General features: G+C 42.5%; 1 protein-coding gene across 1 annotated transcript; it reads left to right on the top strand.

The window, feature by feature from the left end:
* The first annotated feature begins 63,768 nt into the window (after window positions 1-63,768).
* gypc (glycophorin C (Gerbich blood group)) lies at window positions 63,769-137,793 on the top strand. Its single transcript, XM_060929197.1, has 5 exons — window positions 63,769-64,075; window positions 73,004-73,116; window positions 122,257-122,289; window positions 127,588-127,626; window positions 134,644-137,793. Exons 2-5 carry the CDS (start codon window positions 73,041-73,043, stop codon window positions 134,838-134,840), a joined length of 345 nt encoding a protein of 114 aa, XP_060785180.1. The 5' UTR covers window positions 63,769-64,075; window positions 73,004-73,040; the 3' UTR covers window positions 134,841-137,793.
* Window positions 137,794-144,179: the final 6,386 nt, after the last annotated feature.

The raw sequence follows: 144,179 nt of genomic DNA, 5'->3' as shown, positions 1-144,179 counted from the left end.
AGCACTTCAACTTCAGGTCCCGGGTTTTGGTACCAGTGTAGCACTTCAGGGAATGCTGAAACACTAAGAGATAAAGACACGCAGAGTACTAGCGATGCAACAGTGCATGGTATGTTACCAAACTGTCTGGTATGCCCCCTACACTTCAATACGCACATGTGAACCTCGGTATTACACCATGACTGTCAGTTTTCCTGTCACTATAATTTCTAAAACTTGCTTATTGCAGTCCAGACTACATGCACATTGTACATTCAGATCCATGGAACATTCCTGGAGCCTATCAGAATTTCCCTGGAGCCACTGAGAATTTCACTGGTGCCTATCAGCACTCTGTATGCAAATGTGAGCTGGAGAAGAGCTGTGAAATTAAAAATATTCTCTCAGCCCTGGCGTACAAATGGCGACCACTAGCGACGCAGAGAAGAGCAAATTTTAAGTGGCATTGCCATTTTTTAAATCTGTTGTGTAGGCACATTTTGGTTCCAGCATTAAATACAATGATGAGGGTAAGAAGATTGTAAACAGACAAAGTACAGTTTGCAAACATTGCTATGCTACTGTCGGCTACTCAAGTGGAAACACTTCAAATATGATGTCGCATTTTCATCACCATCACCCAGCTGTATCCCTTGCAGATGGAGCTGGCGTGAGGAGAATCCACTCCTTAATGAAAGCACAACAATCTATCGTTGCTGCCTTCCAGCAACAACTCGCAACAAATTCAGAAAGACATAAAGAAATAACGAAAGCAGTGGGAGTATTTATAGCCAAATTCGGTGGTTCCTGACTCAGGATTTCATCACCTGATGAACAAAATTGAACCATGTTACAATGTCACCTCCTGCACACATTTCAGCAGCAAAATAATTCCTGAACTCTATGAAACATCGCAGAGAGAAACTGAAAATCAGTTGATACGGACATCCTATCTATTTCTCTCCGGATGTCATCAGTGCAAGCCGTTCTCGTCTTGATTCAGAGAATGTGGACATGCTTATCTTTTTACAGAAGAACCTCAACATAAAGGACTACAGTAGATCTCTCATATAGGGTACCAACTTGATGTTGCACTTTATTTTTACATTTAATACTGCTTATACAAGTGTGTACCCTGTTTATTTAAAATAGAGAAGGCAAAGGGTACAGGTTGTCAAAGTTAAGAAGCACTTTTAATTTTAATATTTTTCTTCCACTGATATCCAGTAGAGTCAGAAACCAGGCTTTGTCAGTCATGCTGCCATTTTCTGAATGGAAAGTTTTATTCATCTATAGGCAAAATAAAGAGTTCATTGTTTAAAGGGTGGTGTTTACCTTTTTTTTCTTAAATGTAAAGATACTGAAACAGTATCGTGGCCCAAGAACCACGATCCATACTGTACCATGGGCCCATTGTACCATTACATCCCTACAGAGTACTTGAATTTGCTTTATTTTTCTATTCACTTTTCAGCTATTTTTATTACTTGCATGTCTCACAGAGACACACGAACACACACACACACTTCTGTGCCGGATCTCTATTCTCTCCTCCTCTCAGCTCTTTCTCTCCTCCTTTAAGCCCTTGATCATCACTGAAACATAACACACACACACACACACACACACACACACACACACACACACACACACACACACACTCATCACCATTAATCAATCAATCTCAGGTGTGATCACTTTTCCACTCACCTCCCATGGCCTTGCTCTCCATTCACAAACTGATGTTGACGAGAGCAATAAGCACACCGCAGTCCACAGTGAGCAGAACACACATCACTCATGGTGGACCAAGGCCTGGGGAAACCGACACCCAAGACTGAGTCTGGAGCTACACCAGAACCGGCAGACAAAGAGACAAAATCATTCATCCATCATCCATAACCGCTTATCCTGTGCAGGGTCACAGGTAAGCTGGAGCCCATCCCAGCTGACTATGGGCAAGAGGCAGGGTACACCCTGGACAAGTCCCCAGGTCATCACAGGGCTGACACATATGGACAAACAACCATTCACACTCACATTCACATCTAATCTAGAGCCACCAATTAGCCTAACCTTCATGTCTTTGGACTGTGGGGGAAACCGAAGCACCTGGAGGAAACCCACACAGACACAGGGAGAACATGCAAACTCCACACAGAAAGGCCCCCATCGGCCACTAGGCTTGAACCCAGAACCTTCTTGCTGTGAGGCGACAGTGTTAACCACTACACCACCGTGCCACCCAACACACAAACACTGAAAGTAAAAGAAAAAAAGTGTTGTTATAAGTGGAGCTGAAGGTTTGTAAGCCTGTTCATATATCAACCTACTTAATAATGAGATCTTTAGTCATATAATAATGTTTTTCTGATTGCACTGAAGATATCACTTGAGCAGCTGAACACCAGAACCACAATAAAGCAGAAAGGGATGGAGTTTGGATTGAGTTTCCAACACACTGTATGATGTGTGATATCTGACAATATTGCAAAGACAACTAAATTCCCCACACCAGTTAATCATTAATCATCAACTGAACTGATATTTGTGTTGGAATAGGTGACAAGCCCATTCCTGGACATGCTAATTGTAAACCTCACTGAAAGATTCCCAAACTTGGGCAGTCTGAACCATGTCTTATGCCCTGACACCCAGATCCTTTCTGGCCAGCACTGATCCCATATGGTGTTTAGGATATAAAGACTATAACCACAGAGGTTCCTGGGTTGTCAGAGGATTATCAACTTGCCATCTACAATGTTGTACTTGTATAGCTTTAGTGAGGGTCCAGCGAGAGCCCATATTTGAGGATATGTGTAATTAATGCTCAGGTCAGATGGCAGGCTGCAACTGGTTTTCAACTACTTGCATCTACCGGTGATAAAACCGCGGATAGATGCAAGACTGGTCTTGCATCGATGCACAACGACGCAGATAATGGCAGAGTGTAGCAGAGGGTCTTTAGTAGAGGCAGGTTGATGCAAGTGGATCATGATCTGTTCACATTTCAGCTGCGATTTGCTTCCAATTGGTGCAAATAGCAGGTTGACACATGTAAAGGTAGGTGGTCATGCAATGCTTGAGCGACCAATTACAGGTTGAAGCAGGTAGTGGCAGCTAGACGCAGGCTGATGCAAGGGAAGACAAGCCTTTAGAGATGGCTGCGATGCATCACAGGTAGATTCAGACTGCACCTGCAAATAGTTTACAACAACCTGCGAGCAATCTTATGGCCTTATATTTTTTTAAAGGTTTTCTGTGCACTGCCCTCAACCTGTGTCTAGCCGTGTCTGCTTCCGACTGGTTGATTCAGCTTAAAACTCTGCGTCTCGCAATACATCTGACCACAATAAAGGATTTGATGCAAAACGCCTGCGTCCCCCTGCGATCAGTCACCACCTGACCGATCGCAGGTTGCCGCATGTGTCTTTCTGCCGTCTGACCTGGGCATAATCTACTTAACTAAAAATGTAAACCATGATACAGAATTACAGTACAGTTCTGATGACAGATGAAAAGAAAAGATTCTTCTCTGGCTTGTCTCAGAAGATGCTAGAAACCTCTATCCATCAACTTGGAATCCACTATATCCCTTACACCTAGTCTAGACAGTGGATATAGGATGATTTTCTTTTCCCTCAGCCCTGAAACTGGTACATTATTATAACAGTAGATTTTATTATATTTTATGATAGACCTGTCAAGGCTTTGTGTTGATATTAAATTTTAAATACCTTTTATAATTAATGTGGGTGAGGTACAGCCTGAAGGGCGTACATTTAGATATATGCTGCAGGGTGGAAGTTGATGGTCCTCCTCAGGATGACATTGATTATAAAAGTTTGGTGAGGCACTTTTACAGGGCTGGGGAAGGAAGATTACTCAACCCTGGTAATGTAGATAAATCAGTATTGAACTTTATTCCCATTGTGACTTCCAAGATTTACTTGTATTGTTTTCTGCTGATACCAGGCATTTAGCTATGAATGCCATTGGTTTTGTCTTTTTAAACAATAATGATTAGGACAGTAGTGGAAAGAGCACACTGAAGCCATGGCCTAATGGTTAGAGAAGCACCTTTGGGACCAAAAAGTCACTGGTTTGATTCCCTAGACCAGCAGAAATGGCTGAAGTGCCCTTGAGCAAGGCACCTAACCCCCAACTGCTACTCTGGCTATGTTGTATGTTGCTCTGGATAAGACTATCTGCTAAATGCCATTAATGTAATGTAATGCAATTACTTGAGTAAAAGTGCTGCAACTGTAGTAATAATTCACTTGAGCATGGGTGCCAGGGAGGGCTGAAGAAGTCCCCTAGGACAGCCATTATACTCCCGTAGCACCCTCAAGCAATTTCTGTGGTTTATTTAAAATTTTTAATATGTGAAAATGATTGTGATTTGAAAAATAAACAAGTACGTTAATAAAACAAACTGATTCTTCTTAGACTAAAAACAGTCTACACAGGTGTGGAGACTCAATCAACAGATGCATTGTTTTGTTATGAAGCTACCGAATGGTAAGTGCCTGGTTTATTTTTCCTCTGTTGTCGATTATAAATGTAATGTTTTTGGCAGTTGAGGCACAAATTCTGACTGCTTATAGTTCTCAATGCAATGCTCATTCATACAACATTAGGTCTATGGAGCAGAATACTGTTGATTCGCTGGTCGATGTGTTGACAGCATGAGTCAGAGATCTCAGAGGCTGAAATGTTCATAAACCTCTGTGTCTGTTGCTTGCTGCTCGTGTTCAAGCCTGACCATGGCATAATTGTGTGAAATTTTATATTCAGATGCATGTCTACATAGGCTGGCTTGTAAACCTCATACTTATATCCCATGAGCTGAATATCTTGCCTTGTGTTTAACACAGAATGGCATTGTAACTGCATATGTGCACGTACTCTACATGTGTTAGCAGTGTTGTAGTAGAAATCAGAAGGAACCTTGGAGAGCGCAAACCTCCACCAAGGCCAAATGCCTCAATATTAGTGAAAGTGAAACTAAATTCATGAAGAAGTTGCCCTGTGAGTTAGATCCACTCCAAAATTTAAGTGGTTCTTCCTTGGCCCATGTTACACCTTTCCACCAAGTTTCATGAAAATCAGTCTGATAGTTTTTGCATAATCCTGTTTAAAGGCAAACAAACAAACAAACAAACCAAAAGCATCACCTTCTTGGTGAAAGTAATTAAACTGTGGTGACTGGCATATTAATGGAAAACCCTACATTTCCGAGCACCCTTACTGAATACTCAAGCAGCCCCACAGCACAAGCAAAAGAAAATCTCTTGTGCAGCCTCTGCACTTGAGGAAAAGTAATGATCAAGTAAACTGTGGGTGGTAAAAGAGAGCAACTGGACTTGCTTGAAGATTCTTGAAGACGTACTATGACCTGGATAACTGAGAATCTTCACAGACATAATGATCAAGTACTCAAGTAAGAGTAAATGTCATCTGAAGAAAAATGCAAAGACTGTGCAAATCCACAATTAATGTGAAAATGCTCTCAATCTAATAAATCACTGGTGATACCGATGGGGTCTAAGACCAATGCAAACCAGGTTCTAGTGCAGCTTCAGAACTGGTTCAACTTGTGAACCTTCTAAGAACTGGTTTGCTTTTCCACAGTCTAAAGAGCCATCACTGATCCATGTCATCATGTCACTGTATACATTTCTGCTTTCACAGCCACTAGCCCTCATGCAAGCACTGCTAGCATCAAGCACAACAAAGAGACCACATTGTCTCGTCTTCATTTGATTAGTCAGACTAGACATGGCAATTTTTTTTTTAAACAGGGTGGTCACAAAGTTTTAGCTAGTCTTGGTCACAATAATCCCGCCCCCAGCCACTGACATTAGTGGTTTTTGATTCTAGACCAGCAAAGACTGGTGGAACCAGTTTTCCTGGCCAAGAGCCAGTTCTTCAGCGATCAAAACATGAAGAACTTATTCGAAATTAAGTACTAGCTCTGAGCCAACCCTGGAACTGCCTTGATGGAAAAAGGGTTATATGTAATGCATTTCTGACAATCATCTTAACTGGATAAAACCGGTTATGCTGTTGGGGTTTCATAGCTTGCTACGTTTATTACTTAACAAGTTATCTCATATTAATTCATAGTTAATTATTTGCTATCTAGCAAAGTTACCCCTTTCATATTACCCTGAGTGTTACCTATAAGCTGAAGCAGCACATTAGGTACAACAGGCAATTACTACAGACAGCTTTTATACTAAAGCTCTGGTTAGCTAGTCTAGCTCACTCCGCTTACATGTGCATGTTTTTTAAGCTGTGAAATGCCAATATCTCTATGGTTTTTGGATGATTGTCATGTTGTTTCCTTTGAAGCATGTGAGGTTGTAGTTGGGCCAGGAATACTCATCCATCCCTGGTGTCTCAGACACTGCAAACTTTTGGCAGGAAACCACTTTATTTAGATTGGGCCTCATAGCAAAGTGAAGTAGCAAAATTTTAATATTTTATTTATTTAAAAAAAACTCCAGTAAAAGTACCACATATTCAAGTTACTCAAGTACTGTAGAAGATTCATGTAAACATTACCATGATTTACTCTGGGACAGGGTCTTGCAAAAGTATTCATCCCCCTTGGTGTTTGTCCTGTTTTGTCACATTACAAGCTGGAATTAAAATGGATTTTGGGGGGTTAGCACCATTTGATTGACACAACATGCCTACCACTTTAAAGGTGCAAGTTTTTTTTTTTAATTGTGACACAAAAAATACTTAAGACGAAAAAAAACAGAAATCTGGAATGTGCATAGGTATTCACACTCCCCCTCCCAAGTCAATACTTTGTAGAGCCACCTTTTGCTGCAATTACAGCTGCTAGTCTCTTGGGGTTTGTCTCTATTAGCTTAGCACATCTAGCCACTGGGATGTTTGCCCATTCCTCAAGGCAAAACTGCTCCAACTCCTTCAAGTTAGATGGGTTGCGTTGGTGTCCAGCAGTCTTCAAGTTATGCCACAGATTCTCAGTTGGATGGAGGTCTGGGCTTTGATGAGGCTATTCCAAGACATTTAAATGTTTCCCTTCAAACCACTCCAGTGTAGCTTTAGCAGTATGTTTAGGGTCATTGTCCAGCTGGAACGTGAGCCTTCATCCCAGTCTCAAATCTCTGGCTGATTCAAAAAGGTTTTCCTCCAGAATTGCCCTGTATTTAGTGCCATCCATATTTCCTTCAATCCTGACCAGCTTTCCTGTCCCTGCAGATGAAAAACATCTCCACAGCATGATGCTGTCACCACCATGCTTCACTGTAGGAATGGTGTTCTCAGGGTGTTGCGTTTGTGCCACACATGACATTTCCCATGATGGCCAAAAAGTTCAATTTTAGTCTCATTTGACCAGAGGATGTTCTTTTATGTGTTTGGGAAGTCTGCCACATGCTGTTGGGCAAGCTACAAATGTATTTTCTGAAGCAATGACTTTTCTGGCCACTCTTCCAAAAAGCCCCACTCTGTGGAGTGTATGGCTTAAAGTGGTCCCATGGACAGCTATTCCCATCTCCATTGTGGATCTTTGCAGCTCCTCCAGTGTTATATTTGGTGTCTTTGTTGCATCTCTGATTAATGCCCTTCTTGCCCGCCTTCTCTTGTCAGGTTTGTAGTGGTGCCATATTCTTTCCATTTTGCTATAATGGATTTAATGGTGCTCCCTGGGATATTTAAAGTTTGGGATATTTTTTATAACCCAACCCTGATTTATACTTCTTCACAACTTTGTCTCTGACCTGTTTGGTGTACTCCTTGGTTCTCATGTTGCTTGCTTAGTAGTGTTGTAGAGTCAGGGTCCTCTGAACAGGTTGATTTATACAGCAATCATGTGACAGATCATGTGACGCTTTGATTGCACACAGGTGGATCTTAATCATCTCATTAGGTGACTTGTGAAGTGAATTGGTTGGACCAGCTCTTATTTAGAGGTTTCATACAAAAGGGGGTGAATACCTATGCACACTCCAGATTCCTGTTCTTTCATCTTATTGTTTGTGTCACAATAAAATAACAATTTTCACCTTTAAAGTGGTAGGCATGTTGTGTAATTCAAATGATGCTAATCCCCCCAAAATGCATTTTAATTCCAGCTTGTAATGTGACAAAACAAGACAAATACCAAGGGGGATTAATACTTTTGCAAGACACTGTATTCATAGTATTTGATAAATCTTTATCACACACACTCGTTAATTATTAATGTGTTGTGCTTTCTAGCTCAAGGGTTCAATAGTGCCAGTATGACCACCTACCAATCAGCAGCACAGAACATTACCCACTGAATTAGCACAGTCTCTGAAGTATTTCTTGAAAAGGTACACACACTTTCTGCCAAATCTCTGAAAGGCTTCACCAGGTGATACTTCAGTTAGGTTCAATTAAAAAAAAAATGACATGAGTGAAATGTCTCATCTCATCTCATTATCTCTAGCCGCTTTATCCTGTTCTACAGGGTCGCAGGCAAGCTGGAGCCTATCCCAGCTGACTACGGGCGAAAGGCGGGGCACACCCTGGACAAGTCACCAGGTCATCACAGGGCTGACACATAGACACAGGCAACCACTCACACCTACGGTCAATTTAGAGTCACCAGTTAACCTAACCTGCATGTCTTTGGACTGTGGGGGAAACCGGAGCACCCGGAGGAAACCCACGCAGACACGGGGAGAACATGCAAACTCCGCACAGAAAGGCCCTCGCCGGCCACGGGGCTCGAACCCGGACCTTCTTGCTGTGAGGCGACAGCGCTAACCACTACACCACCGTGCCGCCCTTGAGTGAAATGTTTGCATGAAAATTCCACTGTACTAAATGAAATTGATTAAAGCGAGGAGGATTTTTGCTGGATATATAGTAAGCTGTGAGGAAAACCAGTGAATGCTAATCCCAGCACACCTTAAAGCTAAGCCTTCATAACATCATTTCTTAGTTTGTGGGAAATATTCTGCATTGTTAAATCCTTTGTTTTAGAGACAGAGAGAGAGCGAGAGAGAGAGAGAGAGAGAGAGAGAGATGCATGCTGGAGAATCTCTATGGTAGCATAGTTCTATGTTTATCCCAAAGCCACTGTTGATGTTTCTTTCCCCGTCTTCTTTCCTTAACCATTTTTGATCAGGTAAGGCATTTGTGATGGGGAAACCATCAAAAGGTCACCAGTCCAATTCCCTGGACTAGCAGGAATGGTTGAAGTGCCCTTAGGCAAGGCACCTAACCCCCAATTGCTCCCCAGGTTTTTCTGGGGACGTTGTATGTCACTCTGGATAAGAGCATCTGTTAAATGCCATTAATGTAATTCATGTAATGTAATGATTGACCACTGAGTCATACCAAAGACCATCATAAAAATGGTACCTACTGCCATCTGGCATGGCATGCTACAATACAGATGCGAGTGGGGAGTCAAACTCTCATGGTTACCAGAGGACTGACCCCTCACTCTAACCCTAAGGCCATGGCAGTGTGTGTTTATGTAGGAAGTGACAGATGAATTAAACAATCAGATTTTGATTTATAGTGGGAGGGACCAAACATGGGTGGTGTAGTGGTTAGCACTGTTGCCTCACAGCAAGAAGGTTCTGGGTTCGAGCCCCGTTGCCAACGGGGGCCTTTCTGTGTGGAGTTTGCATGTTTTCCCTGTGTCTGCATGGGTTTCCTCCGGGTGCTCCGGTTTCCCCCACAGTCCAAAGACATGCAGATTAGGTTAACTGGTGGCTCTAAATTGACTGTAGGTGTGAATGTGAATGGTTGTTTGTCTCTATGTGTCAGCCCTGTGATGACCTGGGGACTTGTCCAGAGTGTACCCCACCTCTCGCCCATAGTCAGTTGGGATAAGCTCCAGATTGCCCGTGACCCTGCACAGGAAAAGTGGTTATGGATAATGGATGGATGGGACCAAACATTTATTGCCCTATGCCTACTCGAAGGCCAATGCAAGCTTAACCGCGAGTGTAGCATTCATCAGTAGTGTTAGCGAGTGCTAATAAAGCGGTCAAGCCAGTGCTATTGAGAGCAAGTAGCACAGGCTAATGACCAAGAAACTAAGATTTCTGTCTCCAGACTCTTCCACGCACGCTCGCCATAGTATTTTTCACTCAGACTTAAGTATTCATTTCTCTGTGTAATTTACTTAGTTACTTTTAAATTCAACATTGATAGTTATACACAATGGAGCTACATGGCACCCTGCCACTTATCCCTTGCAAAATCCTTTGCCCTGGTGCTTTTTTGGTATGTCTGGCTAAGTTTTGGCTGAACTGAAGTCCCAGCTCTAATAGTAACGGTTCACCACTGATCAGCACTAGATGACAAAGGGGGCGGGGGGGGGAGAGTTGATAGATAAAACATAACAAAGAAATGCTATCTATTCAAAAGCATCTATTCAAAAGCAGATACTAAAAATTGAATGATTTCAATGAATGAACTATATAATGAGGAATATATGATTCAAACAATATTGTTTTATTTTCATTTATAAGTTGCTTCTTGGGGCGGCACGGTGGTGTAGTGGTTAGCGCTGTCGCCTCACAGCAAGAAGGTCCTGGGTTCGAGCCCCGGGGCCGGCGAGGGCCTTTCTGTGTGGAGTTTGCATGTTCTCCCCGTGTCCGCGTGGGTTTCCTCCGGGTGCTCCGGTTTCCCCCACAGTCCAAAGACATGCAGGTTAGGTTAACTGGTGACTCTAAATTGACCGTAGGTGTGAATGTGAGTGTGAATGGTTGTCTGTGTCTATGTGTCAGCCCTGTGATGACCTGGCGACTTGTCCAGGGTGAACCCTGCCTTTCGCCCGTAGTCAGCTGGGATAGGCTCCAGCTTGCCTGCGACCCTGTAGAAGGATAAAGCGGCTAGAGATAATGAGATGAGAAGTTGCTTCTTTTGATTGATAAATATCAAGAAGGCGAGATTTAAACATAGATAATGAACCGAGGGATTTACTGTAAGACGGCAAAGTGTTCCACAGACCTAATAAAATGATTTCCTATAACAATCCTGTTTGTTCAGAAATAAGGTTGAAGTTATTAGGACCAAAGTTCCATGTATGATATTGAAGTTCAAAAGTATGCAGGTATTTTCTGATATCAATAGATATAAGACCATTTCTAGATTAAAAAAAAAGCAAATCTGAGATCTCCCTGTGGTTTTCTAAAAGAAGTAAGTTTAAATTAGTCTCTCTGTATTATGTATCTCTCTGTATTATGACCCATTATGAATTAACGTCAGTCGGTTTCTAAATAAAACCAAGAAAGTTCTATTTAGTTCTAAAGTTCGAGGAGATATTTTATCCCAGACTGTACAACTCCTCCCATATTTGCAACAAGAGCGTCTCAAACCTCTAAAAGCTGCTTGGTGTACGGCACACGTTGTTTGCACGTACTTACATTTTATAGCATTTTTATAGTGCATTTACAGCCCAAAACATATATTTATGTGTCAAAATATCAGACAGCGGTGCTGCACTTATGCCTAAGTACAGTCCAAGGTCAGAACCATTGATGGAGAGAGTTGTGTTTTAGGCAACCTCCAACATGCATGCACAAATCCTGTGCGTCTCTCTGAATAGTCCATTTATAGTTGTGTCTGAGGTCTGAATACAGATTTATGCAATTTGACCATTATCTCCTCACTACACTCATATAACTTGTCTCTGAATATCGCCTTTCATAATCCATTTACAGTTAAAATATACATAATGATAAATCATTATCAAATCAAATCAAGTTTATTTGTATAGTGCTTTTAACAATAAACATTGTCGCAAAGCAGCTTTACAGAATTTGAACGACTTAAAACATGAGCTAATTTTATCCCTAATCTATCCCCAATGAGCAAGCCTGTGGCGACGGTGGCAAGGAAAAACTCCCTCAGATGACATGAGGAAGAAACCTCGAGAGGAACCAGACTCAAAAGGGAACCCATCCTCATTTGGGCAACAACAGACAGCCTGACTATAATATTAACAGTTTTAACAGGTATAACCCTCAACTGTCCTCATGGGGCTGTCCTTCACAGGAGCGGTGCGATAAAACTCCGACCAGACACAGGGCACCAGGATGGATCAAGCAGGTCCAAGGGGCAGAAGAGGCCAGCATCTCAATCCCAGGATCAACATGTAACTCAGAGGGACAGATTGGGGGGGAGAGAGAGAGAGAGAGAGAAAGAAAACACGTTGTTAGGTATGCCCTAAAAATGACAAGTATTAAATCTGTGTGGTAGGCTCGCAGAGACGAGAGTCTTTACATCAGGCATAACACACAACAATGGCATGTTAATATGGTAAAATATATCATGACCTGCTCTGGCTGGATGCTTGATTGGGTGATGGGAGCACACTCCTCAGCAATGATGAGATGCAGATGGGACCCTTAGGGCTGGCCAAGACAGTTCAGTTACATTTCACCGGGTCTGGGACATGCGACAGAATGTCTGATGGCCGATTCCCTGCAGGCTACGATAGCCAGTCGAGGTCTCCACCCTCGAATGTGTGCTCGAGTTCATCACTCACTGCTACTATCTACGCTATAATAATATAGCAGGTACATACAGTTGTGGTTAGAAGTTTACATACAGTGACATGAATGTCATCTTGGATATGAATGTCATGGCAATATTTGGGCTTTCAGTAATTTCTTTGAACTGTTCTTTTTCTGTGGCAGAATGATTGTACAGCATACAGCTTTCATTAAAAAAACCACTAGAATTTGGTGCACAAGTTTTAATTTTCTTTGGGTTTTCTGAAGTCAACACAGGGTAAAAATTATACATAGGGGGTCAAAAATATACATACACTTACTTAGATTATGAATTCACAGGTGCTGAAACTTCCAAAATGTCTCGTATCTTGCCAAGGCTGAGGTCTCTTAACTTTCTGTTAGTGATCATGATTGACTACAGCTGGTAGCTTCTCTGTGCCTTCATGAAAAGGGTTTGTGTTAGGCTTTGGGACTATCTTGGCCTCTAGAGGCCGCTATTATATCTTTGTCATGTCATGTTTGTTTTGACAGCTAGGGGGTTTGTATTTTTGTTTTGACAGCCATGTGCTTCTTTTGGCCCTTTTCCACTACCCTTTTTCAGCTCACTTCAGCTCACTTCAGCCCGACACGGCTCGCGTTTCGACTACCAAAAACCAGCACGACTCAGCTCGTTTCAGCCCTGCTTAGCCCCTAAAACTCGCACCGTTTTGGAGTGGGGCTGAAGCGAGCCAAACCGTGCCGACTGAGGTTGGGGGCGTGAGCAGACACTCCCCTGTGCACTGATTGGTGAGGAGGAGTGTCCTCACATGCCCACACACGCCCCGCGAGCGCGCTGGGATCTGTAAACACTGCAAACCCGGAAGGAGAATAATTATGAATTACGAGAATTTCTGAAGCCTTATGCGCCTCGCCTCATCTATACGCTCTTGCCAGTATCTGTCCACGTTGTCGGTGACAACAAGCCACAGCACCAAGACCAGCAACACTAACGACTCCATGTTCATTGTTTACTATTCGGGTCGTGAGACTACCGCTTAAAAGCTCACTGAATCAGTGACAGAGCATCGTGGATGAGTTCGTGGAGCGCAAGGCTCGTCGTATGCCCTTCAAATAATGCGCGCAGTAGGCTATTGATGTTTTATTATGAGCCATGTACAGTATGTCGCCTAATGTTTTTTTGTTTCTGAGTTACATGTTCGTTTGAAGGACTTAATGTACAAACTAACATAGTTGCACCCCGTAGTGTTGAAATTGGTAAACACAGTGCATTCAGTGAGGTTTGCACCGCCCTCCTTTTATTTCTGACTCTTCCTGTCACCGTTGCAACCTCTGAGCGCTCATTCGTATGCCCTTCAAATAATGTGTGCAGTATAGGCTATTGATGTTTTATTATGAGCCATGTACAGTATCCTAATGTTTTTTGTTTCTGAGTTACATGTTCGTTTGAAGGACTTGATGTACTAAATAACATAGTTGCACCCGGTAGTGTTGAAATTGGTAAACACCGCAGTTGCGGACATTTTGTAGCCTAAAATGATGTTATGATAAGCTTTAATAAAGGGCCCGGTCATTTGCCCCGCCCCCGGCCCGGCTCTGACTTGTTCCGCCACTGTCACTGATGTCACTGTTTGCGCTGCTTAACGACATCACATGACGTCCACCCACTTTCGCTAACTCCACCCAATGTGTCCACCCACTTCCAGCCAGCACGGTTCAGCGCGGTTGTAGTCGAAATGCAACTCCAACAGCCCCGCTCAGCTCAACTCGGCACGGCACGGCTCAGCCGCGTTTGTAGTGGAAAAGCGGCATTTGTTTTTCATGTGCCTTGTGCCCCACCTAGCCTTAACTGCCAATTATGACCTGGTCATGTGTTCTATTACTTTGGGTATTTATACTACCCCATTTTGTCTTTCTAGTCACTGAGTCTTTGTGTTGTTTTATGGTGAGTCACTTTGGTACTGCGTGCCTTAGCCCTTTGTCTTTGTTTTTGGTAGTTTGCTCTTTTGGGATATTTTGACTATTTTTTGTTACTTGGAACTTTGCCTTTTTGTATCTTCTGAGCGTTTGGATTTTTGCTTTCTCTTCCTTGGTTTTGGATTTTTGAACTCTTGGATCTTTGGGATTATATATATATATATTATTTTTTTTTTGTATCTCCTGTTTGGATTTACCTTGGTGGATTTTGTTTTTTCACAAGCTGTGGATTTTGCTGGACTTCTGAGCTTGGGCAATAAACTTTATTGAACTGTAGCTTTGATCTCACTCCTCTGCATTTGAGTCATTCCTCCTCTTAGCCTAGTGGGTGCTTGCTGGGTTTCTACACCAGCAACCCGGGTTCAATTCCCCGCTCAACCTAACAGAAAGACTGACTCAGAAGAGGCTTCTTCAGCTGTCTTTCAGAGGATAATGGCCGCTTTAACGCTTGGGGCTACCATGGACACTCATGGACAAGCACTTGTAAGCCAACAAGAGACCTTGCTCGCCACAATGCACTGCTTCAGCAAATTGGGGAAGGCCCTTGCACGGCTGACTCCTCTGCCCCCATCTCCTGCTCCTCCTGATCCTCCCTCTGCTCCTGCTCCACCATCTGCTCCAGTGCCCCCTGCCACGCTCCCTCCCTCACCTCATGAACCCCGCCTTCCTGCACCACAGAGGTATGACGGTGAGTGCCGGGAGTTCCTTACCCAGTGTCAACTCACCTTCGAGCTCCAGCCTACCACCTACACTACTGACCGCAGCAAGATTGCATATGTAATAACATTGTTAGCTGATAAGGCACGAGCTTGGGCAACAGCCATCTGGCAGAGACAGGGACCCAAGTGTTCCGATTTCAAGATGTTTACGGAGGAGATGCTTCGTGTTTTCAATCAGTCAGACATCAGCAAGGATGCAGCCAGGAAGCTCATGTCCACCTGGCAGGGAGGAAGACTATGCCATCTCGTTCCGGACGCTCGCAGCAGTCAGTGGATGGAATGAGACTGCCCTAGCTTCAGCTTTTCACCATGGTCTGTCGGACTCCGTCAAAGATGGTCTGGCCTCAATAGGTTGCCCAAGTGACCTTGAAACTCTGATCTCACATGCCATTCGCCTTGATAACAGGATTAGAGAGCATAGCCAAGACCTGAGCTTCCCTTACCTCACTGCTTCAACCTGGAGTCCGTCCACGTCATCCAGTGTTTGTCCAGAGCCCATGCAAGTTGGCCGTACTCGTCTCTCCACATCTGAGAGGGAGCGCAGGAGGAGGGACAAGTGCTGCATCTACTGTGGCAAGCCTGGCCATTTCCGAGCGTCATGTCCCAAGCTCTTGGGGAAAAGGACCGTCCTGTCCAGCCGAGGGAGGGTTGTGATGGGGACTACCCTCTCTCCTGAACTTCCTGGCCAAGGAGTCTACATCCCTGTCTCCATCTCCTGGGGTGAATCCGTCCACTCTTGCCAAGCATTGTTAGACTCCGGGGCTGCTGGAAATTTTATGGATGTTCACTTTGCCTGAAGAATCAATGTCCCTACTGTACCCCTTGAAGCTCCGTTGTCTGTGTCTGCTCTGGATGGCCAAGCTTTAGGTGATGGGAGAGTCACCCAAGTAACTTCTCCAGTTTTTCTCCAGTCTCACGGTCACAGAGAAGAAATATCCCTGCACCTGATTCATTCACCAGAGTTCCCAGTGATTCTAGGCTTTCCTTGGCTCACCCGCCACAACCCTCGCATAGACTGGGCAACAAGCCAGGTTGTGGAATGGGGCCGTACATGCCATGCCTCTTGTCTGCTCTCTAGTTCTCCTGTGTTTCCTGCCAAGCCCCCTGACCTCACTGAGTTATCTCAAGTTCCCACAGAGTACTGGGATTTGAGGGAAGTTTTTAGCAAGAGTAGGGCTGCCATTCTTCCTCCTCACCGTGCCTATGACTGTGCCATAGACTTGCTCCCCGGTGCTACCCCTCCTCGGGGCAGGCTGTTTTCCCTTTCTCAGCCAGAACGCAAGGCCATGGATGAATACATCAAGGACGCCCTGGCCTCGGGATTCATCCGCCCCTCCACCTCACCTGCTGGTGCAGTCTTCTTCTTTGTCAGCAAGAAGGATGGGGGACTGCGACCATGTATTGACTTACAGGAGCCTGAATAAGATCACAGTGCGCAACCGCTATCCCCTTCCACTGATGTCCACCACATTCGACCTGCTCCAAGGTGCTACAGTCTTCACTAAGTTGGATTTATGAAACTCATACCACCTCATTCATATCCGACAGGGACACGAATGGAAGACTGCCTTTAACACCCCATTGGGACATTATGAGTACCAAGTGATGCCCTTTGGACTTACCAATGCACCAGCAGTCTTTCAGGCCCTTATCAATGATGTCCTGAGGGAGATGATCAACAAATATGCTTTTGTTTACCTCGATGACATTTTAATATTCTCCAAGACCTTGCATGAGTACCGCCACCATGTCCGTCAGGTTCTTCAGAGGCTGCTAAAGAACAACCTGTTTGTGAAAGCCCAGAAATGTGAATTTCATGTCCCAGAGGTCTCCTTTCTGGGTTTTATTGTATGGATGGGACAACTTCAGATGGATCCAGCCAAGACCCTGGCCGTCCGGGACTGGCCCACTCCCAAGTCCATGAAAGAAGTTCAGCGGTTTTTAGGATTTGCTAACTTCTACCGCAAGTTTGTCAGAAACTTCAGTTCGGTAGCAGCACCCATATCTGACCTCACCAAAAGGACAGGTGGGTCTTTTGTCTGGTCTCCTCAGGCAGAGAGGGCTTTCAAGGACCTCAAGCACCGTTTCTGTACTGCACCCATTCTGGTCCTCCCTGACACATCGCAACCCTTCATTGTCGAGGTGGACGCTTCGGACAGTGGTGTCGGCGCTGTCCTCTCTCAATGCTCGGATGAAAGGTTGCACCCCTGTGCATACTTCTCCCACTGTCTGAGTCCTGCGGAGTCCCGTTATGTTGTGGGTGATTGAGAAATGCTTGCTGTCAAACTGGCCCTTGAGGAGTGGAGGCACTGGCTGGAGGGAGCTCAACATCCATTCCTGGTTTGTATGGACCACAAAAACCTGGAGTACCTCCAGCAAGCCAAGAGACTTAATCCTCGACAGGCTAGGTGGGCCTTGTTCTTCAGTCGGTTCGATTTCACCCTGTCATACCGCCCCGGCTCGAAGAACACCAAACCTGACACTCTTTCCAGACAGTTCTCTTCCACTAACAGGGAGAATGAAGTTGGGCCTATTATCCCTGTGTCCCGAATTGTGGCCCCTGTCCGCTGGGGTTTTGAGGAGGCTGTCTGACAAGCTCAACGCCAGGACCCCGGTCCTGGGACGGGGCCACCTGGTCTCTTGTACATTCCGCGTCAAGCCCGGGCCAAGGTTTTCCAGTGGAGTCATTCGTACCCTCTCACTGCTCACCCGGGAGCTCGGAGGACCCTGGACTTCTTGAAGAGATGCTTCTGGTGGCCAGGCATGGAGAAAGAAGTGAGGTCATTCGTCCTGTCCTGTGAAGTGTGCACCAGAAGCAAGAACCCACGGCAGCATCCCCAGGGCCTCCTGCATCCTCTGCCCATTCCTCGGCGTCCCTGGTCTCATGTGGTGGTTGACTTCATCACGGGCCTTCCAGATTCACAAGGTAATGCTGTCATTCTAGTTATAGTCAACAGGTTCTCAAAGGCCTGTCATTTCATACCTCTATGCAAGCTCCCTTCTGCCCTTGAGACTGCCAAACTAATGTTCACCCATGTCTTCCGAGTCTTCGGACTCCCACAGGACATCGTCTCCGACCGAGGGCCCTAGTTCTCCTCCCGGGTGTGGCGGGCATTCTGCAAGCTGATCGGGGCCACTGCCAGCCTCTCCTCTGGGTTCCATCCCTAGTCTAATGGCCAGACTGAGAGGCTCAACCAGGACCTGGAAACCACCCTGCAAGGCCTGGCGATGGACAAACCAACGTCTTGGAGCACCTGGTTGCCATGGGCGGAGTACGCCCATAACACCCTTCAGTCATCGGCCACCAGGTTGTCTCCATTCCAATGCCAATTCGGGTTCCAGCCACCTTTGTTTCCTGAACAGGAGGAGGACGCTGGGGTGCCCTCGGTCAATCATTTCCTGAGACGGTGTTGTAAGACCTGGAACAAGGTCCGGAGGACTCTCATCTGTACTTCCAGGGCCAACCAGACTCAGGCCAACCGCCATAGACGGCCTGCCCACAGTTTTCACCCTGGACAGCGGGTTTGGTTGTCCGCCAAAGACCTTCCTCTACAGGTGGAGAACTGCAAACTTTCCTCTCGTTATGTTGGTCCCTTCAAGGTAGTGCGCAGAGTGAACCCTGTTGCCTACCGGCTCCAGTTACCCCGGTCGCTGAGAATCAATCCCACATTCCATGTGTCCCTGTTGCGGCCCATACTGTCGTCCCCTTATGCCCCTGCCCCTAGGAGTCCCCCACCTCCCCGCATCCTCCGTGGACAGACTGTGTTCACCATGCACCGCCTGCTGGATTCCCGCCGGGTCCGTGGCGGTCTCCAGTACCTAGTTGACTGGGAGGGCTATGGGCCTGAGGAGCACTATTGGGTCCCCACTCAGGACATTTTAGACAAAGAACTTTGTCAGGACTTCCATTTGGCCCATCCTGATCGCCCTGGGAACGTCAGGAGATGCTCCTTGGGGGGGGGGGGGGGGGGTCCTGTTAGGCTTTGGGACTATCTTGGCCTCTACAGGCCGCTATTTGACAGCTAGGGGGTTTGTGTTTTTTGTTTTGACAGCCATGTGCTTCTTTGTTTTTCATGTGCCTTGTGCCCCACCTAGTCTTAATTGCCAATTATGACCAGGTCATGTGTTCTATTACTTTGGGTATTTATACTACCCCATTTTGTCTTTCTAGTCACTGAGTCTTTGTGTTGTTTTATGGCGAGTCACTTTGGTACTGCGTGCCTTAGCCCTTTGTCTTTGGTAGTTTGCTCTTTTGGGACATTTTGACTATTTTTTGTTACTTGGAACTTTGCCTTTTTGTATCTTCTGAGCATTTGGATTTTTGCTTTCTCTTCCTTGGTTTTGGATTTTTGAACTCTTGGATCTTTGGGATTTTTTTTTTCTTGTATCTCCTGTTTGTTTGCATTTACCTTGGTGGATTTTATTTTTTCACAAGCTGTGGATTTTGCTGGACTTCTGAGCTTGGGCAATAAACTTTATTGATCTCTTTGATCTCACTCCTCTGCACTTGAGTCATTCCTCCTCTTAGCCTAGTGGGTGCTTGCTGGGTTTCTACACCAGCGACCTGGGTTCAATTCCCCGCTCAACCTAACAGTTTGTTTACAGCACTCACCGGATTGACCAACACACAGTAAAATGGGAAAGTCCAAGGAGCTTAGTGCAGATCTGAGAAAGAGGATTGCAGATATACACAACTCTGGAATGTCTCTTGGAACCATTTCTAAACAACTGCAAATTCCAAGATCAATTCAAACAATTGTTTCCAAGTTATTGTGAGGTGTAGTCATTTTGCCAAGCCACTTTGCTTCAAGAAAACCCAAACTGTCACCCTAAGCTGAAAGGAAATTGGTTTGGATGATCAGGAACAACCTGGGAACCACCAATGGCACAGCCCTGCCATGAACTGGAAGCTGATGGATCACTGTCTACAGTTCAGATCACCATGGACTAAGAGGCTGCTATCCAATAAATAACCCCCTGCTCCACAATTGACACATTCAAGCTTAACTAAAGTTTGAAGCTAACCACACGGACAAAGAAAAAGCCTTCTGGAGGAAAGCTGTATGGTCAGATGAGACAAAAGATTGAGTTGTTTGGCCACAATGACCACCATGTACAGAGGGACACTACAAGCTGGTGATGGTGGTAGGATCATCATGCTCTAGGACTGTTTTGCTGCCAGTGGAACTGGTTCATTGCACAAAGTGGATGGAATAATGAAGAAGGAGGACTACCTCAGAATTCTTCAGCATAAACCATCAGAAACTTGAACACGACTTGGGAGTTACAACAGGACAATGAACCCAAACACACATCAGAGCTGGTTGTGGAAGATAAAGCAGGCTAACATTAAGCTTAAAACAAATCCTGACTTCAACCCTATTGAAAATATACCATATGGACCGTGCTTAAAAGTCGAGTCCATGCCAAGAAAAAATTAATAATAATAATAATAATAATAATAATAATAATAATAATAATCTCATCTCATTATCTCTAGCCGCTTTATCCTGTTCTACAGGGTCGCAGGCAAGCTGGAGCCTATCCCAACTGACTACGGGCGAGAGGCGGGGTACACCCTGGACAAGTCACCAGGTCATCACAGGGCTGACACATAGACACAGACAACCATTCACACTCACATTCACACCTACGGTCAATTTAGAGTCACCAGTTAACCTAACCTGCATGTCTTTGGACTGTGGGGGAAACAGGAGCACCCGGAGGAAACCCACGCGGACACAGGGAGAACATGCAAACTCCACACAGAAAGGCCCTCACCGGCCATGGGGCTCGAACCCGGACCTTCTTGCTGTGAGGTGACAGCACTAACCACTACACCACCGTGCCGCCTATAATAATAATAATAATTATTATTATTATTATTATTATTATTATTATTATTATTATTATTAATAATAATTCAACTCTACTAATTCTACCATGAAGAGTCATGAAATATCCAACTAGAATTCTGCCAGAAACTTGTTCATGGCCAACAAAAATGTTTGGTCAAGGTAAATCTTGCGAAGAGACATTTTACCCAAATATTCGGTGTGCTGTATGTATATCTTTGACCCTGTATGTATAATTTTGACCCTATGTTGATTTCAGAAAACCCAAAGGAAATTAAAACTTGTGCACCAAATTCTAGTGCTTTTTTTTATTAAAAGTAGTATGCTGTACATTCTGCCACAGAAAAAAAAAAAAAACAGTTCAAAGAAATTACTGAAAGCCCAAATATTGCCATGACATTCATATCCAAGGTGACATTCATGTCACTGTATGTAAACTTCTGACCACACCTGTAGCAAGGGAACACAGGTCAGGTTGGTTTTACAAACACATTGCGGACACTTGCAGCTGAAATATCAGATGCTACACAGAGATCCTAAACAAAGAATGCAAAAGTGGAGTTCATCTTCACTGCTCCACAGCTTAAATTTAGCCCATGTGTGTATTGAGTGCCATTTGTACAGTGTGGGATATTTCAGTTGGACTCCAAACTATCATACCAAACACAGTAGCAATAATAATAATAATAATAATAATAATAATAATAATAATAATAATAAATGTAGAGATTATATACACAGATAAATCAAACTGCAACATTGTTTTGGATAACTGTTTAAAATAAGGCCATCCGTGTTCATTTCCCGCCCCACAAATCCAGCGAATTGTCCTCCTCTACACTCCAAGTCTGTTGTGCCTCACATCTAATGTTGATTCAATCTCTTCCGGTACGCTGCTTTTGCCCTGGAGAGAAATGAGTTAGTCAGCGACAGAAAGCCGAGGTCAGGATGTCAGCTGAAAGTTAAACTGCTCCGGGAACCCTGTGCAGCACTAATGAAAGGTTTCACACTTGCCTTCCTCAGCCACATGCACTCAATATTATTTGTCCCCTCGAATGAGTGCGGAGGGAATATTAACAGCAATTGGGCACAGTCTATTGTGTAAAACAGTTCATTTATAAAAGTTGCCAGTTGAAAAAAATAAACAATAATTTTATTTTATTTTTTGCTGAATAACTTAAGACATGGATATATATCATGCATACAATTGCTGAATGTGTTGTGTCAATGGAGAACATTTCCTATTTCTATTCGGAATATCACGAGGGAGTTCTCCATACAAAGTGTTACCAAAAAAAAATAAATAAAAGTGTGCTGAGCCCCTTTACCCTCTCATCTGATACCAAAGTACTTGCATTTCAAAGATTCTGCCACATGTTGGTCTCTGTGTCTGAGTTTGTCCCAGTTTTGGGTTTTTTTTTTCCTCTCTCACAGTTGGGACTTGCTAGCCACACGGGAGGAAATTTTCCATTTACACTGATTACTGCTCCCCATTGCTGAACTATAAAGTGTGCCTGTGCAAGGTTAAAGCCATTAGACCATGGCGTATAGGAAAAAATGTGCCCTTTAATTGGTTCATCTGCCTCCCATGCTGCTCATACAGCACCTGCATCATACCGCAACAGTTACCATAACAGTAAATAAGAATAGATAGATGTAGACATTATAAACAAATATATAATAGGAATGACTTTTGATAAGTATGAAATGATTGCATATATATTTTAGTAGTGTTGTAGTACTTGAGACCGGTCTCAAGACCACTTTTTGAAGGTCTCGGTTTCGTCTTGGAATCAATCACATTTTTTCCTCTGTCTTGTGTCATTCTTGGGACTCAGGATTTTATTTCAAGACTGGTCAAGACCGCAACTGCAGGGATTTCACTGAATTGCCTATGCATTGTTTGATGTATTTGTTAACATCGTTACTGTGATTGGATGTAAAATTTCCTGCTTCAAATGCAACCAATAATGTGACTCATTGCTAATTTGAAATTTTTCTTTCTGTTAATGGTCGTCACCCCTACCTGCCCCCTTCACACACCTTGGTCTTGTTGTGGTCTTGACTGTCTCGCCCTGCCTTAGTCTTGGTCTTGACTCGGTCTTGCCCTGCCTTGGTCTTGGGCTTGACTGTCTCGCCCTGCCTTGGTCTTAACTTGGTTTTGCCCTGCCTTGGTCTTGGCTGTGACTTGGTCTCACCCTGCCTTGGTCTTGGTCTTGACTTGGATTCGCCCTGCCTTGGTCTTGGCTGTGACTCAGTCTCACCCTGCCCTGGTCTCGGTCTTGACTCTGTCTCACCCTGCCTTGGTTTTGACTCTGTCTCGACCTGCCTTGGTCTTGGCTTGGTCTCGCCCTGCCTTGGTCTTGGTCTTTTCTCAGTCTCAATACACTTTGGTCTTGGTCATGACTTGGTCTCAGTTTAGGTGGTCTTGATTACAATATTACATTTTAGTAACTATGTTCATAGATGGGGAAAAGGCAACTTTAGGAAGGTTTCTATAGAAAATAATGGTGACCTGCAAAATAAAAGTCAATGTGAGCGCTAATTTGTAATTAAAAGCAACAGTCTATGAGTAGTGTATGAATTTGTTTGTAGCTTTTAGAGGTGCATCAAGTCTTGTTGCACTGCAAATGCCAAACGATGTCTTTCATGCCAAAAACAGACAATGATCTCAAACCTCTCAACTCAGCTTACATTCACATTACCAGGTAGAAGTGACTCAAATCTGATTTTTTTTTCCCCTTGATGCTTTCAGGGCTTTGTGGACACAAAAATCTGATCTTTTCTAACCAGATTTGAGTAACTTTCATACGTGGTCCTAGACCTGATACGTTTCCATGCGACAAGAATGAGAAGATTCAGATTAGAATTCATGTAGTTTTTTGCACATACACATGCTCTGAGCACTGTCTTCATCATACAATACGGGCAGCTGATGATTTTTGCTGTCCTCCAGGGAAAAATGTGATGCATGTATTAGCTATTAGCATATCCATTTGGTCAGTGTCAATACCATGAGTCATCTCGCAAATAAGCCTTTTTTTTGTTCTTGTTGGTGACGCAGATGACTCATTGAAAAACATATCTGTGCGTGCATATGTGCCATTTCAGAGGATAAACATGTTCAGTTTACAGTTAGGTATAAGTCACTTGTAATTATGACTGAACCATCAAGATGGGCAAATCCGATCTGATTTGAGAAAAAAAAAAATCAGAATTGGCAAGGCATATTATGTGAACATAGCCTAAATGATCATATCCATCCCAATTGACTTTCTTTGTAATTGTATCTCATCTCATCTCATTATCTCTAGCTGCTTTATCCTGTTCTACAGGGTCGCAGGCAAGCTGGAGCCTATCCCAGCTGACTACGGGCGAAAGGCGGGGTACACCCTGGACAAGTCGCCAGGTCATCACAGGGCTGACACATAGACACAGACAACCATTCACACTCACACCTACGGTCAATTTAGAGTCACCAGTTAACCTAACCTGCATGTCTTTGGACTGTGGGGGAAACCGGAGCACCCGGAGGAAACCCACGCGGACACGGGGAGAACATGCAAACTCCACACAGAAAGGCCCTTGCCGGCCCCGGGGCTCGAACCCAGGACCTTCTTGCTGTGAGGCGACAGCGCTAACCACTACACCACCGTGCCACCCTTGTAATTGTATATTAATGTAAAAAAAAATTTGCACATAATTATCAATTGCTAGAACTATAATCCAATATTAATTAATGAACTAACTGATACATGAACTTTAATTCAACTCAGGAAGTTTGTGCTTTTGATGAACATGTCACCATGGTTACAGATGAGAAAAACATTATGTTTTGACATTTGGTCAAAAATAAACTACTTAACTACCTGATGATAAAAACCATCTAGTTTGTGCTGACTGAATTTCCTAATTGCCTTACTGCTGTTATTTTCTTTAAAGCAGCCTGCCTATGATGTTGCACTAATAACAGTAATTTACCAGATCAGTCTTTGTTTTGAAAAACAAAAAAATTACCAAAATTGTAGACCAGGCTGGATTTTTTGTCATAAGTCTTTTATAAGAAAAAAAGCAGAATGACAGTGACCATGAAACATTAACATTTCTCTTCTCAATTGGTAAATTGCTCAGAAAACTCTGTATGACTAAAAGTCACATTATAGCATCACATGAATTGCTCCCTGAGCCTCCATGGGTGTCATGTTGAGAACCCATAATGCTGAGAACATTTTGACATCCTAATTGGTAGATGCAGTGAAAAAAAGAAAGAAAGAAAAAAAAAACATTATACAATCATCCAGATACCTTCCAGCATCTGTCATCAGACCCCTGCAGCTCGCCTGGTCTACAACCTCCCTTGTTCTTCCCATGTCACCTACCTATTGTAGCTCATATCAAATTGAAGACATTGGTGCTAGCTTACCAGGCTGTTAAGGGGTTAGAGCAAGCATACCTCCAGAGTCTGATCCGCCCCTACATGCCAGTCAGATCCCTATCCTCCTCTCCACTCCTGCCCAGCCCAATCAAGACTGCTATCTGTCCTGGTTCCCTGTTAGTGGAATGACCTTCCCATTGAGGTCAGAACTGTCAACTCCCTGACCACCTTCAAACACAGACTGAAGGCTCACCTCTTCAGGCTGCACCTCTCCCCTGCTTCCCTGCCCACTGTGTAACTGCGTTTTCGTCTTGACCAGTGTTGGTTTTGGCAGCCATTTTTTATTTAGTTTTAGTCTTAGTCTTTTGGATGAAATGCTTATTAGTTTTAGTCACATTTTAGTCAATTCCATCCTTGATAGTTTTGGTCTAATTTTAGTCGATGAAAACTAAAAGGGCTTTAGTCCAGTTTTAGTCAGTCATTCATTTTAGTCGAAAAAATAATTACTTTAAAACATTAAATTAGGCCAATACAGAGATAGGAAATTGTAATCGAGGTTGACAGGTTGTGCATAACATGCTCTCTACATAAACACTGTCTAGTGTGCATACACTCTACATAAACACTGTCTAGTGTGCATGCTCTCTACGTAAACGCTGTCTAGTGTGCATGCTCTCTACGTAAACGCTGTCTAGTGTGCGTGCTCTCTACATAAATGCTGTCTAGTGTGTATACTCCATTGTTCACAGACTTGTGTTTCTGCCTCCGTTTAACATGTCGCAATGCGCTGATAGAGCACAAACATGTCATGATGAACACACAACTGGAAGATGACCACGCTGTCCATTAATGTAAATATGATGGCTAAACATGCTGCTAACGTTAGCAGCACAAGGTGTGCTGCTGCTCATTTAGACATATTAAGGTACAGCAACAGGTCTGAAAAGCTACATTTCCCCCCGTATGTTTCACAGTAACTCAAATATGGGTCAATATATGACAAAGCATTCAGTTGCTGTTCCACCAAAAATCCCTGCAGGACAAGTTTCACTCATGACATGTTAATTGAATTTAAGTTAGCTTAACCAAGCCAACTTTAGCATGAAGCTAGCGGTCCCATTCATTTTCGCCAGGTCACGGTGTTTTGGAAAACTTCATAGGAAATTCATCGCAGACCAATTGTTGAGTGACATTAACCAAAGCTAGCAAATGTATACATGATCTGTTAAGGACTTCTTGTAACGTTAACTTACTGTCGCAGAAATAGCAGCATGGTGAGCCTTTAGATGCCTCTTGAGGTTGGTCGTATTCTTGCCACGTAGTTTATAGCCACAGCGTGTACCTCTGTCTCCCACTACAAGGCATTCTGTTTTATTTTCTGCTGGATTATGTGTAAAGTATGTCCATAAATCATCACGTCTTTTCCGCCCACCAAGCCCTTGTGCTGGCGTTGCCGCCGCCATGGTCCATGAACTGTGTGCGGCTGCCCCGGTGTGCACTGTGCCTGGACATGCCTGGTGGTGGGCGTGACCAAACAAGGACAGGATGCAGGTGCACTGCTGATTATTTTCAGCATTTGGCAGACAGATTGCACGCACCGTTGGAGGAAACGCCATGCATTTTGATAGTCCTATAGCCAACCCACTAACATTTTCGTGTCGTCTTGTCAACAAAAACAACAGATACGTCTCATTATATTTTCGTGATCAAAGAGTTATGTTTAGCTCGTCACTGTCTCATTTTAGTCATGAAAAAAGGTGCATTAATGAAATCATTTTGTCATCGTCATCGTTAACGAAAACAACACTGGTCTTGACCAACCCAGGCTGTGTACTGTCTAGCCTGGGGTTAGCCATTGGAGTTTGATTTTATTCCTTGTCCATTCATTTATATGGTTGGTTTGCTTCCTTGGCTGTTTGTTGAGTGTTGGTACTTCAACAGAATATTACACTCTGTGATTCTGTCACTTTTTCGGCTGGCACTAGAACTTTCCTGTCTAGAAGGTCAGCACTTCATGTACCTGACTTTTGCACTTGTTGTATGTCAGCCTGGATAACAGCATCTCCTAAATGCCATGTAATGTAATGCAATGTAACATCATACACTCCTTAGCGGATTCTCAAACATTTATAAAGGTGCAATATGCATTGTTTTATTCCTTATTCACTCATATGACCTGGAAAACATATAGAAAAGGATAAAAAAAATAATGCTAGGGTGGCACGATGGTGCAGTGGTTAGCACTGTCGCCTCACAGCAAGAAGGTTCTGGGTTTAAGCCCAGTGGCCGACGGGGGCCTTTCTGTGTGGAGTTTGCATGTTCTCCCTGTGTCTGCGTGAGTTTCCTCCGGGTGCTCCAGTTTTCCCCCACAGTCCAAAGACATGCAGGTTAGGCTAATTGGTGGCTCTAAATTGACCATAGGTGTGAATGGTTGTTTGTCTCTGTCAGCCCTGCGATGATCTGGCGACTTGTCCAGGGTGTACCCCACCTCTCACCCATAGTCAGCTGGGATAGGCTCCAGCTTGCCTGCAACCCTGCACAGGATAAGCGGCTACAGATAATGGATGGATGGAAAAATAATGCTTTAAGCCATGGCCTCAGCACTAGTGTAGTTTGTGGCTGAGAAAATCTATGTGGAAAACTGCATTACAGCCCAGAAGGCTTGCTTGTGTTTACTTGGGCCTCTTGTCAGTCATTTTATAGACATTCTGTAACACTCTGCCCTATCTTAGTCTGATAGCAGTAGGTGTCCAGCATTGCCAGATAATTCTCCTGTGAGCAAAAACATACTGTTCTTTGAAAAAAATAATAACAAGAAAGACAGTAAAGCAGAATAAACACTGGAAGTGCTTTTCCAGGATGGAGTAATTTATTGCTAGTGAAAGGGAAGAAGCTGGACACAGAATTAGCAATGCTTGTCTTAGTCAGTGGTATAAACACAATGACTGACTTTACGTAATGAATCAAGTGGACACTTTTGTTTATTGGAACCAATCTCATAAATGATTATGAGAAAAGTTTTGTCACATTTATCATGTTATAACTTGGCTTTCAAGTAGCTGAATGGCCATTCTTTTAGCTAAAGATGCTAATACTGTAAGTGCAGCTTATTGCAAACCAAAAAAAAAAAGGCATTTGCATCCGGGTATGTCCTCATGAATCAGTATACCCTGAATTTTGTATGTTTATAGATGTACAGTAGTGTTATAACGTGGCTTTCAATATTGAGTCCGAGTGCACTTTAAAAGGACAACATGATGAACCTTGCTCATGCTAACTCTAGTTGAATGATCATAAGTTCTGCAGGTGAAGCTTTATAGGAAGGAATGTGGATAGGTTCAAGGAGGGGGGAGAGAGAGAGAGAACATTTAAATCTCATTCAAGTAGGGGTCGACCGATAATCGGCCTGGCCGATATATCGGGCCGATATTCTGCATTTTTAGGGTTATCGGTATCAGCCATAATTTCTACCAATATGCCGATAACATGCCTTTTTGCAGCCATTTCGTTCCTAACGCAACTGTCACTGCACGTCCTTTCCTGCATTCGCCTCTCTGAGTTCAAGAACATGGTCCCGCCCACCACAACATCTGATTTGTTTGGCACAAGAGATATAGCCAATCGACACGTGTAGCTAAACGGTGTGAACTGTTTCAAGGTGGCTGTATGGGCACTCGGGCAGAAGCAGATCCCACTTCAAGGTAAGGACACGCTGCTTTTGCCGCAATAAGTCACAAACACACAAGTTGCAAAAGCACAACATCATTATATGTTTACATTCTTCATCTACTACTCGTTAAAATTGTCCATTTGCATCTGTGTAGCCAGGCAAACTTAGCTTACGGAAGGAAGCACTTGAATTAGCCTACAACCAACTAGTCTCGCTGAAACTACATGTAATACTTCCTTCACTACAATATAATCCTCCTAAATTGGGAATATTAGGCTTGGGCATTAAAATCATTAGAATGTAGATGGTTACTTGTTAAGTTGTTACATAATAGGGAGTGATAGCCTACTTTATGTTTGATTTTACTTTTTAAAAAATGCTGCAGGCAGCTCCCTACACTTGATTTGTTATTTAAAAACTACTTGAAGTTGGTAAGTCTTACTTAGTTCTTAGTGTAAAAGAATCCAGAGTGTATTTTCATTTATTTTCCACTGAAAATGGTGAGCTGTAATATAGTAGGGAGTGATTTATTTTTTTATTGGTGAATATTTATTTTATTATTATTTTATTTCTCATTTTATTCTAACTAATGTTTGACTTTATTGTACAAATGCTGCTGGCATCTCCCTGCACAAAATTTCATGTTCAATTTTACAATTAAACATACATTTCATGGATATGAAGGTCTGTGTCAGTGTGTGCTATGTTTAATTTCATGTGAATTATAATGTTTACATTTATCGGTTGCACATATCAGTTATCGGCATCCCAATTCCATAATAATTGGTATCGGGATCGGCCCTGAAAAAAACATATCGGTCGATCCCTACATTCAAATCTAACTATTTAAAATGTTAGAAATCTAATCTTGCCAGATTTTGACAAATCCCGCGTAATGAAGTGATTAACTGCCTAAATTTCTTTTACTTAGAATTAGCCATGTAACAATATATCAGGGCGGCACGGTGGTGTAGTGGTTAGCACTGTCGCCTCACAGCAAGAAGGTCCTGGGTTCGAGCCCCGGGGCCGGCGAGGGCCTTTCTGTGTGGAGTTTGCATGTTCTCCCCGTGTCCGCGTGGGTTTCCTCCGGGTGCTCCGGTTTCCCCCACAGTCCAAAGACGTGCAGGTTAGGTTAACTGGTGACTCTAAATTGACCGTAGGTGTGAGTGTGAATGGTTGTCTGTGTCTATGTGTCAGCCCTGTGATGACCTGGCGACTTGTCCAGGGTGTACCCTGCCTTTCGCCCATAGTCAGCTGGGATAGGCTGGGATAGGCTCCAGCTTGTCTGCGACCCTGTAGAAGGATAAAGCGGCTAGAGATAATGAGATGAGATGAGACAATATATCATAGGACAATAAATCACAATACAAACTTATGATTTGAATCAATGAAATAAAAAATGATTATTATCAGGATGCGTAATCGCTTAGTTTTTCCTTGCTGTACGTGTGTTGTTTAGACAGCAGAGGGCACAATAACATACAATAGCAGAAATGTATGTGGCTTCACCATAGATGGAAGTAACACAGCTCTAATCAGTGTTGTAGTTGAGTCACTAAACCTTGAGCCTGTGTCAAGTCCAAGTCATGAAAGAAAATTTCAAGTCAAGTCCACTATTGATCTGAGTTGAGTCCGAGAACAAGACTCCAATCGCACCATGGTGGCTGTTGCTGCCTTTATATGAAACCATCTCTGCTACTGTGTTGGACTAACGTTACTGCTTGACTGCCCCATTTTAGTTCATAGGCTACAGATAAAAAGCTTGTTCATCACTCAGCAAGCCCCGCCCACTATCAACAGGGCAAATAACATGAGAGAGGGTTAACACTAGCTAGTTCATTGGTCTACAAGCAAGCCCCGCTATCAACAGGGCAATGAACATAGCATGTCACATCCTTCTCTGGGTGGAGTCTTGCCAAATGACGATTGAAGTTCGAGGTTGTCCCCGTCGTCTCCTCGATAGTTCTTCTACATATGGAACACATAGCAGTGCATTTTCTCCCACTGTACGAGAAGTCTGTATAAGCAAAGCGGACAATTCTAGGGGCGTTCTCTCCAGGCATTTTAGCACCGTTAATGTTAATTTGTTCCTGAACATAATGTATGTACAGGTGAATGTGCATTCTCTTGCACAAAATTAGTACGAAAATTAACATAGATATAAATAGCTTATGCCAAATTATTATGGCATGTTACAAAAAATAAAGAAAAAATCTTTATATTAAAAAAAAATACTTTATAGTTTATTTATGCTGTCATAGTTAGTTTTGCCAGAGTCCCTGCTTGCACTCAGCGCAAAATGTATACTGTTCCTATTCATCAGGTGACATTTGGCATACCTAACAACCTGTGTCCCCACCACCACTCTGTCTGTCCCTCTGAGTTACATGTCGATCCTGAGATTGAGATGCTGACCTTTTCTGCTCCTCGGACCTGCCTGATCCATCCTGATGCCCTACTTCTGGCTGGAGTCTCATCACATCGCTCCTGTGGAGGACGGCCCCATATGGAAGTTGAAAGTCGCACTTGGAAGACCCTCTGGACACTTACAGTAATGCTTTTATGGCTGAGGACTACAGTTGACTTGCTAACTTTAGTACTGCAGTTGTCATGAACAGTTTTGCACTCAAGTTTCCATCAATGAAGAGTTATAACTAGGGTGACCAGACGTCCCGGTTCTACCAGGACAGTCCCGATTTGGGGCTGTGTGTCCCGAGTCCCGACAAAAGTCTGTCGGGACACGGATATGTCCCGGTTTTCGCCACTCGCGACGTTTGCGACTGAGCAGCGTGGGAATCATTAGCGGAGAAATGTCTGTATTTACTATTTTGATGAATTGACAGGAATCGCAAACTTTCCTGGTTACTGCCCCCTGGCCCTGTGGCATGGGTGTTTATTTAGCCACATTATTCCAGACAACAGAACGTGTTGCCATGCAACAATAAAATAAACATTAACTGGCACGAATGTTCTTTATCTAGCAGCTAGCAGCAGTAATGCCGCAGCAATTATGCCGAAAAGAAAATGTACCTTTTCCAAAGATTTACAGGGCACCTACCCCTTCCTCCGAGAGGTGCAGAACAATGCGCACGAAGCCTACTGCACACACTGTAAGTGTTCCTTCTCTGTAGCCCACGGTGGTAACGCCGATATACAGGATCACATTAAAACTGGAAAAGATTCACTCTTCTTGTAAATATACGTAGGCTAATGCATTTTGTTTAGGGTGGGTGGATTGACAGTCGCCTTAGCTTTGTTCCTGTGCTTTGTTCTTGTACTGAGTTGGGTAGCCTATGTTGCAAATGATGTGCGCTCCTGTGGGGGCTTTCCTCGGGCTGCCGCCCCTCTCCTCCTTTATTGCTGTTTTGTTTGAGTGTATATTCTCAAATCACTTGTCTCTTTTTTGTTTCTGTTTAACATACCATTCTGACAGTTTGGCCATATTGCTGTGTTGTTAAGGTTGATTCTGACCTAGGCTATGTTGAGGTCACATATCTACTTTTTAAGTTCATGCTATAGTGCATACAATTTTAGAGATATAGCCTACATGTGCATATGCATTCGTCTTGGTGTTCTCACAAACAGGTGAAATAAATCAGTTTAAATTTGGCCTATGGACATAGCCTGGCCTATTCTCAGCCATTACAAAATCTGTTGTCTGACCATAATTTAACTGATCTGTATACCACTATGCTACTAGATAACAAAATGCCTGTTTGTTTTATTTCATGGGAGATGTTGATAAATGTGAGCTTCAACAAAATGATAAGAGCACCTCTCAGTGTCACGTTTACGTAAAAAAAAGGCGTGCGTGCACGAGCATGGTCGCCTGCAAAAGTGTCCCGGTTTCAGACTAGGGAAATCTGGTCACCCTAGTTATAACATCAACAAAACAGACTTCATGTTAAAATTGCTATCACCCAAATGAGGATGGGTTCCCTTTTGAGTCTGGCTCCTCTCAAGGTTTCTTCCTCATGTCATCTGAGGGAGTTTTTCCTTGCCACTGTCACCACAGGCTTGCTTATCGGGGATAAATTAGGGATAAAATTACCTCATGTTTAAAGGCATTAAAATTCTATAAAGCTGCTTTGCACCAATGTCTATTGTTAAAAGCACTATAAAAATAAAATTGACTTTCTGAATGATATTTGAATATATGGTATGAAGTATACAAAATTTTTGGATGTTTTGGTATTTAAAACAAATCACAATACTGCCAAAATGATTTAGACTAAAATAAAACTGACTCAGTCATAGTATAGTGCACCATCCAATCTATATTCTACGGTGTCTCACATGTCATTCAGCTACTTGTTTAATAGTTCACACAGTCACTCATCAAATGCATATCAACTCAGCTTAGAGCGCTGACAGTGTTCCTCACTGAAAATGTCACAGGTTGATATATTCTGCAACGAATTATGAACATAGTCTAAATGACACTCAAGATTTATTAGTTATATGCTAAATTATTTTCTTTTCTCACAGTGTGTCCCGGTGGCATGGTGGTGTAGTGGTTAGCGCTGTCGCCTCACAGCAAGAAGGTCCAGGTTCGAGCCCCGTGGCCGGCGAGGGCCTTTCTGTGTGGAGTTTGCATGTTGTCCGCGTGGGTTTCTTTCGGGTGCTCCGGTTTCCCCCACAGTCCAAAGACATGCAGGTTAGGTTAACTGGTGACTCTAAATTGACCGTAGGTGTGAATGGTTGTCTGTGTCTATGTGTCAGCCCTGTGATGACCTGGCGACTTGTCCAGGGTGTACCCCGCCTTTCGCCCATAGTCAGCTGGGATGGGCTCCAGCTTGCCTGCGACCCTGTAGAACAGGATAAAGTGGCTACAGATAATGAGATGAGACTGTGTGTCCCAGTCTCAATCCTGAGGAACCCAAATTATGTCCTTTTATAATTCATTCATTCATTCATTCATTCATTCATTCATCTTCAGTAACTGCTCAGGGTTGCTGTGGATCTGTATACAATCCCATTAACACTGGGGGAAAAAGTGGGAGAATTCACTACAGGTGGGACACGAGACCCATTTATGATTCTCCTCATATGTAAAACACACCTCATTCAACTCATCCGGAGTGGATTTTGGCGCGTTATAACAGACAAACCGCAGACATGTCGAGAACATGAATACTACATGCATGCACTTTATCATCTTGGTTTTGTTCTGGCTATGAAAGAAACCCCATAGACATAATCCTACAAACTCCAGCTGTTTCCAAGGCAGCTGTTTTGTGTAAGTGAGTGAGAGAGAGAGAGAGAGAGAGAGAGAGAGAGAGAGAGAGAGAAACTGACTAAACACACACACACACACACACACACACACACACACACACACACACACACACACACCTGTTCCAGTCACAATTCATTTTCATCACACCATGTATTGGTTGTGTTGGGCCACCCTCTATGCCAAAGCGAGTGGCATAGATTTTCAGTCGACCGCTATTACACACATTTACTCACCCACCCAGACACACACGCATGTGCGCACACACACACACCCTCTCGCTCTCACTGCTCCCCAGGCCACAGGGTTGAGCAAGCGTGAAGAGAGAAGGCAAATAAGGGTGAAGGAGAGCAGAGAGTACAGCAAGGCAGGGGAGTGAATGAGAGCGAGAGAGAGAGAGAGATTGGATCGTGAAGGAGATGGTGATTGAGGGGGAGGTTCTGGGATAAAGAGATTAAGAGATGATGGCACTGCACCCCCCCCCCCCCAAAAAAAAAAAAGCCTGGGAAATCCTACTGTTACATTTGAACTCAAAATATAAAGTTCTGATGTTATATATATATTTATTCTATCCACATTCACTGGATATGAGCAATCGTGTGCTCTGATTGGCTACTTTACTACTAGGCTATCAGCTCATATACCATGAGGAGAGAAAAACAAAGTGGAGCGTGTTGCTGAACCAACCAAGGACAAAATAAAAGCTTTACTCGAAAACAAAACCCAAAAAATACAAAAAAAAGCAACAAAATAAAATTAAAAAAAAAAAGTATTTGATGGTAAGAATGCATCTTTTTTATTTTTCAAGGATTATTGTTATCGCATTTTTCACAAATTGCTCCTGTCATTTTGCTTTTTTGTTTACATTCTAAGCGGAAATTTTGTTGGACGTTTTGTATAAAGTTTTTATTTATAGAATTTGGAAAAAATGAAAATAAAAATGCTCTGTTTCTCAAAATCCAGTGAATGTGGATAGAATAAAACAGTTATTCCACTGAATCTCATCGTACATGGCTTATAGACGATTCAGTGCTACATGCCTTGTCAGCTGTCAGCTCATGTACGACTCGATTTCGTGGAATAACCGTTTATATATATATATATATATACACATATACACACACACACACACAATTTATACACTCACTGACCACTTTAATAGGAACTTGTTCTTTATTCTAAGATCCCTGTTCTTGGCTGCAGGACTGGAACCCAATATGTTCTTCTGCTGCTGTATGCTAAGATGCTTTTCTGCTCACCATGATTGTAAAGAGTGATTATATCTCATCTCATTATCTCTAGCCGCTTTATCCTGTTCTACAGGGTCGCAGGCAAGCTGGAGCCTATCCCAGCTGACTACGGGCGAAAGGCGGGGTACACCCTGGACAAGTCGCCAGGTCATCACAGGGCTGACACATAGACACAGACAACCATTCACACTCACATTCACACCTACGGTCAATTTAGAGTCACCAGTTAACCTAACCTGCATGTCTTTGGACTGTGGGGGAAACTGGAGCACCTGGAGGAAACCCACGCAGACACGGGGAGAACATGCAAACTCCACAGAGAAAGGCCCTCGCCGGCCACGGGGCTCGAACCCGGACCTTCTTGCTGTGAGGCGACAGCGCTAACCACTACACCACCGTGCCGCCCTTGATTATACGAGTTACTAGATCTTTCCTGGCAAAAAAGCTCGACCTGCTCAATCTGGCCATTTTTCTCTAACCTCTCTTATCAACAAGGCGTTTGTTTCCACCCACAGAACTGTCGCTCACTCAACTCAATGTTTTTTTGTTTTTCGCACCATTCTGTGTAAACTCTAGAGACTGTTGTGTGTGGAAACCCCAGGAGATCAGCAGTTTCTGAAATACTCAAACCAGTCCATCTGGCTCAAACCAACACACATGCCCCAGTGAAAGAAAGTCACACTTTGAGATCACAATCTTTCACATTCTAATGCTTGAAGTGAACATTAACTGAAGCCCTTGATTTGTATCTGCATGATTTGATGCATTGTGCTGCTGTCAAGGGATTGGCTGATGAGAGAACTGTATCAAAGAGCAGGTGGGTGTTCCTAATAAAGTGGCCAGTAAGTGTATATATAGTCAGGTCCATAAATATTTGGGGATCGACAAAGTTATTGTTTTTGCTGTCTGCCACATTATACATATTATGGTTGAAATGAAATCATGAATATGGTAACAGAAAAAGAAAGAAAGAAAGAAAGAAAGAAAGAAAGGTGTAAGAATTACAGTGGTCCCCTTTTTAAGGGACCAAAAGTAATTGGACAGTTGACTGTGCAGTTCTTCCATCGCAAAGTCTTTGTTATTCCCTCATAATTTTACTCGCAGGTAAACAGATTTGTATGCCATTTCTAGAGTTGATTTCAAGTGTGCCATTTCCATTTGGAATCTGTTGCTTTTAAAAACAGCCATCACTGCCATTAAGAAGCCATTAATAGGCTGAAAATTCTAAATAAACCCATCAGAGAGAGAGAAAAAAATATTTTCTACCCAAATTATCTATTTGGAGGGGCGGCACGGTGGTGTAGTGGTTAGCGCTGTCGCCTCACAGCAAGAAGGTCCTGGGTTCGAGCCCCGGGGCCGGCGAGGGCCTTTCTGTGCGGAGTTTGCATGTTCTCCCCGTGTCCGCGTGGGTTTCCTCCGGGTGCTCCGGTTTCCCCCACAGTCCAAAGACATGCAGGTTAGGTTAACTGGTGACTCTAAATTGACCGTAGGTGTGAATGCGAGTGTGAATGGTTGTCTATGTGTCAGCTCTGTGATGACCTGGCGACTTGTCCAGGGTGTACCCCGCCTTTCGCCCATAGTCAGCTGGGATAGGCTCCAGCTTGCCTGCGACCCTGTAGAACAGGATAAAGCGGCTAGAGATAATGAGATGAGATGAGATGATCTATTTGGTATATTCTTAAAAAGTGTCATGCGCTGGTGAGCTCAGGAACACCAAAAGACCTAAGAGACAACAAAAAGATGGCAGATGACTGAACTCTTTCCCTGGTTGGTCAAATAAATAAATAAATAAATCTTCACAACAACAGTTGGCCAAATCAAGAAAACCCTCCAAGAGATAGATGCATCTGTGTCATAGTCAACAATCAAAAGAAGACTTCTTCAAGAAGCATAAATACAGAAGGTTTATCAGAAGATATAAACCTCAAACAATTTTTAAAAAGCCTGTGCCATTCTGGAAAAGCATCCTATGGACAGAAGATCAGATCAGACAAAGATAAACTTGTAGTAGAATGACGGGAAGAGAAGAGTATGGAGAAGAGAAGGAGCGGCTCGTGATCTGAAGCATTCTACCTCATCTTATGGAGTTGCCGTGTATGGCTGCCAATTGCTGGGTTTCACGTGATGTCACATCCGCCTCATTAGTTATTCAAAACTTTAGCTGGTGGTCTACCAAAGCTCTGCTGACAAAGCGTTTGTACGGAGAAGGTGCATTGCTCGCATGAAAATTTGCATTGTTTTAGGTTGTTCGAATCGATCAAACTGTGAAACTGAGAAGTTTCTTCAGGGTTCCCCATGAACGAACACAAGATTTAACAAAACGACGTCGAGAAAGGTGGCTTTTGAACCTCTCACTGAAATCGAAGGGAGCAGAGTTGAAGCATGCTTGAGTTTGCAGTGATCACTGAGTGAAAGGTTTGTATTTCCCTCTGAGCTAGGTCCTTAGTGTTTTCCAAGTACTTTTCTTGCTATATGTTGTTATTTTACGGTACTTTTTCTTAGGCATGAAGCGCTAAAGTTCACAGATGTTTCTTTGTGTACTCCTCACAAAGTCCATATGCATGAAGGTCGTGACAAAATTCTTTCCCAGCCATACAGTTACAATGCGCCGTGATCACTTCTCCGTCTTGTTTAACTAAGATCCAGGTCTTTAAAGGGGTTTCTGATGATCTTTGTGAATGATTTACCTGAGAGATAAGAGCCAACACAAGTGAGAATCAAGCAAACTGTTGTTTGTTTACACTTCAACTTACAGCGCTTCGTTGTAAAGACACAAACAAAAAGCTTAAATAAATAAATAACACACCATACTTCCACGGGCAAAAACAACACAGGATTCATTCGGCAGCGACTTGATCCCAAGGTTCTTTACCCAGCCACATACAAAAAAAGTCGTAAGCCTCTATACTCTTCCACGCTTTCATCTGTTTTGCGGTGTAGAAGGACGTCTGCAACACCAGATAGTTCGAGATGTTGAGGAACTCGACTGAAGGGTAGTTTTCGAGATCATATGACAAATCCTTCTTTCCCAGACTGTAGGGGTCGATTCCATTGCACATAGCAATCTTCTGAATATATCTAAAGCGAGCAGTGGCTTCTAGATTACGAGCGTACTCTGATAAGTTATCACTAGTTGTTTGCACTATGACAGCCGTTTAGACCACCAGCTATTTCTCTTCCTGTAAAAACCACTAAGAAAAGTCATGTGACTGAAACCCAGCAATGATACTGTATTTCTTGATGATGTGACTGCTGACAAAACCCATTGGCTTCCTGCTTCAGATGGACCCAAAGCATACTTCAAAAGCAACCCAAGATGTTTTTAAGGTAAATAAGAAGTAGAACATTCTGCCATGGCCAAGTCAATCACCTGAACTGAAACCTAATGAGCTGTATTACAATTGCTGAAGACAGAGTGCTCCAAGAACAAGCAAGAACTGAACACAGCTGCAGTAAAGGCCTTGCTGAGCATCACTAGGGAGGAAACCCAACATCTGGTGATTATAAGTTCCAAATTTCAGGCAGTTGGTAAGTATTTATTAAAAATGATGATTTAATTTAAGATTGTTAGTTTGTATTCTTCGTTTGCATGTGACGTCATAGCTAATTATGCATGAGGCTTTGAACCGGAAGTGGGCCATGTTGGAGGGTATACACAAACTCACATGGCGCACATTTATTATAGAAGATGCACTCGAGAGGTTGTTACACTCAAGAATTCCTTTTGTTTCTTCGCCATGCCGACTCTTTGTGCTGTAATTGGATGCGGACACAACTCTATTTGAGACAAGGGGACTTATTAGTTCTTTAGAATTCCAGCAATAATACAGTGGTGCTTGGAAGTTTGTGAACCCTTTAGAATTTTCTATATTTCTGCATAAATATGACCTAAAACACCATCAGATTTTCACACAAGTCCTAAAAGTAGATAAAGAGAACCCAGTTAAACAAATGAGACAAAAATATTATACTTGGTCATTTATTTATTGAGGAAAAATGATCCAGTATTACATATGTGAGTGGCAAAAGTATGTGAACCTCTAGGATTAGCAGTTAATTTGAAGGTGAAATTAGAGTCAGGTGTTTTCAATCAATGGGATGACAATCAGGTGTGAGTGGGCACCCTGTTTTATTTAAAGAACAGGGATCTATCAAAGTCTGATCTTCACAACACATGTTTGTGGAAGTGTATCATGGCATGAACAAAGGAGATTTCTGAGGACCTCAGAAAAAGTGTTGTTGATGCTCATCAGGCTGTAAAAGGTTACAAAACCATCTCTAAAGAGTTTGGACTCCACCAATCCACAGTCAGACAGATTGTGTACAAATGGAGGAAATTCAAGACCATTGTTACCCTCCCCAGAAGTGGTTGACCAACAAAGATCACTCCAAGAGCAAGGCGTGTAATAGTCGGTGAGGTCACAAAGGAACCCAGGGTAACTTCAAAGCAACTGAAGGCCTCTCTCACATTGGCTAATGTTAATGTTTGTGAGTCCACCATCAGGAGATTTATCCTGTTCTACAGGGTCACAGGCAAGCTGGAGCCTATCCCGGGCAAAAGGCGGAGTACACCCTGGACAAGTCGCCAGGTCATCACAAGGCTGACACATAGACACAGACAACCATTCACACTCACATTCACACCTACGGTCAATTTAGAGTCACCAGTTAACCTAACCTGCATGTCTTTGGACTGTGGGGGAAACTGGAGCACCCGGAGGAAACCCATGCGGACAACATGCAAACTCTGCACAGAAAGGCCCTAGTCGGCCACGGGGCTCGAACCCGGACCTTCTTGCTGTGAGACAACAGCGCTAACCATTACACCACTGTGCCACCCCAAAATTGAACTTTTTGGTTTAAATGAAAAGCATTATGTTTGCAGAAAGGAAAACACTGCATTCTAGCACAAGAACCTTATCCCATCTGTGAAACATGGTGGTGGTAGTATCATGGTTTGGGCCTGTTTTTGCTGCATCTGGGCCAGGACAGCTTGCCATCATTGATGGAACAATGAATTCTGAATTATACCAGTGAATTCTAAAGGAAAATATCGGGACATCTGTCCATGAACTGAATCTCAAGAGAAGGTGGGTCATGCAGCAAGACAACGACCCTAAGCACACAAGTCGTTCTACCAAAGAATGATTAAAGAAGAATAAAAGTTAATGTTTTGGAATGGCCAAGTCAAAGTCCTGACCTTAGTCCAATCGAAATGTTGTGGAAGGACCTGAAGCGAGCAGTTCATGTGAGGAAACCCACCAACATCCCAGAGTTGAAGCTGTTCTGTACGGAGGAATGGGCTAAAATTCCTCCAAGCCAGTGTGCAGGACTGATCAACAGTTACCAGAAACGTTTAGTTGCAGTTATTGCTGCACAAAGGGGTCACACCAGATACTGAAAGCAAAGGTTCACATACTTTTGCCACTCACAAGATATGCAATATTGGATCATCTCATCTCATTATCTCTAGCCGCTTTATCCTTCTACAGGGTCGCAGGCAAGCTGGAGCCTATCCCAGCTGACTACGGGCGAAAGGCGGGGTACACCCTGGACAAGTCGCCAGGTCATCACAGGGCTGACACATAGACACAGACAACCATTCACACTCACATTCACACCTACGGTCAATTTAGAGTCACCAGTTAACCTAACCTGCATGTCTTTGGACTGTGGGGGAAACCGGAGCACCCGGAGGAAACCCACGCGGACACGGGGAGAACATGCAAACTCCACACAGAAAGGCCCTCGCCGGACCCGGGGTTCGAACCCAGGACCTTCTTGCTGTGAGGCGACAGCGCTAACCACTACACCACCGTGCCGCCATATTGGATCATTTTCCTCAATAAATAAATGACCAAAAGAGCTGTATATAATTTTTTATGATGCTGCTTTTATTTTGCTTTTGCTTTCCATTAGGGAAACCAGCTATAACCCCCTGCTCCAAAATTGACACCTTCAAGCTTAACTAAAGTTTGAAGCTGATTACACAGACAAAGAAAAAGCCTTCTGGAGGAAAGCTGTATGGTCAGATGCGAAAGATTAAGTTGTTTGGCCACAATGACCACCATATACAGAGGGACACTGTACCAGCTGGTGGTGGTGGTAGGATCATCATGCTCTGGGGCTGTTTTGCTGCCAGTGGAACTGGTTCATTGCACAAAGTGGATGGAATAATGAAGGAGGACTACCTCAGAATTCTTCAGCATAAACTTGAACACAACTTGGGACTTACAACAGGACAATGAACCCAAACACGCATCAGAGCTGGTTGTGGAGGATAAAGCAGGCTAACATTAAACTTAAAACAAGTCCTGACTTCAACCTTATTGAAAGCTCACATCAGAAATTCACATCAGATTCCAGTCCTATCAATCAAGAACATGAATCTGAGGGTCCAGTGGGTACAGGCTCCTTGAATCTAGACAGTTAAAGATTGGGGGTGAAGTTGTAGCCCATCTATTTTATAATCACGCTACTTGATTCTATCACAATAGCCTAGTAAGGCCTTGTCATAAAGCATAGCGCTTCTGTTTTATGGCACTGTGTAAATGTAGTTGAAGGAGATATGATTTCACATGTTTATGCTTTTTACAATTTGGAACTATTTATTTTCGTGTCAATAATATTAACAATGTGCTCTTATAGGTCACCTCATATCAGAATCGCCTTTATTGCCAGGTATGTGAACACACACGAGGAATTTGACTCTGGTTTCACTTAGCTCTCTTCGTACAAACAGATAAGAAAAGCGTAGACAAAAAAACAAAACAAAAAGCTATGTACATATAGAATCTAATATTTCACTGTAGAAACAATTGCTAACTTTTATAACTCAGTGCCCAGTAAGATCATCTCTGATTACAGTTTTGCTGTGTTCACAGTGTCATAAATGGTGATAAGACATAAACGAAGCTACTATGATACCCTGGAATAGCACATCACTGGAAGGACTCCAGTGCTTGCTAGGTGTGGTCACCCCAAGTGAACCCCAGCTGCATGCTGAAGCACTACAGTACATGTTAACACTATTACATCATGCAACTTACATTACAGGCATTTAGCAGACGCTCTTATCCAGAGCTACGTACACCAGGATCCTGACACACCCACAGCAGTGGGCAGCCCAGGGAACAGTAGGGGGTTAGGTACCTTGCTCAAGCCATTCCTAAGAGAGGTGGGGTACACCCTGGACAAGTTGCCAGGTCATTGCAGGGCTGACACAGACAAACAACAACCATTCATACTCACATCTATGGTCAATTTAGAGCCAGCAATTAGCCTAACCTGCATGTCTTTGGACTGTGGGGGAAACTGGAGCACCCAGAGGAAACCCATGCAGATACAGGGAGAACATGCAAACTCCACACAGAAAGGCCCTCGTCGGCCACTGGGCTCAAACCCAGAACCTTCTTGCTGTGAGACAACAGTGCTAACCACTACACCACTGTGCCTGTTAGGACTGGGGACGGTTTTGGCCTCTAGAGGCTGCTGTTATTGCTTTATCTTGTCATGTTTGTTTTGGCCTCTAGAGGCCGCCACTGTTTTCTGTGTTTTGTGTTTGTTTTGACAGCCTTTGTTTTCATGTGCTTTTGCCTCACCTGGGGCCTCATGTACAAAGACCTGCGTGGATTTCCCACTAAATATGTGCGCATGTCAAAATCGGGAAATTTGCGTACGACCAAAAAAATCCGGATGTATCAATCAGTGTGTACGAAGGTTTCCATGCACTCTCCTGTTGTACATCCCAATCAACGTGGAATTCACATGCACGAGCCCCGTTCCCCGCCCTGTCTCCTCCCTCAATTTTTCCACACTGAATATGTTAATTAGTATAAATAGACCTGCAGTAAGGCCCGCGTTAGGTAAAAGACATGGCGAAATCTCGAAAAAGAAATTTCACAGATTGCAAGGTGGAGGCGCTGATTTCGGAGGTAGAGGCAAGACACAAGATCTTGTTCAGAAGCCTCTCCTCTGGAATCAGCACCAAAACCAAACGTCTGAATTGGGAGCAAATAACTTATGTCATCAATCAAGTCGGGGCCGACAATCGATCCACAGCCGACACTAAAAAAAAATGGTCGGACATCAAAGTAGATGTGAAAAGGAGGATGGCTGCGCAGCACAGGAGCGCAATGAAGACGGGTGGCGGGCCGGGGGTCAAGGCCCTCTCCCCTTTCGACCAGAGGGTGACCGCGGTCCTCGGTGACCATGCATTAGTCGGCATGGTTCCGCCCGAAGAGGGGGACTCCGACTTGGCCCAGCAGGATCTCACAGGTGCTGTAATCATTTTCATACAGGGCATCCCGAAAAATGTAGCCTATACTCTAAATCGCCATAAAGTATGTGTGAACTGAAATCCCTGCCTTTAGCACAGTGTAATAGAATTCACATACATCACTTAATTGTTCTGTCACCTCCAATTAAAGTGATGTTCAAAGTGTATGCTATGAGACATGCAACGGTCACTGATTGTATGCCACTGAATGTGAATGTAGCCTATACCAAGATAACGGTATGATTCGCATCGTCCGCAGTGCCTGCGCCACAATGAGTGTCTATTTGAGTTACATGGGTTTTGAAAACAAAAAAAAACACCTTTAGTGCTCTAATGTGTACATTTTTTCGGGGACACCCTGTATTTGAGGAAATGTCTTCCTCTCTTAGTAGGCCCAATATTCCTAGCCACATGTAATCAGAAATAAAACATGTGCACATATTTTCCACAATAGGATTTTAATGACAAATGTATTCTAGCAGGGTGCCAGGGAACAACAGGAGGCCCCCAGTCCATCCCACCCGAGCAGGAAGAGGACCCCCAGCCGAGCGGATCCAGCGTCACTGTCACCTGCCCCCCTTCTCCACCGCCTGCCCCTGTCGCCAGGTCCACAGGCCGGGTGCTGACGCGCGCGGTCCTTGAGTCCCAGGGGGAAATTTTAAAGGGGATAGAGGCGATTAACGACAACCTCAAGGGAATCCGCGAGGAATTGAAGGAACTGAATAACACATTAAAAGAATATCTTAAAAAATGAATGGTGTCCCGTGTCCCGTCTGTCCTTACCTTTTCACATTGTGGCTATTAAGCGCTGCCAGGTTTGTATGCCATGTCGCTGTGGCACCTCGTTGTGAGGCCCAGGGTCTGGGTCCTCCGGCAGGTCTCGCTCCATTATTGGCACGCCTTGCTGCTGCGCCACATTGTGTAACACGCCACACGCCAGTGCAATACGGCACGCCTTGTCGGGCTGATAGAGCAGCACCCCCCCACTCTGGTCAAGGCAGCGCCACCGGCTTTTCAGGTGGCCAATGGTGCGCTCCACCACTGACCACGTCCGTGCGTGGAAGTTGTTGTAGCGCTGCTCCTGATCAGTCCGTGGGTTGGCTAGGGGGGTCAGTAACCATTTTCGGAGTGGGTAGCCGCTGTCTCCTATGAGCAATTGGGATAGGTCCAGCATAAGCTATCCAACATGTGTATATTTCAAGTGAATTCACTTCAAGTGTTTTAGATTGCTTACCAAGTAACCACCCATCACGCACTCTGCCGGCATCCAGCCTGTTTCCCACCAAGCTGTTTGCCAGGACAAATGCATCGTGGGTCGCCCCAGGCCACCTTGCCACGATATTTGTCAGGCGCATTTGGGCATCACATATAATCTGTACGTTTATAGAGTGGAAATGTTTCCTATTCACGTACGCATATTCACCCTCAGATGGCGCCTTTATAGCAATATGCGTGCAGTCGATCACTCTGATTACATTTGGAAAGCCGGCTATCGCTGCAAATTGCGCTTTTATCTGTGCTTGGTCTGCCACATCATAGGGAAACCGTATGTACCTGGCCGACAGTCGGATGATCCCATTTAACACAGACGGAATAGCGCGGCTGAGAGCTGTCTGGCTCATTCCCGACCGGTCGGCCAGTTCCCTCTGGAATGAGCCTGTTGCTAGGAACCCAAGCGTGGTCAGGACTTGGATAGGAACGGGTAAGGCGTGACTCCTCGCCGTCTCCCTCTCCAACCCCGGGCCCAACTCAGCACAGAGCTCCAAAAGAATGGCTCTTGGAAGTCTGAATCGGCTGATAAGCCAGTCATCATCGTGAGCCAGGAAATCGGTGTAATCACGGAACACCCGTTCCCTCCTAATCCGACCATTTGCAGCGTCTTCCAATAAGGCCAACCACGCCATTGTCATCCTATCGGTTATCGCCACATGTTGCGCATGCTTTTATATCCTCATTTAATTTGATGCATGCTAGTGATTGGTCCCCACACACCGCGGTTGTGTCTGATTTGTACGCACTTGGAAATCGTTTCATATATTGATCTTGGTAATTATGTGATAAGGCTACCCCACGCAACATCAACTAATAATAATATTTCAGTCTGACACCTCGCGGCAAATGCGCGAGGAAGATCTATTAAGCTAGCTGCAATGCATGGTCCTGCATGTGCATTCTTTAATTTAATTAATTAACCAATAGTCAATGGGAATAATATCGAAATGATATTGCTGGGGTTTCTCATTTCCCATAATTACAATATGGAAGGGATGGTTGATGGATCTGTTGGCATTTACCCAACAGTCTCGCATTATGTGTCTCAACAATGTCGTATGACTGACATACATTTCAATTCACGCATCCTGATGTTCCGATGCATTTTTGGATGCCTCTTATCGCCATGTCATGACTCTTGACCGAGTAGGCCTAAATGTAGTTGTGTTGCTCTGCCTCTAAGTGTCGCCAAGTACCAAGATGCACCAGAAATGTGCGTACGCCAGCCATGAGGTTTGCGTAGAGTACCGCACTTTTCCACGCCAAGTCAATCTTTGTATATACGAATGTTTGCGCAGAAAGTGACGTACGTAGCTTTTTTGTGCGTACACAAGCTTTGTACATGAGGCCCCTGTTCCTTATTTCCTGCCCCGCCTAGTTCTAATTGCCCTGTGTATACATACTTCCTCAGTTTGGTCCCTAGTCACGGAGTCTTTGTGCTGTTATCACCTGAGATCTCTGTTCCAAGTTCCTTGCCTTTGTGGTCTTTTGTACTTTGTTTTCTTGTGGACATTTTGGACTTTGTGTTTACCATTTTGGGATCTTCTGAGCGTTTGGATTTTTGCCTTTTCTTTTCTTTGGCTTTTTGTTTTGACTTTGAACTTTTGGATTTTTTATTTTTTTCGTATATCTTCTGAGTGGGGCGGCATGGTGGTGTAGTGGTTAGCGCTGTCGCCTCACAGCAAGAAGGTCCGGGTTCGAGCCCCGTGGCCGGCGAGGAAAAGAACTCCTTTCTTTGCGGAGTTTGCATGTTCTCCCCGTGTCCGCGTGGGTTTCCTCTGGGTGTTCCGCTTTCCCCCACAGTCCAAAGACATGCAGGTTAGGTTAACTGGTGACTCTAAATTGACCGTAGGTGTGAATGGTTGTCTGTGTCTATGTGTCAGCCCTGTGATGACCTGGCGACTTGTCCAGGGTGTACCCCGCCTTTCGCCCGTAGTCAGCTGGGATAGGCTCCAGCTTGCCTGCGACCCTGTAGAACAGGATAAAGCGGCTAGAGATAATGAGATGAGATGAGATCTTCTGAGTGTTTGGATTATACTTTTGTTTTTGCCTGGGATTTTGTATATTGTAAATAAACTGTTTTTTCTACTCTACTTTCGCCTCACTCCTCTGCACTTGAGTCATTCCCCTGGTGGCCTAGTGGGGGTTTGCTGGATCACTACACCAGTGACCTGGGTTCGATTCCCAGCAAAACCCTAACAGTGCTGCCTTGATGTTTATTTGCTGCTTATAGGTTTGACCTTCAAGATGTTCTGAGTGAAGTAAATAAAACAGACATGAAGCCTGGATGAATGATGGAGTCCTTTCATGAAGCAAAGCACCCACCCATGCCCACCAAATTTTTTTTTTCTCAAGCCCATGTCCTCTTTTTCATTCATTTCCTTACTGCCATGGGCGACATTCCATGATGGCAGCGTCGCTTTTATTGCTATTTTTATCATCATCACTTGAACATAACAAATGACTCCTGGAAGCCCTTGGAGCACTCACAGAGAGTTTCTTATTTGGAGCAACAAAAGGGAAAAAATGAAGGTGGGTTTGGGGTCACATAGACATCTGACTGGACAAAGTAAAGAGTTTCTAAATCTGGTCAAAATGATCTCTGAATGCTTTTCCTTTCTTACTCTGTGCCTTCACCCAAACATTTGCTAAACTCATCTTCAGGTCAAAAGTGCATTTTTCCCTGCAGTAGTGAGAGACGATTAATAAATATCAGAAGCAGCTTTTGCATCAAAGAATAATTTCTGGTCTGTGGTCACATTTCATGGTCGTACTGACACCTGACTGACATCCCTATACAAGATGGATCCTATTTGGCTACCTGTTATTTTATTAATGATGTAACTGCTGTAATTTGTCATGTTTTCATCATGGTCCGCTTGACAGGTCCTGTGTTGTGAACCATCTGCATTTCTGTCATGGTGAAATAGTGATGGTTAAATATTAAAGGTAGCAGGAAGTGTCACAAAAATACCCTACAAATGAATACATACATAGTAATGAGAAAGTGGTGCCACATTCTCGCTTCTGATTGATCAGAAGGTCTTGATTTGTTTTCTACCAACTAAGTCAAATCACGGATTTATACAGTATTAATGCACTTCTAATATACAGTACTATTGTTTCTATAGGAACAAAATACTTAGGGATTTTTGTTGCAGATGTGCCATATAAACTATATGTAGTTGTTGCTAAGGAGATATTTATTTCACATTTATGGAAGGAGTCAGAGATCCAGTGTCTAAAGTGACAAGCTGCTTTTTTTTATATAATTACTCAAGCATCAAAACACTCTTGTTTTGGCTAGTGAGGAAATGACTGTTTCTTCTGCCTCCTCTTCTTCTTCCAGCTGCTCCCATTAAGGGCCATCACAGTGGATCTCTTCTGCATATTTGATTTAGCATAGGTTTTGTTACCTCGCCTGGGACGGAGCCCACCAGGGGGCGAAGTATTGTTTTTGGTCTGGTTTCTTTGTTTTTTTTTTTTTTTGTTAACGATATTACAGGAAAACGGCTAGATCAATCTTCATGAAATTTTCAGGATAGATGGACATTGGTCTCAAATAGAACCTCCAACATTTTGAGGGTCATCTGGTCAAGGCCACCAGAAAGGTCAAAATCGTTTTTGTTGTGCCTACTGCCTCATATAGAGGCGCTAGCCACTATGTCATCATGCTGTCAGAATGTAAGAGTGTAACAATCACATACTGTGCATGTACATACACGTGTTCCAATTAAAATGGCCAGTGAGTGTGTGTGTCAGCCTCAGTTCGGAGATTTCAGTTTCGAAAACTGTAAGAGGTAAGCGTAGAATAATATAAAGTACAGACACTTGGTATATTTTACTTCTGCGATTTTTAAATTGTTCATTTTTGAGGCTACTGCCTCATAGAATAAATATTATATATATATACACACACACACACACACACACACATCATCTCATCTCATTATCTCTAGCCGCTTTATCCTGTTCTACAGGGTCGCAGGCAAGCTGGAGCCTATCCCAGCTGACTACGGGCGAGAGGCGGGGTACACCCTGGACAAGTTGCCAGGTCATCACAGGGCTGACACATAGACACAGACAACCATTCACACTCACATTCACACCTACGGTCAATTTAGAGTCACCAGTTAGCCTAACCTGCATGTCTTTGGACTGTGGGGGAAACCGGAGCACCCGGAGGAAACCCACGCGGACATGGGGAGAACATGCAAACTCCGCACAGAAAGGCCCTCGCCGGCCCCGGGGCTCAAACCCGGACCTTCTTACTGTGAGACGACAGCACACACACACTCTCTCTCTCTGTATGGACATGGTATCAGAAAGCAATTTTATTTATAAGCAGTAGCCACATGCACCCATAGGGTATCTATTTTTTTTTTCACGATATCTTCCTTCATATTCATCATAAGTGCTACCAGGCAAGGTTTGTTTTGCCTGGCAACACTTGTTTTTTTACACCGGATGCCCTTCTTGACACAACCCTCCCCAGTCTATCTGGGCTTGGGACTGGCACTAATTATGCACTAGCTTGTGCAACCCCAGTGGCTGGGTATTTTGAGGGAATGCCTATTTGGAGCTGCTAGACATTTGTGATAACAGGAATTATTCTATCCACATTCACTGAATATGAGCAATTGTGCACTCTGATTGGCTACCCTACTACTAGGATATCAGCTAATATACCATGAGTAGAGAAAAACAAAATGGCGGAGCATGTTGCTGAACCAACCGAGGATGAAATAAAAACTCTACTTGAAAACAAAACCCCAAAAAATACAAAGCGCAACAAAATATGGAATGAAAGTATTTCATGGTAAGAATGCATCTTTATTTTTCAATAATAATTATTATTATTATTAGGGCGGCACGGTGGTGTAGTGGTTAGCGCTGTCGCCTCACAGCAAGAAGGTCCGGGTTTGAGCCCCGTGGCCGACGAGGGCCTTTCTGTGTGGAGTTTGCATGTTCTCCCCGTGTCCGCGTGGGTTTCCTCCGGGTGCTCCGGTTTCCCCCACAGTCCAAACACATGCAGGTTAGGTTAACTGGTGACTCTAAATTGACCGTAGGTGTGAATGTGAGTGTGAATGGTTGTCTGTGTCTATGTGTCAGCCCTGTGATGACCTGGCGACTTGTCCAGGGTGTACCCCGCCTTTCGCCCGTAGTCAGCTGGGATAGGCTCCAGCTTGCCTGCAACCCTGTAGAACAGGATAAAGCGGCTAGAGATAACGAGATGAGATGATATTATTATTATTATTATTATTATTATTATTATAGCATTTTTCACAAATTGCGACTGTCATTTCGCTGGTTTGTTTACATTCTAAGTGGAAATTATTTTGTTGGACGGTTTGTTTAAAGTTATCAAATTTGCAAAAAATAAAAATGGTCTGTTTCTCAAAATCCAGTGAATGTGGATAGAATAAAACAGTTATTCCACTCCATCTCATCGTACATGGCTTATAGACAATTCGGTGCTCCGTACTTCATCAGCTATCAGCTCATATACGACTTAATTTCATGGAATAACTGTTAATTAGCAGTTGTTCTCCAATATTAAATGTAACTGTAAATGGATTTTAAAAAAAAGTATGATGTGTCAAAATTTAAAAAAAATATCAGCACTGGCAGATTGCTGTAGGAAAATAATCAACTTCGGTCAGATTACAGAACCCTGTTGTTGAGTATTTTCCTAATCCCGCATACCACCCAAGTGTGTTAGTCCTGACTTATAAAGGCATTTTATCTTCATTATCATAGTTTTTGAACTCATATCAAAAACAGCACAACTTCTGGCCTAAACCCACACACTGAATGAAATTTCACAGTAGACGCAAACAATTAAATGAATAAATAATAATGATCATTTTAAAAATTGTTTATTTTATAATTTCTCAAAAACAGATCCACATTTATATTCAGCTGAGAGAAATTTATCAAGAGTACATTATTTCCAGCTCCTCCGAACCCCTTTCAGTATCTGTCTGACCCAAAGCTCATGTATCTGAATACCTTCTTAAGTCACGAACTGTAGAAGCTTGTTTGAGAAATCGAACTTGACAAAAGTGGATTAGTTTGTAATAACAGTTTTGGTAGTGGACCCACATTTCAGCACTCTGCAGTTTATGAAATGCTTATCGGAAAAGACAAGTCATTTGTCAAGTGCAAGAAATGGAGTCGCTGGGTTTCCAAAACGACAAGAGCTTTTTTTGTTAGCAAAGTGTACTCCATGATGACTTGTGTATACATGCATGTCGACAGTGTTCGTGATGAAATACTGGATGATCTTGATCCTGGTCAGTCAGTCATTGAGTGCTTTATATTCAGTGTGTGTGAGGTCCATGCACCGGAGCTCACATGGAGAGAAAAAAAAAGTGACGTCAATTCCTGGCAGCATTCAATTTTCTTTCTTTCATAACCATTTCAAGTGCTACTTATGAGTTATTTGTGTACCATGGACAGTCCAGGGCTCACTGACATTGTGAGTGTCTCTCTCTGGAAGCCTAGATTTATTCTGGCACTGAAGAACAGCAGTACCCAGAAAAGGCTGGCTTAATTTAAAGCCAAACTGGATTAGTGAGAAAATGCATGCTTCAGCCAAGTCACACATCCAGTATATTTCAAGAATATGCATTTGTCCACTTACTGGGCTTTCAAAGCAGCTAATAGTGGAGGCTTCATGAAAGATTGGCGTCTGCGTGGAAAACCTATTAAAGGAGCTACAAGTACAATTCAGTTATTTTTTAAATTGTATCTGAGGGGGTCTTTATAAATTACCCATGAAGTGGCAGAAATAATTAAATTAGCTACAGTCGTAAAAGTGTGAGTATGCAAAGTTTCTCAGTTCCCTTGCTTCATTTCTTTTTCATTGATCAGCTTCACACATTAATAAGAACTCCTCAAAATAAGTCATGCTGTCATAATTATTGCTATTATTAAAGATCTCATTTTGGGAGGAAAACAGGACCTGGAAAGGCACACAATGCAACTAAAGGCCATATTCGCATACAGTCAACACCAAACATGTGCGAGTCATCACCTATGGGTGCACACACACACACCAAAAAAGTCGGGATGCTGTATAAACTGTAAATAAAACAGAATGTGATAATTTGGAAATCATGGAACCCCTATATTTCATTGAAAATAGTACAAAGAACATATCAAATGTTGAAACTGAGAAATTGTATTGTTTTTTGAAAAATATATGCTCATTTTGAATTTGATGTCAGCACCATGTTTCAAAAAAGTTGGGACAGGGGCATGTTTACCACTGTGTTGCATCACCTCTACTTTTAACAACATTCTGTAAATGTTTGGGAACTGAAGAGACCAATAGAGTGCTCCGAGATGATGCTAAAAATAGTAACACTGCGGTCTGCACGGCCATCTTGGAAGTCACTTGCTCCAGAGCGCTCATAGAGTACACATCATAGAGTACACATTCACTGATTCGTTTCCGCGTTAGAGGGCTTAGAAGCTTGGATTTTTTAAGAATTTAGACATCTGAAGTGATGGAGCACTACTGTGAAAGTTTGGATAAGCAGGCACGGGAGCGTTATGCTGAGAAGATACGTTTCATTTGGAATGTAGATCCATACACTGTTAGTGAGAAGTAATGGAAAGCTGACCCCAGCTTGTTGCCGCATGTGACATACATCGATCTTGTGAACTATCTAGTGTTTCACCCAAGTCCATTTTGTGAACTAAAGGATTTCCAGAACTACAAGAGGTATGGAAGCATACGATAGATTTGTGTCCGGTTGGGTCCGCGATGTGTCGGTGTTATAACTATTATAATTATTATCAATTATTTTAGTCAGTGAATAAAATGTAGGCCTAGTATGTAACTTGTACTAACAGCATGTGTACATAAACATTACTAGGCCTAGATCTTAAATGCCATTTGATGCAACAATGCACTGCAGTAGACATAAGCTACCTAATGTGACAAATATATCCATTAATCATTGCTGAAAGTACATAGAAAAGATAATAGTTTGTATCACATTTATTTTAGTAACTATGAAATTCAAGACAATTTAACCTACCTGTCACAAAGTGATCAGAACAAATCCGGATACAGTTAAGTTGTCCTAAATTTGATCGGTTGATGGCAGCCAGCCACTGTCGTCTCCTCCGCTCGCTTTTCTCCTGTGCTGCAATTCCCTGGTTAGTCACGACTTTAGGGAGTCTGTGGAAGCTTTTGCCACCCTTTTCCCCCCGGCTACTACAGCCAACAATGACGCACGTATTCGGCATTGTCACCCCTTTTTGCTTCGCTGGACAACAACAATGCACTGACATAGCGACCTTTGACTTCCAATATGGCCGCCGCTGGGTTCGCGCTGACCTCGAAGCACTCTATTGCTGTAGTTTTGAAAGAGAAAGAAGAAGCCTTTATTTGGCACACGTACACTCAAGCACAGACTTAAGCACATAGTGAAATTTAACCTCTGCATTTAACCCATTGGAAGCAGTGAACACACACAAGTGAGCAATGAGCACATACGCATACCCAGAGCAGTGGGCGGCTATGCTACAGTATCTGGGGAGCAGTTGTGGGTTGGGGTCCTAGCTCAATGGCACTTCAGCCCAACTTCAGGCCATGGCTGCCCCATGTTAACCTAACCGCATGTCTTTGGACTGTAGGGGAAACTGGAGCACCCGGAGGAAACCCACACGGGCACAGGGAGAACATGCAAACTCCACAAAGGCTTGAACCCAGAGCATTCTTGCCGCCCAAAACATCGTCCCGTTCTTGCCGGAGATATAATTTCAGTTGTTCAACAGTTCAGGGTTTCCTTTGTCGCATCTTCATGCATCAAATGTTTTAAATGGGAGACAGGTCTGGACTGCAGGCAGGCCAGTTTAGCACCTGGACTCTTACTACGGAGCCATGCAGTTTTAATCTGTGCAGAAAGCGGTTTGACATTGTCTTGCTGAAAGAAGGAAGGCCTTCTGTGAAAAAGAGTTTGTCTGGATGGCAGCATATTGCTCTGAAATGTGTTTATATCATGCAGCATTAATGATGCCTTCCCAGATGGACAAGCTACCCATGTCATGTGTACTAATGCACTCTCATACTATCACAGATGCTGGCTTTTGAACTGTGCACTGGTAACAAGCCGGATGGTCCCTTTCCTCTTTAGCCTGGAGGACGTGATGTCCATGATTTCTAAAAAGAATTTCTACTTTTGATTAGTCAGACCTTGGGACAATTTTCCACTTCGCTTCAATACATCATAAAAGAGCTCGGGCCCAGAGAAGGTGGTAGCGTTTCTGGATATTGTTTATATCTGGATTTAACTTGCATTTGTGGATGCAGTAATGAACTGTTTTCACATATGATGTTTTCTAAAGTGTTCCTGAGACCATACAGTGATTTCCACTACAGGCACGTTTGTTTTTAATGCAGTGTCGCCTAACAGCCTGAAGATCACAGGCATCCGATGTCAGTTTTCAGCCTTGTCTCTTGCATACAGAGATTTCTTCAGATTCTCTGACTCTTTTAATGATATTATGTACCATAGATGATCTCATCTCATTATCTCTAGCCGCTTTATCCTTCTACAGGGTCGCAGGCAAGCTGGAGCCTATCCCAGCTGACTACGGGCGAAAGGCGGGGTACACCCTGGACAAGTCGCCAGGTCATCACAGGGCTGACACATAGACACAGACAACCATTCACACTCACATTCACACCTACGGTCAATTTAGAGTCACCAGTTAGCCTAACCTGCATGTCTTTGGACTGTGGGGGAAACCGGAGCACCCGGAGGAAACCCATGCGGACACGGGGAGAACATGCAAACTCCACATAGAAAGGCCCTCGCCGGCCCCGGGGCTCGAACCCAGGACCTTCTTGCTGTGAGGCGACAGCGCTAACCACTACACCACCGTGCCGCCCACCATAGATGATGTGATTCCCAATTTTTTTTTTACAGTTTTATATTGAGGAACATTATTCTTTAATTGTTGCACTGTTTGCCCATGCAGTCTTTCACAGAACGGTGAACCCCTCTCCATCTTTACTTCTGAGAGACTCCGCCTCTCTGGGATGCTCTTTTTATACCCAATCATGTTACTGACCTGTTGCCAATTAACCAAATTAGGTTTTTTTTCCACATTACACAGCTTTCAGTCTTTTGTTGCCCCATCCCAACTTTTCTGAAATGTGTTCCTGACATCAATTTCAAAACGAGCATACATATTTCAAAAAAACAATAAAATTCCTCAGTTTCAACATTTGATATCTTTTCTTTGCACTATTTTCAGTGAAATCCAGGGTTTCCATGATTTGCAAATCATCACATTCTGTTTTTATTTATGTTTTACACCGTGTCCCAAATATTTTGGAATTGGGGTTGTACTACGGTTTAGATTAGAGCTTGCACCACTGTAAATAATTACCATCTTGTAGCCCAGAGAGGTGTTAATGGGATTTGTTGGCACAATTTCCCTTGCCATCGATTTCCATGTGAGTGTGCGACGTACTCGGAGGAAGCCGGCTGGGCCGGACCTACTTGCCTTGGCGAGTACAGGCTTGTGTTTTCTGTAATTATAGTAAACAACTGTCTTCCTAATGGATGAGAATGAGCAGTTCAGGAAGCCAAGAGACACCCCGGATGTGTCATGAGTGTTCCAGTGAAAAGAAAAAAAAAGGAAAAATGATGTGTTTTGGATGGTGTGAAAGAAAAAGAAAAAAAAAAAACAAGCCAAACTACATGTGATGGGAATTCTGCAAAATTATATGCATCGATTTGGAGGATTACTGAGTCTCTGATCAGGTTTATACCTACAATTTTGAGTAAAATGTGAGCTGAATGATCCTGGAGGGGAAAAAAAAGGGAAGCTGATTGCAATATTATCATTCACTTCAAATGTCTGAGTAAATCATTTTTTGTTTGAATTACAATGCTGATAAATGGGTTCATTAAGGAAGCAACAGAACAGACATTTCCTTCCCCAAGAGTAAGGGCGTTTTTTTGGTGTTGTTGTTTTTGTTGTTGGTTTTAGAGTAATTGATGGAAGACGTTGGGATGACATCTGGCCTGTGCCAAGCAGCTTAAGGAGAAAGAAACAGTTTGTGAAGCATCTGCAGTCTCCAGCAGCCACAAGTCATGCCGCCTTTTCTAAAGAGGAAAATGGCAGCAATTAAAAAGCCATTCGCATTCCACGTAGGCGAGCTTTACTTACATCACAGTCAATCAACGTGGCATCTGTATCCTGGAGCACTGTTGACTGGAGGATAATGTGAATTTCAAAGTGAGATCACTCTCTCTCTCCCTCTGTGAGGCATTTCATCTATTTGCATATCAACTCTAATTTCACAGCTTGGAACATTAACTTTTTCATTTGTGCTTAGACATTGATTTTACCAAACAGATATAACTTTTGTTTGCACATTATACATGTTCTAGCACTCGAACCGTTATCCAGAATTCAATCTGAGAGCCATTACACAATGAGTTATCAAGCTTTTTTATTGTTTTTACTATGTACTGTATTTAATTAGCCCACAGTAATTCTGCCTTACCCAAACATGGACGAATAATTATTGGGTTCAGAATGCATTTACATTCAAATTTCCATTCTTCTGGAAACAAACAGTAAAATAATTGATTAACAATCCTACCTGAGCCAATTATGTCTCAGTTAATTTAATTATAATGTTGACTTGCATCATGCTTCATGTTTTTAAAATTGGCTTCGAGTTCTTTTGTCTCCCATTTGTTTCCTTCTAGAAGTGTTTGTACGTTTGTGTGTGTTGGGGTGGTGTGGGTGAGAGGATCATTTGTAAGTTTTTGTTTGTAGATCTGCAAGACATGAAGTGGTGGGCAGTTAAGCTCACTGTTCACAAAGCGTTACTCTCGCTGGGGTGCCTTGCTAGTCATTAAAATGCCCTGCGCTTGTGTTGTTTTGGGCTGCTCGGATCGAATAAACCATGAAACTGATAAAAGTTTCTTCTGGTTTCCCAGTGAAGTGATAAAAAAGGGTGAAAAAGCAAAGGATTTTACCAAAAAGACAACGAGAAAGGTGGCTCTTGAACCTTTCTCTGCGATGGAAGGGAGCCAAATTGAAGAATGCTCGAGTTTGCAGTGATCACTTCGTGAAAGGTTTGTAAATTCCTCTGATTTATTTAGTTTGGATTCGCAAATGACTTCTCACCGTTTTCCATTATTTTATGATGTTTTGAAATTCAGGAAACGCTTAAGTCCTTAGATGTGTTTTTGTTTACGGTCACCATATTGTAAACTAACACATATATATGTAATGCCCAGGTCTTTAAAGGGGTTTCTGTGGACCTTAGTGAATGATTTAGCTGGAAGAGAAGAGCAGGGAGGATTGAGAATCAAGTGGCTGTGGTTTGTTTTACACCCGATAATAAACTTGTAGCCTCATAGCAAACATCACAAAGATGTGTACAAAAAGCCCAGAAATGCCTCCTTACCCAGGTATAAATGATACAGGATTTATCTTGTAGGGTCCTGATCCACGGGTGGTACGGTGGTGTAGTGGTTAGCACTGTTGCCTCACAGCAAGAAAGTCCAGGTTCAAGCCCCGTGGCCGGCGAGGGCCTTTCTGTACGGAGTTTGCATGTTCTCCCCATGCCCGCGTGGGTTTCCTCCGGGTGCTCTGTTTTCCCCCACAGTCCAAAGGCATGCAGGTTAGGTTAACTGGTGACTCTAAATTGACCGTAGGTGTGAATGTGAGTGTGAATGGTTGTCTATGTGTCAGCCCTGTGATGACCTGGCGACTTGTCCAGGGTGTACCCCGCCTTTCGCCCATAGTCAGCTGTGATAGGCTCCAGCTTGCCTGCGACCCTGTAGAACAGGATAAAGTGGCTAGAGATAATGAGATGAGATGAGGTCCTGATCCACAGATCTTTAACCCAGCCACATACAGTATAAAAGGTTGTACGCCTCCATGCTCTTCCAGGTTTTCGTCTGTGTTTCCATGTAGAACAATGTCTGCAGCACCAGGTAGTTTGGGATACTGGGGAGCTCAACGGATGGATAATTTTCCAACTCGTAGGAAAAATCCTTCTTTACGAGTGTGTAAGGATTTATCCCATCGCAAAGAGTGACTTTCTGAAGGTATGTTGACTGTGCACGGACCTCTAAATTGCAAAAATATTCGGAGATGGTTTCATTATTGATTTGCCTGACCATCACTTCACTCACTGGAAGTAAACTTGCAAGCAAAAGTCACGTGACTGAATACAACCTATACTCCATATTAACAGTGTCACTTAAAGGGTACACATGCTCTTAACACACTGTAGCATTACTAACATGTCCAGAATTCAACAAATCAAATGGTCAACTTTTACTAAACTTTTCAAACATATACTGTATTTACTTTTGTTACTTTTAAGCATTTTATTAAAGTTTTATTAGGTAAAGGAGTAGCTCTGGAAGGTCTTCAAGCATAGTGTGTTTTGGTAAACTGGGAAGTATGGATGCTGTCAGTCCCCCACTCACTCGGGTTTGTTGACGGTGTAGTGGCTGGCTGCTTTATGTCCCAGGGTGCCCTCATGCCTGTGTTACCTTCTGGCTCTCCCATTTTAGTTATGCTGTCATAGTTAGCTTTGCCGGAGTCCCTGCTTGCACTCAGCGCAAAACGCATACTGTTCTTACTCATTAGGTGACATTGGGCATACCTAACAACTTGTGTTTTCTTCCCCCCCACACACACACACTCTGTCCCTCTCTGAGTTACATGTCGATCCTGAGACCGAGGTGCTGACCTCTTCTGCTCCTCAGACCTGCCTGATCCATCCTGATGCCCTACTTCTGGCTGGAGTCTCATCACATCGCTCCTGTAGAGGACAGCCGCATATGGACAGTCGAAAGTCACACTTGGAAGATGGATCTGGACGCTTACAGTAATGCTTTTATGTCTGAGGAGTACAGCTGACTTGCTAATTCTAGGACTGCAGTTGACACTCAAGTTTCCATCAATGGACAGTTTATAACTTCAACAAAACAGACTTCATGTTAAAACTATAATTAATTTCTTGGTTGCACAGTTATACTTTGTATCTCTATAGGACACAGTTATAGAAGTGAGTTATTTATAATCACGCTATCGGTTATCACCCAAATGAGGATGGGTTCCCTTTTGAGTCTGGTTCCTCTCGCGGTTTCTTCCTCATGTCATCTGAGGGTGTTTTTCCTTGCCACCGTTACCGCAGGCTTGCTCATTGGGAATAAATTTAGCTCATGTTTAAAGTCTTTAATTATCTGTAAAGCTGCTTTGCGGCAATGTCCATTGTTAAAAGCGCTATAAAAATAAACTTGACTTGTTTGAAAGTTACAGATGCATGTTTTTAAATGCTCTTCAAACAGAAGGGTAAAGCAGTTATTTCTTTTTAATTTTTAGAAATCTATACATTGAGTTGCGGTATACTGTAGTTCCATAAGGCAATTTTATAGGGGACAGATTATGAAAAAGTCACTTTCAGTGCACTCGGGTATCTTGAGTGCTGAACAACACACAAACTCTGAAATAAGACACTCAGTCAGTTTCTTTTCTTCCACTTAACCTGCATGTCTTTGGACTGTGGGGGAAACCCACGCAGACACAGGGAAAACATGCAAACTCCACTCAAAGGCCCCCCGTCGGCCACTGGGCTCAAACCCAGAACCTTCTTACTGTGAGGCGACAGCTCTAACCACTACACCACTGTGCTGCCTTAACATAAAATAGAAATCTATAACAAAGTCAATATTTGGTGTGAGACGACCCTTTGCTTTAAAAAAAAGTCTCAGGTACAATGAGTGCAGTTTTATAAGGACATGAGCTGTAGGTTTTACTGAGCATCTTACAGAACCAGCCACAGTTCTTCTGGACACTTTGACTGGCACACTTGCTTCTTGATTTTGCACCAAAACCCAGCAGCCTTCATTATGCTTTCTTTTTTAATCTGAAACATGGTCTCTGATGTAATATGCTGCTCAGATACAAACTTTTCTGTAACATTTAATTTTGTGCTGCAAAATGAATGTTTGGAACTCTAAAATGTTTTGTACTGACTCGATAATGTACAGTTGTGGTCAGAAGTTTACATACAGTGACATGAATGTCATCTTGGATATGAATGTCATGGTGATATTTGGGCTTTTAGTCATTTCTTTGAACTGTTCTTTTTCTGTGGCAGAATGATTGTACAGCATACATCTTTCGTTAAAAAAACACTAGAATTTGGTGCACAAGTTTTAATTTCCTTTGGGTTTTCTGAAAATCAACACAGGGTCAAAATTATACATACAGGGTAAAAAATATACATACAGCACACCTAATATTTGGGTAAAAAGTCTCTTCACAAAATTCACCTTGACCAAACATTTTTGTTTACCATGAACAAGCTTCTGGCAGAATTCTGGTTGGATATTTCACAACTCTTCATGGTAGAATTGGTAGAGTTCTATTATTTTTTTTCTTGGCATGGACTCGACTTATAAGCACGGTCCATATATTTTCAATAGGGTTGATGTCAGGACTTGTTTTAAGCTTAATATTAGCCTGCTTTATCCTCCACAACCAGCTCTGATGCGTGTTTGGGTTCATTGTCCTGTTGTAACTCCCAAGTCATGTTCAAGTTTGATGGTTTATGCTGAAGAATTTTGAGGTAGCCTTCCTTCTTCATTATTCCATTCACTTTGTGCAATGAACCAGTTCCACTGGCAGCAAAACAGCCCCAGAGCATGATGATCCTACCACCACCACCAGCTGCTACAGTGTCCCTCTGTACATGGTGGCCATTGTGGCCAAACAACTCAATCTTTCTCTCATCTGACCATACAGCCTTCTGGAGGAAAGCTTTTTCTTTCTCCGTGTGGTCAGCTTCAAACTTTAGCTAAAGCTTGAAGGTGTCAATTTTGGAGCAGGGGGTTATTTCTTGGATAGCAGCCTCTTAGTCCATGGTGATCTGAACTGTAGACAGTGATCCATCAGCTTCCAGTTCATGGCAGGGCTGTGCCATGGTGGTTCCCAGGTTGTTCCTGACCATCCAAGCCAATTTCCTTTCAGCTGAGGGTGACAGTTTGGGTTTTCTTGAAGCAAAGTGGCTTGGGAAAGTGACTACACTTCACAATAACTTGGATACAGTTGTTTGAACTGATCTTGAAATTTGCAGTTGTTTAGAAATGGCTCCAAGAGACATTCTGGAGTTGTGTATATCTGCGATCCTCTTTCTCAGATCTGCACTGAGCTCCTTGGACTTCCCATTTTACTGCGTGTTGGTCAATCCAATAAATGCTGTAAACAAGCCCTTTTTAGGCCCCAGTCACACCGCCCGAACTTTGCTGGAGCGTTCCTTGAACGGTAGGGAGGGGGGGCCGAATTTCGACAACGCTCATCACCGCGCACAAAATGGGAAAAAAAATCGAAAACATGGGCATTGGCTTAGCGGTGCACCGCTGAAGCCGGCGTTGCTTTAGCGGTAGCGAGCGGTAGCAAGCGTTGGTTTAGCGGTGACGCGAGCGTTGGTATAGCGGCATTCTGCGCATGCGGGCTTTGGCTCGGTGGGGGTATAAAGTTGGTTTAGCGGCATACCACTTGTGACTACGGAGCTGAACGGATCATTTTGATACAAGTTCTGATAGATTTTTGATAGAAGCTCCACCATCAGCTTGTCATACAGTCCATGTTCAGGCCTTCTCAGTATCCACTGTCTGACCCACACAACTCTGTCTCTCCTTCTTCTCTCTCTTCTCCTTCTGTCAACAGCTTGTTGCAATCTGAGGAGGTTCTGATTCTGCTGCTGGACTAGTGCACCAATCATAGCAAGTCTCTCAGCATCCATGGTGATACAGTTTTACTGTAACTTTGAGCAAATTCGATATAGATGAGGTCTGAACTCAACGGCAGCTCGATTCCAAATGAGCTCCTGGTCCATTTCTCCCCGTATTTATAGCCAAATTCTGGTCCCGCTCCGACACCTCTATATCAACGCCAAACCAAAGTTCATCGCCGCCATGGATAGCTGCTTCAACGCCCGACACCGTTCCAGCAACCCCGTGTCCACTCGTAAAACGCTTACAACCGCTCCACCGAAGTTTGTGCAACGTTTAATCGCCGCCCGGGCAACGCTGGTGAAGCAGCGGTGGTCCAGCGTTCAAGATTTCTGCGTTGACCTAGCGGACCCAAGCGTCCACGAACTTGCATCTAGCGGTGCCAAACTTTGACTGGGCGTTGGTGGAGCGGGGGTGAACTTTGCCAGAGCGGAAAATTGCCCCCTCCTCACCGCTCGCAATATTTTGTGCAGCTCAAAACTTTCGGAGCGTTAGGAGGGCCCCTCGAGAAACATCAGCGGTGGCCAAGTGTATACAGCGTTGCTTTAACAGGGGCCAACTTTTGTTAAACGGTGGTGAACGGTTACGAGCGGTGATGAATTTTTTTCACCGCTCCAGGAACGCTCCAGCAAAGTTCAGGCGGTGTGACCGGGGCCTTATGAAGGCACAGAGAAGTTACCAGCTGTAGTCACTCATGATCACTAATAGGAAGTTAAGAGACCTCAGCCTTGGCAAGATAAGAGACATTTTGGAAGTTTCAGCACCTCTGAATTAATAATCCAAGTGAGCGTATGTAAAATTTTCACCCTGTATGTATAATTTTGACCCTGTGTTGATTTCATAAAACCCAAAAATTTAAAACTTGTGCACTAAATTCTAGTGGTTTTTTTTATATGAAAGCTGTATGCTGTACAATCATTCTGCCACAGAAAAAGAGCAGTTCAAAGAAATGACTGAAAGCCCAAATATTGCCATGACATTCATATCCAAGATGACATTCACGTCACTGTATTTAAACTTCTGACCACAACTGTAGACGTCATAAAATAGAAATCTAACAAAGTTTGTATTAAAATTAAGGGGCCAAAGACTTATACACAGTACTGTATGTCACTCATTAGAATTACACCACCTCTTCATCTCAGGATCTCCACTCACAGCTTGAGAGCTGCTTTTGTGAATGAATATTCATGAGGAGCGTGCTATCTGATTGGCTGGCAGAAGGGGGGTGTGTGGTTATCAGTGTCTTATTATCATTTAAAGGAACAGGCCTCAAATGAGCAGTTTTGAAAAGGGCTGTTTAGACAGGGTGAGAAGGAGCTGTGGTGTTTTATCCTTGTAGTATTTTGACCCAAACAAGTCACAAAGGTTTAATAAAAGGTCTCAGGGATCTGTGTCAACTTGTGGAAAAGGGGTTTAATATGTCAGCATTAACATTAGTCTAACTGCACAAGCTTGATTTGCAACATCCTGACTGGGATGATTGTAAGGAATAATAATTTAAAATAGATGAAGTAACACACAGGCAGTATAAACCATCTGTTGTTAGAAGGATGTGACATTTTAACTTGAATGTAATCTTGTTAAAGATTTCAAAGAGCATGCAAGTTAAAATGAGCAAGTTTATGGTATCAGACATTTCAGCACAAACTTCTAATCAGTATCTGTAAATAGCAGAATGCTCCCAAAGCACGTGTCATGATACTAACTCGACTTTCATGCAATTATTCCAGGCCAATATTTCAGAAAAAAAAATTATCTAACAACTAGAGTCTGTTTCTGTCCATATCTCTCTTCCTGTTCCTCTCCACCCTGTACTACTTTCCCAGACCCTGTACTGACAACAGCTGTGGGTTATTTACACGGCCAGGGGGAGGGTCGAAAGCAGCACAGATGGTTCATAAGGGAATAATTCAGGGTGGAGGAGGAAACTGAAGAAAAAGAAAACCACAAAAAGAAGTTCACATACAGCTCATCAGACCGAACCACACACTAGAAGAAGGTGGTGATCATAGAGTATCACAACTTGAACAGGCAGCTGTGCCTTTCCTTGCTTAGACAGGAACAGTCACTTCCTAATGTCCTGAGCTGTCTAAGGAAGCATTTCCTGTTCAGGAGGAGGAGGAGATTGTGGATGCAGTCACACAACTTGTTGCAAGACAGTTCAGAGAAAGTTGGTAAGTTGGACACTTATTTGCTATTTTTAAGTTTAAAAAAAACACATTCTAGTCTTTCTAATCAGAACTTCAGTCACTGATGTCAAAAAGCAATTTTGTTTTTTACTTTTTCTCTAAACTGCTCCACTGCTGACATCCGTGTTGACGTGTTTTTGTTTTTTCCCCCTCCTCCAAGTGTGATGATAAAATGCAAATTTGAAAAGGAACTGAAAGTTCAGAAAGAGTTTTGTGGTTGAATTTTGGTTTGCCAAAAGTGTGCCATGGGAGAACTGGATGCACAACTGCTTGCACTTGTCATGCTTTATAGTGTGGCTGGACATCTACACACTGTAGTGTTGGTGTTGACATGTCTACAGATGTTTAGGCAGAGCATGACCTTAAAGCTGTTTGAGAAGAAACACGATTAATAGAAATAGTTTTAAATAATGTATGCTTTCAACCTAAATGTATAGAAATCCTATTGGGGTGGGGGGTGATCTGGAACAGTTTTTCGTACCATTTTTATACTGAAACAATAAAATGAATGAAGGTTGTCCAGGGCTTGAAAGAAATTGTTCTAGACTATCCAGCCAGGCTGACTGACAATTGTCATAATGCATGTCTATCGTATTATCACTGTAGAACTATTTCCTGGTTCATTGCTGATATTCTTAGGTAGTCCTAGCCCCCCCCCCATGTGTTGAACCAGCCTAACAACCCAACAGACCGGACCGCCTTGTTTTTCAGTAGATTAGAAGCACTGAGAGCAACTTTGTGACTTAAAACAACATAGCTTACATTTTTATGTATTTGTATCAAATATTTGTAATGTGTTTTCAGGATTGGCAAACAAAATGTCTCAAGGTATTCCTGCATGGAATATCTCCCACTTGTTGCAGTCGTCTCTCAAGTAATGGATATTTTTAAAAGGAACTAGAAGGACACTTGGGAGAGTAGAGTACATGCCTCTGCCAAGCCACATATCCAAATCTCAAGCACTAGAACCTAGGCTAATACTAAAGATGTCCACCAAATTTCATTCAAATCTGTTCACTGTGTTTTGAGTTACGTTGGGAACAGACAAAACAATCCTGGATCTACGTACATATGGTATCTGGATTTGCCTCAAAATCTTATCAATTGTTCCTTGACCCATGGCCCACCTTTCCACCAAATTTCATCCAAATCCATTCACTACTTTTGACTTGTGTTAGGAACAAACAAATTGAGGCAAAAACAAAATGTCCAACAAAGCTGGCAGTGGTAATAAGCAATAGCAGCGAAATATTAACAGAAGACTACAGTGGTGCATGGCAATGATGTTGTAATTGATGCCTTCTTGACTCCATGATATTAATCAGCAATCTATAAAGGTGTATGAATTCCTAAAATGCACTTGGAGGACTCAAAGGAAGAGGAGATGGGAGGCTTCTAGAGCACAGCTGTTTCCTACAGGGAAGATTTTATTGTAACATGGGGTGCATAAATGCTTCACCTCTCGCAATATCCCATCCATCCATTATCTGTAACCACTTATCCTGTGCAGGGTCACAGGCAAGCTGGAACCTATCCTAGCTGACTATGGGCAAGAGGCAGGGTACACCCTGGACAAGTGGCCAGGTCATCGCAGGGTTGACACAGAGACAAGCAATCATTCACATTCATACCTACGGTCAATTTAAAGCCACCAGTTAGCCTAACCTGCATGTCTTTGGGGGAAATCGGAGCACCCAGAGGAAACCCACGCAGACACGGGGAGAACATGCAAACTCCGCACAGAAAGGCCCCTGTCTGCCACTAAGCTCGAACCCAAAACCACTTTGCTGTGAAGCGACAGTGCTAACCACTACACCACCATGCCACCCCTCCAACAATAAAATACCACAAATAAAACATTAATAATGCTTGTTACATAAACAATGAGTACAAATAAAATTCTTGAATGGAAGTCAATTAAAATATGCTGTGCTTTTATAATCCTTTTAAGTCGTGTGATGAGTAGAATCATGTTTAGTCAAAAACCTCAAGATTTAACCATGTCACTTTTAAACACATGCAATAATGTTTATAGGCCTAATTACTCCTCTCTATTGTCATATCTGATATACAATACTAGTCAATAGTTTGGACACACCCAAGTCAATGATTATTTTTAAGTCCCTTCATATCTTTAAATTAATGATGGATGTCGTTTCTCTTTACTTAGTTGAGTAGTTGACCTAATATGAGTTACTACAGTTGTGGAATAGGGCTATTTTATTATCTACTGTTTTGATCTTAGATGCATTAAGAAGGTGAGAAATTAATCCACTAACTCTTGACGAGGCATACCTGTTAATTGAAAAGCGTTCCAGGTGACTACCTCATGAAGCTGGTTAAGGTAATGCCAATCGTGTGCAAAGTATCAAGGTAAATGCTGGATACTTTGAAGAATCTAAAACATGAAACATTTTGGGTCTTTTTTGTTTACCACAATTCCATACATGTTCCATTTATTTCATAGTTTTGATGTCTTCAGTATTGTTCTACAATGTAGAAAAATACAGAAAAACTTTTGACTGGTACTGTATACCAATGTGAATTCACTAGAGTAGTTCTAAGGTGACACTTCAGTGAGCAAGGATGTCCCATTACTTCTGCCAAGTTTGCTGGAGGCGGTTATGTTTTCGCTTCCATTTGTGTTTGTTCCCAAAATAACTCAAAAGTAGTGAACGGATTTGGATGGCATTTGTTGCATGGCTTTAGTATTATCCAAGGGTCAAGTGATTTGATATTGATAATGCTGTATGTGGCTTGGTGGAGGCTTGGTGATGCACTCTACCGAGTGCCCTTCTAGTTTGGTAAATATTTTTGTTCTTGATTACTCCAACCTTCTCCTGACTTTCCTTTCCTTGCATTCTTTCCTCGCTTCCTTAGAGGGAGGAGCTTAAACTCAAGGACAGAAAGTGAGGAAAGGAAATGCAGAGGCACAATACAAAACAGAAATCTGAAGTCCACTATTTCTCCAAGAGAAAAATACATCAGTATGACCACAAGAGGAGACAGACTCTACAGGTCTATTGAGATCAGTGAAATGAAGATTCTCATCCTGTGACATGGGACTTTACAGTGCAGTTGCCAATGAACCGACTCACTTGTCTTCACTGATGATTAGTATGGTGTGGCAGCAGACAGATTGACATGTTTAATCTCCTCAGAGCCAACCAATATGCTTGAAAACCTTGTGGATGGCATGTCACACTGAGTCATCTTACTCCAGAACTTAACATCTGTATGTCTGTGAAGGTTCTCAGTTATTCGGGTCATAGTAAACCATAGGTGCTAAAGAAGGCAACACCACCACTGAAACACAAATTGGGGGGTTATTAGAACCTTACATCCCAGGGCTCAGAACATTCCTACAACAGTGGGGGTGGGGGGAGAGAAGGAGCAAAAACGCATCGAGGAACCATTTGAGGAGTGCAGGTATCCCAACAGACAGGGAAGAAAATGGCAACAAACACAAGAACACGGTCATTCTGTACAATCCTGGACCATCTGAAAAACTCAGGAGGATCTTCTACAAACGCAACATCCCTGTACACTTCAGACCCAGTAACACTGAGGCAGAAATTGGTCCACCCTAAGGACAGAATACCCAGACACAAACAGGACAATGTAGTGTACACAATTCAATGCAGTGAGGAATGCACAGACCTGTACATTGGGGGAAATGAAACAACCATTTCACAGGTGCATGGCTCAATACAGGAGAGCCAGTTCCTCAGGCCAGGACTCTGCAGTCTATCTTCATCTCAATAACAAAAGGACACTCATTTCAGGACTGCAATGTACACATTTAGCCAGATAAGACTGGTGGTTTGAAAGAGGAGTAAAAGAAGCCATCTTTTGTCAACCTGAAACGACCATCGCTGAACAGAGGAGGTGGTCTGAGACACCACTTATCAGCCACCTACAATGCAGTTCTTGGCAAACTTCCCAGAAAACCGAATACACATCCACACCAAGACTCGGCTGATTTCAGTGACTTGCATGATGGCAGAGAGAGCCAACAACCCACAGATCACCCTAACGACCCTTTAGGCTGCTAAAACCATTCACACCCAGCCCCTAGGGACCCTAACACCTACAAGATGACAGAGGGTCAACAACCCATGTGACCTCTGACTCTCTTTAGGGCTTCTTTTGGTCCATTAGAGCAGGGGTTCCCAAACCTTTCCATGCCAAGGCCCCCCAAACAGCATTAGCTTCTGGCCGGGGACCCCCTTTGCAAACCCACAGACAATGCTACAAAATATGTAAAGAAACATCAACTTTTTAGAATGTTTTCTCTTACTTTTATTCAATAGTCGATAACTGTTACATTTGTTTAGCATAAGAATACTAACTAACGTTTTCAACACAAATATTTTCGCACTGAACAATAAACTGTATAACCTCCTGTAGTACCTGATTCAACTCATTATCCATCCTTTTTGCGACCAGTGCCTCGCGATGGAGCATGCAGTGTGTGGCCATTACATGCGGGGCCTTCTGCTTAATGAGAGCGGTCACTCCACTGATCTTCCTGGTCATTGCCGCGGCTCCGTCCGAACACACCCCCACACAACGGGTCCAGTCCAATCCGTTAGACTCGATGTAATCGTCCAAAACTTGAAAAATGTCTTTCCCAGTAGTTCTTCTTTCAAGTGGTTTACAAAATAGTATTTCCTCCACAAATCTTTCCTGTGAAATAAATCTGATGTACACAAGCAGTTGGGCCTCATTGGATAAATCTGTGCTCTCATCCAGCTGAAGTGTGAAGTATTTGCTGGCTCTCACCTGCTCCAACAGCTGAGCAGATACGTCTTGAGCCATGTCACCAATCCGTCGGCTCACGGTGTTATCAGAGAGTGGGACAGCATCGTGGTTTTTTTTGTTTGTTTGTTTGTTTTTTTGGCAGCATCCTCACCAAGCAATTCTCGGACAATGTCTTTGGTGGCTGGTAAAATCAAATCTTCTCCAATTGAGTGAGGTTTTTTAGCACAAGCAATGTGGTACGAGGCTAAAAATGATGCCTTCAGGGCCCACTCGGGGACAGTAGCTTGCTAGATGAATGCAGCAGATTGCCTGACCAAATGCTCTTCTTTGCGTCTGAAGAAATCTACTGTTTTTTCGGCATCTGTCAGATGTTTTTGTACCAAGTGACGCTGAAGTTTCGAAGGTTTTAAGCACTCGTTTGACAGGGTCTCCAGACAGAGGACACATTTTGGGCAATCATGGCCATTTTTCTGTATGGCTGTAAAGCCATCCTTAATGTATGCTGCCTCGTATTTTAGTTGGCCAGGACTTCTTAGGTTTTTTTTCGCAGCAGTGCCCTCCACAGCAGGGCTGTTGGTTTGTTCCTTCGGTCTCTTCTTCAAAAACCTGTCCATTTTGCGCTAGCAATACGCTAGCTTGAGGAGCAAAGCAGCTTGATAAATGGTGCAAACCGCAATGTCACAGGCAATCGGAGAGATGAGCATGGCAAACAACGTTTCGATATGATGTCTCTCATCTCATTATCTCCAGCCGCTCCATCCTTCTACAGGGTCGCAGGCAAGCTGGAGCCCATCCCAGCTGACTATGGGCGAAAGGCGGGGTACACCCTGGACAAGTCACCAGGTCATCACAGGGCTGACACATAGACACAGACAACCATTCACATTCACACCTACGGTCAATTTAGAGTCACCAGTTAACCTAACCTGCATGTCTTTGGACTGTGGGGGAAACCGGAGCACCCGGAGGAAACCCACGCGGACACGGGGAGAACATGCAAACTCCACACAGAAAGGCCCTCGCTGGCCACGGGGCTCGAACCCGGACCTTCTTGCTGTGAGGCGACAGCGCTAACCACTACACCACCGTGCCGCCCTCGATATGATGCATTATTATTAATAATTATATTTTATAATGATTAAAAAACTAATTACAATATTTAATAATTATTTTTAAAAAGTATTTTTTTTTCCGCAATTTTTTTTTTTTTATCGTCCCTCCAACTTTCTGAGGTCCCCCTGGTGGCCCCCCAGGGGGCCACGGCCCCCACTTTGAAAACCACTGCACTAGAGGATTAATACCTGGAACTCCCTACTAGTCAGACAGAACTGAAGCCTTTTGGATGAGAGGTGACATGTCTTCAAGGATTTCAAGCAAGTCTAGTTGCCTTCTGTAGCACCTATGGTTTACTATCTGTATCTGAGGAAACTCCATCGCCACAGAATGATTCAGTTCCTGCTTCTCAGTGGACAGTGCCATTGTAGGGCAGCATCTTAAACTTTCATGATACAAAAGAGGATTGGTTTTTCATCATTGTACATCTGACATTGAAATCAGTCTCATCTTAGCTGGTCTGTTGGGACAGGCATGACTTCACATGCTGGCTTCAAAACCTTTCAATTGGGGAAATATATGTAGACATTTAGCTACTAGTCAAACAGTCACCAAAAGACACTTTACCATCTATACGCAACATTTTTTTTTTCTGGCATGCAGGAGCAAGTGTTTTAAATTGGTTCTATCACTGATTCACAGATTCAATTTCACCTCTGTCACAGCAAACAGGAAAACTTATGGAGGGGATACAGCTTACATCCTGTGGCATAGCAGGAAAGGACTGATTGTGTGTGGGAATGTCTTGTATATTGGTGTGGACCAACTAACTTCTCACCTAATTAAATATAGGACATGATATAGTTTTGGTCATGTCCAAATGTTTGGCTGAGTCTCATCAGAAAAGTACAGCCAAAAAAAAAGCCAAAGAACTAGCAGTAGCATAATCTTTCTGTTCACATCCACTGGATATGAGCAATTGCATGCTCTGACTGGCTACTCTACTACTAGGCTCTCCGCTCATATACCGTGAGTAGAGAAAAACAAAATGGCGGAACGTGTTGCTGAACCAACAAAGGATGAAGTAAAAACTTGACTCAAACAAAACCCCAAAAATTAAGAAAAAAACAAAATGGAATAAAAGTATTTGATGGTAAGAACTTTTTTTCAAGAATTATTATAGAATTTCACAAATTGCTACGGTCATTTCATCGGTTTGTTTACATTCCAAGCGGAAATTTTGTTGGACGTTTTGTATAAAGTTTTAATTTATCAAATTTTCAAAAAATAAAAATGCTCAGTTTCTCAGTTCCATGAATGTGGATAGAATAAAACTGTTATTCCATGCAGTCTCGTCATACATGGCTTAATGGCACCTTGTCGGCTATTAAGCCATGTATGACAAGATTGAATGGAATAACTGTTAAACGCAGCCAATTAATGTCAATGGTCCTTATAAAGATAGTAAAGCACCCTCAGTTTTGTCTTCTTTATTAGCCAAATGTTAAAACCCAAGTCCTTATCGATGAAGCACTGATTTATCTACATATCTTTTTAATACAAATGTGAATGCAGTAAATATTCTTTATCATTTAAAAAAATTAAGTCTCTTTCTTGACCAGTTTTCAGTCCCAAGTACAGTACTTGAGAGCTGAGCAAATAATGTCTTTCTACCTGAGAGATGGAACGTATTGGAACTTTAATACAAAAAAAAAAAAACAAAAGAAGAGGCCAGAACTATCTCGAGGCATCCTTTGCTGCAATTACTCACCAGTCAATTTCACAGTTCACTTGTAAATGTCTAGGTACTGACGTGTTTTGTGGTGGAGCAAATGCTCTGATGGTGTACAAGTCAAATGGGTAACAGGTTGGACAACCTTGAAGCCTTTTGACTGACAGCAAATAGCAGCAGTGGAGTGAGTGTGATAACGTGTTACGTCAGTCTCTCGATTCCATTTCCTCCTATTCTAGTATTTATTAACCATCAGAACAATCTCCAAGGTCGACCAAAACAAAGTCCTGAGAGAGCAGGTTAATTTCGTTTTTACTCTGTGCTCATGGAGTGACTAGTACTGCATTAAGAGCTCCATGTGGAAATTTACACTACACCACAAAAAAAAGGGAGAGCACGAGGGGGGGGGGGGAATCTCATCTCATTATCTCTAGCCTCTTTATCCTTCTACAGGGTCGCAGGCAAGCTGGAGCCTATCCCAGCTGACTACGGGCGAAAGGCGGGGTACACCCTGGACAAGTCGCCAGGTCATCACAGGGCTGACACATAGACACAGACAACCATTCACACCTACGGTCAATTTGGAGTCACCAGTTAACCTAACCTGCATGTCTTTGGACTGTGGGGGAAACCGGAGCACCCGGAGGAAACCCACGCGGACACGGGGAGAACATGCAAACTCCACACAGAAAGGCCCTCGCCGGCCACGGGGCTCGAACCCAGGACCTTCTTGCTGTGAGGCGACGGCGCTAACCACTACACCACCGTGCCGCCCGGGGGGGAAATCCCAACATAAAAACAGAATAACAAACTAATTCTTGCATTTGTGGCATCCCCTGGGCGGAAGCTATTTTGTAAACGGTACCTTACAAAAAGAGTGTTTTTTTTAATTTCCCAGGTTTGACTGGAAATTGAGTTATAAGTTAAAATTAGGAATTAAGAACCTTGTTAATTGGAAGTGGCTTCAAATTCAGAATCTTTTCATAGTGAAGCAGATGGTGGGTAAAAGCAGCTTTAGGGAAGAATTGATTAAGCTAAATATAACCGTTCAGCCATCTATGGCTGGCCAAGTTCGATATGGTTCATAGTTAGATTGTAGAGAGAGGAAGAAAATGAGTATACATACAATGGGTAACACTTTTTATGGCTGTGCAAAATAACAGATGCACGGTTCAGATGCCGTGACTTAATCGCTTGTTAATCTTGGAACAGAAAAAGTCTAACACAAGCCTTCAGCCATTTCCTCCCTCTGTCTCCATTGTGACTTGAGATCCAAGTGAAGCAATCCCTCCCTCCTCCCTCCACATTCTCTCTCAACAGTCACCATATCATCTCTAATCACCCACTCCCTCTCTCTTTCTCAGCTGTTCCCTTCAGTCTCTCTCGTGGACATTTCCTCACATGTGTCTGAGGCCCGACTCAATGAGAATGGCATCTAACGCAACTGAATCCATAAAGGCAGAGCTCGAAAATGTGGGTGAGTATGGAGTTTTGTGGATTTAATACATTCAGGACCTGCGCAGACTGAACACTGTGCATGTGAGTGCTCTCTCTCTCTCTCTCTCTCTCTCTCTCTCTCTCTCATGAATATGTGACATTTGAAAGACCTGACTGCATTTCAGGTTCTGCTATTAATAGTATACATTTCTGAAATGCCTAGCCTCAATTATTTTTAAGAAGTAGAAAGGAACTGCACAGCATTCAACCCCATTATTGATATAGAAGTTCGACTCCTCCATCCAGCATTCCCCTTTCTCAGGCCTGCCATGAAAGGAAACAATATTTCATCAATACTGTGTGTCAATCACAATTCCACAATATTTCCAATGCATGCAGAAAAACTGTCCATGTACACTGACACCACAACACAGTCAGACCTTTAATAAAGAGATGTGAGTGAGATGTGAAGAACCAGTAGGAGTGTGGTGAGCTTGAGGCTCTATTACCTGCTGAGAATACCTGTAGTAGTTATACCTGTGGTATATCCAAACACCCCAACCTGTTTAAAAGCATTTACAACCCCGATTCCAAAAAAGTTGGGACAAAGTACAACCCCGATTCTTTAAACAGTTTAAACATTTGATATGTCATCTATGTTCTATTCTGAATAAAATATGGAATTTTGAAACTTCCACATCATTGCATTCCGTTTTTATTTACAATTTGTACTTTGTCCCAACTTTTTTGGAATCGGGGTTGTAGTTGTATTGTCATTATTTTGTATAATATACAAATATTAAAAAAAAAAGTAGCCAGCATTTCCCTTGACACTTTTTGCACACTTAGCATTATCTTAACCAGTTTCATGAGGTAATCACTTGAAATGCTTTTCAATTAACAGGTGCCTCATCAAAACTTAGTGGATTAATTTCTCGCCTTCTTAATGCATCGGAGATCAAATGGTAAATAATAAAAATCTAAATAATAAAATGGCCCTATTCCACAACTGTAGTAATCCATATTCTGTCAAGAACCGCTCAACTAAGTAAAGAGAAACGACCTCTATCATTACTTTAAGACATGAAGTGTATTTTAATTAATAAAAATAAAGCAAAAACATTGAATTAGAAGGTGTGTCTATGGGGGAAGCCATGGCATAAAAGTCGCCGCTTTGATTCCCTGGACCACCAGGAATGGCTGAAGTGCCCTTGAGCAAGGCACCTAACCCCTAACTGCTCCCCAGGCTGCTCTGGGTATTGTTGTACATCGCTCTGAATAAGAGCGTCTGCTAAATGCCTGTAATGTAATGTCAAGTTTTTGTCAACTGACCTACTGGTATCCAGTCTCGCATTCAGACCTGCACCTTGACAGCCTTTTGCATTTCACAGGCAGCCGTGCATTGGAAGAAATGAAGCTGACTTGCAATCTCAGTGTCTATTTCTTGCCCCATACCACAAATTGAGCTTTTCTGCTATTTTTTGAGGAACTACTGGTAGTTTGATTTTATTCATTATTATGCCACTCTGTACTGTTAAGACTTAGGACAAATCACATGCCTTATTGACTTGATAAAGGAGACAACATTTTTATTTTAAAAAAATACATTTATAAAAATAAAAATCAGGATATAATGTGTAAGAAAAGAAAAATACAGAATAGTACAAAGGGAGAGGTGGCTGTTATGATCATATCTGCATTTAAAAGGTTTAATTGAACTGTATTTCTCCTGTAGGCTTATTTCAGTCAAAGAACAGTGTATAAATTTATGATCCCAATACAACCTTCATTGAGTTCTATAGCAGACTGTATGATAATGTTCTCTCTCTCAGATAACCTGTGATTAAATTGCAGTGTTCTGCATTACATAATCAGTTAGCATGATGCAGAAAACAAGTCTGCTGTGTTCACAGTGTCACACATGCTGATAAAACATAAGCGAAGCTACAGTATTACAATACCCTGGAACAGAGGTAGAGAGTAACGAAGTACATTTACTTGAGTACTGTACCGACGTACACTTTTTTTTTTTTTGGACTATCTGTACTTTTTTTTTTTTTTTTGGAAACTTATGACTAACATCACTACGTTTCTGAAAAATATCGTACTTTTCACTCCACTACATTTCTATCAAGGTCCTTGTTACTATGAAGCAGCTTTGAAAGTAGAGGTTTTCTTTTCGTTTCTAAAACTTTTTTTTTTTTTTGCAGGTGACACTGAGACAGCCTATCAGTAATCACTAGGGTCATGTCCATAGACTGTATAAAATCAAGTTCAGTGATTTTCTCTGCAGCACTATTTAACACTGTTGATAACAGAAGGAGGTGGTTCTTCTGGGGAATGCACACACACCCATGTTTCAGTTTTCTGAAAGGATTAAAGATTCATTTCATTTCAAATGTTTGCTTTGTTTGCCAAAGACGAATCTCATCACGGCCTACAAAAACTCGCTGTCCAACCTGCAGAAGCATATTGAGGGCTGTAAACCTTTTATTCCAAGAGAAAGCTTGTAATGAAGTTGTCTGTGCTTTTAGAGCTAGCGATTACATTGCAATAGTTATGCAGTCTGGTTAGTCAAATGACTTTCTATGGATTTTCCTGACAGTTGCCGTAGCCTTGTCCACGGCTAACGTTTACACATGGTTAACTTGGACACTGTTAGTTGGCAGGTAAAAACGGAGTTGCGTTAACTTGTCTGAAGTCCTTTCAGAAATGCATTTTAGCATAATCTTGCCAAATAAACAAAATTGTAGAAATTTCTCTTTTCTAGTAGCGTTAGCTACCCAATATGATTTTCAAGTTTGAAGAGTTTGCTAGCATGTCAGGTGGAGCTTCACTGACTAGCCAGCTTAACGTTAAACCACCATGATGGCACAGCATGTGTTCATTTTGTGAATTCACATTTTCTGTCTTTGGTAACAGCGTTAGGTTTTGTAAGCGCTGTGGCAATAATACAATGATGCATTGACATGTACTTTTAATACTTAAGTATTTTTAAAAGCAAGTACTGCGGTACTTTTTAATTTAAGTTAAAATTTGACTGTACAACTTTCACTTGTATCGGATGTAACATTGACCAGTGGGATCTGTACTTTGACTTAAGTAATGAAGTTGGGTACTTTGTCAACCTCTGGCCTGGAATAGCACATCACTGGAAGGACTCCAGTGCTTGCTGGGTGTGGTCACCCCCAGTGAACCCCAGCTGCATGCTGAAGCACTACAGTACACGTTTATATCATTACATCACAACTTACATTACAGGCATTTAGCAGACTCTCTTATCCAGAGCGACGTACACCAGGATCCTGACCCACCACAGCAGTGGGCAGCCCAGGGAACAGTAGGGGGTTGGGTACCTTGCTCAAGCCATTCCTACTGGTCCAGGTAATCAAACCAGTGACCCTTTGGTCCCAAAACTGCTTCTCCAACCATTAGGCCATGGCTTCCCCAAGCTTGATGTGATGTCCATCTGTTATCTGTAACTACTTATCCTGTGCAGGGTTACGGGCAAGCTGGAGCCTATCCTAGCTGACTATGGGTGAGAGGCGGGGTACACCCTGGGCAAGTCACCAGATCATCACAGGGCTGACACATGGAGACAAACAACCATGCACACCTACAGTCAATTTAGAGCCACCAATTAGCCTAACCTGCACGTCTTTGGACTGTGGGAGAAATCGTAAGCACGATGCAGAAAACAAGTTTGCATAAATGGAAAAGTTTGAGATTGTAAGGATCTTTCTTTGTCTATTTGCTATACTGTATATTCATCCTCCAACTGATGGCTTTTAGAGGAGTGTTGGAGCAGCGCTCACATGCTGAGATTTTAATTAAAGATAACTCTGGCAGTGTCAGAAATTTTGTTGTTGCGTGTTACGGTAAAATCATACACTGTGAAGCTGGGTTTGAATGCTTGTAATGTTTTCAACATTCAGAATGATCTGCTGATGCTTTGGGCTGAGGTTCGAGCAAAGAAGTCAAGAAACTCGCAGCACTGAAGCTTCATTTATGGTATATGGCATAGACTTTTTTTTTATCCTCCTTCAAACGTCATGCTATTCCCTCAAGCTATGGGTGACTCCAAACAGGAAATGAACACATGGATACACAGCGACAAGTCTCTTTGCTTCAGAGCAGTGGGGGAGCCTAGAGACGTGAAAGTGAGCGACACTTGAAAGCTGCATGCTAGAAAAGCCGTGGAGATGCGTTTTATTTATAAGTCTGTCTAATCCAGTGGGCATGTCTGCTTTTTCAAACTTCTACATTTTTTAAGTCCCATTTATTTTTGCTACAGGAAGTAGATAAAACCAACTTCTCCAGCCTCTAGAAATGCAAAATTTGTTTTGCTTGAGCATATAGGAAACACGGGCTTGGCACTTCTCAGACTTGTATGCCCTTTCTGGTCATCAAAGCTGTGATATTCCTCCCAGAGGGGTTTTTTTTTTAAAAACAGTGTGTGGTCTTACTCGTCTCACACTGTGCTACCAACCTGAAAAGGCATCAAGGTGGTTTCAGGGTTGCGGACACAGTCCTGTGTTGAGAAACTAGTAGCAGACACCAATTTCCAGAGGAGCTTGAGGTGGTCACCTGCTGCTTGTTTGGATAGTGATGTTTAAATGTGCATAAAAAGTTACACCACCCCTGGCTGCCTTGGTCCCTGAAGAGGATGGGAAAGAGTTGATCTCTGTGCTAATTGATGACTTCCTGCTGTGACATTTCAAGTGTTGATTGGATAGAAGTGAGAAAAACACACGCGCAGCATGGCCTCTGACTGGCACACTGCTGTAGGACAGTGGGTTTTTTTTGAAGGCAAACTGGGTGCGGACCATGAAAGCAATTGCTTTACCAATCACGTAGGGCACTGTTATTTCAAGCCTGGTTGACTGCATCACTTAAAAACTGTGTCTATATTCCTAATTTTTGATGCAGTTTATTTTTTTCTCCAATGGCGCCACAGTCTAGTAGTTTCAAATGTATCACCAAAAATGAGCAAAACAATGAAAATCTGTAACTTACATTACTCTTATTGCTAATATAATTTATGAGAATACAGCCCATAAAAGGGTCTTGTAAATAAATAACTTGTACTGCCTGCTTCTTTTTGGCCAAACATGCCTAACCCAATTTCTTACCACAGATCAAAATGATGAATGTGAAAATAGGATCCGATCATTAATCTTGGTGCAGTGTGACAGACTCCAGGAGGTTTTAAAAGACAAATAATTAGTCACATACATTACATTACCATTACTATAATCAGTTGCCACATGAAAGTTTCCTGACTAATTTGTTTTCTGCGAGACTACTTCCGATAAAAGAAGCTGAATGTGTGAGAGGTATAATATATACAGCATGTCATTATTTGAGCTGTGATTTAACATCAGTGCAGGCATCAAAATCTAGCAGGGACAAGACATCGTGCAATTAAAATACAAACTTAAGACTGTATCTAGGTCAAAGTATGATCAAAAGGTGAAAAAAAAAAAATCAAATGGGAAAAGGCTTATTAAGGCAACAAGTGGCAAAGACTTGCCCCAAACAGTGCAATAAATATAGAAGTCCTAATGAGGGCAAAACCTACGGGTGGAGTAGGAATGCAAAATATGTTGCCTCTTGAGACTAGAGGCCTGTGTGACATGCAGAGAAAAAGATCCTTAACATGCATTTTAAAAATACCCCCCCCCCCCCCCTTCATCAACCCTTATAAATAGGTACTGTATTAGTCTGTCAACTTTTGACTTAAAGGTAGACTACCTTTCATATTTGAAGTACAGGTCATAAAAATAATTTTCCTGACACCCAATTATTTTTGTTTAGTGGACCAAAAGCTACTGAATTCAAATCACAGACCTTTTTTTTAAATAAATGGAGCAATTAATGAATTTTGGGCCATGTGGCCCTAAATATCTCATCTCCTTATCTCTAGCTGCTTTATCCTTCTGCAGGCAAGCTGGAGCCTATCCCAGCTGACTATGGGTGAAAGGCAGGGTACACCCTGGACAAGTTGCCAGGTCATCACAGGGCTGATACATAGACAACCATTCACACTCACATTCACACCTACAGTCAATTTAGAGTCACCAGTTAACCTAACCTGCATGTCTTTGGACTGTGGGGGAAACCGGAGCACCCAGAGGAAACCCATGGGGAGAACATGCAAACTCCGCACAGAAAGGCCCTCGCTGGCCACGGGGCTTGAACCCAGGACCTTCTTGCTGTGAGGCGACAGCGCTAACCACTACACCACCGTGCTGCCCCGGCCCTATATATACATACACCCTTATGTATATAAGAAAAAAAAAATACACACGTGTGTGTGTGTGTGTGTGTGTGTTTTTTTTTTTTTTTTCCCTCCCTGCTTCACCATGACTCAATTCAAGATGCATCACGTGGTGGACTTCCCCATTCACGCAAGGCATTGTGGGATACAAATTTGAAACAGGAGAGAAAAATTGAGGATGTGAGTGTGCGAATGAAATGTGAAAGACCGACTACAGTAATGGAAAGCAAGAAGAAAAAACGTTATGTTGCAAGGGAAAGGAAATGCAGGGCCAAACTAATAAATATCGGCGGTCAGCGAGCACTTCGGTGTGATCAGCTGTTCGTTTAGTGACAGAATGATGGAACTGTCGGTGCACAGTTAAAGGTAAACCTGTAGATGGCAGTAATGCAACACTGGATGCCAGCTGCCATAAAACCTAAAAGAAGGTAAACCTGTACATTCGTACACGGACTTCCTCTGTCTGCTTGACTGCGCAACGCGAGCAATTTCATGCACGTTATTTGCTCAGGAATCCCCTCAAATTAAATAACTTCCCAGCTACAGAATGGCCTGGGGTTTTTTGTTTGTTTTAAGATATTCCAGAAATAAACATCACAATGATCAAATTTCAGAGGGAGCTACATTTCACCGATTTTATTAAATCAAAAGGCCGTCTAACTTTAATTATTCATCACTGATGTCTGGATCTGATCTGGATCTTCATATAGAATTTGTCGAAGCAAGTATGAGCACTAATTGTATGCATGCAATTCTTTTAATCAAGTCACCCCATTTAGGATCAAAGCCTCCAAAGAAAGCAATATCATTTACTTTAGAACTAGACTGGAGGATATTTAAATGGTATTTACTGCAAGAAAGGCAAGGATTTCTTTCCAATAGAAATCAAAGGGCATGCAACCAAAGAGCAAAATTAAAAAAAAAAAAAATTGACCGCTACAAACTACAACTAGAATAACCCACATTTGTAAGACATGGCAAACAAGTGAGGGTCAAAAAGTAGGAAATTTTACACAAGGACTTGGCAACTAAGGTGTTAAGAAATTAAGGTTTAAGCTGAATGACATGATGATGCTTCACAAAACTATTATTAAAAACACAGCAGGAAGTAAGTTAGAAGGGCACTAGGTAGAGTGCATACCTCTACCAAGCCACATAACATCAAAATCTCATCACTTGAACTGAGGATAATATTAAAGCTGTGCACCAAATTTCATCCAAATCTGTTCACTACTCTTTGAGTTACATTGGGAACAGAGAAAACAATCCTGGATCCACACACATCTGGATTTGCGTCAAAATCTAAATCAATTGTTCCTTGGCCCACGGTTCACATTTCCTCCAAATCTGTTCACTACTTTTGAGTTACATTGGGAACAGGCAATCAGACAAATGGAAGCAAGCACATAACCTCCTCCAACAAGGTTTGCAGAGGTAATCAACTATAAGGGCACTCAGTAGAGCACATACCCCACCAAGTCACATTTACATCAAAATCTAATCAATTGTTCCTTGGCCCATGGCCCACCTTTCCACCAAATTTCATCCAAATCTGTTCACTACTTTTTGAGTTACATTAGGAACAGGCAAAAATATCCTGGATCCAGATACATATTCAAATTTGCATTAAAATCTAATCAATTGTTTCTTGGCCCATAGCTCAACTTTCCATCAAAAACCAACCATTCACTACTTTGAGTTATATTGGGAACAGACAAAAAAAAAAAATAATAAATCCTGGATCTGAATACACATCTGGATCGTGGGTCTATATATACAGATCTTGATTTGCATCAAAATCTAATCAATTGTTCCTTGACTTATGGCTCACCTTTTCCTCCAAATTTCATCCAAATCCCTTCACTACTTTTTGAGTTACATTGGGAACAGACAAGCAAACAAACAAATGGAAGCAAAAACATAACCCTCCTCCAACAAAGTTTGCAGAGGTAATAAACAAGAAGGGCACTCAGTAGAGTGCATACCCCACCAAGCCACATATCTGGATTTGCATCAGAATCTAATCAATTGTTCCTTGGCCCATGGCTTACCTTTTCCTCCAAATTTCATCAAAATCCCTTCACTACTGTACTTTTTGAGATGTGCTGAGAAGAAACAAAGGTGAAAACATAACCACCTCCAATAAAGTGGGCGAAGGTAATAAACAAACTAATCAATACAAACCACAGAACAGGTGAAAACAGTCAGGTCACACACCAATGTCAGGACAGGGGTGGAGACAGAGCACAGAGACAAAAGTACATGGAAATATAAACAAAAGCATATGGCGTGAACCCAGATCAAAACAGAGCATGTTGCACAGGGAGGGAGGGAATCCGTGTCACATCTGCACTTCTGTTGGCATTCGTACATGTATGTAAACACTCGAGGGTAGTGTTTATACTCCAAAATCTCAGAAATGCTATGCTGTTAATATTACATGACCTTTTATCACTTGTGATCTGAAGCAGTATGCGCACTGCACAAGCAATCCCAAAGATGCTCACACACTGCACAGTCTTTTTCACTTAGAGTGAGCCTGGGTGAAGCATGGGATCTGATCCCCAAATCCTGCTTTCTCACAAAAAATAAATGCCAGAGCTGTCTGTCATGTCATTCTGCACAATTTTTTTTTTTGTAACGGAAACTAGGAAAGAGAAGTAAGGAGAAAAAATGTGGAGGAAGCATTGATTGGGAGAATGGAAACAATGAGAACTGTCTGTTCTGCCAAGAGAACTGGAGGTGGGGGGGGGGGGAGATCATTATTTTAATATTGTTCGCCACCAGGAATTTAATTTATTTTTTTTATATGACCGGTTGGGTTCAACAAGTCAAATAATTTGGATGTAGTTGGAAAGACATCAACAGATGACTGACGATAAGCTGGATTCAGGGATCTGCTGCACGTGACTGCAAATGAATTTGATTTCCTCTCAGACACTCGTTGGCTGTTTTCCATTGCTGTTCTTGCTACTTGTAAAAGAGCTACTTGTACTACAAGATTTATTACCCAGAATATCATACATGCTTGAAAAGATCACTTCATGTCGTGCCAAACAACACCCTTAACCATGATCAAATCGGTGTGAAGCACAACCTCTCATGGCTTATTACTTTTATTATTTCTTCTTCTGTATGACTTGGTATTTAATTAATTTAGCTTTAAGATAAGAATACCTTTTATTATCCCACAATGAGCATTTCCTGTTTGCAGCAGCACAATGGATAGCAGCAGAAGATGACATATAAAGCCACAAGTGTGTGTACGTGTGTGTGAGTGAGTGTGTGTGTATATGTGTGTGTGTGTGTGTGTGTGTGTATATATATATATATATATATGGGGCGGCATGGTGGTGTAGTGGTTAGCGCTGTCGCCTCACAGCAAGAAGGTCCGGGTTCGAGCCCCGTGGCCGGCGAGGGCCTTTCTGTGTGGAGTTTGCATGTTCTCCCCGTGTCCGCGTGGGTTTCCTCCGGGTGCTCTGGTTTCCCCCACAGTCCAAAGACATGCAGGTTAGGTTAACTGGTGACTCTAAATTGACCGTAGGTGTGAATGGTTGTCTGTGTCAGCCCTGTGATGACCTGGCGACTTGTCCAGGGTGTACCCCGCCTCTCGCCTGTAGTCAGCTGGGATAGGCTCCAGCTTGCCTGTGACCCTGTAGAACAGGATAAAGCGGCTAGAGATGATATATAATTATTTTATATATTTTTTTTTTTAATTTATTTTATATATATATATATATATATATATATATATATATATATATATATATATATAATTTTTTTTTTATATACACAAAATACATTTTTTTAATGATGATTCTGTTCATTAAATGATGTAACTACAACTGAGAGATTGGGACTTGTTATTTCCTACGGATAAAACCATCCAGTCAGTTGTATTCAGTTAGAATCTGGGTAATAAGTGGACATCTAATGGATTGTAAGAAGTGAGACAGGACCATTTAGCCTTTGCTTAAAGACAGGGAATTATGCTTAATGGACACAGAAATCAGAAGTGGCACAATTTTCATAGAAAAAGGCATTAAATTATCTGTACCTTCATAATTCTTTGCAGTGCTAAAAACTGAGGCGATGAAGGCATTTAAAATGAAGGGCACATGACAATATGTGGACTGAAATGATTTTGTCTCACTGCAGTAAATTGGAATTAATAGGACCAGCACTGCTTATGACTGGATCTAAACTGTACTGTTAAGTGAAAAATAAAATAAAGTGATTACTGTACCATATGTACACATATTAATACTCTATGGATCATTTTATTGTCATTCATAAATCATGGTTTGTTTGGAGTTTTCTTTCTTTTTTTTTTTTCCCCCAGGCTGCTGAGCTACTATGTTATTTTCACCTGAATAAAGAGCAACAGAGGTAGTGGAAGGTGAGGTGAGAGGAAAAGGAAGTGCAAAAGTGAGAGAGAAGATGGCAAGGACAGGAAAATCGATGTAAATAAATGGAGGAGTCAGGGAGCTTGAGTGGGGGGGAAAAACAATGTGAGGAGCAGAACTGCATTTTTTTTTTCCCTCTGTCTACTTCCTGGAGGAGGATGAAAGTGTGTGGTGTGTGTGTGTGTGTTTCTTTCACACTGCATGCCTTGTAAGACTAGCCCAGCAGGGCAAATTATGTTGATTTATCTTGGGTTGTTAATATGCTCATTTCCAAGTCCTCTAATAGAGACAGAACATGAAAAAGCTCTTATGTAAGTATGTACCTGCTGTTCGTGAATGCAGGTGCCGTGTGACGGTGTAATTTGCTTGTCTTTGCACAAATCCACAAATGTGAAAACTATATTAAATGTTCACATACATAAGCATGTGTGAAGAGGATGTGCCAGAGAAAAGATGTACAGTGTCTTGCAAAAGTATTCATCCCCCTTGGTGTTTGTCCTGTTTTGATGCATTACAAGTTGGAATTAAAATGGATTTTTGGGGGGTTAGCACCATTTTGATTTACACAACATGCCTACAACTTTAAAGGTGCAAATTGTTGTTTTATTGTGACACAAACAATTAAGACTGGGGGGATCCCAGAAATCTGGAGTGTGCATAGGTATCCCCCCCCCCCCAAAAAAAAAAAGTCAATACTTTGTAGAGCCACCTTTTGCTGCAATTACAGCTGCAAGTCTCTTGGGGTATGTCTCTATTAGCTTAGCACATCTAGCCACCAGGATTTTTGCCCATTCCTCAAGGCAAAACTGCTCCAACTCCAAGTTAGATGGGTTGCGTTGGTGTACAGCAATCTTCAAGTTATGCCACAGATTCTCAATTGGATTGAGGTCTGGGCTTTGACTAGGCCATTCCAAGACATTTAAATGTTTCCCTTTAAACCACTCCAGTGTAGCTTTAGCAGTATGTTTAGGGTCATTGTCCTGCTGGAATGTGAACCTTCATCCCAGTTTCAAACCTCTGGCTGACTCAAACAGGTTTTCCTTCAAAATTGGCCTGTATTTAGTGCCATCCATCTTTCCTTCAATCCTGACCAGCTTTCCTGTCCCTGCAGATGAAAAACATCCCCACAGCATGCTGCTGCCACCACCATGCTTCACTGTAGGAATGGTGTTCTCAGGGTGTTGGTTTTGTGGCCACACATTCTGTTGGGCAAACTCCAAATGTGTTTTCTTCAGCAATGACTTTTTTTTTCTGTCCACTCTTCCATAAAGCCCTGCTCTGTGGAGTATATGGCTTAAAGTCGTCATATGGACAGATACTCCCATCTCCACTGTGGGTCTTTTCAGCTCCTTCAGTGTTATCTTTGGTGTCTTTGTGGCATATCTGATTAATGCCCTCCTTGCCCGGTCTGTGAGTTTTGGTGGGCGGCCTTCTCTTGACAGGTTTGTAGTGGTGCCATATATTCTTTCCATAAAATATAATTTTTTTTTTTTTTTTTAACCCAACCCTGATCTATACTTCACAACTTTGTCTCAGACCTGTTTGGAGTGCTCCTTGGTTTTCATGTTGGTTGCAGAGTCAGGGTCCTTCCAGAACAGGTCACTTTATAGACTTCATGTGACACTTTGATCGCACACAGTGGATCTTAATCAACTAGTTATGTGACTCTTATGAAGTGAAATTAGTTGGACCAGCTTTTATTTAGGGGTTTCATATGAAAGGGGCTGAATACCTATGCACACTCCAGATTTCTGTTTTTTCATCTTTATTGTTTGTGTCACAGTAAAACAACAATTTTCACCTTTTAAAGTGGTAGGCATGATGTGTAAATCAAATTGTGCTAACCCCCCAAAAAATCAATTTTAACTCCAGCTTGTAATGCGACAAAACTGGACAAACACCAAGGGGGATGAATACTTTTGCAAGATACTGTATATCAACCTGTGTGTGAGTGGGAGGAGGGGGTGAGGGGGTCAATTAGACAGAAAAGCATACGAGTTTACAGCTTTTTGGGTTTGTTTGTTTTTTAAATTTCATATTTGATGTTGATTGATTATAAATAATCTCTTTTCATCTCATGATAATGCTAGCATGGCTAATAAGGCATATTGTTTGCCTGTTGCTGCATTCCTCATAGACCAAACAGTCTGAGAATGATTTATTTTAACATTGTCAGCAAGATGGCGTAGATAATGAAGCGGTTGTACTTTGCACCGGTTGGCTAATTGCATTTCTAAACCAAATCAATCATGTTTCATCTCTCAGCCCACCCACGATGCTAATTGGTTCATTCTCACCGGCTGAGAGGATGCTGCGTTTGTTTTCATGAGCAGGCAAACCCTGCTTTATACTGTGTGTGTGTGTGTGTGTGTGTGTGTGTGTGTGTGTGTGTATAAACCAATTAGAAAGACGTCCTGTGGGTTTTTTGTGACCGAATTCCTCTCAAACTCTGCAGGTAAAAGACTGATAACAATAAGCTACTTCAGCACTAATGTTGTAAGAAATGTGTAAACTGATGTCATTTATTTCATTATTTTTATATAAAACTACAAGAGAAGGCAAAAAAACATTCACAGTAGGCTATAATTAAAGTACGGTAAATCCATGTGAACAAATCTGATCACTAGAAATGTACTTGGTGGCGTGCATACCTCTGGCAAGCCACATATCAAAATTAAATCACTTGAACCTCGGATAATATGAAAGCTGTCCACCAAATTTCATCCAAATCTGTTCACTACTTTTTGAGTTGTGTTGGGAACATTTAAAAAAAAAAATCCTGGATCCACATACATATCCAGATTTGCATCAAAATCTAATCAATTGCTCCTTGGTCCATGGCCCACCTTTCCACCAAATTTCATCCAAATCCATTCAGTACTTTGAGTTACATTGAGACCAAACAAATGGAGGTGAAAACATAACATCCTCCAAAAAAGTTTGCAGAAGTAAATATAAATACTATATGCAGTAGTGTCAGTGTAAAGCTATACAGAGTACTGATTGAACAGAATTGGAAAATCTGAGCAATTATTAATTTCATGGAAGTATCAAAGTCAGGCGCTGTTCTAGGAAAATAATCAATGACTTTCTCTTACGACCCCAAAATGAAGACATTTTTATCCATTTGTATTTACAATTTAACTTGATTGTAAAATTGCAAAGTGGTGTTCCTCAAAGCAGAGAAACTTCAAAGCCTGAAGACATGTAGAAACATGCTGGCACTGGAGACTCCCTTCCAAAAATATCAAAAAGAAGCTTAAAGATGATGGCACGGTGGTGTAGTGGTTAGTGCTGTCGCCTCACAGCAAGAAGGTCCGGGTTCGAGCCCCGTGGCCGGCAAGGGCCTTTCTGTGAGGAGTTTGCATGTTCTCCCCGTGTCTGTGTGGGTTTCCTCTGGGTGCTCTGGTTTCCCCCACAGTCCAAAGACATGCAGGTTAGGTTAACTGGTGACCTCTAAATTGACCGTAGGTGTGAATGTGAGTGTGAATGGTTGTCTGTGTCAGCCCTGTGATGACCTGGCGACTTGTCCAGGGTGTACCCCGCCTTTCGCCCGTAGTCAGCTGGGATAGGCTCCAGCTTGCCTGCGACCCTGTAGAACAGGATAAAGCGGCTAGAGATAATGAGATGAGAAGCTTAAAGATAATGCGCTTCACAGATTAAAAAAAAAAAAACTCATTTACTGTCTGGCAAGCATCTGCCATACAAGTTCTTGTGTTCGAAACAATACCCTGTGATTTACCTTGCAGCTGGAATTACTGTCAGAGCTGCTGTTCAAGAAAACGAAGAAACATCTTCTGACCAACCAAAGAACTGTGAATACAACAGTTCCATGCCATTGAGCCCTTGTTTGAAGAGGAGTTAGAGGTGATTTTGAATGATGGTACACTTTGAGCTCAAATACACTGAGGGGCAGCACAGTGGTGTAGTGGTTAGCACTGTCACCTCACAGCAGGAAGGTGCTGGGTTCGAGCCCAGCGGCCGACAGGGGCCTTTCTGTGTGGAGTTTGCATGTTCTCCGTGTGTCTGCGTGGGTTTCCTCTGGGTGCTCTGATTTCCCCCAAAGACATTCAGGTTAGGCTAATTGGTGGCTCTAAATTGACCTTGGGTATGAATGTGAGTGTGAATCATTTGTTTGTCTATGTGTGTCAGCCCTGCAATGAGCTGGCAACTTATCCATGTTGTACTCTGCCTCGCCCATAATCAGCTGGGATAGGCTCCAGCTTGCCCATGACTCTGAACAGAATAAGTGGCTACAGATAATAAATGGATGGATATACTGAGGGCGCAAGTAATAACTATACTGTATTTAACAGAATTTTAAATAAGATCTAAGCAAACCACTCATAGGTGAGATCATCAGTGTTGCCAGACCCATTTTACTGGGGCGTATATCTGCTGTGCCCAAGTAAAATTTCCTGATCACATTTCAGAAACAGTAATGTCTTTGGCACTGCGTAATAACCATGTACAACCGATGCATCCAAATCGCACCCATTTGTCTTTATTAAATTGCTGGCGGAACACCCATCACACATTTAACAAACATATCACATGAAACCATGCGACCTGAGCTTCCCAACGGTGCTACCCACTAGTTGCAGTGATAAACGGTTTGCAATAAAATGAACATCAATTAATTCACATCAAATTTAATCGTATTCTGCATACAGCTCTGCATCCATCTGCTGCTGCTGGGCTGTCACTCATGCAGAGTATGACGTAACCGACATCATTGATGGGAGAATAGTCCGATACGGTGTAGGCATGTTCAGCCATAGTGCTGGCATCGATGTTGATTGCCAATGTTGGGAGGAGCGTCACTTGCGCTAGCTCAGCTGGTTCTTCTCAGGCTGCGCTGCTGAGTTTCGGCTTGGAGGCAATCTTCAGCAACTTTCACAAAATTCTTGGTGAGGTGGTGCCAGGTCTTGCGATCACGTGCCATTTTTTTCCCATGAGTTGATGTTAATGCTGCAGGTAGCAAGATGTCTCTTGAGACAGTCCTTGTAATGCAGTTTGGGTTGTCCAACAGTTCTCTTTCCCTCTGACAGTTCCCCATAGAACACTGCTTTAGGAAGCCTGGTGTCCTCCAGCCTCACCACGTGGCCCATCCATCGCAGCTGGCTTTGTGTCAACAAGGCTTCAACGCTTGGGATTCCTGCTATAATCCTGACTTCTGTGTTGCTGACCCTGTCACTCCACTTGATCTTGAGAAGCTGCCTGAGGTGGGACATCTGTGTCTTCTGGAGTCTGTGTATATGACAGCGGTACAATGTGTAAGATTCAGAGGAGTAGAGAAGGCACGAGAGGACAACTGCTCTGTAGACTTTGCACTTGGTGCCAAGTCTGATACCAGGATGTTTCCACAATCTAGTTTGCAGTTTCCCCAAAGGCAGCAGAGGCAGCACTGATTCTCTTCTCTACCTCCTTTGTAAGGCTGGTGTCACGTGAGACTGTGCTCCCTAGGTAAGTGAAATGTTCAACACAGTTCAGAAGTTTGCTATTGAGCAGGATGTCTGGTAGCTGATCATCTGAAGCAGGTGGTAACTGGAACACCACTTCTGTCTTCACATTGATGGTCAGTCTGAGGCTTGAAGCAGCAGTGCAGAAAGAGTTCAACATGATCTGGAGATTCTGTGCTGAGTGGGACACCATGGCTGAGTCATCAGCATAAAGCATCTCCCTCACGCGCACACTTTGGGTCTTGGCCTTGAGTCATCGGGCATTGAAGAGCTTGGCATCTGAGCGAGTGCATAAGGAGACACCATCATTGTTGTTGGCGGGATAGAGCTCGAGGACTGCAGACAGGTAGGGTGAGAACAGGGTCGGTGCAAGCACACAGCCCTGTTAACTCCTTGATTCACTTCAGACTGCTCTGCGGTCATTTCGTCCATTGACACTTGCACTTTCATACCAGTGTGAAGCTGAGTGATGAGGCTAGTGATGCCTGGAGGGCAGCCGTATCGCTGTAAGAGCAGCCAGAGACAGTCCCGGTTTACAGTGTCTAAGGCTTTAGTAAAGTCTATGAACACTATATATAGAGGTCTATGCTGTTCTCTTGCCTTCTCCTGAAGCTGTCTCAAGGTGAAAATCATGTCAATGATTTTCACAAAGAACCTTGCACTTCTGAAGCCGCTTTGAGACTCTGTGAAGATTGCGTCCAAGATGGGCTTGATGCGGGAGAGAATAATCTTGCCAAGGACCTTTCCTGTGATAGTGAGGAGCTAAATGCCTCTTTAGTTTCCACATTCCTGCTTGCTGCCCTTCTTAAAGATAGGAATGATTGAGGCATCTTTGAAGTCCTGAGGGACTTTCTTCTCACGCCAGATTGTTGATAGGACATCAAATAGTGCTTCAACAATGCAGTCTCCTCCTTTCTTGTACAGCTGGGGTGCTATCCATACCAGGAGCTTTACGCAGAGAAAGGGTCTTTACAGCTCTCCTCACTTCCTCCAGGATAAGGTCGTCATCTGCACTTATCAGGACTGGGCGTTGCTGGATATTGTTTATAACCGCTGGGTTCACGTTGGAGCTTTGGTTGAGTAACTGATTGAAGTGCTCTCTCCATCTCTCTAGGATCTCTGAGCACTCGGTCAGGATTGTGGAGCCATCGGCAGCGAGTAGGGGACAGGACTGAGCACCTTGTGGGCTGTACACTGTTTTAAGTGCTTGGAAGTACCCTCGTGTGTCCCCAGCATCAGCCATCCCTTCTATCTTGTCTGCCAAATCGTTCCACCACTTGTCTTCCATCTGACGAAGTTCTTGCTGCAGTGTGACTTTTGGCTCTGGTGAACTCCTGCTGGGCTCTTGAGCAGTTGGGGTTTGCAAGCTTCGCTTGTAAGGCTCTTCTCTTCTCCTGTATAAGGTCTGATATGGTTCCAACTCCATCCTTGAACCAATCTCGACTTTTGCGTTTGGAGTGGCTGAGTGCCTCTACAGCCTGTGTCATTAGGCAGGTCTTGAACTTCTCCCACTTTTCTTCAGCAGAGGCGTCTGGTGCCTGGGTGAAGTGGGCTTGGAAAGCTTGGGTGAGTTGTTGTCTGTCAGCATCATCCATTTTCTGCACATCCAGCTTCTTCAGCAGTTTTGCTGGCTGACCTCCTAAAAGTGCGATGTACTGATGGCTTCATCCTACTTCTAATCATAATGTGGTCCGTATCGCACTCAGCTCCTCTCATGGCACGTGTGATACAAACACTTCAAATGTTTCTGGCTGATTTAAGATGTAATTGAGCAGGTGCCAGTGGGCTGATCTGGGATGCTTCCACGAGAAGAAATGATGGTCTGAGGTCCTGAAGAAGGTGTTAGAGATAGCGAGTTCAAATTCTGAGCAAAGTTGTGGAAGCAGTTCTCCGTTGCTGTTGTAGGACCCTCTTCCAAACTTTCTGAGAACATTGGCCAGGTGTTGTAATCACTGCCAACTCGTGCGTTGAAGTCCCCCAGGACGACTACGATGTCATTGCATGGTACACAACTGAGGGTTGCTTTTCAACTGGGTGTAAAAGGCTTCAGTGTCAGTCTGTTCACTGCAGAGGGTTGGAGCATACACACTCAAAGCTGTTGCATGTGTAGTTGGGCTGACTGCAAAGTGGAGAGTCATGATCCTGTCAGAGACTGGCTTTGGCATTTCTGAGAGCTTTGGGAGCAGTCGGTTGGATGTGGCAAATCCAACACCTGATGTGCCTTGTTGAGGTAATCCGTATGGGGTGCCTGACCAGAAGAATGTATGGTATGTGTCTGCTCCCTTCTCTCACCACTGTCTGATAGCACTCTCAGAGATGAGGCTGCAAGGTCAGTGCTGTATGTCTCAAGTTCTTTGCAAAGTAGAGCTGATTTTCTGTTGAGCGTGTTTTGGGTTGTTTTCAAGCAAGGTTCGCATATTCCAACAGGCAAAATGTAGAGTAGGTTTGTGGTTGTGCCCACTTGGTTGGAGACCTGCTGGCTGTGGGAGACCTGCTGGCTGTGGGAAACCAGCCAGGTAAGAGGGTGGGTGAGCCTTGTTTACCTCACGTTTTCTTGAGGCGTCCTCTGATTGAGGTAGGCAGGGAATCCCTGAAAAGGGCCGCCTGGTCACCCAGGAAGGACCTTGGACCACAGTCACCCTCAGTGCATCCATGACCATCACTCCTGGTCCGCACAAATACAAGTCCTTACTACCAGCTGCTGGCTCTCACACCTGCTGGTACCATAAGGGGGCTCATCGCGTTGTCTTGAAGGGTTGCCAGTTAAGCCTGCACAAGGGTTTTAAGGTGGGAGGTGCATTGTATGGGTACACTACCCACCCTCTGGGCTGTCAGCTGATGAATCAAAAGGCAGGAGGAAATCCCAACAGTTGGCAGCTGCCCTGCAGTATCCGCTCAAGCTGATGAGATTCCTGGTGTCCACTTCTGCGAAGGATGTTCCAGGTACCCAATCAGGATATCAACCACCTGCTGGCATGGTTGACTGCAGTGCCAGTCAAGAGATTGACACCCCTCAGCAGCCATGACTGGAAAAGATGTTCCAGATGCCTGATGAGAGGATCCCCCACCTGCAGCCATGGCTTCACTATTTGACCCATAGCTGGGGGATGCAGTCTAACATCATACCCAGGACATTAAACTGCGTCCATCTCCACACCTGTTTTTGTTGGCACAATACCTCACTAACTCGAGTTTACACAACAAACCATACATCAAAATAAAAAACAGTCCCTACTGTTTTGAATGTTATATTCATCTGTGCCTTTTGCCTTTCTCAAGAAATCAGATTTTGAAATTACAGCAACAGCAAATTACAGCAACAATTTGTCTTCAACTTCGGACTGATATTCTAATGTAGCTTACATTATGTAGTTACAGTGGTGCTTGAAAGTTTGTGAACCCTTTAGAATTTTCTATATTTTTGCGTAAATATGACCTAAAACATCATCAAATTTTCACACAAGTCCTAAAAGTAGATAAAGAGAACCTAGTTAAACAAATGAGACAAAAATATTATATTTGCTCATTTTATTTATTGAGGAAAATGATCCAATATTACATATTTGTGAGTGGCAAAAGTATGTGAACCTCTAGGATTAGCAGTTAATTTGAAGGTGAAATTAGTCAGGTGTTTTCAATCAATGGGACAATGATCAGGTGTGAGTGGGCACCCTGTTTTATTTAAAGAACAAGGATCTATCAAAATCTGATCTTCACAACACATGTCTGTGGAAGTGCATCATGGCACGAACAAAGGAGATTTCTGAGGACCTCAGAAAAAGCATTGTTGATGCTCCTCAGGCTGGAAAAGGTTACAAAACCATCTCTGAAGAGTTTGGACTCCACCAATCCAGTCAGACAGATTGTGTACAAATGGAGGAAATTCAAGACCATTGTTACCCTCCCCAGGAGTGGTCGACCAACAAAAATCACTCCAAAAGCAAGGCGTGTAATAGTCGGCGAGGTCACAAAGGACCCCAGGGTAACTTCTAAGCAACTGAAGGCCTCTCTCACATTGACTAATGTTCATGTTCATGAGTCCACCATCAGGAGAACACTGAACAACAATGGTGTGCATGGCAGGGTTGCAAGGAGAAAGCCACTGTTCTCCAAAAAGAACATTGCTGCTTGTCTGCAGTTTGCTAAAGATCACGTGGACAAGCCAGAAGGCTATTGGAAAAATGTTTTGTGGACAGATGAGACCAAAATAGAACTTTTTGGTTTAAATAAGAAGCGTTATGTTTGGAAAAAGGAAAACGCTGCATTCCAGCATAAGAACCTTATCCCATCTGTGAAACATGGTGGTGGTAGTATCATGGTTTGGGCCTGTTTTGCTGCATCTGGGCCAGGACAGCTTGCCTTCATTGATGGAACAATGAATTCTGAATTATACCAGCAAATTCTAAAGGAAAATGTCAGGACATCGATCCATGAACTGAATCTCAAGAGAAGGTGGGTCATGCAGCAAGACAACGACCCTACATACACAAGTCGTTCTACCAAAGAATGGTTAAAGAAGAATAAAGTTAATGTTTTGGAATGGCCAAGTCAAAGTACTGACCTTAATCCAATCGAAATGTTGTGGAAGGACCTGAAGTGAGCAGTTCATGTGAGGAAACCCACCAACATCCCAGAGTTGAAGCTGTTCTGTATGGAGGAATGGGCTAAAATTCCTCCAGGCTGGTGTGCTGGACTGATCAACAGTTACCGGAAACGTTTAGTTGCAATTATTGCTTTACAAGGGGGTCACACCAGATACTGAAAGCAAAGGTTCACATACTTTTGCCCCTCAGATATGTAATATTGGATCATTTTCCTCAATAAATAAAATGAGCAAGTATAATTTTTTGTCTCATTTGTTTAACTGGGTTCTCTTTATCTACTTTTAGGACTTGTGTGAAAATCTGATGATGTTTTAGGTCATGTTTATGCAGAAATATAGAAAATTCTAAAGGGTTCACAAACTTTCAAGCACCACTGTATATTGCCAGATTCCATACAATCCACACAAGTATGAAAAGAGATTTCGGTTGCCATGCTTCCTATAGGCGGCACGGTGGTGTAGTGATTAGCACTGTCGCCTCACAGCAAGAAGGTTCTGGGTTCAAGCCCAGTGGCTGACGGGGGTCTTTTTGTGTGGAGTTTGCATGTTCTCCCCGTGTCTGTGTGGGTTTCCTCCAGGTGCTCCAGTTTCACCCCAACAGTCCAAAGGCATGCAGGTTAGGCTAATTTGTCACTCTAAATTGACCGTAGGTGTGAATGTGAGTGTGAATGGTTGTTTGTCTCTGTGTCAGACCTACAATGACTTGGTGACTTGTCCAGGGTGTCCTCCACCTCTCGCCCATAGTCAGCTGGGATAGGCACCAGTTTGCCAGTGACCCTGCACAGGATAAGTGGTTACAGATAATGGATGGGTGCTTCCTTTAGTGGCATACATTCAAGAACATGGAAAATTCATAAATGCTAAATGTTTTTCTTTGATAAAGCCTGATGCAAATATCATAATCTAGACTCTCCTGAAAAAGAAAGAACAGATTGTCATTATAGCATGTAGATGGGTGGCCCTTCTGACCATGAGCTTGAAAGTAAAGATAGTATACCCTGAAAATAACCTATGGTTAATTTAGATTGATTGATTGATAATATCAGGAATAGAGTGGATGTTTTTCTACTTCAAGGTGCATCAATGTAGGTGACTTTCTGTCCCTAAATATATGGTGCACATTCTGTTCATGTCTATGTGAATGTAGGGAAAACACATGCAGCCAAGTGCATGAAATTGGAGAAGGAAGGTACGGTACAGTGACGCCATGCAAATTCATGCAGCAAAACTATATATCTTTAAGTGAAGCTGTATGTCCTATAATATTACTGAATTACCTCTGCAGATGGACATTAGGAAATTCTTTGTCCTAAATGGAGGCAGGGAGGGAATCCGTAAGGCGAGATGAGGATAAGGTGGAGGGAGGTAAGATAATCTAGCTGTACATTAACATCATCGTTTAGCTATGGTTTGTCAGCTGGCAAAAGTGATGCTAGTTGGAAATTCTGTATGCATTTGATTTATGGCTGTCAACCTTCAGCAAGTTCACTGCATTGGAAAAAGTAGTTAGTTATAATCTACAGAATCCAATCGCACTCTAAAGTCAGTGCATACTAGCATTTATATAAGCTACAAAAACTATGCAGTCTTGGCAGGTTGAAAATCAGTAACTACCATAAACCTTTGATATGGTTAAACAGGAGGCTGTGCCCCAGTAGCGCTTTGTCTAGCAAAGCCCCTGGGTGTGATAGTCAGATGTACCCTGGAGAAGCCCTGTGTAGTCTTAATCAAATTACTTAAATGATCAAATGTCTCAGTGCAATATCATACTGTTTGTTCATTAAACTCAACTCTTTATAGAGAACAGAAAAGCCTGCGAGACAAATCTCCTTTGAAGCCTCGGATACAGCGTGAGCAGATGCTCATTGAAGTCAGTGCTTGTTGTTTTAATAGGAAGAAAGATGACTGGACAACAGATGTGTCATTTAGTACCTGTTACCTTTGGATGTACTCCACCACCATCTTACCGGTCCTCTGCCCCAGATATTCACAGATGACACATACATTTTCATAGCATCCGTGGGTATCAATTTATTTCTGCAATGGTAGAAATGTTTTTAAAATATTCCTGATACTTACATTTGTACACCACCAGAGACACCACTTTGATGCTGCAACAACCGGCTTCACTTTGGTCTGCCTTTCTATCTTCGTTCCATTTTTCCCAGTGGAATTCTTGTTCTTCAGTTATTTGGAGGCTCCAGTCGAATTATGAGAGATAGGACAGTGTAGTGTCATGTAATGTGGTACATACTATAGATGTAGTAGCTCATCCGGGTACCGTTTAACTACAGAGTATTCCGACACCCTACATACTGCTTTTTGCATACTAATAGTATGGAACAATGGGGGGGGGGTGGCACGGTGGTGTAGTGGTTAGCACTGTTGTCTCACGGCAAGGAGGTTCTGGGTTGGAGCCCAGTGGCCGATGGGGGCCTTTCTGTGTAGAGTTTGCATGTTTTTTCCCTGTATATGCGTGGGTTTCCTTCGGGTGCCCCAGTTTCCCCCACAGTCCAAAGACATGCAGGTTAGGCTAATTGGTGGCTCTAAATTGACCATAGGTGAGTGTGAATGTGAGTGTGAATGGTTGTTTCTCTCTGTGTGTCAGCCCTGTGATGATCTGGCGACTTGTCCAGGGTGTACCCTGCCTCTCGCCCATAGTCAGCTGGGATAGGCTCCAGCTTGCCCATGACCCTGCACAGGATAAGCAGTTACGGATAATGGATGGATGGACGATGGGATGCAGCCTAGGAGCAAATAGAGTTTGGACAGGTGTGTTTGGCACAATATATTTATATTTTAATGTTTATTGGACAATTCACTCTGTTTGTCCAGCCTGGATATACCTTATAATAACTGGCACACTTCTGAAAGAGATGAAACCTTATAACTAATTGCCAATCAATAAATCGAGAACGAACATGATTGACGTCAAAATTAAACCCATCAGTGCCAGTTGGAATCACTTGGAGCCTGTGGTGGTTGATTTATTTCCATTCATTTCTGAAATGTCTTGTATAGCTAGCTGTCACTTCCTTCTTCAGCTAGCAGCTTATGGTAATGTCACACATAGCCAGTCGATCCGTGAGAACCATGGCTGAGGCTTACCATGGCCATTCCGGCAGATTTTGGAAGTGATCTGTTGCATAAATTTGGCCGGAGTAAATATGCAAATGAAGCCACGGTCACAGCAATGGTAGACACCGGTAAAACCAATGGTGGTAGCAATGTATGGCCTTACAGCAAAGACAGTGTGTACGGTTTTCACAGCTGCAGTATGGCATAGCCACAGCAAGACAAAATAAGCCACGCCCCCTCAGCAAACTTTTCACTTTCTGCAGAATGTTGTTCCATGAACATTGAGATCGATGGTTGTGACAGAATGCTACGGTAGCCCATGTATGCCTCAAGGATGCTTAAGAATACCTTCATGGTTGTGACTGAATTCATCTGACGCTTGACCCATGCCAATTTTCAACATGACAAAACTTTCTGGGGATGGAAGCCACACCCTCCCAGTTGTCAAAGTCCCTCACATATTCAGATAGAAGGGCCCGGAATACATGCCAGTTGACCCCCGGAAGGCCCAACATCCTCTACCGGCATCTACTGTGAAGTGATTCTGGCTATGCAAGACCTTAGCTTTAGCCACTTTTTGGCACACAATGCTCATGTTGACCTGATTTTAGAAAAGACTCTTGATGCTCATCATGATGACTGAAAATTAAACAAGAATAACAATAGAAATGTTAACTTCAAAATTTAAGCAGCAAAAAACAAGCTTTTTCATTTCCCTGGTGCAGTCAAGTAAAGAGAGAGAGAGAGTGAGAGTGTGTGTGGGGGTGGCACGGTGGTGTAATAGTTAATGCGGTCACCTCACAGCAAGAAGGTCCGGGTTCGAGCCCCGTGGCGGGCAAGGGCCTTTCTGTGTGGAGTTTGCATGTTCTCCTCGTGTCCGCGTGGGTTTCCGCCGGTTGCTCCGGTTTCCCCCACAGTCCGAAGACATGCAGGTTAGGTTAACTGGTGACTCTAAATTGACTGTAGGTGTGCATGTGAGTGTGAATGGTTGTCCGTGTCTATGTGTCAGCCCTGTGATGACCTGGCGACTTGTCCAGGGTGTACCCCCACCTTTTGCCCGTAGTCAGCTGGGATAGGCTCCAGCTTGCCTGTGACCCTGTAGAACAGGATAAAGCGGCTAGAGGAGATGAGATGAGATATATAGTGTGCGCGCGCTTACCCTACTTTAATAATTGCTAGCTGCCACTGCTGGAGACACTTCTAGAGTCTTGGTGATTTTTAGATATCTGAGAATACTGCAGGTTATTAGTTTGTTGTATGGACATTTATTTTGATCTGAACTTTAAAAAAAAAGCTTGAAGGATATCAAGGGACTATCATTGGGCAACATCAGCCAGTGTATTTTTATCAAAGACACAAAGATTAATGGAGAGGATGGCAGAGTCGATAAACTCTATTTCATTGGTTGGTGATCTTCTCACCGATGAACTATGACTTACCCAAAAGCCCCAGATGTCATATCTGGGATATCAGGCTGGAATGAAGCCAAGGAGAAATTCCTATTAAACAATATAATGTAGTATGCTCTAAGGCTGCATGTTAACATGGTGAAAAGTGAGCAGAAACGCGCACACACACAATTCCATAAAGATCATCAGGTTCACACTCCATCCTGCACCATTAATAACATTCAGCAGTAGACAGCACATGACACACTCATCTCAAGTCACCTGACCTCATCAGGAGATCTTCTGTCTGCTCAAGCATTCTTCTGAGAGAAACCAGTTTTAGCAGCCCGCTTCATGCAGTTCCTCGAGATCCTTCAGTCTGGGACTGAGGGGGGAAACAAAACAGAGGAGCGAGAACTCTGTTGAGGCTAGACATTGAACATATGGCTGGGTGAGATAGCAGCAGAGTTTTCAGTACAGCTTCAATTTTCAAACCACATTACCAGAGAGAGAGAGAATTGTCTGAAGAAATCAACTGCAAAAGGCACAGAGAGAGGAGAGGGGCGAAGGGGAAAGATGTGTTTGCAACAGCTTTTCCAACTGAGTGCTAATCTCATGAGATTGTACGAGACTGTGATGAAAGATGTGTGTATGCCCATGTTTCCTGCAGAGAGTAAATGAAACACCCTGAAAACCTTCTGAAACAGCCTCTTGATCCCTCACGCACTTGAACTAAACATGGCCATGATGAGATCCCGAACGGTCTCACAAGAAATGTCAGCACACGGTTTCATTTGATAGCATTGTCTCTTTCCTATTTGCAGATTTCCTTGCTAGCAAAACCCAACAGATGTGTGAGAAGCTAAAGAGAGGTGATGGCAATTCAATTTACAATCATCTCTAGTAGAAAAATGTATCATCCTAACACTTAACTTTAGTGACTCTTAATTTTATGAAGTGTCTGAAGTCCAAACTTGTATAAAAGTGCAAATTGGCCACTCGGATGAAAAATACCAGCTAACCTAAGATGGCCTATAAATACGCAAAGAACTCTAACCTCTTTCTTGAAAGGGGGTCATACTTGCCTCTAGTCATTCTCACATTTCCCCTTTCGGTATGAGATGATTAATGATAGCCCTCCTTTTGTTGTCAGAGTGAGGGATGATTATTTAATTAGGCAAGCCGTGATTTCACATAATACTTCGGGAGCAAAATGATTGAGGTAGAGGTAATTAAAGGTAGAGAGGCTTTCTGCAAGTGCTTAATCAAAGGAAAGCTTTTCGGGTGTCAGGATGGAGGGATGGAAAAGGCAAAGAGGTGACGGCAATCTCAATTCACCTTGAAAGTTCGAGACGTTATTTTAATTCAAGGCATAGGACCAGGGACCGGTGGCTAATGATTATTTAAGAAAATGGTGCAAAACCATTTGCTTCGAACATCAGACCTTGCAAAGGTGAATATTCAGAATAAATTCGAGAGCTTCTTTTTTTCTGCACTTGGCCTTAAAATCCCTTAGGTATATTTGAGGTAAGAATCTTTATCATCACAGGTATATAGGATTCCCTTGCGCTCTATTCCTCAATTTGATTTTTTTTTCCTCTTTCCCTGCATGTTAATCTGATTTCTAGGTCACTGGATAACTGGTATGTATGACCAAGCGACCTGAGGGTCATTTGCAATTTCACTTTTCCTAGCGATTTCCTAATCCGTTCCTTACACTTCTGTCGCTCAGAAGATTAAACATCCAGGTCTGCATGATTACAGGACGACCTTGACAAGGCTGCAAGTTGCGTCTATAGGAAATGAGGCTCATAATCAATTATGGTGCTCTGATTATGAATTTCGGTGCACATCGCAGTGACAAATGAAGCCATCTTGTCTGCACAGGGAATGTTGCTATTGCTAAAAGCAATGCTTCTCATTAACACACATAATTACACCAGGGTAAACCGCAGCAGTTCATCGGCGGGTCAGTGGCATCAAGTGGAGCACCGAGGTTAAGAGTGGAATATTAAAGGGCATTACGGCTAATTTGTTGTGACACCTTTTTTTTATGTCTCTGAATGAAGTCAAATAGTTTAAGTATCGTCCATTAAAACTCGGACACCCTTGGAGAAATTGCAGAATGATTACACAGACTACAGAGTTGGAGCTTTATATCTCCTAGAACACACATCCATTTATTTATTTATTTAATAAAGAAAAGAGCTAGGACATTGATTTATAGAAACAAGTAATGAGAGAGGGCATTTATTGAACATTTTAAAGAATAAAACAATGCAGCTGTCTTGAGCTCCGAGCACCCCAGAAGAGCAAACTTTCTCCCAATAAGGGCAGAGAGAGGGGGAAAAACCCGACAAAGTGGGAGTGAGATCAGCGAACGAGTGCTGTGTTGCCAAATAGCTGAGACAATTCGTAATGAATGAGTGCAGTTGAAGGAGTGGCTGCACATGTTGATGAAGGATAGAGCCAGAATAACATGAGTGCTTTACAAGGCATAGCCTCTTTCTGGCTCCAAACTGGTGATATCTCTCCCTTTCTCCTTTTTTTTTTTTTTTTTGGTCCTTATCTAAACACAACTCTCTCACCTCCCCAGAACCTAGCAAAGGCTCTCTATTAGTTACTGCTTTCATCCTCTCATGCCTCTGCCTCTTCTCTCAACCACCAATTCATTTCTTTCTTCAAGAGAAAGAAGGCAAGGTTGTGAGAGTTGTTGCATTTCTTTCCCCTCCCCCCTCTCTTCTTCTGTTCCACCTCTCAGCTAGCTCTCCATTTTGACTACTTCCTCCCCCGCAGCTGAGAATTTAGAGTACTGTAATAGTCACTGCTGAAATCTTTAGCTACATCTGTGTCGTTGTGCCACCTTGAGAGCTCCCCAATACAATATCTGCCCTAGTTGAGACTCCATCAGGCTGGGAGGCACCATCAGGCTGTGGTGTCTTCACATGTGATTGCTACCATATGTTGTATGATGTAAACCAATGCAATAGCACCATTTTCATAAATTTGGTGCTCTCATGAAAAAAAGAAAGTCATCTTTCATTTTGATGTTTGCTCTACATTTAGTTGAAGCTCTGAAAACTGGGTTATCCCAGCGAGACCTGAATGACCAAAGATCTCCATGAGTATCCATTACTGGGCCTGACGTAAATTAGTCATCCATTTTTATTTGTTTCTAGTCCACCTGGATCTAATCTTTTGGTCAATGTTTTGTGCAACAGTCCTCTATTCTACATCTTTAAAAGAGGCATTAAAAGCTAGCACTATCTGGGAATTTTGATTCTTGGAAAATTGGGTTATTCCACCGATGCCCCTTTTCAACCAACAAGGAATGGGTTCTTGAACTGGTTCCATTCAGGATTCTTTGAACCTTGATGTCAGCTAGCGAACCAGTCCATGTTTCCACCAGTTTTGAGCAGAACTGTTGTAATCAAGGATGCGTCATGAATGAAGGGCATTGCACAATTCACAATGGAAGTCAACAGTAGTATCAAGATGGTGGTGCGCAATGATTACCTGTGAATTTTGTTCTGTTATTTGTTTTCTGTCCACTTTTTTTCTGCTCTGTAGATGTATCCTTTTATATTGCATTCTCCATTGCTGTGCTCCACTTCCTCTCCAAACTAATGACACGCCTACTGATGTCATCATGGTTCGAGCTGGAAAAAAACAGTTACATTTTGGTTCCAGCTGACCAACTTGTCAAGTTCTGAACCAATTTACTTTTGGTCGAAATGCTCCAAGTGGTTAAAAATTTGGTGCACAAACAAGAACAGAACCTGTTCCCTGTTGGTTGAAAAGGGGTATGAGAGTTGACTAAGACATCCACAGGTATTCAGTGTTGGATTTGACTTAAATTGGTCCATCAAGAGTTCACCAGTCCAATACCCTGTCCACACTAGGGATTTTGTACCGATGCGATACTACTTTCATACCGCAACACCTGTCCACACTAGCAACTATACTGGTACTGTAGCGGTATAACTGTATCGGTACGAAACCCACAAATGTATGGGTTTCGTACCGGTACAGTATCGGTACTGTAGCGCTTCGCTGTAGTGTGGACAGATGAAGCGGTTCTGTATCGATACAAATATAATGCACATGCGCAAAGTCACACACCTCAATCGATGTCTTCGCTGAATAAAATAGTGAAGAATGGAGATTCGTTTTCTTTGTTTCTTTCTCAACTGCCTCGTGCGTTTTATACGATTCGACTGAATAAATGACCACCAGAAATACAGACTGTACATTGACAACAAAAAGCACACACACGTTGTTTCATCCGCCATATTCTCGGAAGGAAGTTACTCTGTAACCACGGAAACATTTCGCGCACACGCATTTCAACTACCGTGAAAGAAAACCGCAAACATTTCTCGCTAGTGTGGACAGATGCGCTAAACTGTACCGGTATACTTTGTATCGATACTGTTATACCACTATTGTACCGGTATATATGTGAACATAGCTCAAGTTTATTTGGTCCAGGTCCACTTTAATTTGGCTCTTTTAGTTCATATTAGGTTACGTTCACATTTAATACAGTTTTGTTTTTGTTTTAAAACTATCTTCATCTAGGTGGAACAGTGTTGTAGTGGTCAGCACTGTCGCCTTACAGCAAGAAGGTCCTGAGTTCGAGCCCAGTGGCTGACGGGGGCCTTTCTGTATGGAGTTTGCATGTTCTCCCCTTGTCTGCGTGGGTTTCCTCCGGGTGCTCCGGTTTCCCCCACAGTCCAAAGACATGCAGGTTAGGCTAATTGGTGGCTCTAAATTGACTGTTGGTGTGAATGGTTGTTTATCTCTGTGTCAGCCCTGCTATGATCTGGCGACTTGTCCAGGGTGTACCCCGCCTCTTGCCCATAATCAGCTGGGATAGGCTCCAGCTTGCCCGCAACCCTGCTCAGGATAAGCGGTTATGGATAATGGATGGCTCTTCATCCAGATGAGCATTTTAACTCTGTGTCAGAAATACTCCATTCATAAAAGCATGCCTGAAAATGCATATCACATGACCGTTCATGTACAGTACATTGGGCATGCGCAGGCCAGTATAAACAGCTGATGCTGCTTGTTTTCTTCCAGAAAAGTGTCATGTGATAGGAGCATGATGAATCAGGGAAGGATATGACATGAATGATGAGACCCAATCAGAAAGTGAATCTGGGTGTTTGCATCATCTCTAAACATCTCTGTTTTTGCCCGTTCACTAAAGCACTACCCTGGAGTTTTCAAACTGAAATGGGAAAGCCAGCATTTCCAAAAGTCTCCATTTTTGGGCTCGAAAAATCTGGAGTAGTGTGGACGCCAGGCATAAACATTGCAAAAGTGATGCGTTTTAAAGCTAAAATGTATTAGTGTAGACATAACCTAAGGTTTGATCTTCAAGAGACAAAGTATCACTGTCTGGGAATGTCCTTTAAATGTCGTTGTGTTCACCAAGCGTCTCAGAAATGAAAGTTCTTGGAGATCTTGGGTCTTAAAGCCTAGTGATTGATTCCAGTGGAAATAAATAAATTTCTTACCATTTGGTGTGTTGCAAAACTCTCACCAATCTGGAACTGTTGTCCAGATTATGTGTATATATGTGTGTGCTTGCTCCACGGTCCCTGGTTTGATCCTGAGCTTGAGTTATTGCATATCCTCCCCATATCCATGTGAGTTTCCTCAGGATTCTCCAGTTTCCTCTCATTGCGTGCGCGTGTGCGTATACACGGCATCCCTTCCAGGATCCATTCCCACCCCATGCCCGGCATTCCTAGGATAAGCTCCAGATCGATGGAGACACTGACCAGAATAAATCGTTTGCTGGAGATGAATGATCGTGTCAAACTATTTTATTGAACTTCCCACACCATTTACCTTCAACTCTGTCGACCTCCGTAGGACAGGACAGCTGCGACTGATGTAACACAATAAAACAATTTGTAAAATAGTCTTAGTGGTACACATTCAGTGTAAAACATTGCCATGCCCTGCCTGCCCACCCCTGCCTGACAAACATGCCATGGCCTTGACACAAGCTCCCTCAAGCACCAATTTTCTGATAGAATCACTTCTGCAAGCTGTGAAAAAATAGTGGCTTCTTCTTCCCAGGTTGATAGAAAATAGTGATAGTAAAAACATCTGAGGAGAGGGTGAATAAAGGCTCATAAAACTTTGATTGTATATAGGCATCTTGCAAGTTTCCCTCTAAGACAGTCTCTCGCCAGTAACTGACAGATTTACACAGGACCATTATATAATTTCACTACTGGGTCTTCTCATAGCAAAGGTAGTAAATAAATGGTTCGTCACCATTTTCTCTCGAGCGCTGGCTAAAGGCTTTTTTTCTTCCCCAAAAGAAATCCATGGATCTGCCTTTTCAACAAATTCTCTCCTCTCCAAACTGTGTGCAGAGTGTGACGTGCCAATGAAAAATGCACCTAATTAAACTGTGTTGATTAACTGAGCCTGAATATTTGTGTGGATGGTTAGAGCTTTATTAGACTATGAGGCTGCTCTTTCTCCTCCCAAAGCTTATCATCCATTTCCATTATGCTCATTAGCTATGGCTTCATCTACTTGGACTGCCAGCCACCTTCTCTTGCCATGCCACATGGTTCTGCTCTGCTTGCACTGAATATGGCTTGGCTTACTGGTGTTGTGTGAATGCTGTGTTGTGTGTACATGTCAGATGGCACAATGGCATTATTCCTAAACCGGTTCTAGATCTCATCTCATCTCATTATCTCTAGCCACTCCATCCTTCTACAGGGTCGCAGGCAAGCTGGAGCCTATCCCAGCTGACTACGGGCGAAAGGCGGGGTACACCCTGGACAAGTCGCCAGGTCATCACAGGGCTGACACATAGACACAGACAACCATTCACACTCACATTCACACCTACGGTCAATTTAGAGTCACCAGTTAACCTAACCTGCATGTCTTTGGACTGTGGGGGAAACCGGAGCACCCGGAGGAAACCCACACGGACACTGGGAGAACATGCAAACTCCACACAGAAAGGCCCTCGCTGGCCACGGGGCTCGAACCCAGGACCTTCTTGCTGTGAGGCGACAGCGCTAACCACTACACCACCGTGCCGCCCCGGTTCTAGATACTGTACATATTTTAAACATATTGGTCAGTTAATTAGGTTAAATGTGAGGTACAAAATGGATAACAGAAGCTCACTCACATTCACTCTCTTTCACACCAAGGATGGTTAGCACTGTCGCCTCACAGCAAGAAGGTTCTGGGTTTGAGCCCAGTGGCCAACAGGGGCCTTTCTGTGTAGAATTTGCATGTTCTTCCCGTGTCTGCATGGGTTTCCTCCGGGTGCTCAGGTTTCCCCCACAGTCCAAAGACATGCAGGTTAGGCTAATTGGTGGCTCCAAATTGACCGTAGGTGTGAATGTGAGTGTGAATGGTTATTTGTGTCAGCCCTGCTATGATCTGGCGACTTGTCCAGGGTGTACCCTGGCTCTCGCCCATAGTCAGCTGGGATAGGTTCCAGCTTGCCTGTGACCCTGCACAGGATAAGCAGTTACAGATAATGGATGGATGGGTTAATTCACACCAAGGAAATGTTGCTTTTGGACCATGTTCACCAGGTATATCTTGAATTGTAAGGACATCTTAATGCAGCAAGGTGCTACAATGGGTAACGTTCCCACCTTACATCTCCTGAGCTCTTGCTACTTTTGATTCTGAGCTTGTCTGTACAGACTTCCCCATGACTACATGGGCTCCATATGGATTCTCCAGACTCCCAACCTCCTATAAGTGAATTAGCTATGGTAAATTGCCTCCAAGTATGAATGTTTGTTCACGGTGCCCTATGATGGGCTGGCATCCCTCCCAACTAGGGGTGTAACGATTCGTTTTAACAACGATTTGATTCGAATCATGATTCGTGGTTGCCGATACGATTCAAGGATGATTTTGGTTCATTTAGAACGATACGATCCGAAACGATTCAGTGACCTTGAAATCAATTCAATAACTTTTTAGCCAAAAATTAAACCAGTGTGACTGAAATAAATACCTGCATACTGGACAGTGCATGTGAAGGTTTTTTTTTTTTTCACCAGTATGTGAATTTTTACCAGTATGAGCTTCATTTAAAACTCTGGTTTGCAGAACAAATGTCTTCATTTTCCACTCTGGATCAATGTGATAAGAGGTAACTGTCACATACCCTTGATTTTGAGCATGACGCCCAGCCATCCATCGTTATCACTACTCGTTCAGCTTGAGAAAGCGACAGCTTCACATCATTTTTTGTACTTTCGTACAATGCAGGAATAACCTTTTCTGAAAAGTGTGGTCGGCTCGGTGTTTTGTATCTTGGCTCCAATGTTTGAATCATTTCACAGAACCCCAGATTTTCAACAACACTGTAGGGTCACATGTCTTTGCAGATAAACTTGGCAATTGTTGCTGTGATGTTTTTCGCCCGAGCTAAGTTTTGGCCTAGTTTCTGACTAAACATACTGGCGAGGCCTGAGGCTTCTGCAGAGCTTGCACCTTGCGCTGCTGCTGCAGCAGGAACGCTGCGAGAGGTGCCTGGACTGTCGGTGTTAGTCGGCGAAATCCCATGGCGCCTCAGTAGGTGGATAGAAAGATTCGTGGTGTTGCCGTGGTACTTAACTTGAGCTTTACATAGTCTACATACAGCGAGCGACTTATTTAGGACATCTCCGTCCTTGCAAAATCCGAAGTGTTTCCACACACTGGGCCGTAATGCTGGTTCGAAAATTTCCTGCTCAGCGGCTTCTCCTCTGCTATCCACCATCATGCTATGTTTTGATTTGTGCTGCTGCTGGCGCGTGACGATGATGTCACAGACTGAATCGGGTAACGTTTAACGCCTTTATCATTAAAAGTGCTAAAAAAAACACATCAATATAAAGTCTGACATGCTTAAATCCAATGTGTTATTTCCTAGTATCGATACAATCGATTGATTTACCTTTTAAAACGATATTAGATCGATGTATGTCATCCGGAAGGCCAACTTGCCGAGCACAGATCGTTGTAGTTGGATCGTAGGAAAATAAATCGATTCATCGATGTAGTGGATGAATCGTTACACCCCTACTCCCAACTCATGCCCAGCATTCCTAGGGTTGGCTCTAGATTCGCTACAATCCTGACAAGGATAAAGAACTAACTGAAGATGAATTAATAAATGGTTTAATTAATCTTAGGAACTCAACCCGGTCTAATGCCCTATAAAAATTACTTCAAGCATTGGTCCTTTTTAATCCTTATATTTGTGCATCTCAGAATGTATAAGATGTGCGTTTTGGACAACGATAAGAAACTGAAGAACCCGAACATGGGGAAAACAAGAGAAACTCCACACAAACAGTAGCCAAAGCTCAGGATTGAACGGAGAACCCTGGATGTTGAAGGTCTCAACATTACCCAATACACCCATCATTCGGCCTCAACAACTGATAAAGTTAATGCTGACACCTTTCTGTTTTAACCAGCATTAACTTTTTCAGCACTTTGCAGGATTCTAACTAGACCAAAATATCAGCGTAGTAGCAGCAGGCATAACGGCCGGGTGTTTGGGGGCTACCTTGGGCCCCCAAAAGCTCACGGGTTCTACATGCTCAGAGATGCATTCTAATGCATTTCCTGCAAGTGCCAGATCTCCCTGATGGTCACACTTTTTTTTTTTTGGTTATATTAATGAGGGTTTTTTTGTTTTGTTTTTTGCCAAAAGTTGCTGTGATTTGTTTTTGATAGAAGACTTATTATAATTAATATTTGACTATATTAGTGACACATTTATGGAATAAGAATCAACCAACCAGTTGAGGGTGGCATGGTGGTGTAGTGGTTAGCATGGTCACCTCACAGCAAGAAGGTTCTGGGTTTGAGCCCAGTGGCTGATGGGGGCCTTTCTGTGTGGAGTTTGCATGTTCTCCCCATGTCTGTGTGGGTTTCTTCCAGGTGCTCTAGTTTCCCCCACAGTCCAAAGACTTGCAGGTTAGGCTAACTGGTGGATCTAAATTGACCGTAGATGTGAGTGTGAATGGTTGTTGTTTGTCTCTGTGTCAGCCCTGCAATGACCTGGCAACTTGTCCAGGGTGTACCCCCCGCCCATAGTCAGCTGGGATAGGCTCCAGCTTGCCCACGACCCTGCAAAGGATAAGCGGCTACAGATAATGGATGGATGGATGGACAGACAACCAGTTGATGTTCACCAAGTGTCAGCTTTATTTTTCAGCTTCAGCCATTCAATTACAATACAATACATGACTATCCAGAGCTAACTCGGGGATCGGCACATTAGCACAAAGTGTCCTTGAAAGTCATGAAAGACGGTTATAAATAAAATGTAGTATTATTATTACATGCATGGCGTGTTAGCACCTCAACATGGATTGCACTTTACCGCGAACACCACAAAAGGAAGGAGGTAAACTGAACTAGCATGATCAGTGACCATCTCCACACAGGACTACTCAAACAACTATACACTGGGTGTTTACGTAGACGGGGAGTGGAGTAGGTCCAAATGTAGAACATTTGCATAGCAGCGTTCTGTCGCCGCCACGTGGGGATAATGAGAGAAAATTAAACAAAATACCACATTTTCAAGATTGACAAGTCTTTACTTTGTGTGCAACCACATGACAAAAATGGTGTGATGTGTGCACCTGCTGTCATGTTGGATGATCTACAAATCCAGAATGCAAGGACAAGTATTATATTTTATTAACCTATTGATATTCTACTTTATTCTTGTTTTTATATTATTAACCCAACAAATCTTTTACATTTCAAGCAATAAAGATCTTTGACAAAATTAGAGTACAAACAGTCTAAAAGCATGCAATAAAAACATCACTAAGCAAGTAGTACCATTTTATGCTAATTCTGTTTCCTTTTCATCGACAATCACTCAAATCAAAAGGAACAATTGATGGAGCTAAATTACACAAGGCACAGCATACTTTGGCAATCTTATCAAGTTAAACCAGCTTCTGCGATTTTATTTTCTTAAGTTCCACCAATTCACAAATCCTCTCTCCTATTACATTATTACTATTTGAGATATTTTGTAACCCAATGATTTCCCTCTGGCACCACTTTCAGTGTGTGTCTCTGCTGTGAGGGTTTCTGGCACAATTTCATTTGACTCTGGTACATCTGTAAACAAAAAGTGCAAAAGTAAACCAAAGTTACTGGGTTACTGGAACAGCATCTCTCCTGGCAAAGTTGACCCACATTGTTCTCCTTGTGTATCCAAACTTGCTAAGGTTTGCGCTGCTTCTAATCTGGCTTTCTTGGCAGATCTTTCATTTATCCTGCTGCTTCTTCACACTGCGAGACGAGTTTTCATCTTGATCTTATCGTGTCCTAATTTGAGTGTTGGTGCCCAATCTGGATTTGTTTTATCGCGTGGGTTTGCCAGTGCTCCTGCAAGGTGAGAAGCAGAGTGTTCACACTAAAGCTCAAAAGTTCAATTTAATCAGCAGGAAATGTCTTTAATTTGCAATGAACTCTTATCAGATATAACGTGGTCACCACACATGCGGTGTAATTAGCTTTTTCCTCAGTTAAGTCCTTACAATGTATGTTTTTGAACCACAGTGCACGGTGTTCTCTGGACATTTCTTCATCCGTTTTGCCGGGGTTTTTAATTATTTTGGGAATTCTGAAGAACCGTTTCTCTGTCATGAGTAGCATTATTACCGCAATTATATCCCACACACAAAGTAGGCATTATCTTTCTTCAAAGGCAAAGAAATCAAAAGAAAATCATGAACCATTGCAGTAGCTCATACATGAAGCACTGGTTCCTGGTTGTTATTTATCATCCAACGTGGCAGACCTCCAGGTTGGGACGTCAAGCGTGATGTTACTTGCGCGCAAAATTAGTGTAGCGGCAACCTTTAGATGTGTTGGCAATATTGTGGGTGTAGCGGTAAGGAAACATTGTGTATCGGCTCAATACGCTGAAAAGGCCTAGTTAGAACCCTGCGTGATGCTACAGTAGCTTTTCTGTGGGATTGGACCATGTGGGCTAGCATTTGTGCCCCATGTGAATCAGCGAGCCTTCGACACCCTGTGGCTGGTTCACTGGTTGTCCTTCCTTGGACCACTTTTGGTAGGTACTGCATACCAGGAACACCCCAAAAAATGTGCCATTTTGGAGATGCTCAGACCCAGTCATCTAGCCATCACAATCTGGCCCTAGTCAAAGTCGCTCAGATCCTTACGCTTGCCCATTTTTCCTGCTTCCAACACGTCAACTTCAAGAACTGACTATTCTCTTGCTGCCTAATATATCCCACTCCTTGAGAGGTGCCATTGTAATGAGAGAATCAATGTTATTCACTTCTTCACCTCTCAGTGGTTTTAATGTTATGGTTGATTGGTGTAGTTCAATAAAAGATACAGTAGTAAAAGCACCTTCATGGTTGGCTATATTTCAATAACCCAGTCTTTTTTTGTGTGCACTCTTGGGCTATTCTTCCATTTTCTCTCAATGTTATTTTTGTGACTCTGTGCATATTATTTATAATAAACACCAGGTCCTCACGAATGAAAGAAAGTGCAGCTGGGGTGAGAGGGGTTTAGTGAAGCATTTAGTAGCGGTTTTCACCCTCCGTTTAATGCAAGCAATTGGACCACAGCTGAGTGCCCGTCTGACAGACATCGGAAGCACAGTTAATTCATCCTTACGTGAGAGATAATGGGCCATCCTGGCATTTCCTCCCCTCAGACATCATCCAAGGACCTCAGGCTAGCGTGTTTTGACACTCCAGCACCTATCAGATAATCACCTCCGAGATAACCTTATGTGAGGAAACCTTATCTTATGAAATACTATACGGCCCCGGTGGCAGATCATATGCTGGTAAAAGTTGCTGTAATTTCTGCAGCAATATACCATGTTCTTAACAGTGTGATGCTGCAGGAGCACGATAAGTGTAAAATCGATAGCAGATTAATGGTCACAATGTTGCAATTACACAGAGAGTAAATGCATTATGAGCAAGTGTAACGTACTGGAAATTCTTGCTAATACCTTTTCACAGTTCAAAGCTGAGTCACCTTGAGAGTACAGTGCTGTAGATCATGCGCTTGTATAAAACCCTGATAGCCTTTAACCTGTTAGAATAATTGGGGCGTTTTTATTCTCAGCAGATCAGATTTTGAGTGACACATTTTTCTTCAGGAAAGCATTTTGTTTATATACAACCCCGATTCCAAAAAAGTTGGGACAAAGTACAAATTGTAAATAAAAACGGAATGCAATAATTTACAAATCTCAAAAACTGATATTGTATTCACAATAGAACATAGACAACATATCAAATGTCGAAAGTGAGACATTTTGAAATTTCATGCCAAATATTGGCTCATTTGAAATTTCATGACAGCAACACATCTCAAAAAAGTTGGGACAGGGGCAATAGAGTGCTTCAAGGTCAGCGCGCACCCGGCGGCGGCCATATTGGAAGTCAAAGGTCGCTGTGTCAGTGCATTGTTGTTGTCCAGCGAAGCAAAAAGGGGTGACAATGCCGAATACGTGCGTCATTGTTGGCTGTAGTAGCCGGGGGGAAAAGGGTGGCAAAAGCTTCCACAGACTCCCTAAAGTCGTGACTAACCAGGGAATTGCAGCACAGGAGAAAAGTGAGCGGAGGAGACGACAGTGGCTGGCTGCCATTAACCGATCAAATTTAGGAAAACTTGACTGTATCCGGATTTGTTCTGATCACTTTGTGACAGGTAGGTTAATATTGTCTTGAATTTCATAGTTACTAAAATAGTTATTTTAATTTCATAGTTACCGGTAGCATCCAGTATGCCGGCTGTTGTGTGACCGTCGTTCTTTCCCTCAGTCTCGTGGCCGCTTCAACATAAAACAACAGGGAAGCAACATGGGAGCAACATTCCCCAAGTCCAGCAATGCAGTTGCAATGTGCACACAAAATAGCATGTCTCTTGTCAACTATTATCCAGGGGTGTAGACTAGGCTGGGATAGTCTCTGCGAGCGTAACACTTTCCCTCTGATCACTTTTGTCTCTCCGTCTTCAGCAGTAAACACCGACACATCGCGGACCCAACCGGACACAAATCTATCGTATGCTTCCATGCTCTTGTAGTTCTGGAAATCCTTTAGTTCACAAAATGGACTTGGGTGAAACACTAGATAGTTCACAAGATCGATGTATGTCACATGTGGCAACAAGCAGGGGTCAGCTTTCCATTCCTTCTCACTAACAGTGTATGGATCTACATTCCCAATGAAACGTAACTTCTCAGCATAACGCTCCCATGCCTGCTTATCCAAACTTTCACAGTAGTGCTCCATCACTTCAGATGTCTAAATTCTTTAAAAAAATCCAAGCTTTTAAGCCCTCTAACGCGGAAACGAATCGCTAAATGTATACTCTTTGATGTGTACTCTATGAGCGCTCTGGAGCGAGTGACTTCCAAGATGGCCGCGCACGCGCAGTGTTACTATTTTTAGCATCATCTCGGAGCCCTCTATAAGAGGCTGGAAAAGTTAAAGGTACAAAAAAGGAACAGCTGGAGGACCAAATTGCAACTCATTAGGTCAATTGGCAATAGGTCATTAACATGACTGGGTATAAAAAGAGCATCTTGGAGTGGCAGCGGCTCTCAGAAGTAAAGATGGGAAGAGGATCACCAATCCCCCTAATTCTGCGCCGACAAATAGTGGAGTAATATCAGAAAGGAGTTCGACAGTGTAAAATTGCAAAGAGTTTGAATATATCATCATCTACAGTGCATAATATCATCAAAAGATTCAGAGAATCTGGAAGAATCTCTGTGCGTAAGGGTCCAGGCCGGAAAACCATACTGGGTGCCCGTGATCTTCGGGCCCTTAGACGGCACTGCATCACATACAGGCATGCTTCTGTATTGGAAATCATAAAATGGGCTCAGGAATATTTCCAGAGAACATTATCTGTGAACATAATTCACCGTGCCATCCGCCGTTGCCAGCTAAAACTCTATAGTTCAAAGAAGAAGCAAGAATGGGTTAACATTCCTATCCCTAAACTTGAGCAACTTGTCTCCTCAGTCCCCAGACGTTTACAGACTGTTGTAAAGAGAAAAGGGGATGTCTCACAGTGGTAAACATGGCCTTGTCCCAACTTTTTTGAGGTGTTGTCATGAAATTTAAAATCACCTAATTTTTCTCTTTAAATGATACATTTTCTCAGTTTAAACATTTGATATGTCATCTATGTTCTATTCTGAATAAAATATGGAATTTTGAAACTTCCACATCATTGCATTCCGTTTTTATTTACAATTTGTACTTTGTCCCAACTTTTTTGGAATCGGGGTTGTATGGTAACAGCCACCATCATATCACTGAAGTCATATTAGGTACAATCAGGGGTGTATCAAGCTTTCCAAAAGCGGGGGTGTTCTGGAATGGGGAAGTCATATCATTAGAAATCGGTTTATGGCTATATACACGCCCGGCGTGTACACTGATGTACTGTCAATGACCGATATGGAACTTTTTCATGTCCATGGATGCAAATGAAAGGGAGGACAGCAGAAAGCCTATAAATCCAGTTGACTCCAGCCAAGTTCTGCATTTCATGCAGAGATCTATCATGTTGGGTTTTGGTGTTGTTACTGCCAGGGCTATGTAATTATTCAGTAAGTGAAGGCAAAAAGTATTGAGTGATAATTCTAGGTAACAGGATACTGTTCTATAACAGAGATGTCAGTATTGCTGCCTACACTGGTATACACTGATATAAACAAAACCAAAAACTTCACATAGCCCAAGAAGTCATACACAGTGTATAGATCATACACCATCATGCATAACAGTTTGGACTGGGATCGCTTTGTGTGAGCAGGAGGCATGGCTAATCAGTTCATGTTGGAGAAGCGCAGCATCCTGGAAGGACCTCTTTAGTATAGCATTCAAATAAGACGGGGCAGTTCCTGCTTTTAATGTCTTTAATTATTCAAACTCATGTACAAAGCTTGTTTGCATCATGCATTACATCAGGTTTAATGCATAAAATTTGAAAATGATGCAATAGACTACACATACAACAAACACTTAATGGCCAAATAACATTACTGTACAACAATTATTGAACATTCATTCGATTTGAAATGCCTTTAAATCTCAATTGAAAAACTCTTCTAAAAAGTGATGAGCAGTTATAATGCATGAAAAGTAGACTTGGTACAAACACACACACACACTCGTAATAAACTTGCCTCAACTGACTTTACAACTAGTAACTACTACTATTTAACATCACTGTCAACAAATCCTGACAACCTTACTTTACCCTGACACACTATTTGTGTTTGAAACAACCAAATGTGTTTTTTCTTTGCTCCTTATAAGAAACAAATTGTTGAGCAATCATTTGTCTGTCCAACAGGTCAAGTTTGTTCTTCTGAACATGACACACAGCTACACTATTAAGACGTGTTTGTGTCATGCTACTTCGCAGCCACGTTTTCAGCCTTCGGAGGCTACTGAAACCCCTTTCAGCTTCTGCTTTCAGAGCCGCAGAGCCAGGCACAGTAAGCACCGCATGCGACGTCAAACCTGGAACGGTGAATCAGGAGCGGTAAAACTGGTGTTGGCTCTGCAGCTCTGCAGACAGATACTGTATTAATGAGTGCTTTCGGCACGCTATGCAAACTGGCTATTATATTCACGCAACTGCTGATTGGTCGGGTGAGGAAAAACTGTTTTGAGTCCGTTGCGTGGCTGTTTTTTGTCTAACATTATGGCCATAGTTTACTTCCTTGTTACACATTTTATAGTAGCTGTATAATTTTCATAATGTCATTTTAATCTGACAAAAGTGCGGGGGATGAAATTGTGTTTCAACAAAAGTGGGGGGGATGAAACGTACGCATCCCCCGCGGGTGATACGCCCCTGGGTACAATAGGTATCAAACAATGACTTTCTATTGACCTATTGACATCTATAGATGTTAGTCTTTGACAAGGTTGCATGGTTGCCAACTCGTTTTCAAACACATGCAATAATTAAAAATAAGGCACATTTTGTGGAGGTCCTGGGCTCCATACTGAATATTTGTGGTTTGGTAGACGCCATGCTAAACAATATTGTCAGGAATTCCCCCTCTGAGGGTGCATTTTGTTTTGGTTTCACATTGTGTCTGCCCCGTCTTGTTACTGGTGTGCTTCTTGTGTCCAGGTGTTTTGTGTTTAGTCCTTGATTAGTTTCTTTATGTAGCCTGTTGTGTTATAATCCTGTTGTGTTATAATACTTTTGTGAAGCCTTGTTCATGAAGAATTTGCACATTTCTGAGCCTTTGATTCCCCATGTTAGCTTTGCTTTCTGCTTTCTAGTTCCTTCCATGTTTTGATGCATGCCTTTTTTTTTTTTTTTAAATCTCCACCAACTTTGGTGTAGGAGGTTATGTTTTCACCTCTGTTTGCTTGTTGGTTTGTTTGACTGTTCCCAACATAATGCAAAGTAGTGAACAGATTTGGATGAAGTTTGGTGGAAAGGTGGGCCATGGACCAAGGAACATCTCATTCATCTCATTATCTCTAGCCGCTTTATCCTTCTACAGGGTCGCAGGCAAGCTGGAGCCTATCCCAGCTGACTACGGGCGAAAGGCGGGGTACACCCTGGACAAGTCGCCAGGTCATCACAGGGCTGACACATAGACACAGACAACCATTCACACTCACATTCACACCTACGGTCAATTTAGAGTCACCAGTTAACCTAACCTGCATGTCTTTGGACTGTGGGGGAAACCGGAGCACCCGGAGGAAACCCACGCGGACACGGGGAGAACATGCAAACTCCGCACAGAAAGGCCCTCGCCGGCCCCGGGGCTCGAACCCAGGACCTTCTTGCTGTGAGGCGACAGCGCTAACCACTACACCACCGTGCTGCCCCGGACCAAGGAACAATCGATTAGATTTTGATGCTAATCCAGTTATGTATGTGGAAAATGCAGATCCAGGATTTTTTTTTTTTGGTCTGTTCCCAAAATAACTCAAAAAGTAATGAACAGATTTGGATGAAATTTGGAGGAAAGGTGGACGATGGGCCAAGGAACAGTTGATTAGATTTTGATATAAATCCGGATATGTGGCTTGGCAGAGGTACGGACTCTGAGTGCCCTTCTAGTCTTGTTTCTGTTCCCATTTATAGATATTCCTATGATGACCCTATGCTGAATTTACATACTTGCACCCTGCCTAAAAATATGTAGAAATTAATATTTATGGCTCCAAAGTTGACTTTAGTGTTGCAGTCATGATCATCTCAGCTGTGACCATGACAAAAGTCAGACTTTTACAGGTCAAGACCAAGACTAAAGCATTTGAAACAAAGTCCCATCCATTATCCATAACTGCTTATCATGTGCAGGGTTGTGGGCAAGATGGGGCCTATCCCAGCTGACTATGGCTGAGATGCAGGGTATGCCCTGGACAAGTCGCCAGATCATCGAAGGGCTGATAGAGACAATCATCCATTCACACTCTCATTCACACCTATGGTCAATTTAGAGTCACCAATTAGCCTAACCACATGTCTTTGGACTGTGGGGGAAACTGGAGCACCCAGAGGAAACCCATGCAGACACAGGAAGAACATCCAAACTCCACACAGAAAGGCCCCCATCAGCCACTAAGCTCGAACCCAGAACCTTCTTGCTGTGAGGCAACAGTACGAACCACTACACCACCGTGCCGCCCCATTTGAGACAAAGTTTACAAAAAAATTCCAGTTGTATTATTGACAAGTATGCTGAGTGTATGAGAACACAATCTTATAAACATGCTCTCCATGGGATAATGAAGAGCTGCATCTCTAACAGTAGGTCTGGAAAAAGAATTGTAACATACAGTAATATATAAATTGTATTATTGACAAGGATGCTGACATTGCACCCAAAGCAGACCGAAGTGACCAAGCACCAGAAGCAGAGCTAGAGGATCAGGAAAGCTGATAATAAAACAATGTTTTTACTCAAGGTATTATTTCCTTTGTCTTGACCATATTTGAGAACTGTAATGCTGTGTTCACACTTGTACCGGTACGAAAGTGGTATAACTGTATCGATACAAAGTATACCGGTACAGTTTAGTGCATCTGTCCACACTAGTGAGAAATGTTTGCGGTTTTCTTTCACGGTAGTTGAAATGCACGTGCGCAAAATGTTTCCGTGGTTACTGAGTAACTTCCTTCTGAGAATATGGCGGATGAAACAATGTGTGTGTGCTTTTTGTTGTCAATGTACAGTCTGTATTTATTCAGTCGAATCGTATAAAGCGCGCGAGGCAGTTGAGAAAGAAACAAAGAAAATGAATCTTCCTTTCTCCCCCTCCCTTTCTCCCTCTTTCCTTCTCTTCCCCTCCCTTTCTCTCCCTTTTCCCCTCCTCCCCCCTCCCTTTCTCCCCCCTTTCTTTGCTCCATGTAGCTCCACGGTCGTTTCGTTTTCGCATGCGCATTATATTTGTATCGATACAGAACCGCTTCATCTGTCCACACTACAGCGAAGCACTACAGTACCGATACTGTACCGGTACGAAACCCATACATTTGTGGGTTTCGTACCGATACAGTTATACCGCTACAGTACCGGTATAGTTGCTAGTTTGGACAGGTGTTGCGGTACGAAAGTAGTTTTGCATTGGTACAAAATCCCTAGTGTGGACAGGGTATTAGTTTCACCAGATGAAACTAACAGTGGTCTTGAGAACTGTAACCCTGACATCCCAGGATTCAAATGTCCTTCCACAGGATGAAGATTTGTCCTCAACCTTTATTTACTCCACATTGCAAATAGTCGTGGTGTCTAAACACCCAGTGGAATGTATTAAAACCCCTTAACTAAGATGTAAAAACCCACACAGCAAGGCAACAAAAGAAAATTAACATGATTTTGGCCTAGCAAATGTTTACCCCACCCAAGTACTGAAAGGGACTAGTGTACAGTTTTTGGCTTCGAGATCCAATGTCCTTCCCATGTGGAGACAATTACCAGAGCGCTTCAGAAAGCTGGCTTTGGATGGGATAAGCTCCGGATCTGGGAAGGCGATGAAAGCAAACGACTTCCCACTAGCTCAGCTTTACCCCCGGGTGTGCAGCCGCTAAAATGTGTGAAAGCATGAGAAGGACGGAGAGCTGATGACACTAAAACTCCCTGGCATCTAAATGCCTTTGGCTCTCACTGGACTCTTTTGGGTTCCACAGCAGCCTGAAGAGGAGGGGGGGGAAAAAAAAAAAAAAATATATATATATATATATATATATATATATATATATATATATATATATATATATATATATATATCTTCTTCAGATCTGGCTGTGCTGCACAGATGTCCTCCATGTTTAAGCTGCTAGCAGGTCTCACTAACGAGGGATGTCTCTGAGTGAGGCAGGCTCCCTGGTGTTTGCTCGGCAAATTTAATAGGGATTTGGACCCTTTTAAAGAGGTGTTAAATGTCTTAAAAGACGGGGACAATTTTATTTCAGGTCCACAGGTGAGGAAGAAGGAAACATGCAGTATATCATGGTTATGGAGTTAAAGGAAAGCAGTCAACCTGGAACACACATACAGTTGTAGTCAGAAGTTTACATACATGGATATGAATGTCATGGCAGTATTGGGTTTTCAACTTTTACAGACGTGTTGGCAATATTGTGGGTGTAGCAGTAAGGAAACATTGTGTATCAGCTCAATACACTGAAAAGGCCTAGTTAGAACCCTGCGTGATGCTACAGTAGCTTTTCTGTGGGATTGGACCATATGGGCTAGCATTCGTGCCCCATGCGAATCAGCGAGCCTTCGACACCCATGACCCTGTGGCTGGTTCACTGGTTGTCCTTCCTTGGACCACTTTTGGTAGGTACTGCATACCAGGAACACCCCAAAAGGTGTGCCATTTTGGAGATGCTCAGACCCAGTCATCTAGCCATCACAATTTGGCCCTAGTCAAAGTTGTTCAGATCCTTACGCTTGCCCATTTTTCCTGCTTCCAACACATCAACTTCAAGAACTGACTATTCTCTTGCTGCCTAATATATCCCACCACTTGACAGGTGCCACTGTAATGAGATAATCAATGTTCACTACACCTCTCAGTGGTTTTAATGTTATGGCTAATCGGTGTATTGCAAATTATATTGAATTGCAAAAAAAACATATACAATAGACAACAATTTGAAATACATTTGAGTGATTTTTATGTTTTTAGAATTACATTGTCTGTCCGGGCGGCACGGTGGTGTAGTGGTTAGTGCTGTCGCCTCACAGCAAGAAGGTCCGGGTTCGAGCCCCGTGGCCGGCAAGGGCCTTTCTGTGTGGAGTTTGCATGTTCTCCCCGTGTCCGCATGGGTTTCCTCCGGGTGCTCCGGTTTCCCCCACAGTCCAAAGACATGCAGGTTAGGTTAACTGGTGACTCTAAATTGACCGTAGGTGTGAATGTGAGTGTGAATGGTTGTCTGTGTCTATGTGTCAGCCCTGTGATGACCTGGCGACTTGTCCAGGGTGTACCCCGCCTTTCACCCGTAGTCAGCTGGGATAGGCTCCGGCTTGCCTGCGACCCTGTAGAACAGGATAAAGTGGCTAGAGAGAGATGAGACATTGTCTGTCTGATTTTGTATTATCTTAATATATTGTGATTTACTTCACATTATGTACTCAATCATTTTTAAAGGTAAAAAGAAGTTTTGGGGTTTCACGCCTTCTGTGATGTGAATAAAAGAAAACAAACGAACAGCAAACTGGCCTATTCATATGGCTGTCTGTGGCTCCGTTGATTAAAATTTCAATCACGTAATTAGCAATGTGAAATGAAATTCATCTACAACACAGCCTTGTTTTTTTGGGTTACATTAACATAAAAGCATTTCAGATTGCATTTCAGTAAAATCCCAGACACACATGATCAAATGTGGCTCTGTGTGTGTGTAATATAAAAAACTACACTTTTTAAAATTAACTGTTCTTGGAAAGAATTCCTTTGTATCCTGTACTGATGCATGTAGTTTTTACTACTGTTGTTGTGAAGACTACCTAACCGAGACCAAGGCAAGAGAGTCAAGACCAGGAACAGACCAGTGTATATGCAGGGGGGTGGGGGAGGGGTGACGACCATTAACAGTTAGACATTTTTAAAATCAGCAATGAGTCATGTTACTGGTCACATTTGAGGCAGGAAGCTTTGCATCCAATCACAGTAACGATGTTTACAAATAAATCCGACAATGCACAGGCAATTTAGTGAAATCCACACAGCTGTGGTCTTGACTGGTCTTGAAATAAATTCCCGAGTCTCTATATCCGAGACCGAGACAAGACTGAATAAAAATGTGGTTGATTCCAAGACAAGTCCGAGACCTTCACAAAGTGGTCTCAAGACTGGTCACAAGTACTACAATAAGTTTTTGCCATATATACACAGTGGCTTGCATAAATATTCACCCCAAGGACCTTGACAACACCATTCCTACAGTGAAGCACGGGGGTGGTAGCATCATGTTGAGCATTACTCTTGGTTTCTTCTCTGACTACTCACTGACCTTTGGTGGATGATATCCTCTAGGCAAAGTGTATCCATCCATCATGTATAGCTGCTTATCCTGTACAGGGTTGCAGGCAAGCTGGAGCCTATCCCAGCTGACGGTGGACAAGAGGCGGGGTACACCCTGGATAAGTCACTAGGTCATCACAGGGCAGGCAAAGTGTACTTATATTGAAATCATGTGACAACTGCACACCAGGTAAACTCCATTCAAGTAATTAGATCATTTTGATTACCTAATTGGCAGCACCAGAACTAATTTTACATTACATGGCGTTTAGCAGATGTTCTTATCCAGAGCGATGTACAACGAGTGCAAAAGTTAGGTACACAAAGTGCTGAACTTCTAGCCAAGAAAGTTATTGTGCCAACTGAACAAGTGACAGCAATACCTAGTATTTCAATATGGTATCTGGTATTTCAATATGCTGTTGAAGTACCAATACTCAAACAGCCAGGGAAACAAACCAACCATATAAAGTATAACCAAATAAAGAACTCAATGGCTAACCCCAGGTTAGACTGTACACAGCTTAGGTTGGTCTAGACTGAAACGCAGTTACACAGTGGGCAGGGAAGAAGGGGAGAGGTGCAATCTGAAGAGGTTAGTCTTCAGTCTGCACTTGAAGGTGGTCAGGGAGTCGGCAGTTCTGACCTCAGTGGGAAGGGAATTCCACCAATGGGGAATCAGGAGTGGAGAGGAGGAGGGGCCAGGCGACAAGTAGCAGTGGCGTGTAGGGATCTGGCTGGCGTGTAGGGGTAGAATAGACTCTAGAGGTATGCTGGCTCTAACCCCTTGAGAGCCAATTTAGAGGTTTCACACCAAATGGGGGCGAATACTTATGCATTCACAAAATGCATGCTTGTTTTTTGTGTGTAGAAAATTTTGCAAACCGTATTGATTTGTTTCTCTGCAATTTCAACATTATGGTTTATTTTATATGGATTCATATCTGGTTGTAACACTACAAAATGTGAAAAAAAGTTCAAGGGGACTGGAATTCCTACTGTATGTATCCATGTGTTGAGGCATTACTCTTGCTATTCTTCCTTTTTTTTTTTAAGTTTGCGTTTTCTAAATATCTGTCATATCCTGTTCAACCGTATGTACACAGAAGTGAGACTTGAAACACTTTCTCAGTTAGTCTAATCATCACACAGCTTCACATTAAGTGTATGAAATCCCCTGAGCAGAAAGGCAGCATGGGTAGACTTTTACCCATCTAGTATATCATGTACGGGATGAGCATCGTTTTCATCTACGACTCCCACCCCTCCACATGATAACACATCATCAGGGCTTAAGCATTTCCTGGCAGACAGCCTCATGAAGGAAAGAGCTTCACAGGAAAAAATGAAAGTGCTTGTTTTAACACCATGCTTGCATGTTTGTCTTCGCAGGTACAATCCAAACCACAGAGGGAACCATTAGTGGTGAGTTTTGTTCTTTTATTAGACATTAAGCATTTTCCTTTTGCTGCCTTTTTTTTTTTTTGCTGGAGTATCTTTCACGTTCTTAAGAACAATTGTTCTTTCAGCAACAGGGCTAAAAATGCATTGTTTTTAGATATTTATACACACAGGCTCAAGTTGTTTTTCTGTGCTGTTTTTTATTCCTGTCGAGGTGCGAGATTGATTGGAAACAAACTGTTCACAGGAGCTTTAATTTCCTCATTAATAGAAAATAGTTTTGTCTGGTACAGGTAAATATTCTCTAAAATTATGTACACCTCTAAAAAGGTATTCTCTAAAACCTTATGTACACCTTATGCCTGGTCAAGAAAAAACAGTCACACACTCGAATATGCCCTGTGATGACCTGGCGACTTGTCCAGGGTGTACCCCGCCTTTCGCCCGTAGTCAGCTGGGATAGGCTCCAGCTTGCCTGCGACCCTGTAGAACAGGATAAAGCGGCTAGAGATAATGAGATGAGATGAGATGAGACACTCGAATATTTCATTGGACCACCTTTAGCCTTGATGATGGCACGCATTTGCTGTGGCATTGTTTCAACAACCTTATGCAAAATCACAGCATTTGTTTCCATCCAGAGTTGCATTAGTTTTTCACAGAGCTCTTGTTTTGATGACGGGAGAGTTGAAACACTCTGTAAAGTCTTCTCCAGCATCCCAAAGACTTTCAATGGGGTTAAAGTGCATATTCTGGGCCAATTTCGTGTTGTTGTTTTTTTTAATGAAGGTATGTCCCTTTACACACTCATCCAGAAGGGTAATTTTGCACAAGGCCATCTGTCTACAGCAGAAAAAAATAAAATAACAAAACGCATCTGGAAAAATCCCAAGGGAGTCTGGAGCCAGAATCGTGTCGTTACCTGCGGAAGCGTCAGCAGGCTGCGAGAGCTTTGCACGGTTTCAGTGCACAGCCTGTGTAGACCAAGCGCTCCCATTTCTCTCTCATTGTCCAGTCTTTTGGAAAACGATGAGTACTAATCCCATCAAGATTGGTGTTGCTACACCCTCCTACGATACATCTGTTAACCATTTTAATAATTACGTGATAACATTGAAGAAATTTACAGAAAACCACCAGGTTGTTTTCTCATAAACAAACCAGCGCTGACGTAGGATTCAGAGGGAGGTGTCCCGCAGATGACGTCACAAAAATCAATGTTTCCCGGGAAATTCAAATGCCAAGTTTTTTTCAGAAGCAGACCAATTCGCCTCAAATGGCTTGATTTCAACTGAATTTTTCTGGTATTGCGCAAGGTAAAAAAAAATTGCAGAGAATGCAGAATGTTTCAGATATTTGACCAAAGTTTAATATAAAATAGGAGAATTACATTGATCTTGCTCCTGAATTTACCTGTGATATGCACTTTAAGGTTGAGGACTCTGTGGTAGCCAATTCATGTGTGAAAATGATTCCTCATGCTCTCTGAACCACTCTTTCACTATTTGAGCCCTAATTTTATGCTTGTGTCATCAGGGAAGAAAAAAAAATCCATTGATGTGGTGATAACCTGGTCATTCAGTACATTCAGGTCGTCAACTGACTTCATTTTATTGCCCCATAATGTTGCTGAGGCTCGACCTGACCAACTGAAGCAACTCCAGATCATAACACTGTCTCCAGAGGCTTGTACAGTGGCCACTATGCATGATGGTGCATTGCTTCATGAGCTTACCTTCTTACCCTGACACACCCATCGTTCAGGAATGGGGTCAATCTGGATTTATCAGATGACATGACCTTTTTCCATTGCTCCAGAGTCTAATCTTTATGCTTCCTAACAAACTGGAGCCTTTTCTCCTGATAAGTCTCATTAAAACAAGTGGTTTTCTTATCAACACACAGCTGACTAGTCCCAGTCCTGTGAGTTCTCATCACATTGTGAGCATGGAAATGCTCTTAATTTCACTATTAAACATAGCCGTGAGTCCTACTGTTGTGGTTTTTTTTTTTTTTTTTTAACAATTTGACTTCATCAAGCATCTAAGTGATCTCTGATCATAGTCAGTCAGGATCTTTTCCCAACCACATTTTGTTCCATGAAGTTGATGTTCACCATTATCCTTCCAGGTTTTAATGTGTTGGATAGTCCTTAACCCAATTCCAGTCATTTCAGGAATCTCCTTAGTTGTTTTCTTTGCTTGACATTTATTGCAGGATAATAATTTGACCCTCCTGAAACACAGTAACATCTTTTTCATGACTACGGGATACATCTTCCTAGATGGCTATTTAGGAAATGAGAAGCTACTCACTGCATCAGGCCCTGTCCACACGGCAACGGATTCAGATGAATCTGATAAAATTGTTTATCGTTTCGGCCTGGCGTCCACACGGCACCAGCGTTTTGGGTGCCCCAAAACGAAATCTTTTGAGAACGGGTTCCAGAGTGGAAAAATCTGGCAACAGCGCCGTTGCAAAGTCGTCTGGATGAGTAGAACGGATTTGTTTACAATGACATCACAACCACATGACAATCCCGCCAGCAAAAATAGGGGGAAAAAAAGGAGCGATCTCACCTCTTCAGATGTTGGTTTAAATCCGACAATACATTCCTCAAAAAGGGCGTAGAAGAACAAAGTAATCCATCAACGTGTAGCATTCAATTTATTCCGGACCATTAAAGAATTCTGGAGGATCTCAGAATGTTGGCATACTGGCTTCCATCTACCCCCATTCATTCCTCTCTCTCTCTCTCTCTCTCTCTCTCTCCCCCCATTCATTCCTCTTTCCGCATCTCCATTCAAAAAACGAGCACGTGATTTAAAGGGACTATAGCCATAGGACAGGGAGTGAGAAGGTGTGCGCGTGTGACAGTGACAGGGAAGAACCTAGGCTCATGCTCGCCCTGAATTTCTCTTAAAGTGAAGGCAGAAGAACGTTCAGCGCCTGGCCAGGCTTTCTATGTATTAATTTACATAGACGTTTTAATATGAAATATAAATAAGTGTCTTAGACAATAGATACTATTTTGCGCTACTGATTAATAATCAAAACTTTATGTGGCTGATGCTACAGAAGAAGGGGTTTATGCGCATGCATCTACTTCTATTGTTCTGGTGTCTCCGATGGGACCGTCTTACAGCGCACGTAGTGGTGTGGCATGTGTATTGCATCGTTTTCAGCAAGCGTTGCGTTGCCATATGAACCTGATATTTTACTGATCCGTTGCCCATGTGGACGCGATATTAAAAAAAAAAATCTCGTTGCCGTTGTTGTGTGGATGTAGCCTCAGTTAGGGTTAAAAGAATTATTGCAGCTTAAACACAATCACTGCAATAATTATCCATTCAAAGGCAGTTAACTATTTGCTTATTACAATCCAAATGGTGACCTCTTTTTTGGGGCCAGGCACTGTTAAAAATTTAGTTCTGATGTGATAAATGAGAAATATTTAGTTAGATTTCTTAGATATGAAGTCACAAGGATGGCGATAACCCTCAGGCAAAGCTCAGACAACACTTGTAGTAATTCTATCGAGTAAGAGAGATTAATATTAATGGGATATTACTACAACATTCAGCCAAATTAAGTTGTAAGAAGTGTGACTGGCAATCCCAAATTTTTATTTATATATACTTTGCAAACTTTTTGTCCAAGTGACCACTTAACTAATATACATTTGAGTTATTCCACGAGTCATACATGAGCTGAGTTGGCTATAAGCCTTGTACGACAAGATTGAGTGGACTGTTTTATTCTATCCACATTCACTGGATTTTGAGAAACAGACCATTTTATTTTTTGCAAAGTCGATAAACTATATGCAAAACATCCAACAAAATCACTTCCGCTTAGAATGTGAACATACCAGTGAAATGACAGCAGCAATTTGTGAAAAATGCAATAATTTTTGAAAAATAAAGATGTGTTCTTACCATCAAATACTTTTTATTCTATTTTTTTGTAATTTTTGGGGTTTTGTTTTCGAGTAGAGCTTTTATTTCATCCTCAGTTGGTTCAGCAACATGCTCCACCATTTTGTTTTTCTCTACTCATGGTATATGAGCTGATATCATAGTAGAGTAGCCAATTAGAGTGCATGATTGCTCATATCCAATGAATGTGGATAGAATAAGTAAATCAATTTTATATATCTCATCTCATTATCTCTAGCCGCTTTATCCTGTTCTACAGGGTCGCAGGCAAGCTGGAGCCTATCCCAGCTGACTACGGGCGAAAGGTGGGGTACACCCTGGACAAGTCGCCAGGTCATCACAGGGCTGACACATAGACACAGACAACCATTCACACTCACATTCACACCTACGGTCAATTTAGAGTCACCAGTTAACCTAACCTGCATGTCTTTGGACTGTGGGGGAAACCGGAGCACCCGGAGGAAACCCACGCGGACACGGGGAGAACATGCAAACTCCACACAGAAAGGCCCTCGCCGGCCACGGGGCTCGAACCCGGACCTTCTTGCTGTGAGGCGACAGCGCTAACCACTACACCACCGTGCCGCCCCAATTTTATATATTAAAAAAAAAAAAATCAGGACATGTTTTCAACAGCATAAGTCATCAAAGCCTTAAGTCTCTGCTTTTTCCTTTACTGCTTTTGTTGGAGAGGAAGAAAAGTGTTCAAAATTGTCCAGTAATGTCATTAATGGAGCAGAATATGTCCGCACTAAACACAATGCAGTAAGTGTTTGATGACAGCCATGCGACTCACCATAATGTGTGATTAGGCCTTAATTGTCCCTCTTTAGTGGAGCCTAGTACTGATTGACTCTTATTTTCTTTTACATGTAAATGTTTAAATGCTACATTTGTGGCTCGATCTGCCCTGTCTGTCCTTCAGCAAAAGTTGAGTCGAGGTAGGCAGATGTTCCCTGTGCAATAATTCATGATTATCTTCAATCGTTTCCTTTAACGAGGTTTTTGTCCCCACGGTGGCAGAGACGATGAGGCGCAGTGCCACACAGTGAGGGGACAGCTGTCTATAAAAACAAAGCTTCATGAAAAATTCACAGATGTTATAATAACAAAGTCAGAGGAAGGTAAATAATTAATAGAGGTCAGGATGTGGTGGATACGGTGTTTTGATTGGGAAGGAAAAATGGAGCTTGGATCACCTCTTCAGACATCATCGTAATAAAGTGGGCTGATGATCATTTACGGATTATGAGAAGCGAAACAAAATGAGTATCATTTGACCTGAAATGATGAGGTTTGGATTTGAATCAAGTAAAATAGCTTGCACATTTGTCATCAAGAAATACTAATAAAGGTTTTTGTTTGTTTTTTTTAATCTTAGAAGACTCGGACGGCGTCTACTTCAAAGTCATAATTGGTGGTAAGTTAAAGAAGACGTTTAAATAACATTTTCTTTCTGATGTGTTTATCCAACAGCTTGCACGAAGCACACCGAGGTCTCTTAATTTCGAAACGGCTTTTGAGGAGAGCAGTAATGCTGTGTGTATATATATATTTTTTTAATCATAGGAGGTATCGTGTCCTCCTAGCGAAGCTGCTTACTCAGATCACTCCAGTCTGAGGTATTACAGAGCTATTACGGCTAGCCTTACAGAGCTATGAAGTCCAAGAGCCGATATAAAACGTTGTCACTTTCTGATGAAGGAACTCATAAAAGGCCAGGTCTGTGTGCCAGAAACATTAAGGTGCTTCACTCTAAGTGCGCGCCATCCTGACCTAATGCTTCCAATTTTCTGCTCTGCGACTTGCAGCGGTGTTGTGCCTGTAAAAAGCTCAGCATTTTGCCCTGAAGAAGAAAGATCATTTCTGCATTCGATCCCTTTTACCAGCAGAACACTTCCCATAGGTTATACAAGGTGAAAGAATCAGTATCAATATAAGGGCCACCATTCTCACTTAATTCCCACAGAAAGCATCAGTACTGAGATACATAGACAGGTTACTAATTAGATTTGTTAAAACTCCACAGGACCTCCAACACTTTTTAAGGTAAGTGAATCTGCAAATTATGGCACGAGGCCACTGGTGTGCTTAATGGAGAGTTTTTAAGTCTTCAGAGCATGATATAGCTTTATAAAATGTATGTATTTAAATATGTCTGCTACACTCACCGGCCACTTTAATAGGAACTTGTTCTTGATTCTAAGATTCCTGTTCTTGGCTGCAGGAGTGGAACCCAATGTGTTGTTCTGCTGTTGCATGCTGCAGACCTGTTTACTCCTACGATTTGTCCGTAGTTCCTACGATTTTTCAAAACAAAATACGGACTACGAATTCTTGTCCAAAAACTACGATTTATGGCCGAAATGTTGCCAAATGTTATCATGACTTACTTTATAATCGTATTTATTGTGGGAATCGAACATCGATCGTATAGTCATGGGCGCGGCCATGTTTAATCACGTTTAAGCCACGTTTACCGTACGTTGCATTGAATGCCATAATTGAGTTGCCATAAATGCATGTTCAGTTATTAACCAATGTCAAACTCTGTTAACTTGAAATTAAAGTTTTTTGATGTTGACATTTTTTTCTTGTTTTGTCAAGTTGCCAGGTATCAATGACTTGTGATTTGTTAGTAAAGAGTGTGAGATCAGTATAGCTGCCAATCAAGTATTAAGTAGCCTATTAGAGCATAGTATGGTCTCTGAAATATTTTTTTCTTATTGTAGCATCCTAAATAAGTATTACTGCTAGTCTTCTTGTTATTTCAGAGATACTGAAATAATGAAACGTATGAGGAGTCAACAAGTAGACCTTAGAGTCTAGGCTTGGTAATATGAGGATTATGGAGCAGATCTAGAATCTTACATGGGTTTGCTTTTTGGTTCTCACAGGTGCTTAACTTGACAGAAAAAATAAGACCAGTGCTAGATTTTAATTTTTAAAATTTTGTTCATGTAATCTATCACTTACTTTCAACTTGAATGAGTACTATTATCTAATAGGCTGCTTTCTACTTTTTGTCTTCGATACAATACATAGATTGGACCCCAGTAAAATTCCTACTGACAGCTTACCAAAACTACTGACAAGATACTGCAAGACTACTGACAGGGCAAATTTGGGGTAAACAGGTCTGATGCTGAGATGCTTTTCTTCTCAGCACGGTTGTAAAGAGTGATATTATATGAGTTATTATATCCTTTCTGGCAAAAAAGCTCGAACTAATCTGGCCATTTTCCTCTGACCTCTCTTATCCACAAGGCGTTTGTTTCCACCCACAGAATTGTAACTCACTCAATGTTTGTTTTTCGCACCATTCTGTGTAAACTCTAGAGACGTGTTTGTGTGAGAGAACTCCAGGAGATCAGCAGTTTCTGAAATACTCAAACCGCCACAGTGAAAGAAAGTCACACTTTCTTCGAGATCGCAATTTTTCCCGTTCTGATGTTTTGAACATTTTTGTGAACGTTAACTGAAACGCTTGATTTGTATCTGCATGATTTGATGCATTGTTGCTGTCAAGGGCAGGGGCGCCGCTAGGGAGGGAAAGTTAGGATGATTCTAAGGGCCTGGCACTGACAGGGGGGCCTGTGAGGGATATTAATATTATTTTAATAGTATTGCCTTGTGTAAGTTTTTGAAATAAAATATTTCATTTCATCTGTTAAAATATGCAAATTATACATGGTTATGATTTGCTATAACCTTTTCCTAGGGCGGCACGGTGGTGTAGTGGTTAGCGCTGTCGCCTCACAGCAAGAAGGTCCGGGTTTGAGCCCCGTGGCCGGCGAGGGCCTTTCTGTGCGGAGTTTGCATGTTGTCCCCGTGTCCGCGTGGGTTTCCTCCGGGTGCTCCGGTTTCCCCCACAGTCCAAAGACATGCAGGTTAGGTTAACTGGTGACTCTAAATTGACCGTAGGTGTGAGTGTGAATGGTTGTCTGTGTCTATGTGTCAGCCCTGCGATGGCCTGGCGACTTGTCCAGGGTGTACCCCGCCTTTCGCCCGTAGTCAGCTGGGATAGGCTCCAGCTTGCCTGCGACCCTGTAGAACAGGATAAAGCGGCTACAGATAATGAGATGAGAACATTTTCCTTGAATTATTTATGATATTGTCATTTCACCCCTCCACCCTTTTTACTAATGATACAGTCTGATTCTGGGAGCGGGACACATGAAATGTGTAGCTCCGTGTCTGCACAGCGCTGCTATTAGCGCAGCTCAGATCAGCTGTCAGTTTTTCTACATGCGCAACAGAGGTGTACATTCTAGAAGTTGCTTAGCAGGAGCAGGTGTGATGGTGGTGAGATAAATTATGAAGTCCGGATATCAAAAACGGAAGGAGAAGCAGCAGAAAGCTGAAAGGGAGAAAAAGGGTCGACAATTGGTGACTCAGTTTTTCCCAAAGAAAGAGAGCCTATTATTCACTGACACTCGATGCCATTACAACATACTAGCTAATGATAGACTAGCAGATTTCATTTTAACCTAGTTGGAATATCAAGACAACACTTTTCAATAAGCAGTGCAGGGTCATTTTATTTAAATACCTCACGTTTATTGCCATGGAAGAGCAGATGAATGTAAAGTAGAAGGTCTGCACAGAACTAGCTAAACTTGTGCAATAAACTAGCCTACTGGACTAATACATGAGATAAAATATTAGGCTAGCCTACATGATACTGGTGCTAATAACTGGTTTCAAAACTAATAAGGTGCCCTCAACATACGAGCCATTCCACTGAATCGGTGCCATTTCCGTCCCTAGAAAATTATATGTATAAATGCACATAAAAATGTACTTTAAAATACATTTCCTTATTATGCAGAATGTCCTGCACATTGATCTGATTTCAAATTTAAGATATATAATTGTAAGGATTAATAAAAACTACCTAAAACACTGAAAAATAGCATGTTACCTGTCCCCGCACTCTAACTTTATACTTAACTATGAAATATTATGATTAAAATCCTTCAGAAACAGTATTTCTTTTGCACTGTTGTGTGACTCCATATCCTATCCATGGTTTAAATATATTTTTTCATAAGAAATCCACAATATCTTAGTTAAAATACACATTTTAGTCGTGTCCCTGGGTTTTCACTCAGTCCTGTTACCCAAACATATTACCCCATCTGACAAATTTGGAACATTCCATAAATCACATGCTCAACAGGAAGTTACATCATTGTGTCTTCTGAAGGCCATGGGAAGACCAAAAGTTAGTTCTCTCATTTGCTTTGCTGTATATTTGATGATTTTTTTAACTTTGATAAGGTCAATGTCAACATACTGTCCTGTTACTTAAATTATTTCTTAGATGATATTTGTTTATTTTAAAAATACAGATTTTTGGTAAATCACTAGAATGTGCTAAGTGTGGTCATACTATTAGCGATGACGCCATGTGGCTTAATTCCATGTATTAGCTAATCCTAGGCTAAAAACTCAGTCTTGTTACTTTCAGAGTTTTGGTAACAGGACTGGGAAAAAAATGCAGCCATCTTTGACTTCCAAACCTTGTAACATAGCCTGAGGTTGACCAATACACATTTTGAATAGTTAAATATGTGTGTTATTATAATCAGTGTTGAAAAGATACAGTATATAACAAATTAAGTTTAATTTGGGAGTGGTACAACAAGCAAATGGCACCCATTCGGTGGAATGTCCCATACACAGATTCAGCCTCAGGAATAGGACCCCAGCCCTCAACCCAAATCCCAGTTGAAGGAGAAGGAGGTGAGCAATACAATCCATGAATAAAGGATTTAGGGTTAAAAACTATTTTAATTGCTAGGCTACAATAAGCAGCATTAGACTATTAAGACTTAAAGGAACAGTCCACTGTACTTCCATAATGAAATATGCTCTTATCTGAATTGAGACGAGCTGCTCCGTACCTGTCCGAGCTTTGCACGACCTCCCAGTCAGTCAGATGCAGTCAGACTGCTGTCACTCCTGTTAGCAATGTAGCTAGGCTCAGCATGGCCAATGGTATTTTTTGGGGCTGTAGTTAGATGCGACCAAACTCTTCCGCATTTTTCCTGTTTACATAGGTTTATATGACCAGTGATATGAAACAAGTTCAGTTACACAAATTGAAACGTAGCGATTTTCTATGCTATGGAAAGTCCGCACTATAATGACAGGCATACTAACACCTTCTGCGCGCTTCGGCAGCGCACTGATACGGAGCTCAGATATCAATGCGCTGCTGAAGCGCGCAGAAGGTGTTAGTACGCCTGTCATTATAGTGCGGACTTTCCATAGCATAGAAAATCGCCACGTTTCAATTTGTGTAACTGGACTTCTTTCATATTACTGGTCATATAAACCTATGTAAACAGGGAAAACACAGAAGAGTTTGGTCGCATCTAACTACAGCCCCAAAAAATACCATTGGCCATACTGAGCCTAGCTACATTGCTAACAGGAGTGACAGCGCGTCTGACTGCGTCTGACTGACTGGGAGGTCGCGCAAAGCTCGGACAGGTACGGAGCAGCTCGTCTCAATTCAGATAAGAGCATATTTCATTATGGAAGTACGGTGGACCGTTCCTTTAAATTAAAATGAAAAGACATTTCTTTTATGAGCAACTATTCTTGGGTAACTTGGTATGGAGTTCATTCAATCAAAATGTTCATGTGTTGAGAGAACTTGAATGCATTACTGTCTCAGTAGCATCTTAGTGGATTTATAACAGATTCTGTATTATGCACATTATGGATACTTCAGAGCCAGGGCCCTCCTCAGGCCATAATTAAGTCTAGATGTTTTGCCATTGTTCATGTGTGGATTTGTTGATATTAAGTATTTAACTTTAATATTTTGCACATTAGCTGTGGTCATAGATATCACTGCTATTGTTCATGTGTGGATTTATTGATACTGTTGCTAAGTATTTAACTTGAATATTTGAACATTTGCTGTGTTTTCTAACAAACATGTGATGCCTAAAAGAAACCAAAAACACTTAGTGGATTTCTTGCAGTGCACTATGTAATTGTGTGTGTGTATGTGTGTGTATATATATATATATATATATATATATATATATATATATATATATATATATATATATAAAACTAGTGTAGTTATTCATCAAGGCATACATTTGATCACATACAATAAGTCAATAAATGGAGGAAACGAAGGAATACATTTTGTAATCCTGATTATTGATGATGTTTGCTGGAGGGCTCTGGAGTATCCATAATGTGCATACAGAATGTTATAAATCCATACTGATACAGTGATGCATGCAATTTCTCTCAACACAAACATTTGGATTGAATGAATTCCATAGGCTACTGAGTGGCCTAATAATAGTTGCTCATAAAAGAAAATATATATATATATATATATATATATATATATATATATATATATATATCTTCCATATACATCATGGAATTTTCATTTTAAGGCAACAGTCTATTCAGTCTAATTCTGACAGTTCTGCATTTAAAATGTTCATATACCAAATAATTGTATCACCTAAACTTGCTCGCTAGCTGATCACATGCATAGTAAAGTAGAAGTGCCAGCCAAAAACAGACTTCGAATTCAGTTGCTTGCGCTTGAAAATTTTACCGGGGGGCTAGGGTGCATCAGTTGCCCCCTAAAAATGAAAATTTCCTCCGATCATGATGCATTTTTGTTTTTATGTCCCTTTTGGTAAGAAAACACACTGGGTGAAATATTTTGACAAAATTCAAAAGTTTAATGGTGGCACCAGGAGCTCAAAGTTATGGAAAAAGCTGCTATTTTATGACTTTTATGACAAAATTTCGATCACTTTTCATGAAACATTATGGCACCTTATAGAGTATACCAAATATCTTAGGTACACATTTTTAGTACATATTCTAAATATATTATCAAGCACAGTTTGAGTTTTAGCTATTCATTGAATCATTGTTCAACTACTTTTAAACAATACAAATGTATTATGAATCACATTAATGCTTCTCAATCCCTTGCAAAGGTTCTTAACATGATCTCTGGGTCACAAGAAATCAATAAATGGAGTCCAACATTGTGATTCAAACCTTACGCGAAAACATAAAAGCGGTTTTTGGCAAAAAATGAACCTCATGGTGCCACCATTAGACTTTTGAATATGGTCAAAAAGGATGTCTTTATTGGTGAAAAGGAGCACCCAAACAAAAATGCATCAGATTTTATGAAAGTGAGGGCAACTGATGCACCCTAGGGGGGGGCCCTAAATTGTAATCTTTCATAGGGCCCAAGATTTCTAGCGGTGCCCCTGGTCAAGGGATTGGCTGATTTAGAGAACTGTATCAAACAGATAGCAGGTGGATGTAGGGGTGTTCCGAATAAAGTGGCCAGGGAGTGTATGTTTGTTAGCCGATTGTTAACATGTACTGTAAGGAAACGCAATCATATTCATCTCCTGTTCGACAGCCGTCATTGCTGCCATAGTCCTGGTCTTCATCTGCGTGCTCTTGGTGCTCCTTCGCTACATGTACCAACACAAGGGCACCTACCACACCAACGAGGCCAAGGGGAGTGAGTTCGCCGAGACCGCAGATACAGCCCTCCAGGGAGATCCGGCTCTTCAAGATGCCGTTGACGAGAGCAAGAAGGAGTATTTCATATGAGTCCTGGAGAGACTAAGTTCCAAAGCCATGGCTTAAATCGGTTTGCAACCTGAACAAATTTTACAGCCTCCAATGTGATCAAAGTTTAGTCACATGGTTAAGTTCACTGCCAAAGCTTATACACTCTCTTATATTCATTATTATGGAACAAACAGAAATTTACACACACACACACACACACACAGAACTGTAAATATTTTGCCTAGCAGACCAGATTTGGAGGAATGGGTCACCCAAGGGTGTCAAACTGAAACTGCACATGTTTTGGTTGAGAAAAGAGAAGAGCAATCATGTGCATTTGACACGAATGAAGGCAAACATGGAATATGAAATGACAAATAGCAAAAGAGAGAAAAAGGGCAGGAAGTGACTGACTTTAATGCTGTGGAGGTGTTATCTATCTTTTGCATGCAAATAAGATGAAATCTTCCGATGTGTCTGTGTTTATTGCTGACAATCAGTGGTGTTGTTTAACTATGTACTGGATCGGAGACAAGACGGCATGCATTCACTAAGAAACCAGACACAGTGTACAAATTACTGTTTGTTTGTTTAAAATTTTGTACACCAGTATACTGGATTTTGAAATGAAATAATGACTTTGAAGTTAAACACACCAATTTTAAATGTAATTTCATATTTATGATCCATCCTTTTCAGTAAACATAATTGAGCCAATTAACATAATTGTAACTTCAGCTATCACAGTAGCATAGCGTCTCAAGATGTTTATCAAGGTAAATTAAGGCTGACTTGCTTTTCATACACTACCGTTCAAAAGTTTGGGGTCACCCAGACAATTTTGTGTTTTCCATGAAAAGTCACACTTTTATTTACCGCCATAAGTTGTAAAATGAATAGAAAATATAGTCAAGACATTTTTCTGGCCATTTTGAGCATTTAATCGACCCCACAAATGTGATGCTCCAGAAACTCAATCTGCTCAAAGGAAGGTCAGTTTTATAGCTTCTCTAAAGAGCTCAACTGTTTTCAGCTGTGCTAACATGATTGTACAAGGGTTTTCTAATCATCCATTAGCCTTCTGAGGCAATGAGCAAACACATTGTACCATTAGAACACTGGAGTGAGAGTTGCTGGAAATGGGCCTCTATACACCTATGGAGATATTGCACCAAAAACCAGACATTTGCAGCTAGAATAGTCATTTACCACATTAGCAATGTATAGAGTGGATTTCTGATTAGTTTAAAGTGATCTTCATTGAAAAGAACAGTGCTTTTCTTTCAAAAATAAGGACATTTCAAAGTGACCCCAAACTTTTGAATGGTAGTGTATTTTTGCCATTAAAGGAGAACTGAAGGCAACATTTTTTTTAATCAAAATTCTATTTCTCATTTTATTAAATATCGGAATGCATTTCTGACCGCTATTTTGTCAGTTATAGCAAGTTATGAGTGTTTGAAATATGCTCTGTAATATATCAGTCCATATGTCAAAGCAATGGCTGTAAATGAGATTCTTTGAGACCTGTTCGAGACATCATAGGACAGAAGTAAAATGTACAGCAGAAATCAAAGTGACCGACATCTGCCAACGTTGTGAAAAGACACACGCACCCTCTTTCGAATGCTGACGTAATCAAGCCAGAAGTTTTTTGTTTTGATAGCAATCAGGAAAGTTTGAAAAAAGTAGGCAGTAATCATCATTTAAACTAATTTTTACGCAATATTTCGCTTGGAAAACACTTTTCAACATGGCGGCGCTGACACGTCATGTTTCGAAGTCTCGCACAAGTCTCGTGAAGATCGTGCGGATAAGCGACGCCTGCCGTGAACCAAACGAACTAAATTCAACATGGCTAAAAACCGAATAGGCCAGTAAGTATAATATTTAATTGCAGTTAGTTGCCAATACGAGTCACGATATAAGGTTACTAAAACCGAAAACGTCATTGAAGAACACGTTAATTAAGAAATAAAGCAAGTTTAAAAATGACTGACTTCAGTTCCCCTTTAACTCCCTGAAATCTGCAATGGTGAGACAGGACCTTTATATACTCCTTTCCTCTGGGTATAAGCATTGCCCAGGCTTGAAATGTAGCTATATTTTGATTACAGCCCGAAATGCATGCTCGGTGAGCCCTGAAAAAGTTAAGTGAACACCATTTACTGAACGTCGAAGCATTTTGGTTGGATCTGGGCAGTTATGATGCTTCAGTTCACTTCAAAATTCATCCTGCTGCTGTTGTCACTCATCACATCAATAAAGTAAAGTGAGGCGGCTCGTCTGGCAACCAAAGCTGTCCGAGCCCAACCATGACACCACCTTGGGCATGTTTTACAGATGAGGCGGTGTGCTTTGGATCATAAAGTGTCTTTTCCTTCACCCTTTCCTCATTCCGTCACTGCTGCAGATTCCTTTTCATCTCCAATGGCCATAAGTCTCTGTCCTATAGTACAGTAATACTCTACAGCTAAAGCTCACCACCTGAATTTTAACTTCATAGTTTTTGTTACGTTTCAAATCTAGTGTGCTGGATAGCAGAGTATCTCTCTCACACATGCACGCACGCTAATTATATTTACATTTACAGCATGTGAAAGCCTTAATAACATGGGTTCAGTATTTACGAGTTATTTTAGACTCTTGAACACGTTCATGTATAACTGTTCAATCAAACTGCAATATAGAACATGAAGAAAACCTGTGATGTGATTTAGAAAAGCTCATAAGTGATAACGGGATGATATATGGTGTCTAGTTTCTGCTTTAACCCCTTAAGCTCCCTGGAGCTTAAGGGTCTGTGGGTCCCGACATGCTGCTTACTCTTATACCTTCATACCTGTTCCATTAGTTTCACTGTACTTACTGAATCATTTAAAGTAGCTACTGAATAATGTGCTTTAATAAGCCAGCTTTTATAAATGGCAAGATTTTTATTAAACAAGCTCTTGGCAAATCTTTTCTTGTGGGCAAAAAGAAAAGGTACACATTTTGTCCTCCTACCAGTGTTTTTTTTTACCTTGATAAGTTAATATTGTAAAGTGTTATTTCCATTTGTGCCTTTAAGCCTTCGAAATATCCAGATCAATGATCACTGGGTAACTGGGATTGAGATTAATGAAGGGATAAGAATGGGATGTGTAACGAAGTGTAAAAAGACTGATGAAACTCATTCAGGAGGCCTTAAAACTACCACTCAAGGAAGGATGGATGGATGGATAGAAATTGTATTGATTCCTAGGCAAATTTCAGTATTACAGTAGATGTAGAAAGATAAACATTCACAGTTAACCATAAATACAGTATGATAGCACAGTACAGTAGTAGTAATAATAATAATAATAATGCACTGCAACCCCGCTATAACGAACTCTTTTAGTATGAACTTTCGTATATAACTAACGAAGTTCGTGTCAACCGCCTTACTGACAGAGTCTTTAAAAAAAAAAATCATCACTGTATCACGTTTCACTCGGAACACTCAGCGCCATTAGGACTAATTCCAGTACTATGCACCTGTTCCAGATTAGAGTGCATTCACAGCACACTTATAAGCACTCTGTAAACACTTAGACCTGGTGAAGTATATGCACTGTACCGAGTGTCTCACATTACCAAGCCTTGTGTCTGTGTATCGCCTTTCCGGTTTTGACTTTGTTTTTTTGTGTATTTGGATTCTTCCTTTCATCTTTGCCTCCACCATTCTGTTTGTGGCTCGCGTGACCAATACCCGTTTCATGACCCTGCCTTTGTCTTACATTTTTGAACTGTTTGCCTGCCTGTTTGTAAATAAACACTCTTCCTGCAAATACATCCGTCATTCACCTGCTGACATGACACACTGAGCCATGAACCATGCGCTCCGCTTCCCACCAGAGACCAACAATAAGTAATCAAGTCTGCAGTCAAGTTAACAATACGTGTTAACGCCATAAAACAAAGGCTTAACGAGCCTCGCTTAGGTGTCAATTGAAAACGGTGATCAAAGGATCGATAAAAGGATGATATGACTGCTGATACTGCTAAACTTTACACCTAGTTGAAGCGTCCTGGTGGTGTTTTTATTCCCCCCGCCCCACCCTGTGGTCCAGCATAAATGACATCATCTGTGATTTGCAGCACATGAATGAAATGAATGGTGAAGATTTGGAAAACATCGTGAGTCAGTGGGTGGACATTGACACGAATACACCAGTCACCTCCATCATTTCCATTACAGATGAAGAAATCATTGCCTCCGTTTGTGATCCTTTAACTCAGTCAGTGAACTGTGATAGTGACTTGGAAGGAGAAATTCATGATAAGGAGAATGTGCTGAAAATTTTCATTTAATGTGAGTGAGTGGTGTGATAAGTGGGTCAATTTCAGTATGACAAACTTTTCAGAATAACGAACGATTTAGACGTCCCCCAAGGAGTTCATTATAGCAGGGTTGGAGTGTAATAATAATAATAATAATAATGGGCGGCACAGTGGTGTAGTGGTTAGCGCTGTCGTCTCACAGCAAGAAGGTCCGGGTTCGAGCCCCGTGGCCGGCGAGGGCCTTTCTGTGAGGAGTTTGCATGTTCTCCCCGTGTCTGCGTGGGTTTCCTCCGGGTGCTCCGGTTTCCCCCACAGTCCAAAGACATGCAGGTTAGGTTAACTGGTGACTCTAAATTGACCGTAGGTGTGAATGTGAGTGTGAATGGTTGTCTGTGTCTATGTGGCAGCCCTGTGATGACCTGGCGACTTGTCCAGGGTGTACCCCGCCTTTCGCCCGTAGTCAGCTGGGATAGGCTCCAGCTTGCCTGCGACCCTGTTGAACAGGATAAAGCGGCTAGAGATAATGAGATGAGATAATAGTAATGTGCTGTCGTCCTGGTTCAGCCTTAAAGGTAAGGTGACTCTAAGGTGGCAGTATGCAGTGCAGGTGAGTATGTCCTGACTTTTTTTTTTTCCTCCAACTTCTTTACCCATAAGTTAATTTATAATAACTGACCTCCCTATGCCTTCAGTCATAAATGATTAGCCTAGTCATGATGAATGTAATGTGACTCGTGATGTTTTTCATGTGACGTGTTCTTTTCTGGAGCTTAACCAAATAAAAATGTGCATGCATAATGCACAATGACAACTGATGCATCACAATGTGACTGACTCGCCCTCCGTGGCAGCCCTACGCTTATACCCCTGTAAAACTGTCCTCAAAAGCAAACTTAGGAAGTCACAGGTTTTATGTGATTTGATTAATAGCCTCAAGGATACAGTTGGAAAGTAAGCCCAACGCTCCAAATCCTACATAACCTTCTAATTGTCTCACATGAGCTTTCCGAATTAACAGATACTTGCCCAAGGTTTTCTGTTTCTTTCTTTTTTTGACAGCAAACTTTGTATAAACATACAGAAGGCCTGCTCTGCTGTTATGTAGCAACAAAAGAAGGTAGCACTTTTACACTTGCCAAAACACAATAAAGCAGAAAGCCTGTGCTACAAAATATTGTTTATTTTGAAGGTTGTTTGGCTGCCATCTGAGCTGTCTTGACTGTTAGTGAGACTAGAAAGAAAAACTGACTTGTGGGTCAGAAATACAAAAAAACAGTTCTGGAGACTCCAGGGAAAATTAAACTTATAAAACCACAAATAAAAACCATAGATGGGTGTGGTCATTAGATTCTGAAGACTGACAAAAGTACAATGATTGAATTTCATATATTTGTATTAAGGGCGGCACGGTGGTGTAGTGGTTAGCGCTGTCGCCTCACAGCAAGAAGGTCCGGGTTCGAGCCCCGTGGCTGGCGAGGGCCTTTCTGTGTGGAGTTTGCATGTTCTCCCCGTGTCCGCGTGGGTTTCCTCCAGGTGCTCCGGTTTCTCCCACAGTCCAACGACATGCAGGTTAGGTTAACTGGTGACTCTAAATTGACTGTAGGTGTGAATGTGAGTGTGAATGGTTGTCTGTGTCTATGTGTCAGCCCTGTGATGACCTGGCGACTTGTCCAGGGTGTACCCCGCCTTTCGCCAGTAGTCAACTGGGATAGGCTCCAGCTTGCCTGCGACCCTGTAGAAGGATAAAGCGGCTAGAGATAATGAGATGAGATATTTGTATTATACATGGGTAGTGTAGTGGTTAGCATTGTCCCCTCACAGCAAGATGGTTCGGGGAATAGATGAAGACAGAAAGCTCTCTAATAAGGAGAAAAGGGAAAGATAATATGCGAAGAGAGATGAAACTAATTGATGAACTGGCTTATTCTCTTTTATCCATATTTATTGTATGATGTCTGCATCGGGCTTGAGGCATTGTTGTTGCCCAGTCTATGAGTTTTGGTGGGCGGCCTTCTCTTGTCAGGTTTGTAGTGGTGCCATATTCTTTCCATTTTGCTATAATGGATTTAATGGTCGGCACGGTGGTGTAGTGGTTAGCACTGTTACCTCACAGCAAGAAGGTTCTGGGTTCAAGCCCAGTGGCCAACGGGGGTCTTTCTGTATGGAGTTTGCATGTTCTCCCCATATCTGTGTGGGTTTCCTCCGGGTACTCCGTTTTCCCCTACAGTCCAAAGACATGCAGGTTAGGCTAACTGGTGACTCTAAATTGACCGTAGGTGTGAATGTGAGTGTGAATGGTTGTTTGTCTCGGTGTCAGCCCTGTGATGACCTGGCGACTTGTCCAGGGTGTACCCCGCCTCTCACCCATAGCCAGCTGGGATAGGCTCCAGCTTACCCGTGACCCTGCACAGGATAAGGGATGGATGGATTATACATACAGATCACATTTTTGTTTGTTTTTTTTTCTTTGTTGTGAACTTGCTTGTTGTCATTTAAAACATCAAGAAATTTGAAAAATGAAATCAAAATACAAATCTCAGGAATTCAAGTTTATGTACAACCCCAAATCAGAAAAAGTTAGTATGGTATGGAAAATGCAAATAAAAAAAAGCAGTGATTTTCCAAATGTACTTTGACTTGTATTTCATTGCAGACAGAATGAACCCAAGATATTTTGTGTTTTTGTTGGTCAACTTCATTTCATTTGTTAATATACATCCATTCCTGAATTTCAGGCCTGCAACATGTATCCCAAGAAAAGTTGAGACGAGGGCAATTTATGGCTAGTAATAAGCTAAAACAATGAAATAATGATGTGATGTCAACAGGTTATTGTAAACGTGATTTGGAACAAAATTAGTATCCAGGAAATGCCTCGGCTTTGAGGAGAAAAAAATGGGCTGAGGATCTCCAGTGTGTCAACAAATGCATGAGAAAAGTATTGAAATGTTCAAAAACAATGTTCCTCAAAGAGAGATAGGAAGTGATTTGGATATTTCACCCTCTACAGTGCATAATATTAAACGATTCAAGGAATCTGGAGGAATTTCGGTGTGGAAAGAGCAAGGACTCAAGCCAAAGCTGAACGCCCGTGATCTCTAATCCCTCAGGCGGCACTGCATCAAGAACCATCATTCATCTATAGCTAATATAACACTTGGGCTCAGAATTACTTTGGCAAACCTTTGTCAAGCTCTACAATACGGAGCTACATCCACAAATGTCAGTTAAAAGTTTACTGTGCAAAAAAGAAAGCCTGTGTCCAGAAGCACCGTCGACTTCTCTGCGCTCCGAGGCACCTGGGATGGACCATCACACAGTGGAAATGCATACTGTGGTCAGATGAATCCATATTGCCGGTGTGGGTGTTTTTTTTTTTTTTTTTGTAAGAAATTGACGCAGCGGGGCGGCACGGTGCTGTAGTGGTTAGCGCTGTCGCCTCACAGCAAGAAGGTCCTGGGTTCGAGCCCCAGGGCCGGCGAGGGCCTTTCTGTGTGGAGTTTGCATGTTCTCCCCGTGTCCGCATGGGTTTCCTCCGGGTGCTCCAGTTTCCCCCACAGTCCAAAGACATGCAGGTTAGGTTAACTGGTGACTCTAAATTGACCGTAGGTGTGAATGTGAGTGTGAATGGTTGTCTGTGTCTATGTGTCAGCCCTGTGATGACCTGGCGACTTGTCCAGGGTGTACCCCACCTTTCGCCCGTAGTCAGCTGGGATAGGCTCCAGCTCGCCTGCGACCCTGTAGAAGGATAAAGCGGCTAGAGATAATGAGATGAGATGAGATTGACGCAGCGTGCTCTGGATCTAAGACGAAAAGGACCATCCAGACTGTTACCAGGAACAACTTTAAAAGACAGGGTCTGTTATGGTATGGGGTTGTGTCAGTGCCCTTGGCAAAGATAACTTACACTTCTGTGATGGAGCATTAATAAAGAAAAGTTAATTGAGATAAACATATGCTGCCTTCAAGATGACATCTTTTCCAGGGATATTTCAACAAGACAACATAAAGCCACATTCTGCACACATTACAAAGGCATGGCTGTGGAAGAAGGTGTGTCCCCTCTGTCCCCAATAGAGAACGTGTGGCGAATTTTGAAATGAAAAATGACAACAATGACCCCGTACTTTTGCACACCTTATAACCTGGTTGCAGGAAGAATGTGACAAAATAACACCTGAAACATTTCGTTACTTGTGTCTTCAGTCCTTAAACATCTTTTCACTATTGTGAGAAGGAACGGCAAAATTGTAAAGTGATAAATGCTTTACTGTCCCACCTTTTTTCAAGTGTGTTGCAAGAATCAAAATTTAAACGTGTTTTTATTTTGAAAAAAACCCCCAATAAAATTAATGAGTTAAAACATCAAATAATGCTTTGTTGTGTTGTTTTGAGTGCAGTACAGGTCAAATGTTATTTCCAAATCATTGTTTCCAGGTTTAATTTCAATTTCACCATCCCGTTCCAACTTCTTCTGATTTGGGGTTGTATAGAGATCTTGCAGCACATGACCGGAAAGTACACAGCCGTCATTTTGTCGGTAAAAACACAGCTGAATACTGCTGCACTCGTGTACAAAATGGATAAATTTCAACCGACGGACTACACGGCTCATTTTTCTAATGAACAGATAACTAGATATATGTCTAAAATAAACGACCTACAGATTAGTGACCCTTATCGATTACCGGACGTAGTTTTCACGACCGTGTCAGTGGATATTGAACTGCCAGAGGTGGAATACCCAGACGTGAATAATTACCTCATTAACTTTCCCTCGCTGTTCAGTGGTGAAGCACTGCGTGCTTATAAATCTCTGGACAGTTATCTTTACAGAAATTCAGGATTTGTCAGCCGCCCTCAGATGTGGCATCTTGTAAACAAGAAAATAACAATCCTCATTGGACGGGTAAGTCACTTAAGTATTACTAGTACTGATACTAGATACAGTATATCGGTAGTATCTAGTATAGCACTGACCAGCCAATTATAGAATAAGGTAATTCCAGCTGTAATTCAAAATCGTCCGTCTTGTTTACATGGATCTGGCATTGGAGAGGTAGAGGCTTGGCA

Source organism: Neoarius graeffei, chromosome 9 (assembly GCF_027579695.1).
Source record: "Neoarius graeffei isolate fNeoGra1 chromosome 9, fNeoGra1.pri, whole genome shotgun sequence".
Classification (NCBI taxonomy): Eukaryota; Metazoa; Chordata; class Actinopteri; order Siluriformes; family Ariidae; genus Neoarius; species Neoarius graeffei.
Note: the sequence above shows the minus strand (reverse complement) of the source record. Positions and strands in the feature narration are given on the sequence as shown.

Excerpts from the sequence above, each read along its gene's own strand:
- gypc (XM_060929197.1), top strand. The coding sequence starts at position 73,041 with ATGTGTCTGAGGCCCGACTCAATGAGAATGGCATCTAACGCAACTGAA. Across the intron at positions 73,117-122,256 it reads GGCAGAGCTCGAAAATGTGG|GTACAATCCAAACCACAGAG; the intron begins GTGAGTATGGAG and ends TTGTCTTCGCAG. Across the intron at positions 122,290-127,587 it reads CACAGAGGGAACCATTAGTG|AAGACTCGGACGGCGTCTAC; the intron begins GTGAGTTTTGTT and ends TTTTAATCTTAG.